The sequence below is a fragment of the Atheta coriaria genome, unplaced genomic scaffold (assembly GCF_025399875.1).
Source record: "Atheta coriaria isolate IRGN ID8LTWV9N9 unplaced genomic scaffold, Caltech_Dcor_3.1 hic_scaffold_4_pilon, whole genome shotgun sequence".
Lineage (NCBI taxonomy): Eukaryota > Metazoa > Arthropoda > Insecta > Coleoptera > Staphylinidae > Dalotia > Dalotia coriaria.
Window position 1 is genome coordinate 1,534,899 of NW_027045446.1, and position 120,416 is coordinate 1,655,314.

Genomic DNA, 120,416 nt, shown 5'->3' on the forward strand with positions numbered 1-120,416 from the left:
TGTTTGTTTCGTCTTGGGAGTGTTAGGTGGTGATAAGAAAATGGCGGCGCATCACACATGAAAAATAACCGCATAAGACGCCGGAAATCCTTTAATGATGCTCGATTAAACCGGAAACGGGGAAAATAACGCTGTACAACCACGGAAACATTTTCATTACACAGTTTTTAAGAAGAGGGTGGTAGGTGGGTGTAAAAGTCGATAAAAGCTTAAATTTCGCCGAGTGTTAAAACGGCTTTAATTGCTTGTTTACGACTGGTTCTCAGATGCTACAAAATTTTATTACATAGTAGAGGTTAAGTAAAATTAAATTTTCTTTTAAAATGAAACAATTTTGCCAAAAAAATCAAGATTTATCAAAAAAAACATTTTTTGCAAAATTTTTGACAAAATTTCAATTTTTTCTTTTTAAAATCCCAAAAACACAAATTTTAAACAATTATATTTTTTTCGATTTTAAGATACAATAAAATTTTATTACCAACAAGGGTTTAACCTCACTTTAATTCCCGAAAAAAGTGATTTTTAGGTTAAAGTAAGGTTATGCAACAAATCTAAGACGTGTAATAAAATGTTATACGAGTGAAGTTAAATTCTAAATACACGGTTATCCATTTCGTGTATCATAAAAGTCATCGCTGATTTAGATGGACGCCCCTGTAATTAGGCCAACTCTGGTGTAAGCACGCGCGCACTCTTCGAGGGTTGATAGTGGTTCGTGACACTCTCGAAGCTGCAGCCCGCAAACCGCACACAGTGCCAAAATGGCCGCCACCCACCCACACACACACACACACACACCTACCCAGTGACGGGTTGTTCATCACGTGACCAAGTTCCCAAAATGTGTGTCACCGCATTGTCTGTCATTAAATGCAAATCGATGAATGTCAAGCGCGTGAATAATTAATCAACGCAATAATATGTAGCAAAGCTCTTAATTTGTACCATTCGGCCATTAGCTTCATTGGGAATAAAAGCTCGGATTCCCACGAAAAAAAAAACGCGATACAGCTTGGTTTAATTGCTTTCATTCGATGTGCGGATTGAATGGTGTTGAGTGTTGCGCATTTGGAAACTTTTTTGCTGTTTTCGTTGGCGCAGCATTTGCGAAAGGCGTAAATTGTGTAGTGTTGATGTTGAATTCGCGAAAAAAGCTTCGGTCAGGCGCTGCGGTCATGGCAAGCATTGATAAACCGAGTCCGGAGTCAGCAGATATTACGACGTGGATTTGGAATTTTATTCGGCGCCCAGGAAGCGGACAGCTTCATTGCTGAACTCAACTGAAGGATAACGCATTGCGAAAAAAGCTCAATGGGACGATTGAGGAAAATATGTGGTCGGGATTACATGCGGATTCAATAAATTTTCCCACGACTTATTCCTATTTTTGGCAGTGAAAATTTTGAAAATATTAAAATTTTCCGGTTTTCCGGTTTGGCGTTTTAATGTGTAATGCAGTTGTACAACAAGTTTTCCATCGAATTAACTGCAACAACTGTTGCCGTAGTTATACATAGTTTATTTTTAGACCGGAAACCGGAATTTTCATCCGAATTGCTGTACATTTGCCAGGGATTCTCTAGAGGACTAAAATTGATTTAATATTTAGTACAACTACGTCTAGGATTCACCCAGCGGCAGCAAACAGATGATATCCATTAAACCGGAAGTGAACATAAATGTTTGAATTTTGAAAAATAAAAAACAAAAAAAAAATATCGTGATTTGTTAGCGGAAAAGTCAATATTTTTAAGGTATTACTAAAATTTATGTGTGAGCTTTCTCGCTAGTTTGCTCATAGTCTAATCAGATGATTTAAAAGCTCGCAAACAAACAGCTTATAAAAAGTGTTGTGTAGTTGCCGCGCGAGTTGATCGTGCAGTGAAATAAATTAATGATCCAATTAGCACGAGGCGACCAAGCGAGCTGTATCGACGTCGGGGGCGGTGGCTCACGTAAGCTTATTTTCATTTATGAGGACAATAACGGAAGAAATGAGCTGAATGTAAATATTTCCTTGTTTGTGTGCGGCCGCAGTGTGGGGCCGGCGCTCGAGTGCACAAATGTGCGAGGGGCGCAAGGATTTATTTTTATTGTGCGCTTTTATGACATCGGAACCGACGAATTTAATTAGCGTCGTGTACCTTCACACGGCTCGCTGCGTGCGTGGATATTTTAAAACACTGTTTTTTTTGCCATTTTGCGTTATCTCGTGGCCCGTGGCGCGTTAAGGCATTAATTTGGTACTTACGCAGAAGCTCAAAGCTTTAATCGAAAATTTGTTTCTTGGTTTAATTAAAAAAGAAACAATTTGCAGATCATTTTAAGGATTTTAGGAAAAAATAATTTTTTTGCAATTTTTTTGCCGTTTTTACATGTTTCTGATCATTGCATAAAAGCTCAAAGCTTTAATTATAAAATATATGTTTTTCTGTAATTGAAAAATTAATAATATTCAAATAATTTTAAAAAGTTTATAAAAAAACATTTTTTGCAAATTTTTTTGCAAAATTTATATTTTTTTATTTTTAAAATCTAATAAAATGCTTTATCGAATCTTTCCCGATGTGAATTTGACCATATTGAATTTATAAAGAATAAAAAACTTGGCATGAAGATTTTGTCCCTGATTCCCCTCCGGATCCTGATCCTTCTTAAGGAAAAACTCCCGAAAAAATCGGTGTTATTCCAATATTAAGACATTCATCATCTATCAAACAAAAAAAATTTACTCCACATAATGGAATTTGTTTTGTTCAATGACAAAAACGCAGAAAAACTTATCGAATTAAAACTTCCAGCCGTTTCAGCCGCGACACTGCTTTGGCAGGTCGGAGAGTTTTCGAAATTCAATTAAAATCGCACACCGAGCTAAATATTTAGCTTACTAAACTTTAATCAAAACAACAACCTACATAATCTTCCTTAACTTAATAAACATAATAAATACCGCCTTAAACCAGCACCCGAAAAACCGGATGTTCTAGTGAAATATATGTAGATTTATTTTATTGTTATACGAATCAATTCAAAATCAATTTCATTAAGCTTTTGTAAGCTCGAAATATGCGCAGTAAATAATTTTACGGTAATGAGCGAGACGTGTTGTTATTTAGAGTGCGAATATTAACGATTATTAATGCCATTAACTAATTCTCTGCAGTGCTCTAATTAAATACCAGCGCGCCGAGCGCAAAACGCACTTGCACACGTACTTGCACTTCATGGTCGTGTTCATATTCGGTGACCTCGGCGAATGTCTTGCCGGACGTAAATTGGATTCATCCCAGCGCGCTCATCATCTTGCACATAACACAATACGCATCAGGAGTGCAATTTGCTCCTCCTACAATCACACACGCTGGTTGCGCTATCGCGCATGCGCCCTACACCATAGGGCGGAGCTCCCAAACAAAATTTTATTAAAAACCATATAAAATATTATTTTAATGATTAAAATATAACCGGAAAACCGGAAGTTTTGATAGATCCACTAAAAATGTTAATAAAACCCAATAATAACATATTTTAAAAACCGGAAGTGACCGGAAAAGTACTCAAAGTTTGATGTTTGATGATGTTTTTTGATGGTCACGTAAGTAATTTTAGATAAAACTCATCGTAAAACGATATCTATGTAAATTATAAACGCCATAAATGTAGTTTTGATAGTACATCATAATCTTTGACGATGATATAATATTCTAATTGCGTTTATCAACTGTTATCGTGACACGCATGAGTTTATGTCATCTGCGCTCGAAACTCGAAACATTTGTATATCGCGCAATGACATTCGTTTCACCCTCGTGTTCCAAGGCTTATGGTGCAATAATACAAGAGCATCCCCATTATAACGCGCCTCAGATTAAATCATTTATCATTTAGATTATGCACATTTATTTGCGTTGTCCTGAGTGCGACCCAAAACGAGTGGGAAGGGTGCACGGCATGAAATGGCCGCTCAAACGCTCAAAGGGGTTAATCGAATTGCAGTTTATGATTTATTCATTGGTCCGCACACCCTCAGACGTCTTTTAAAGATACATCTTGAGGAATAATGTCGCCCACCCCCGCAGAATGGGGTTAACCCTTAAGTGACACTTCCATTATTTCTGAGGGAGAAAGCTTTGACAAATATTATCGACGTACGCATCGCTCATCTGGATTCATTTACCGAAAACCGGAAAACCGGAAACAATTAAGTACCGGCTAAGAAAACATTCGAAAGTTGCGGGGTAATTTTGGTTGACATAGGACTGATGCAGATCTTGAGTAGGTAAAGCATCTTGGGTTCTGTTTCCGGTTGTTGTCCACTTAGGTACGCGCGTGCACGGAAACACCTTGTGTGGGCTTTAATCTTCCCAGGGCTTTAATATTTACTTAGGTTACAGGCGCTATACCCAATCGACAAATCTCCTTAATAACGTTTCTGCGTCCTACGTCCTGGAATCTATTTACATAAACCTCCTATCTACATCTTCTCATAGACTCTATTCAACTGGTTATACAGAAACAAAAAATTTCCAAAAACCGGAAAACCGGAAAAACGTATAAAATTGATGCTGGAGTTAATAAAAGCGAAGTAATGAAGCATTTGAAAAACCGGAAGTGACCGGAAAAGTAGTCATTTATACACGATTTTGTGTTTAGCGGTTTTGTATTCGCTGAATATGCGCGAGTGGACGATGCCGTGATGACCGCACGAGCACAACGAGCGATGATGAGCATCGGATGCGATGGGACTCTCACCCCTCATTAGTACTCGAATCACGTACACGCCGGGGGTTTGCGTGCTCGAAAGTAAATCGAGAACAACGTCAGTGCCAGAGCCATCCGAACGACCATCAAACAGAACGGAATACAGAACACTAAACAAAACAGTATCGACTTACACATCTTAATAGAGCTTTCGTATCATCAACATTTATAAATAAATAAAAATACTTAAATAATTGAATGGATGTAGTTTAGAATTTTTTAGTTTGATTTATCTGACAAGTCATTGCTGGGAAAGTTTTTGAGCTTTTCAGTCGGCAGTTATTAGCACGTCTCGGATGATGTCAATGCCGGTGCATTCACATCCGGTTTAGACGCGTCCGTGGAAAATATTTTGAATAATGTTTGCGCGTTTTCTCATTTCCCAAGTTCTCGACGCTCGACACTCCGCACTTCACACACTTCACTCGATTTCCACCTAGCGCACTGAATACGGATGTATTTTAGCTTTCCGGGTTGCTGGATGTAGATATAGTGTGTGAAAAGTTTCGACTGCTTGTCATTCAACATTGCGACACCTTATAATACTCCAAGCACAACGTCGATTTCTGCTTAACTTTATTTTTAATAAAAGAAGAAAAAAATCAAAACCGGAAATATTATTTATTTTGGTTTAATTTAAAAGTTAGAAACGGAAAACTCATTTAGTTGCTGGGATATTTTTATTTATTGTTTTAATGGTAAATATGAAACCGGAAAACCGGAAAAGTTTGCTAATTTAGTTTAAAATGCAAGTAGAAATAAATATTGACGTTTTTTACGAAACCGGAAGTGGCCGGAAAATAGTTATTTTTCCGCAATTTTTTTACGTCTTTAATTTAAAAGTTTAAAAGCAGAAAAGCTCAATTAGTCACTCTTGATTTTCGCTTCTTCGTAAGCGTAGCACACGCCAAAACTAAATGTTTCAATGTTTCAATTGCAGAAACTTTTCCAATGACTTGTTTTAATAAAAGCTCTGTAAAGCTCTCGGAAATTTAATCAGAATTTCAACAACATAAACTTTTTCTTATCGCAAAAGAAAAAGGAGTGAATTTCTAATTTACCATTTTGCAGCTTTTCTAAAACACTACCGCGACGCTTTTTATTGTTTCAACTCCGCGCAGTGACGCCAAGCGATAATGTATAAAACCAACCGGCTTCCATTCCCACATTCCGCTGCAAGTCTGGCTGCAAACTTTGCCTGCGCGCACAAAAGGCGACACGTACAGCCCGAACTTTTCTCGTCCATCGCGCCGAGCTTATTCTTCGCTCGAGCCACGCGCAGCGACAAAAGTGGAGTAAACTTATGTTATGATAATATACGTAGTTAGTAGCGGGCGTAACGCGAGTTGAATGAGCACGAAAAGTGCGAAAACCTCAATGATGCGCCATGCGCGCTTGTTAATTTTCCAAAGTGCCTCCGAGTTGAAATTTAACGCCGACGTATTCTGCGTGTCAACGACTTCATGCATGATACATCACATCAGCTAAAACAATATTTTTACAAGCGTAAACACACAAAAAACAACGCGAAAGTTAATATTTTAACATTAGCCAAAGTTCTAGTTTTATGACTTACACTTAACCTTAACAAGCGGGGGAAATGTTTTGTAGGTTAGTTTTAGTATATTAAACGTCGCCCTCTTGATTCTCTTATCTCTGGGGTTCTCGGCGACCGCCGTAATCGCCGCCCCTCTTTGACGGTATTATGCTTATGTTTAAGCTTATAAGTCGCTTAATCTCCATCAAAATTTAAAATTACTTTACGCGCCACCAGTAAACAAGCACGATGAATGTGTAATTAAAGCGGTTTATCCGAAATGGATCTTGATTTACCGTTGGAACTAGTGAGGAGGAAAGAAGTTGAAATATAAATGTGAAGTGGGTGTGGAGTTATGAGTAATGCATATGGATAAAAACATTTTGCCCGGCGCCTCCACACGTAAGACTCTATGAAAAAAATTTCAGACGTTTTTTCAAACTTTTACAATGTAAAATAAAATTATTATTTTGTAAATATTTTATTTTTATTATAAACAAATACATTTTTTGTGCAAATTTATTAAAAATAAATTTAAAATTTTTTTTTTAAATTTTAGTCAAAACTTACGGTTTTACATAACGCGAAACAATAGCTCAGTTTCTCCATTTTCGGCGTTTCAGGACTCAGTATGCTCGGCAATCAATGCCGGGCGCGTCTACTATTTCACTATTTCCACACTACATGCAATTTGCGGGCGGGCGTGAACTATTTTCGCATAAATCACATCGAATTGTGAGCGCGTCGACGTTTATTCCAACTTCCATTAACACATATGTGTGAAAATTATAACAAGTCACATTTTGTCGCTTTTTTACATTCAAAACTTCTCCACAATTGTCTTAATTTAAAATAAAAGAAATAATTAGTCCGGATAAAAAGTTTTAGACAATGTAAAAGCTAAGAAAAAAAAAGAGTTTCAAAAGCTTTGTTCGACTATGTGGCGCGTTTCTTCTTATCGTTTTGTTGAAAACGAGCGCCGTTCAAGATGGTATTGACGTCGGGGGCGGCGACGGTGTTGGTGGTGGTGGCAACCAGCGTCTCAATTGCGCCGCAGCACACCTTTCAGTCTCATCTGCGACCGACTCGCAATAAAGAAACTCAATTAAAAATCCCTGCAAGCTGCTTTTGCTTTTCTATTACAAGTTTTACCTTTGCCTGTCTATGGCATTTCGTTTCGTTTCTTGCTTTCTTGTCACATTGTCGCCACGAAGTGAAAAAGAAAAAAAAATGATACAAAAGAATAAAATCTCGTTACTGATATTTTAAGCATCAAGTTGTTGGAGTGTCGTAAAAAGTTATATAACTCGGTGGATAATTTTTAATTTATTAATTAAAGCAATTTATTTGTCGCGTTCTCTTCTTGTATAGCATGGTCCGGAAGTGGAGGGTTACAGTGACTGTAACTCGTGCCAGGCCGTTAAAAGTTTCTGTATAAATTATTTTTATGCTTTCGAATATTTAGTGACGCTGCGCGCGAGTAAAGAGAGTTTTGAGCTTCAGGACATTCCAAGGATAAGGAGGACAATTCCTTCGCGCGTGCTCATGTTTCATTCCGCAGGAGGCATATGGCGCAAACTAATTTCGCATTCTGTTTTAGTATTTTAGTCGCTTTTACGACGTGACAAACAAAAATATTTTACCACAACATTAAATAAAATTTTACATTTTTGGCAATGGAACATGGGTTTTTGAGAATATATTTTTAGAAAAAAATAAAATAAATTATCTTTTTGACCTGTTTATCATTGGGAATGTCACCAAATATTTTTTTTGAAAATTTTATTAAAAAATTCTGAAATTTTACTTTTTTGGCAAAATAAACACGTTTTTGCAAAAATTTTTAGAGAAAAGTAAAATAATTTTTTTTTAATCATTTTCTCATTATGTTTGGCAATATATTTTTACTTATAACCTTTTTCCTTCAATTTTATTAAAAATGCTAAATTTTTGGGTTTTTGGCAAGACCACAATTTTTTCGCAATTTTTTAGAAAAAATAAAATAAATTATTTTTAAAATCTTTTTATTATTATGTTTGGTAATATATTATCTCCTAATAACATTTTTCTTAAATGTTATTAAAAATTCCAAATTTTTGTGTTTTTGTCAAGAAAACAAATTTTTTCGCATTTTTTCCGAAAAAATAAATTTTCTCACTGACCTGATACTGATGATGTTGCTATTTTATTTTAGAAAAAATAAAATAAATTATCTTTTGACCTGTTTATCATTGGGAATGTTACCAAATATTTTTTTGAAAATTTTATTAAAAATTCTGAAATTTTACTTTTTGGCAAAATAAACACGTTTTTGTCAAAATTTTACGAAAAAATAAAAAAATTATTTTTTGATCATTTTATAATTATGTTCGGCAATATATTATCACTTAAAACCTTTTTCCTTAAATTTTATAAAAAATGCAAAATTTTTGCGTTTTTGGCAAGAAAACAAATTTTTGCAATTTTTTTCGAAAAAGTAAAGTAAATTATTTTTAAAATTTTTTATTATTATGTTCGGTAATATAATATCTCCTAATAACATTTTTCTTAAATTTTATTAAAAAAATTTTAAATTTTTGTGTTTTTGACATACAAACAAATTTTGTCGCAATTTTTTCGAAAAAATAAATTTCCTCACTGACCTGATACTGATGATGTTGCTATGTGGAAAAAAATCTCTTTATCGTTGTGCTCGGCACGTGAGAACGACGGCGTGGAAAACAGAAACACAATAACGTCCAGCACTTCGCGTTTTGCCAAAATGCTGTGCAAACATTTCGAGACGGCTTGTTTGCTTTCTATTGCATCGAAGTAAAAAGCGTCGTGCTACACAAAGAAAAGAATAAAATAAAGCGGCGCACATCGGAGCGATCTTTTTATCCGACCTTGCAAATAATACGCATAAATATAAATAGAATAATGAGCTAAATCACAACATTAAGACATTCACAAAGAAACAAGCCCACAAAAAGATTTTTTTGCAAAAAAAAAACATGAAAATTACACTTGCACCAAATTAAAATATCCTATTAATATTTAAAATATTAATTAAACGAAGTACACTTACCTTTTGTCACTTTTACAATTAATATTGTAATTCACAAACTAAAATTATAAATTTTAATTTTCTATATGGCCGCCAGTAGATTAATTTCGCCGAATCGACAAAACAAAACTAAATTTCACATCCGGAAAACCAAAATTACATTGTTGTTTACGCCGCGCATAGAAAGCCCTGATAATAACAACATTATACACCTGCATATACTCAGAATTCAGTTATTCGATATTATTATTAATTATAAATAAATTTTACAATCATAACAAACAACACTTTTGTTTGCCACGCTCAACACACTCTTTACACACACATTTTTCTTTTTGTACAAATTTACGTTCATAAAAATATATTATTTAACAACAATCTTAATTAACACAAATTCCCAAAATATTCCAAGAGATATGCGTTGTTATTTACGTCCCTTTACTGATACATATTTTTAAAACAAAATTAGATGTTTTTTTCCGGAAACCGGAAAACCGGAAGTCGTTTGTTTTTCACCGGTATTATATGTACAAAATGATAACGAAATTAGATGATGACATAATTAGTTATTAAAGTTGTTTATTCATTGATATGTACAATGAGAATTTTCATCAACAAATTTTCACATTCATCCATCAGTGTCACATTTGCACGACGCGTGTATTAATTATACCTTCATCATTTTTATAAACTGTAAATATTATAAACAAAAATAGAATTTAATTCTGTTTGTTGTCATCGTAATTTAACGAATTATTTTTAGATATATTTTTTATTAATATTATTATTATTCTTATACGTTATTATTATTCAAATTTCACTTAGTCTTTAATTCTATTATAATGTAATTTATTTGTTGTTTTGTCCAATGTCTGTGTTGTCACTTGTTTTATTCGAAAATAGAAAAAAATCGTTACTTGTACGGATTATTAGCGTGTTAGTGTTATCCTACGTTAGTTTATTGATTAATTAATTTATTAATGCTTTGATATATGTCTTAGTTGTAACATATAAACATGAACTGGTTTGCGAAATGATGAATCCGGTTAAATTTTGTCTTAAGTGGTTAGATTAATCGCCGTTTTATAAAATTTTTATCATTTTTAGGTTTTCACTCGCAGTTTAGAAGTGTTTGTGCTACGTTGTTTGACGTATCAGGAGCAATAGTAGGCTGATGAGGATCAACATGTGTGGTTCTGTCGACCAGCAACCCCTTCCATGATGCATCGCTGCGGGGTGTTCGCCTAAATGGAAAAAATCAATAATTTAGCAAAAATTTTTGGCAACTTGCATAACTCGAGAACGCGTGGACCGATTTTCATGATTTTTTTTTTATTTTGTTTGTTACAATCTAAAATATAAAAATAACCATTAAAAATATTTAAAAAATCATAGGAACAATTTTTATGTGAAAATTTTTTTTTAAATTTGATTTTTTGGTCGACATTATTCACTTTAATAATAAAATTTTATTGAATATATTTCCAATGAAATATATTGAAATGAACTTGGAATTAAATAAAAATATCCGAGTTGGAAAATGAATTTTTAGTTGTTGCAGTGACAAATATTGAATGTTATTACAACTCTTGACAAAAACACGAATATATTCGAATATTTAATGGCGTAACAAAGAGGTATTCGTTGTTCCCGTGTCCCAATTGTATCATTTGGTGTTTGAGCCGCCCCTTTGGGGTAGAGAGTCTTGCCTCGAAAACATTCATTCTGCCATTTTGTTGGCTTTTGTTGTCTTTGTTGTAAAATAATTATTAGCTCGTTGCGCGTTGCTCGTAATGTGGTTTATTGTCTGTTTGGCATGTTGAAAGCAAGAAAATAACTTTCCGTTTATTTTATTTGCTCATTATGCGATATCAAAGCGAGCAAAGATGAAAAGTACGAAATAGAATTCAAGTAATTGCCTGCTATTGTTCCAAGTCGCAAAAAAGTTTCAACGTTTTCTTCTTTAAATTAATTTAAACTCGCCGCGTTTTTTTGTTTTAGTTTTAATTAAGAATGCTCACCGTTGAGGATGTGCACGCGTACATTGTACGCATTGGCGTTGGTGGGCAAGCAGGTGTAAAGCCCGGAATCACCCTGGGCTGCTTTCTGGATGAGCAGGCGGCTGGTGGTTACCGGGCCCTTTTCCGTCACCAGGCTGATACCACCGCGTGGCGAATCGAAATTGATCGCTACCGAATTATGTGACCACATCATCGTCGGCGGTGGTTCGGGGGCGTACTTCACCAGGCACGTCAGATTGATCGTCGAGCCCAAGTTGATGAACAGGTCAGGACCTCCAAGGATTTCTGTTATTGGTTCTAGAATCAAAAACACACAAATTTTACCAAACCGGAAAACCGGAAGTTCAAACCGGAAAACCGGAAAATACATGTGCGTGTATAACAAGTTGTCGTCTTAACCACCAGAGTGAATTAATGAACGCCCATTCTCGTAGAATACAGAATGGGACTCCGGCGTCCGCATCTAATTCGTTATCCAGTTCTATTCGTCTTGATGACGTTAGGAACCCGGACGTTAACAGAATACACAATATCTTCAACATACGAGCAGAAATGTTGTAATTCAAAGTGAAATTTTTTTTTGTTTTTGAAAATACAATTTGATCACTTTGTATATAGTTGCTGACACATTAAGTCTAATACTGGTCCGACATAGAAAATCATTTAACACGAGCTAATCGAATCCGAACCCAGGGGAGCGTTTCCAACACCATTTGAAAATAGTTGAAAATCGTGTGACGACGACCCGAATGCACTCCGGAAGGGTGTGATGACTCTTTCAGGATTACATTAGAGCACATCCGTGCTCCACCGAATACTCGACCGATAATATCTGCCTGAGATGTTGATTTAACAAAATATAAAAAGTTTAACGCGCTCGTAAAATTTTTGCAAGAATTTTTATTAAAAATTGTTTTTATCTCAAATATAGCAGCAAATAATATCAGGTGCAGAAAAAAGCAAAAAAAAAGAAGTAGATGTGCCTTACCCAGCGCAAGCTTCAGCTTTATTAGACTTTAGTGGAACGTAACTAATTCAGTTTTAATTATGCTGGAGGCGGCAAGTTTACGGCGCAACTTTTAATTTACGACACCGGAATTTTTCTCGAATCGTCCGCAGGGCGCGAAAACGAAGTGCACCCGCTCTCTTTAATTATGATCTCATAAATAAAAACACATTAAAGCCATTTCCGGAAATATTTTACTTTTATCTGTTTTCTTTTCGAGCAGAAAATTATTACAAGTTTAGATTATGTGGAGGCGCCGGGATTAGCATATATTACATATAGATTTTTAAAGGTGTCGTTTGGATATGATAATTTGGTGTTAAATGATTAATCGCTGGTGGTTAACGAGTCGCATTAATGCATTTTGAAAGTCGAAAAAAAGCCCGGACAAGCTTTCCGCATTAGGTAGACTCGGCGGGAGATAAATCGCGCGCGCGGAAATTTATTTTTCCAAACCGAGTGTTGTGTTTGCCGAGTGCGGTTTTGTTAAGTTACAAATACGCGCGTGCTTTGCGTGGAAGCTTTGCGACACAACGCTAAAAGCTCGCGCTTTGCGAACATATTGCAACCGGAGCCATCGCGCGGAAAATAAACGATGAATCACGCTTAATGAAGAAAAGAAGCGAGAGCAGAGCGCAACGCGAGCACAATGCTTCAATTTATTAATCTTTCGCGTGCGAAAAGCTCAACGCGACCTCCGGACGAATACAAGGCAACAAAAACGTAAACTGTAAACTTAATTGGTAAACTAAACCGGAAAACCGGAAAAAATGGGTTTATTTGTTTCTCCGCTTGATTGCGGCCATATTACCTACAGTGTAAGAGAATAGGGGTGGTTTTATGAGGTTTTCGCCAACGTAGGTGCTTGTTTATGTGTTTTAGTTTATGGAGCTTTAAAGAATTGCAAAAAACAAATATTTTTGCGGAGGATTTTAAAGAAGATACTTTTCTTAACCGGAAATGGCGTTTTACATAAGTGAAAAAACATTTTTTTTCAAGAAAAAACAATTTTGGATAAAAAATGAAAAATTTGCAAAAAAAAATTATTTTTTGGAAAAAAATTTTAAAAAACATATTTTAGGTTATATTTACTAACCTAAAATAAGAAAATATAAACATATTAATATTTGTCAAATTTTCAACGTTTTTAAAAATAAAAATAAATTTTTTTGCAAAATTTTTGCGAAAAGTAAAAAAAATTGTAAAAAACAATTATTTCTGCAAAGGATTTTAAAGGAAGATACTTTTCTTAACCGGAAATGGCGTTTTACATAAGTGAAAAATCATTTTTTGCTAAGAAAAAACAATTTTGGAAAAAAATGAAAAATTTGCAAAAAAAAAATTATAAAAAAACATATTTTTAGGTTATATTTACTAACCTAGAATAGGAAAATGGTAATTTGAAAATATTAGTATAATTTTCATCGTTTTTAAAACTGAAAAAAATTGTTTGCAAATTTTTTGCAAAAATTTGAAAAAATTGCAAAAATACATTTTAAGCAAATATTTTTTACTAACCGACAACAGTCAAATGGACGGGTGTGCCTATCGGTGGCGTCGTGCTAATCTGACACTCGTAAATCCCGGTGTCCTTCCGCTGAGGATAGCGGATGCGCAGCGTCCACTCTTCAGTATGCGGCGAGTGAATCGCTTCAAATCGCTGATCGGAAGTGTAAGTATATCTTCCCACTGTCAGTAAATGAATATCTCGATGCCTCACCCATGAAACCTACAACCAAAACCAAAAAGCAAAAACACAGTTAATTACAAGTAAGTAAATGAATTAATCACCGACATCGCAGTACAAACATAACCTTAATTATCCTTTCCAGCATGTTTACGTGCTGGTATTGTTTGTGTTGTTTTACTAATATCATCGACATCATTACGACCTTAGGAATGCTTTTCATTTGATGATAATATATTAAAGCTTGAATACGACGAGTGATTGTTTGGGGGGCGGCTACATCTAGCAAGTCTAGGCACTCAGGTCCTTTGTGGTCACGTCCGGTGCTGTAGCGTTAATTTCACAACCAGCTGAATAATATCCTCAGCTTTGTGAGCTTTCTCCTTCACTCACGCACCGTGTCACTGATTTGCATTCAAATTCGCTCTCTAATTCATTACGTAATGACTAAAATTTGATCAAATTGGATATAAAATTCAACTACCACTCGAGTAAGTGTATATATCGAGTAATTTCCGTATTAAAATTTTACGTCATAATTCGGGCATGAATTGAACTCGCGGGCGATGAAACCACGTTATAAAAGTTTTATTTTATCTCCAGGATATCTCAAGGATAACGCATATCCATTTTATTTTATCGCTCCTGCCATCGAACAAGTCCGTTTTATGATTGCGAATCGTTTAATTAAAGCTCTCTTGCTTTTTCCGGTTTAATCCTTTTGTATCCTCTTTATCCGGCATAACTACCGTTATATAACTAAATGGCTCATCTTGGTGTTGTAGGTTCGTGCTTTTGTTGTATTTATTTATCCTGGCGCGTAAACATGTTATGATTTCATGCCATGTTGTGTCAGACAATGGGCCGTAAAATCTGTTTACGAGATTGTGCAATTTTTCATCATGAGCTTTTATCGATGAGGTTTTTGATGCACACAAAAGAATTTAAACCAGGATTAATAAACTAAAATATTTTTGACGTTTGTGTTTTTTTCAGGAAAAAACTCAACAAAAAATATTGGGGATTACTATACATATTTTCCGGTTTTCCGGTTTTCCGGTTTACCGTAAAAGTTAATTATATGGTTTATTTATATTCATAGAGTATTCAAGGTTTGCCCAAACATGGAAAGTTGATACTTGTCGATGCGGATCGAATGAAAACGTCCAGGATAGTGTTCGATCGGGTTTCAGTCGGAACGCAAAGTTTCGGAAACGCCCTGGAAATTGTAATTTCGGTAATGGTGAAGCTCCACTCTAAAGTTTAATGCCGATGAATGTAACTCCATGTCGAAAGTTAAATGCACAATTGTCATAAATACGGCCGCTCGTCGCAATCGTTAATTAATGTTCAAACTTTAAATGAATGGAAATTAACGCGGCGCGCACTTCGAAAAGCCCGAAAGCTCGCGGTGGTCGTGTTGTGGTCGCTTCTCACTATTTACCCACTGGCAATCAACGGAATGGTGCCCAGGCCGTTAAAAATTCGCAACGATTAATCAGTGTGCAAATAAAGCTCGGCCATAATTTTCCGTGCGATAGTGCGACTATAATAAACAAAAAAAATCTACCAAGTACGACAAATTATCTAAAAACACCCAAATTCCTCATTCCCGGTTAAAAATATTCCACTTCCGGTTTTCCGGTTTTGGAAATTTTTTGATTTTTATATATTTTAGGTAGTTAAACTCAACTTTTTTGCGTCTTTTGGGAATAATAACACTACTCAATGGTTTCGAAGCCCGTGTGAAGGCAATATCTATTCTATTTTGATCTAGTGCCGGCTGTAACAACGCACGCGTCGCACTTTTATTGTCCCGCGCGCGAATTGCATCGAAGACGAGCGCGCCCGGAATTGCCCCCGAGGGTCCAGTGTTTATAAGTTTTATAAATATAGACGCTGCGCTCGAAGATTGAACAAGATATGGCCGGGACGTGTTTAGCCTGCGTTCCATGCGTATAACAAAAAGCTCCTTCCGGCTTAGAAGAGGCTCTATACTTAAATATTCATGCGAAGGATGAAACCCGCGAGCTTTCAGATAGTTTATCATCTTTTGAAAAAAGTAAAAAAGAAAAAACGATAATCTCTAGAGGAAGAAAAAGAGTTGTGATTGAATAAAAATAAAATAAAACTATATTAAACAAACAAAAGACTTTTGGCATATTTGCATTTGGTGATCTCTATTGTATGTGGAAAATGATTTATGTATGCGCTCATTTCCCAAGTGGCTGTTCAACCGTGCGCACTTGTTTCATTTTTGGTGGAGGCGCCTTTTAGTTATTGATTATTCGCGCATTGTTCGTAACAGAAATCAATTTCTAAGAGCTTTTGTTCCATTCTGTTTATTTTTTCGTTCATAAGAATCCAATGACCAATACAAACGGAATGCAGCAGTACAAAAGAGCTAAAATATTGAAGCGCGAGTTCTCGCTCCGACGTCGACGTGAATTTGCTTCGGAAATTCTCTTCCAATAGATTTGGCGCAATACATTTCGACGATATCTCCTAATATGACTCCATTGCTTATCTGCGTTCGCCGACTAAATGTATCCCGGCAGCGCCAAAAACGCCACATAACCAAACAGAAGTACAAAAGCTTCGCCTTCGACTCGATCGCTGTGTTATTTTTTTCTCTCCGACGCTACATCGCTAAACATTCTAAAACTATTCAATAAAACCAAAAGAAAACTTGCGGGTAGTAATCATTGAATGGTATATTGACGTGGAAATATAAAATTTCTGCGGTCGGGAATTTTTCACTAGCAAATTTTCGCTGCGCAAAGTCGAGATAAATTGCGATAATAAATTTCATGCGGACATAATATTTATCTGACATGGAATATCATAGTATAATATTTTACTTTACAAGTATTTTTTTACAATTTCATCAGCGGTTTTTATTTTTGCAGCAAAAATAATGAACTTTTCGCTGTTTCTAAAACATGTTTTGTAACTTTGCTCACGTATTTATTTAGAAACAGCGGCCGGAAAAAATAAACACAAGAAACTTTTCTGTTTTATAATGTACGTACATTTGTCCTCTCGCAACTTGTTCTTGTTTCAATGATGCGGAATGTGTACGGATGTTATGCGTGTTGCGTGTCGTTGCAAAAGATGAACAATGAAAGTAGCCTCGGATGCCAATATCTTTTCAGTTCTCAGCGCGAGTAGCACGAGTAGCGATAACAATAAAAGTGGAAAACTTTTATTTCCAACATTGTATGTGTGTGTGTGCAGGTTTTTGTTTTTCTTCTGTTTGCTGAGATGGCAGCTATGCGCAGTTATGGCGTGTCTCGATGACTGTTGACACAACTTATGTGCGCAATTTTAGATGTTCGAAGAGGATCGACTAGATGGGCGGTTTTGAGATCGTTCCAGGAGCTTTTTTAACAACCCACGGCACGGGGGAGAAATGGGTCGGAAAACCTGGTCAATATTGTAGCCAGTTTTATAAGTAAAATAACTTTTAAAGTTAGTTTTATGTGGAAATTATTCAAAAATTTGCTTTTTTTGCAAAAAAATTTGATAAAATGTTCCAAAAACACATTTTTTACACAAAATAAAAACAATCATTTGTTTATTTATAACTTGGTTATGATTATTCTACTTTTTTTGTAGGTAAAATGACTTAAAAACTTTATTTTTGTTAAAAATAATCAAAAATCAACGATTTTTGTGCAAAATCAAAAAAATGTTGCTAAATTTTTGGCCAACATGTTCCAAAAACATGTTTTTTTACACAAAATAAAAATTATTACTTATTTATTAATACCTTACCAATTTTTTGAAAATATTTTATAAGTAAAATAACTCAGAAACCATTTTTTGCAATTTTTTCTAAAAATTAAGTTTTTCCCAAAAATTTAATTTTTGCCAAAATATTGTGCAAAAATGTTTCAAAACACGTTTTTACACAAAATAAAAACTATCATTTGTTTATTTATAACTTGGCTTTGATTATTCTACTATTTTGTGGGTAAAATGACTTAAAAACTTTATTTTTGTTAAAAATAATCAAAAATCAACATTTTTTTGACAAAATCAAAAAAATTTTGCTAAATTTTGGGCCAAAATGTTCCAAAAACATGATTTTTACACAAAATATAAATTATTACATATTTATTTATACCTTACCAAATTATTTTAATTGGTTTATAAGTAAAATAACTCAAAAACTAATTTTTTGCATTTTTTTCAAAAAATTAAATGTTTTTCCCAAAATATTTAATTTTTTGCAAAATTTTTTACTAAAATACTCCAAAAACACATTTTATATACAAAATAAAATTTGTCTCATATTTATTTATACCCCCCATATATTTTTCAACATTTAATATTAAATTTTTTCCCAAAAGAAACAAAAAAACAAAAATATCTTTCCAAGATTGGCTTGAACGAATCTCTCCTATCAGACTAAGTGATAAACGGTTTATATTGAATGCGCAGACGAAGAATTTATGTCAATACAAAGTCGTAAAGCGTAACAATAAAAAATTGCGAGCAAGCGCACGGATGGAAAGCTCTCGCAACACTTTACACGCCCACAGCGCGCAGGTTGAAGACGCGCATCCTTCTCGTGTCGTATATTTAAGATTATGTAAAAGCACCATGGAAAATAACTCGATATCTCACTCGGCTCGATCCCAACACGCCGTCGTAAACTGCCATCCTTGCAGATACAAGTTGTTACACTAAAATAACACACAGCATTTGTACAAGCCCGGCGCCTCCACTCATCTCAACCAATGTAAAAAAATGTCAAGATTTAACAACACCATTAAAAAGACTCTCTTGTTATGTAATTTATTGTGACAGTATTTTCATCACAATTTCGGTTCTCTTTCATTTTCTTCGGGTCCATTATTAGCTCCTCATGTTTCCGCAATTTGCGCTTAAACCTAAACCTGTTGAATTGTAATAAGCAGAATTTTCCTTTCGCTGATTAAATGAATAAATTACGGTGGCGGCGAGGACCAGGACCAGAGGAAAAGTTTTCTTGTTTTCTTTGCAACATCTCATCGGCGTTAATTAGATTAAAGCACGCAGCAGGAGAGCTAATGCTTCTCGACAAAGTGAACATTGTCCATTAAATTAATCGAATGCATTAAAACAAAAATATTATACGCAACAGAAATTTCGTATGCACGATTCATCGTTAACGAGATTAATCCGACGCGTTAAATATGCTTCCGGAGTTGAAGTTAAGTATAACCTAAGCCGTGCGCTCAAAGTCGTGCGAGGATTAACAGCTTTCAGCGTGTCGTGAAAAAGAAGAAAAAATCCTAACCGTGAAATAGTGTCACGCGTCGCCGTTTTAATACAGTCGGCGGCGTTTTTTATCACTTTATGCATTATGTAGATTCTTCGATGTGTGTGTGTGCGGGAGTAGCTAATTTAAACAGGTTTCTTTTTTGTCCGTTTGGTTGCAGTCGCGCGAAGAAAAAGTGGAACGCTGAGAGAAAATAAGTTGAGGTTGGAGATGTCGCCCGGGACGCGCGCGGCCAACTTTTCCAAAGGACGGCGAGTTTTAAATTATGTGCATTTATTATTCATAATTTTATAAACACGCCGCGGCACGCTGGCGAAAAGCGCTGAGAGAGGAAGTTCGTTGTCCCTGCGGTGGAACTGATAAAGGGAAATAATAAATTTCCACCTGGGAGCCATCGCTACTTTTCGACCTCTCTCGTTTCTTTATATTTTCATTTTCTCCACGCGAGATAATAAAAAATTGCGTGAAATATGACTTTATGATCGTGATTAATTCGTTACGCGTATTGTAAGCCGCAATTCTCAACACCTTCTTCGTTTCATCGTCGGCTGAATTATTCAAAAATTTGAATAACTCAAGAATTTGATTAAAAATGAATGGAAGTGTTGGTTTCAATTAAATTTTTGATGAGGGATTAAGTTAAGCAAACATTCAATTAATTTTTAATTAAAATTTTTATATTTTTTTATGATTTTTATAATTTTTTTGTAAAAAAGTTGCAAAAAAATTGTTTTTGGACAACAAATGTAGTTTTTAGCAAAAATTTAATTTTTTTTATTTAGTTTTTGCAATCCTTAATAATATATCAAAATATTTTTGCATTTACAACCGAAATTTTAGCCAAAATAATTTTTTTGCAATTTTTAAAGAAAAAAATTCCCAAAAACGATTTTTTTGCAATTTTTAAAGAAAAAATCTATAATTAATTATCAGCAAGTAATAATTTTCTAAATGTACATTCACCTGAAACTCTATAACTTGATCAAACACTCAATTAATTTTTAATTAATTTTTTTTCAATTTTTTTGCTTTTTTGCAAAAAAATTTGAAGACTTTGGATGCAGGTGCTGCTTGCGGCTTGAGAATATTAAGCAAACACTTACGCCTATCATGCTGCCAGCCAAAGCGCCTGCTGTGAGAGTTTAGGATGTGGAGGTGGAGGTGGAGGCGGCTCGCCGCAGTGTCTTCTGCACATGTGTACTTAACAGAAGCTGTGCTACCGCACCACCACAGCAGTCTATACGCCGGATGCAATTTGTTTGGTCTCGAACAATATCCGAAGCAGTTTCAATTTGATAGATAGATAACCAACACACCCACACACACACACACAACCATAACCTCAACTTTAGATATTTCTATGTAAATATTCAGCGTTGCCAAAAGTATTTTGACTGGATGTTTCAGAAAGATAATTATGCAAATATTCGCGTGTGAATGAAGTCCTTGATGATGACAGTGTTGATTAATAATTTATTTGCTTCCATTGCGATTTCGTTTTCGGAGAATTCGAGGTGTGTGATATCAGTGCGCGGAGGCGACACCTGGTTTTCCTCACACAGGTCTCTCGTCGCTCGCGTATCTGAGAAGAAGTATTGTCATGAATATGCAAATGCAACTACATCGCTGAGCGCACGCATGAATTTTAGATGGCCTCGAGGTGGCTACAAGACGCCCGACGCGAAGAATATCATTTTCATGGCGTGGAAATATTATCTAGCCGGATGTGTGCAAACATGTGAATTTCCTCACTGATGGTTTTGATTATCATATCAACGTATTCCTACATTCCAACGGAAAATATTGATTTTTTTGCTAAATTTTTAGGAAAAAAAATGAAATTTTGTCCATTTTTCATAAATTTTTGCTGATTTTTGGTTTTTAAGGTGATAAAAATAACAATTTTAATAATTTGATTGTCATATCAGCAAATTTAAACATTATAACAAAAAATATTAATTTTTTTCTAAATTTTTAGCAAAAAATAATTTTTTTTCCAATTTTCATTTATTTTTTGCTAATTTTTGGTTTTTAAGGTGTTAAAAAATAAAAACATAATTAATTTCATTATTATATCAACAAATTATAACTATTTCACAATATTATTAATTTTTTTCCAAAATTTTTAACAAAAATTTCTAATTTTTTGTAAAAAAAATAATTTTTTTCCATTTTTTCATCTAATTTTTTGCTGGTCTCAGTTTCTTAGGTGTTAAAATATGAAAGTTAATATAAGTAATGTAATAGTGCGGTTGGAATCAACGACGCCCGACAATTCGAGTGGGCGGCAAGCAAGAAAAGAAAAACGCAACGACGTAAAACTCGGTATTAACGACGCTTTCGTCCGAAAATCCAATAAAGCGAACTCGACTTTTAGCGTCTCGGCTCTTTACGACCTAATAAAAAAGAGGAACGCCAGGCTGGCCAACAAAGCAACAAGGAAACAACAATATCACTGCGCCGAACACTGCAAGAAAGACAGTGTGAGTGAAACTCGACGAAAATCAAAAAAAATGCTATGCTTAGACGACATCAAGACATCCGCTTAAATTAATATGACAAAAACTGACATCTGGGGATATAAACATAGAAATATCATCAATCCAATCGTCAAAATATTGCTTTCTGGTAAAATTAGTTCATAATGATCAAAACAACAACATTAGTCATATAAAAATATATTTTTTCCGAAAATAGATGGAGAAAAACATAAAAATAATGTGTGATTGTAAAGCTGGGTGATTTTTGGCGTTTAAAGCGTTGAAAATCGTTGTTGAGCATCATTGGACTCGCCCCTGGGCGAAAGCGGCATTAAGACGACTTTAATATATTGGATACGCTCGCCAGCGTGAAAGCGTAGGTCTTTATCAGCGCCATTATCAGCGTTAGATGGAATTAACCCAGGAGCAACCTCGGTGCGTTTATTAACAAGTGCGCAATTCCTCCAAGAGCTTTTAGAGCTTTTCTTGATTTGGTATAAAATAAAGATTTTTATATTGATCAAAAACAAGAAAAACTCAGTATAATATAAGAGCTATTATAGGGCGGGGCTTAAAATCTTCCAAAATGCAATATTTAATAGAAAAAACAAAAATTTCTTTACAAAAAATTTAAAAGGGTGGTTTCTACGTTAATTTTAAATAATTTTTGTTGAAAAAGTAGGAAAAACTTCATTCAAACTCCGAGCTATTTTTGGGCGGGGCTTAAAATTCATCAAATGGGAATATTTTACACAAAAAAATAAAATTTATTTTCATAAAACATCAAATTTTGATTTTGACGTTGATTTTGAATAACTTTTGAGGAAAAAATAGGAAACACTTTATTTGAACTCCGAGCTATTTTTGGGCGGGGCTTAAAATTCTTCAAATTGGAATATTTTACAGAAAAAAATAAAATGTATTTTCATAAAACTTCAAATTTTGATTTTGACGTTGATTTTGAATAATTTTTGATGAAAAAATAGGAAAAACTTTATTTGAACTCCGAGCTATTTTTGGGAGGGGCTTAAAAATTTTCAAAACTGAGTTTTACCCAAAAAAAATTCGGGACTTAAAATATATTATAAATTTTTATTTTATGGCAAAAGTAAAATATTTTATATACTGTTTAATAAATTCCAAAAGGTTTTACAACACTTGAAGAGATATGGTAATGATTGCTGGGTGGAAGCAAGATGGATTCTTGGACTTAGTGCCGGACCATCGTCTCATAACGCCCGGCTATTCGTTCGCGTCGTCCTTCGCCCTTCGAAATAAGTTAGGATTTTCGATTTCCGCAATGATTATTTGGCACAGGGCCAAATGGAAACCAAACCCGCAATTCCCCGAAGCTTTTTGCAAAAAATAAAAATTTCACAAAAACCTCCTTTGTAACCTTTGTAAGATATTAATTACATTATTGTTTGTTGTTTGTTATTTTTCGATTAATTTCATTATCGGGAAGAATTGAAGATGAAAGGAGTTGTTGTTTCTTGGGAAAACTTTTTAATGCACATATATTTTGCCAACACGGATATTATGTTACAGTTTGGCCCCTTCCGCGCCGTTATCGTGACAGTTTTGAATGATTAGTACCGGCGGCTCCTTTATCCGGCGAGAAACGGAAAAAATACGCGAGTGGAGCCGCTTAGAGACGGTTATGAACAAAGTCCGACACGTACGTAACCCAGTTTTCGGCCGCCATCACGACACGCTTCAATCTCTTTCGCTAATTACGAGTTTCGGCGGCGGCGGTGGCGGCGCTCGCGTGTTTTTACCGCACGCGAAAACAAATTATTACACGCCGCTTGACGCTTTGGCGTTTTTCCAGTTTCCCACGCGCGCTCGTTCGTGTTAATTAAAACCCTCTTTCATTCGCATTCTTCTCGATGGCTATTCAAAACATCAAAAAAGCACACGCACACTAAATCACTAATGTTTTACACACAGAGCATGTTTGCTTGCTTAGCTATTCATGGGCGGGGCACAAAATGTTTCATAACGCAATAATTTTTAAATAAAAAGGAATTAAAATGAAAATAACTTTTAAAAATGTAAAAAAATTGATAAAAAGTCATTTTTATATATTTTTTGTAATAAAAATGCTATAAATATTCAGAGCTATTTTTGGGCGGGGCTTACATTGCATTATTGTTTAATTTTTTCAAAAAACTAATTTTATAACAAAAATAATTAAAAACGTTTCTAAAAATCGATTAAAATTGATTTCTACAAAAATATTTAAAAAGAAGTTACATAATTTAAGAGCTATTAATAGGCGGGGCTTAAATAAAGTTCTGTTTAATTTATAAGTCCTTGCAGTGAATATTTGTGTATTTTTTATTTCTTATTTTGCAAATACGAATGTTTAATTGAAAAACACTGAAATATATTGTCGAAGCCGTAATGCGAAACTAATTTCTTCTGAAATAAATTACGCCCTCTGGTGAAAAAGCGCATCTCATTTGCGCGTCCCATACACGAATCGCATAAAATAAATCCTATTAAAAGTTGTTGGGGAAATTGTCGCGCTCGGCGGCGCTAAGCACCGCGCCGCGTTTGAATGCAACGATGCAGTTTAATTTTCAGTCCGGTATTCTAATTAACGACCGGAATAAAAAAAAAGGGTTTTACTACAACCCGTGCAAAAAAAAAAACTAAAAAGCGAAGAGCGTAGAAAGGGGTAATTTTCGCCAGGCGAGGAAAAAAACTTTTCATCGTCAAGTACGCATTGAGCACGAAATTTTTACCATTCTATTGAATTTTTAATTAAAATATTAAAGTGCTTTAATTATGGGCGTGGTTATTGAGTGCTATTAATAGGCGGAGCTAAAATATTATTTTGATGAATTTTTATTTTTTTGTTGGAGTTTTGATGAATATAGATCAAAGTGATTGTCGTAGATCACAAACGGCGTCATTATCAATGCCCAATTTCTGTCAGAACAAAAAGTGGCCCTACAGCCCTTAGTTACTTAGGACCCGTGCTGAATAATTAATTACACGCCCGTCGCCGCACACTTTTATCGCCTGTTAATTGCGACCGAATGAATTTCAGCATCCCTTTTGCCCTTGGGTGATGAAACCTGCTGTAAGTGACATCCTGCAGCCAAGTCATGCGTCGAAACCTTCAAAATTGTCAAATATTCCCCGGCGCTAAGGGTTGTATGGTCGAATTTCCTCTTTCAGTTTTTTTACGATCGGATTTTTTTTATATTTAATAATAAAAAGCTCGCTGCGTACCGTTCGGTTGCCGAGATTCTTCACTCGGCAGTGCAGCATTACGGTTTTCCCAACGAGGCCGGTGATATTTGAATTTATGCTCGTGTCGAAATATGGTCCCGTCCCGGGGGTCGGCCACTCCTGCAGGAAGTCTCGGAACTTCTTCGAGGCGAGGCTGACGCTGCCGACGCTCGCGGCGGGCGCGTCGTGCGCCCCGGCGCCTGCTCCTGCAAAAGACAAACATTTCGTCATAATTTAATCATCTTTCTAGTTCTTGCAGTGTTCATCCCTCAAGTCTACAACCCCTGTATTTACTTTGGGGCCTCGTTATCTCAAGGGGTGACTCGCGCATTATTTCAGTTTATTTTTCAAAATTATTATACTAACAAAACGCAAAAAAGGTCAAAAATGGCGTGTGATTATCTCATAGAGAATTTGACGCAGATTAAAAATTTTTCTTCCATTCCTTCTTATCTCTTTTAGTGTACGAGATATTCGCAATAAAAAAATCGTCAAAAATTGAAAAATGTTACTTTTTAGCACTTTTAGTTGCGTTTTTCGACTTTTTCCTGTAGGAAATACAATTATTTTATGTTTTTACCTGATTTGGAATTTTTCAATCTTTCATAATCAGCAATTCGTTGGTAGCTATCTCTTTTAATTTAATAGATATTAATTATTGAAAATCGTCGAGAAAAAGTATCAAGCACCCCCCCTTGGCAATTTTTTTCTTAAGAATGAAAATTTTATCTTTCCGATTTCTCTTTTAACTATCCTATCTTATAGAGAATAGTTCGCTGATTAAGACGCTGCGATCAGATCCTATTTATCTCTTTTAGTTCACGAGATATTGGCATTTAAAAAATGGCCAAAAATTGAAAAATGTCACTTTTAGCACTTTTAGTCGCGTTTTCGACCTTTTCCTTTAGGAAATACAATTATTTTATATTTGTATCTGATTAAGAATTTTCCAATCTATCATATATCGCAATTCGTTGGTCGCTATTGCTTTTAATTTAAGCGATATTAATTATTAAAATCGTCGAAAAAATTATCAAGCACCCCCCCTTGGCAATTTTTTTCTTAAGAATGAAAATTTTATCTTTCCGATTTCTCTTTTAACTATCCTATCTTATAGAGAATAGTCCGCTGATTAAGACGCTGCGATCAGATCCTATTGATCTCTTTTAGTTTACGAGATATTCGCGTTTGAAAAAAATGGCCAAAAATTGAAAAATGTCACTTTTTAGCACTTTTAGTCGCATTTTTCGACCTTTTCCTGCAGGAAATACAATTATTTTATATTTGTATCTGATTAAGAATTTTCGAGTCTTTCATAATCAGCAATTCGTTGGTAGCTATCTCTTTTAGTTTAAGAGACATTACTTATTGAAAATCGTCGAAAAAATGTATCAAGCACCCCCCCTTGGCAATTTTTTTCTTAAGAATGAAAATTTTATCTTTCAGATTTCCGTTTTAACTATCCTATCTTATAGAGAATAGTCCGCTGATTAAGACGCTGCGACTAGATCCTATTTATCTCTTTTAGTTTACGAGATATTCGCGTTTGAAAAAAATGACTAAAAATTGAAAAATGTCACTTTTTAGCACTTTTAGTCGCATTTTTCGACCTTTTCCTGTAGGAAAAACAATTATTCTATATTTGTATCTGATTAAGAATTTTCCAATCTTTCATAATCAGCTATTCGTTGGTGGCTATCTCTTTTAGTTTAAGAGATATTAATTATTGAAAATCGTCGAAAAAAAGTATCAAGCACCCCCCCTTGGCAATTTTTTCTTAAGAATTAAAATTTCATCTCTCAGATTTCCGTTTTAACTAGCCTATCTTATAGAGAATAGTCCGTACATTAAGACGCTGCGATCAGATCCAAATTATCTCTTTTAGTTTACGAGATATTCAAAATTGAAGAAAATAGGCAAAAATTGAAACACTTTCTGGCACATTTAGTCGCGTTTTTGGAGCTTTTCTACCAAGAAATATTATTGTATTATATAATTGTTTTATTGAGAATATTTCGTAGATTAAGAATCTTTAATCTGTTTGTTTCTATCGCCTTTAGTTTACGGGATAATCGTTATCAAAGTTTCAGTAAAAATTCAAATCCCCATTTTTGGCATATTTGAGAGCTATTAATAGGCGGGGCTTAAACGTTCGCACTTTTTTTGCAGCAAAGTTTAAACGTAGCTAGATTGATGTGCTTGATGTGCTTGATGTGCATGCGTTGGGTCGTGAAAAACACGGAGCTTTCACCAGAGCGAAAAGCTCCAAACAATGCGCGCCGTTGCAGAATTAAGATGAATAATGGAGGGATCCACGCCGCGCGCGCACCAAACGCGAATTAACATCTTCGTCACTTTCTTGGTTCTGGTGTGCGCGAATTTAAAATTCAGATTCCGCCCGGTGTACTCTGTTAAAGCGCATTACCTCTTTGTGTACATTGTCCTGCTTTGCACCAATTTTACTCCGCTTTTGTGGACGTTTTACGCAAGACTTAAAAAGCGCACCGCTTTCATCACACACCCACAACAAAAAATAAACATTTGATTAGCTTCATATCCCTAGGTATTGTTAATAAATAGCATTTAATCTAAATATTTTTATTTCTATTCTAAGAATAAAATAAGATTATTTCTCGTATTTAAATAGAGCTTTGTTCTCGGAAATATTTAAAAGCTTTATTAAGCTCTGGCAAACATAATAACGATCAGGAATCGTAGTGAGGTGGAAAATAGGACGCGGAGTTGCTGCGTTGGCGTAAGAGTCACAGAAAAAAATGAGAAAAGCTCAAGCATCCAATTTCAAGCTTTTCTTGTTACGCTATCATTAGCAAAAGCACATTCAGGCAAAAATATCAAAATTTTATCAAAAAAATCATAAAAATAAATTTTTTATTTAAAATTTTTATTAATTTTGCTCCGCCCATATAAGAGGCGTGGTTAATTCTCAGCTATTAATAGGCGTGGCTAACATAATCCCAACTGATGATAATCATCAACCAGATGAGATTTATTCACTGTTTTGAAAGGATCTTCTATGAGTTGAAACTAACTACCGGTTTCTGTTTGAGCAAGATATATTCGGGGTAACATGAATGTTGGTTATCTTGATACAGCATCCCCTATTCAGAAATCAGCCCTTTTCAGCGTGTGGGCATTGTCCGAGCGCTTTGTTTCGACGTTTCATGTTTCACTTTAGACTTTAGGGGACGGCCAATTGTCAAGTATAAACCTAATACACCCATAGGGGTATTAAATCTAATAAGGGTAGTTTTCACCCTTATAATTTTTTATTTCAAACAAAAAAAAATTAAAATCATAAATTTATTTATTTTACTTCTTTTCCTGCAAATTATATTAACGCAATTGTTCAGTCAATGTTTCGTACGTGTGGCGGGAGAGAAATAGGGGTTGGGTATTGAATGAAGCGACATCCGGGTTTTGGTCTCGCTCGTAAATGGTTGGCGAGCGTGATTTCTCCGGGGAATAACAATGATGCTCACGTACGTCAGATTACCGCAAACATTATGACGCCCGGAATGTGTCTCCTTGTCGTATGTTTGTGTATGCGTGTGAGTTGCCGCCCCCCGCAGCAAATGTGCCAACGACATGAAGCTGCGCGCACGATGCAAAATGCGCGGGCGACATCGACGGCATGCTCGTAATAACAAAACGGCCAAACATCCCCCGACGTACGAATTGCTGCATAGAAAGCCACACCGAAACTTCAACTTCCGGTGAAGCGATATTATACAAATTGTTGTAACTGCACACGCGGGATGTGTTTTTAAAGTAAGCTTTTGGAAATTACTATAGAAGGTAAAGAAAATGTTAAACCGGAAAACCGGAAGTGCATTTAATTATGTTCAGAATGTGTTTTTAGGTATGGGGAGTGAATATGAGTAAAACCGGAAAACCGGAAAATTGGAATTTTATTTCAACAATTGGTGTATATTTTCGAGTGTAACTAGTGTGTGAACGTCGACGCTTTGACTAATGTCCGTTCTTGTCGACGAACACCCGACATGTCGCCCGCCGCGCGAAGCAATTTTACATTCGGTAACGAGCTTTATACGAGTGACTATATCGTTTGGAGCACATGTAATGAAATTTCGAAACAAAAACCCGTCGACGACGAATTCTGCTCTTTGTCCCAGAAAACATCCCTGTGCCACAACTACCGCACACGACCATCAGCGAAAATATTAATTCCACGCTTGGTCAAAAATAAATTAAAAAGAAGGAAAAAAGTCTTGGAAGTTTTTGCCGAGTGTTGAAATGGTGTTTTTCAGTTGTCGTACACCGCATAATCGAATTCCTTTCAAATCCATATTCCAATCGCCGGTTGATCGTAATCCGCGACGCCTTCGACCGTTTTTTGACTGACATCATAATGGGTAAATACTGAATAGCGCTGGAAATGCAAAATGGTCGGAATCTAAGAAGCGCTCGCACAATGCTCCCAATAAACTTAAATTTCCTACACGTCTGCAATTTTCGCCCAAAGCGCCACGGGCGAAACACCGCCGAGTTTTGTGAATTTCTGTCGATTTATCTATATCTACATTTCAATAGCGCACACTACATTGTACACCATGTTCATTGTATGCAACAGTTTAGGTTTAAATAAACCGTCCGATTGAATCAATAAATTTCGAAAACTGCAATAAAATTCAACGCTACACAATTTATGCATGCAATTTCGAGTTATGGACAACATAAATACATTATTTACGTTGTGCACGGGATATTTTCACAAGTGGGCGAAATTACATTGTGTTTACTTTTTGTTGAAATTACAGACAAACAAATTTAGTTTAGATACTGATTTTGATTTTGTGATAAGTTTGCTATTTGATTAATTGGTAGAAGTTTGAAACTCGAACTAAACTAGTTTCCAGTTTCTATGACGTGTGAAGTTTACCCTTAACTTGTAACATGTTAACATAACCTAATCGACATAATCTTTAAATCTATAAACCATCAAGCATCATATTCATTTTAAAATAATTTTTGATCATTTTGAGTAATAACTCCATTTTTAGCTTTCAACCCCTATTTAGCACCCTTAAAAAAATTTGATTACAATAAAAACTACCCTATGTTATTTTTATAGACTGAAACTTTATTATTGTAAAATTTTATAAAAATTGGTTTAGTAGTTTAGGCGTGAATGAGTAACAAACATACATTTTGTCGTACTATAGGTTAACACTGCTCCTAAACGTGATTTTTATGCTGAAACTTTGATTATGCAATGCATACGTGTGTGGAATCATTTGCATATTCGTTTTTTCAGTCGCCTTAATTGCAACGAATATGAACAAGTAAAATGCGTGACTGGTGACTTTATCCACCACGCATATGACGAACTAAATTGATGTGTTTATTTCGTTAGAGCAAAAAATACACCACCCCACGGGTCTAAAAGGGCGGAAAATATGACTGGGTGGTGTTTTCTTCGGGTTTACCATTAGCGCCGCCGGATTGTGCCGGGTGCCGGGTGCCGGGTGGGAAACACGTAACTCATGCATCTAATTACTTAATGGACGTGTATTAATCATTTAATCGAGCAAATAACATAAATTAACTGAACATTAATCATAAAATTAGTAAAGCTTCATTATCCGGCACAAAAATGTCAAAAATAATCGAACAATAAACGTGTGTGAAAATAATTTTTGTTGTTTTCTAATTTTGAGTTTATTTTTAACTTTGAACCCTTATTTAATACTTTTAAAATGATTTTTTTCGGATAAAAAGTAGTCTATGTTATTTTCATACTTATAAACTATAATTATGCAAAATTTTATCAAATTTGGTTGAGTAGTTTAAGCGTGAAAGAGAAACAAACATATTTTTTCTGGTTTTACCGAATTGTGTGTATAAAATTATATTCTCCAACAAACAGGATGTTTACCCGCTTATAAAATATTGTGCTACTTTTCTTTTAGAATATGATTTTCCTTCATGATTTGTTTTAATTGTGTTTATTTTGTTTGCTTTGTATGTGTACTTTCCTGAGAGGGTAGCGCGAAAAAAAGGGAAAATCGATACACACGCGCCCCGCCGTGTGCAAGAGACTGTTTTGTAAGTCTAATTGAACGCGCTGAATAATTCATTACACGTTGCGCAATAATACACAATCTCATATTTACTTTAATTTATTAAAAATTTCAATACCCACTTTTAAAATTAATTAAATCGCGTAATACTGCATCGTGGCGTGGGTTGTTTTCTTTTTTATCTCTGCTCATGTATGGGTGTATTATATTTTGGTTTTTGTTTAAATGTTGTATTTGTTGACAGTTGACGCGCATGTAAATAAAATCCCGCTGCGCATAATGAAGGACGGGCAGTGCGAAAACTCGGAAAATATTTCGTAATGCAAGCTAACGACTGTTTTTGCGCAAATTCCGCCCTTTTTCGATGTTACGCTTGGCTTGAGAAAATTATTTTTAAATATACACATTGTTTAACTAAAAATATTGTATTCCGGAAAACCGGAAAACCGGAAATACAAACCGGAAATTTATATTTTTAGATGTTTTATTGAGTTTTGAATATTTTTGCATTTTTTGTTTTTTTTGTTGCGCATGCGTAATGCGTTAATGGGCGGAGCATAATAGTAAAGATTATATAATTCGTATTGATTTTTCATGTATATAAAAATAATTCAGTGGGCTAATCGCCATTTAATGACATAATGGCTTTTTGACAATGCAAATTTGTTTGGAAGTAAAAGCTAACTGTATATCGAATTTTTCTGTAATCCTGAAGGATTTTTATGTCGCTGTGCATTCAGGTGCGGCGCGTAATGTGTAATTTGCGGATTTTCCCAACTACACTACGACAAATTCAAAAATTTCCAGCTGACACATTTCATAATACTCATGTGTGTGCAGTTTTTAATTAAAATAAAGATAACCGTGCCAGTTTTGGAAATTTTTTACAATTTTCAAGTCGTTTTGGCGGATGAATAATGGTTGTGTATACGCAATTATCTAAAAGCAAAAAAATGGGCTCGCGCCGCCACACAGGGTTGAATATCCGCTGTGAAAGGGGTGGAACTCGACGCGTTGTGCTCTTTTAGCGCTCGCGAAGATTAACCGCCGATACACGCGTACTGCCATGCGAATCAAATTATCTTTGTTATTAATTAACGCCACCGACGTGCGATATACGCGTGCGAATCGTGACGTGTTTGTGAACGAGCAAATATTACGCTTCCGGATGTGTGCTGTTTTTTTTCTCGTGTCGAATACATTACGTGCACAATAACATCGTATTATTATCATTATTACGCAATATCATGCTGGGTGCGGTCGTATACAATTTTTAATAACTTAAAAACTCAATTTTCATACATTAATCCATCAAGTTGTGCAATTTACTTCGCCTTATGGAGATTTAACATAGGGAATATTCGCGCATGCGCAGTAAAATTATGGGCGTGGTACCCAGGCATAAGAATTAATTTTCTTGCATTTTAATTAAAAATTTTCACATGAGAGAATAAATAATTTCTAGTCATATTAAAAGTTTTTTTAATAAAATTTGAAATTTGCTTTGCCTTATGGAGATTTAACATAGGGGACATTCGCGCATGCGCAGTAAAATTATGGGCGTGGCTCCCAAGCATAAAACATATTTTTCTTGCTTTTTTAATTAAAATTCTTCTCATGGATGCATAAATAATTTCTAGTCGCATTAAATACTACTTAATAAAAGAAATAAAAGTTTAATTAATGTCAACAGCAACATTTCACTTTGGCTTCTGGAAGAGGATTTTATTTATTTATTACAAATTGTGATCTGATGTGACATGAACGGACGCACTTTATCAAATGAAAACGAAGAGCACTAGAACATCTCGAATAAAAGCAGTGGAGGCGGCAGCGGCGGCAAAAACACTCGACGTGCTCCTTTTGATTTATCTAATAGAGCGTGCGAAAGTTGGACACGATGGACTTACACTGGCGCGCCCCTGTGTTCGTCGAAAAGATTTTTGTAAATGGAGCGACAATATTTCTCCACGGCGGCGGCGTACATCTACAGAGTTTTTCCACCTCACATCTGTTTTCCTTCTTGCGTGAGCGCCGACCGATTCTGACCTGCGTGGACTATCCACGTATTTTCCCAGGCGTTTATTTAACCCCTCATGGTGAATTTTTTGAGCTTTTGTGTTTTAGTGGTGTGCAAAGAGTACAAATGGAATGGAAAGTCCACGCTTGGTGCATTTTCCTCACTCTGGACGCGTTTTTCACATGATTTTCCACCGGGGAGCAAAAAATTCGCATCATGTTTACATTTCTAACTATAAAATATAAAATCCGGCAAACCGGAAAACCGGAAGTAAACAGCAAATTATTGATAAATTGCTTCCGTAAATAATTCACACTAAAAATATCAATATTGGACTTACATTTTGCACCATTTTGTGAAAATATTGTACTATAGCTATCAGATGAACAGTAAAGTTGATTAAAAAAATGTTAAATGGAGCTTCAGATTCGAATTCCACGTGCGTTTCGTATTTTCCATTCCGACCCTCGTTTTTGGACGTGCGCGCCGATTCTCCATGTTTATCAATTCTCGGATTCTTCGCAGCGCGAATTTTTCACGATTCATGTTTCGATACAAATCAATGACTCGTAAAAATAGATACAAATTTCCGATAAGATATCTCATATCGGATAACGTAACAAATCGCTTGGCCCACGGGGATGAAAAATAAATGATCCAAAAAAGGTTCCAAAGTAGATTTGTTTGAAAACTACGTCGGAAAAGTCAAACAAGAAAAAATGTCATCCATTTTTCCGGTCTGGAGGGACATTTTAAAGGGATTAATTTCTGGGCAAACATAAATTATGCCCCGCCTGTGTAAATATTAGACGCGGAAATTGAATAAATGTTTAATGTGCACGAGGGATGAAGAGGGATGATCCACCCCGGTATCAATGTCATAGAAATGCTTGTTTATTCAAAGGGTTGAGTGGGTATTTTTTTAATTGGATGAAACTAAACCTCAGCCAACTACTTTTCGAGTGTTTGAGAGTTTGAGGTTAACCAAGAAGTGCGAATAAATATTAATACAATCTTGTTGGTTTGAAGTCGCCGGGTGTAATTACTCTCTGCCGCCGCTTGAGCAAATACCACCTCCGACTGTTTGGGGGGTTGTGTCTACAAGTCTGATGCAAAGCTCAGTTCATACAAAATCTGGCTCGCAGTTAGCACAAGACCAGATGAATGCGGTGATGCAGCACCGGAAACAACGAGCGCCACCTTTGTTACGAATAAAGCTCCCTAGCACAGGAGCACCTTTGTTTGATTGCTGTCGAAGTGCAATTTACTCAAGCTTTCAAGCTTAGAGCACATGCTAATTATTGCTACAATGAGAGCTTTCATCAAGCTACGACCACCAAAGATGTTTGATTAGTAAATGAATAGGTTTTAACGAAGTTGGTGATAATTAATAATTTTATCCGGTTTTCCGGGTTCATTTCCGGTTTTCCGGTTTCATTTTAAAATGCGGTATTGTGTTGTGTTTAATAAAAAACATCCATAGCGAAAGTTTGCGCGCGACTTCCGGTCTAGATCTACATGCAAATATATTATTAAATATACTAGCGCGCCGACGGCTTTGCCGGAGATTGTATGAATATTCACCAGCTTTAGTGGGCGCTTTATTAAACTTTCTGAATAAAAATTTATGCGACCGCACAAGTGCGCAGCGGCGGCGGTTTTCCGCAGTCTAGTGTGCTAGCTGCAAGGTGCGCGCATTCATTTTTGATACGCAACTTGATACGCGATTCTGCATCCGAAACAACAAACTACATAATAATAAATTATTAAATATTTCCAAGGAAATATTTAATGAAATTGTTGAATAAATATTGAAATTTAGAAACTTTTGAGTTGGAATTATTCGCTGTCTCCAAAAATAATTTGTACAGTACGCCGTTTCCGGCTGAAAAAGGGAATGAATCCTGAATGGGACCAGTCAAAACGTCAATTTTACTTAATTGGTGAGCAAAGGGAGTTTTGCCCAGTGCGTCGACATTCAGAAGCGTAAAATTTTCGCGCGGCGCTTAATCAAAAGTTTCCTTTTGCGCTTCCAGCCAACTCCACCAGCTTCCAAGACAATTGGCGAACTCAAAGGGCCGCAGTTTCGGCGAATTAGTTGCGTATTACCGCCTCGATGATGTGCGCGCCGCGCAGGAAAGTCATCCAGTCAAAGCAAAGGAATTGGAATAAGAACAGAACTAGAGAAGATTGACTTCCATCTTATTCTACATCTAAAAAGCTCCTCGTATGAAGGAGGAGGAAGTAATTTGGGACTCATGCATATTTTAAACGCAAGCCGCCAATAACTTGACGAACGATCCAAGCGGAATTGTAAATATCCACGCGCTTGCAACCCATGCTGTGGGTTATCGATAAAAGTTTTGCGATAAATAACTTTTGAATTATTAACAAGTGCTACCATCTTGCGATAGCAGCTTGTAGCTTGTGTTGCTTTCGGACTCATATTTATTTATCGTCTTTTTCGCAAGATGCCCGCAAGCTGTTTGAATCCTGAGACAATTGAGCTTATTTTATATCACCTAGTTTGCAAGTCAAATACTTTAGGTCTAAAAGTTTCCCCCGCGGGGAGTTGTAGATTTTTGGCAATTTTTTCGAACAAAAACCACGGAAAGCTTCAAAGTGCCATAAATTTTATTTGAAGATTAAGTGTTATTAGACCACACAGAAATCGCTGCAGTGCGAGTACTAGTATGGTATTAATGAAGAAGTGAGGAGTACGTTAATTGCGTCGAAGGGTTCCAGAAAGGGGGCCTAGAAACACTTTCGCGCAGGAGGAAACTGTTCTAATTTCCTTTTTCTCTCGGCGGTGTCTTTAACGAGGAGCGGAGAAGAAGAGAAGAGGGTGGGGCTTGTGTCACAGCGCACGCATGTACATTCTAACATTATTCTCGACTCAACTCGTGTAATCTGAAGTTAGTGTTTTAAATCACAGATTTAATTAGGTTCCCAAAGTAGCGACCTATGGTTACATTCAATTTTGGTTTAATTTACCTCTTTACATTTTGTACTGTAATAGGACACAGATTTAATTTATAAAATTTGTTTTTGGAAAAAATTTTCAAAATTTTTTTCAAAGTACGGGCCTGGATTTTTTAAATGAGTAATATTGAGACTATAAATTCTCTAAAATATAATTTTATATTTAAATATAGTTGGGGAATATATTTCTGCGATTTTTTAGAAAAACAAATTTTTGCCAAAAACGTACTTTTTCTAAGTCCTCCTCTGTAAGCTTCCTGTTAGAGCAAAGTTGTTGCAACTTGCGTTCTCCTATGACTTATGTATCCAGTAATTTTCCGGCATAGCAATATATCCTCCCGTGCCCTTTATTTCGCCGGAAAAACGCACAGTATGTTCAAAAACATCCCAAAAATGATGTTTTTACCAAAAATTTAGTCTAACAAAGCATCGTGTTGTAATAAAGTAAAATGTTAGACGAGCAGCTTTCGGGTAACTCGCTGCCCGACAGTTATTGCTATAGTTAATCAAGAAGAAGACGTGTTTTCACTCCGCTGTACGTAACAAGATATTCTATCATCGGAAAAGCTCGAGGGCAGCATGTGAGCTTTCGACGCAAAAATAAATAAAAACTAAAATGAAAAATACGTGTGTACATCGCGCACGGAGCAAAAAGGATCGGTGAAATTAGTCGAGCTTTTTGGATGGATCGACCCAAGGATAATTGATTGCCATTGCATTAGAACAGATGTGCTCTTAGTTTATTTCCGGATCGAGTTGATGAAAAGCAAGCAAAAGTGTAATTCAGAAGATCGCGCAGCGAAGACACTAAAGTAAATTTACGATTTTAATTTGTTATTTTAATTAATTCGTGCACGAAAGCTGCGCTTTCGGTCGCCGACATCAAATTGGTATTTTATGCTGAATTCGTCGATTTAACGAGGTGTCAGCGCAAAGTTTGCGCGGAGTTGTGTCTGCTTAATGCGGCGTTTAAGAGGTTTCCATCATACGTGTCGGCGGCCATAAAGACTCTTTTGAGTTTTCGGTAATTTATGGCCGCTCTTCGGGAAATATGAACCAAAACCAACATAGACGACATTTCTCTCAGTCGTTCGACAACTTTCCAACTCCGAAAAACCTCAAATAATCACCGACTTTTTTTCGCAAGTTTCCCAAAAAGTGACATTTTCACTCAACTTTGCGGCGATAAAATTTCTATGTCCAATTGTCGTTTTACGAGTATGTTCAATAACAGTTTATAGTTTACGACAGTCGGTCACAAAGACGAAACTTTTATTTTTTCACTTTTGCGTGTTTAAATGGAGCTCAGATGTAAAACGCGGCGTATGGTAACGTCTATATTGCATTCCACACGTTTTTATCGCACGCCTCGAAAGGTTTTCGACGATTCCATAACCCTCCGGCATGGCGTCGACCCATATGTTCGGAATTAGAATGTCTCGCACAATGCGAACACGTTTTACCCAAAAAAATTCGGCGTGACGTCGTGTAAGGTATGCACAAATTGATTTTCAGTACTAATAATTTATTCAGTACTGATGTGAGCAAAAATAAATTAAATTCTGACAAGCGGAAAATTAATAATCATCATAATCAATATATTTTAATTAAATTTTTAATTTTTTGCAAAAAAAAATGTGAATCAATGTAATTGATGAATTTAATAATCCCTATTTGATTACAGTCATCGGTTGCACATGCAGGCACCCATAGAATTGTCATTAGATTGGAAAAGCGTATCCACTCGCCGCCCCCAGCATCAGTTACGAGCAAGTTACGACTCGGCTGCGGGTTTAAGCAAACTTGCATCACCGGTGGCATTGGTATTTGTGCAACAATTTCACATTGCGCTCCCAGCTACAAGAGCCACCGTGATCGATGGCTGTCATAAATTCGCACGGGGTTTATACAGATGACCGGTTGTGTGATTTATGCTCTTGCAGAGGCGAATTATTCGCCGGAAAAGAGATAAAAACGGGAAATATTAAGATTCATGATAATGTCAATCGATAGATTTTTGTATTTTTCAAAACCGGAAAACCGGAAAACCGGAAAATAAAACCGGAAAAACATCTGATTTTGCTAGTAAAACATTCTGTATAGTTAGTCTTGTGGCTTAACGACAAACTGATTTAACGATCGTCCCTTAAATTCGGTTGTCGAATGGATATCCCCTCGGCTGACGACATGACTGCCTAAAGAATCGCTTAGCATCCTCATCCCCTCATCCCCTATTCTCGTTGTCGTCGCTTAACGCTCCCCGTGCCAACCCCCGCCGCTCGTTCGGACGTGTATACGAGCGGCTTAATCGCGCGACCGACCCGGCTAATAGATTATACGGGGGTGCGCCGGCGGTAAATATGGGCCAAGTTTAAGCCCCGACGGGAAATCAAATTATTACGGCCTAAGTCGCGCTAAGCTAGTTGCTGGCTAAATATTTATGCGTTGTTGCCCGCCGGCTAAACGTCCCAGAAATTCCGAAAAGTTACTACTTGAGCGAGAGGAAGAAACTCGTCAGAACTAAGACCAACTCGAGTCAATCAAGTGAAACAACAAGAAGAAGCTTGCTGACGATCAATATGGAAGGGGTTGGTTTCAGGGGGAACTTGTTGCTGATGGAAATTATGCGGAAAATTTAATTATTTTGCGAAAATTATAAAAATATGTCGGTTTTTTCACTTTATTCACGATCGTGACTAAAGTCGTGACTAAAGTAAAAAAGTGAATTTGAGACAAATTTAATTATTCCGCAAAAATCATAAAAATATGCTATTTTTTCTACTTTAACCACGACCATGACTAAAGTCGTGACTAAAATAAAATTTAATTTGCAAGGCGAGATTCTTGACTTCAAATAATTCCGAAAGTTATCAAAAAATAACAACTGCCACTTTTCCACTTTAATCACGACCGTGACTAAAGCTGTGACTAAAGTAAAAAAGTGAATTTGAGACAAATTTAATTATTCCGCAAAAATCATAAAAATATGCCACTTTTTCTACTTTAACCACGGCCGTGACTAAAGTCGTGACTAAAGTGAAAAGTCGAGGTTCATGATAGTAAATAATTCAAAAAATTATCAAAAATAACAACTACCACTTTTTCCACTTTAAACACGGCCGTGACTAAAGTCATGACTAAAGTCCCGTTTAAGGCGGATTTGAAAAAATTTAATTTGCAAGTCCAGATTCATGATTTTAAATAATTCCGAAAGTTATCAAAAAATAACAACTATGAGTCCTTTAAGTGAGTTAGTCCCTAACCTCACTGATCCTTTGATCTTGCAGTGACTTGCCTCGAAGTAGTTGGCTTCTTGTGCAATTTTTTCTCATCCCTCTAAGACTTCGTTATCCTGCGCTTCGTTTGCGCTATGCATGCGGCGTGGTGGCGTGCGAGAGAGTTTTTGCCGCCCCGCTGCCGCCCCCGCGAACTTTGCACCCAGTCCTAGACTCGCAACAGTTTCTCATCCTGTCTTAATCCGACCCTAGACCTCAACTCTCGACAATCCAAGACACTTTTTGCCCTCGGAATAAAATCAAACAAAAACCCCCCATGCTGCGGCTAAAAACGTCTCGCATAAATTACAGAATTAAAAGCAGCGCCGAATATAAACCGTATGCAAGTTTTTACAGCGCACAGATTTTTTCGGTTTGTTAAAAGAGCGTAGCCTCCGTCGGGGGCGGGTGGAAAAAATACAATATAAATATGTAATCCTCGTCGAAAAATGTTGACTTGCGAAAAGTTCGCTTTAAGCTTCGGTAATTTATCACGTCGCAACGAGAAAAAGGATTAAAATTTAAATGGAGCCCGGCGAACAATTTTATTAATTACTTTTATTGCTCACACAACACTTTTGCGAAACGCTGCGACTGTATTTTTGCATTCCGGCGATAAGAGATAAAACTTTCGGTCGGCGAATAATTTGCGCGCGGCGAAAATCGCAATCATGCAGGCGGCGCGAAAGCTTTTAGGACACCGACTCAAGACAATGAAAGTCTCGTCTGCCACTGGCAGCTTAATTGTAATTCTTAAACATATAAATCATCAAAAATGTACGAGCATAAGACAAGCGCTTCGGAGAAACAGATGGAAGACGACGTTGAGTAAACTTTCAAAGCAGTTTAAAAATAGTTACAGGATTAATTCACAGATGGCAGCAGCGGGATTAAAATTGACTTAAATATGACTTAAGTCACATTATACTTAACTTAATTCATATTATAAGTCATGAGTTAAGTCACATTATACTGAACTTAAGTCATATTATATTAACAAACTGACTTAAGTCACATAAATTTTTTTTTTGTTTTCTGTGATTTTAACAAACACATCACGTAATTGACAATAGCTCGACCTCGGGGGTGGTGTAGAAAGTGGATTAGCAAGTGTCTGGCACACTCGTTTGCCGTCACCGCCACCGCCGTCGCCGCCGCCAGCAAAAGTCAACTTTTCACATTACCGACTTTTCTCTTCTGGGACATGGTGGAAAATTTTGATGCGCGTCTCCAATTATTTTTATTTTTCCGGTTTTCCAAAACAAAACATTTTCCATTAATTTATCACTCAAGTGTTTTCTAATGAGACGAAGACGATGCAAGCTAAATATAGCCTACTCGTAGGTGCGTTGAAGATTGTTGAAAATCGTTCGACGAATGCTTTCCGGCGTCTTTCACATCGAACTTGAAAGCCCATCGCGCGCGCAATTTTCGCACACATTTCCCGAACGCGTTCGCTCACGTTAAGTACGTACTTGGAGACGTTACCGCGTTTCCTCGGAGTTTTCCATGCGAAGAACCCACTCGACGCGCACACGTCGAAGAACGCAAAGTGACGGAACGCCTTCATCGCATTCTCATCGTCGTTGTATGCGAACGAAGAGAGTGAAGACATGTCCAGGCAACTGTTTCTTCTTCTTCGTCTTCAATTCAGTTCGGGGCCATTTTTTCCGAAAAATGTTCGGAACGTGAAATGCGCAAAAACGCGCAGCAGAAACACGTTGATAAAAGTTGGCAGATTTTAAAGTCACGTACGTGCGGGGATATTGCCTCGAGACGAGCGATATGCCAAGATGTTTTCCGAGTGACATGTTGTTCGCTCGCTACAATGCATCCAACCGGGGTGGCATATTGGAACGGAGAGAATGTGATGGCGTCTCGTATTTCCTTCCAGCAAATAACGTGTGAAACTTTCCTAATACATCATAATGCATATTTCTTTTCTATTCGAGTATTTTCTTTATTTTCTAAACCGGAAACACAATTTTTTACGCCGGAAAACAAATAAATACAAGCTGGTTATCTGCGTCTGCAGACTTAGAAGGATAGTATGAATGGCGTGCGTGGTTAAAGAGGGTCACACAAGCAATGGCCACTTAAATTAACGCCGTGAGTGGTCTTGAGGTTCCAGCAACCTAACTAAGAAAGCCCAACGGCGGGTCATTACAGCACGGGTCCATTCCAGTCACGTCGCGCTACAATAACCAGAAGAGGCGGTTGTTCGGGTTGTGTTCATAAGTAAATATTATAACAAACCCACAAGACGTGGTCCATAGCCCACTTAAAATGATCCCCAACTCAAAATGTTTTTATGTAAGAAATCTAAGTGTTTTCCAATTAAATTCCGGAAACTTTTCCACTTTAACATCTCAAAAGTCAGTATATCAACAACTGGAGTGGTACCACATACAACCCACACCTATCCAACGATACTCCTTGGTAGTTACAAGTTGTAATTAGTTTTCGACACGTTTTGTTCCGCTGCCTCTTTGAGAATGCACTTCTGCATGTTGTTGTTTTCCATCGGGCGTTTAGCGTTTCACATTTCCCGAGCCCTTTGATTTTCTTCTGCGCGATATTAATACGCTGCGCGCTCTGCGTTAGCTGATCGTTACATTATGCGAAATTCTCGAGCTAATTGGAAACTCGACTTGGCAACTTAGTTTGTCGTAAACAACAATTATAAGACCAGGTCTGCGGTGGTGGCCTGCGCCTTCGCTTCGGGTAGTTTAATTTAGTTACGGGCGTACTTCCAGCGTTTTAAAACACAGCGAGAGAAAATTCGCCGGAAATGAATAAGTTTTCTTCATTGTTCTTGTAAATTGTTCACAACTTCCTCGAAAGCTGAATTCATGTTTAATGTTTAATTAAAACATCACAAACAATTATTTTAAATATTTCAATCCGGTTCGCGGGATTCAATGTGGATCAAATGTCAAATTTTGATGCAAAAACTATCGCATAACAATGGTCCAGTTTATTTCCTCGAGATTATCGGTGAGCAACAAATTTTTAACTGGTTAACCTTCAATCAACAAAATTTTATTTTTTGAAAAAAATTAATTTACATAATTGTTCTCCTGCATGTATCTACGTGAAATGTTGATTAGAGATTATTGAATTTCGTTGCGCGTGTTTTTGTTTATCGTGCTCATCAAAAACAAACAGTTTTTGATGATGACAGTTATTTGCTTTCAATGTACACGTTGAAAATGTTTATTTTTAGGCTCCAAAATTTTTATCGAAATTTATCCACAAAGTCAAAATTGGATACGTGCGGATATTATTACGTTAATTAGCCCGCCGGCATTGTAATTAATTATTTAATGCGCGCTGCATTACGATGTAGCGATCGGAGCGCGTTGTGTGGCCGTTATGATAAAACAATACTCCCACTATTTACGGTCACGGTGCTAGCAATAAACCAGCAAGCGTTGAGAGAGATGCAGGCGGCAGCGGGCGGGGGCGGCAGCACATTTTAGATTGCGCCCTGGCATTATTTTGTCGATTTGCATATTTGATTCTCGTCGCGTTCCTTGCGTCTGTTTATTCAATGTATGTATCAAACACAACAGGCCAACATGACGGGCTTCATATTCAGATAAATTGTTTTTAAAAAAACAACAAACGATATCGTATATTGTGAGCTTTTGATGGCTTTCATTACGATCGACAGAGTAGACGTGCAATGTGTTTTTAATTACTCAGCAAAAAAATATGAAATTTTTGAGAAAAATTTTTTTTTTTTTGGGAAAAATAGAATTCTTTTCATCTTACGCCGCAGGGCAGAGGCTCGGGTTATTGCTTTAATATTAGAAAGTCGATCGTTTATGAGATGACTGCACAAAAGCAAAAAATAAAATGTCTAGAGTCGCCAAGATGAAAGCGAAAAGTCGGATCTAATTAAGATTTGCGAAAAGTTTTAACTCAACTAGAAAAAATATAAAAACATGAAATTCCTGCAATCTCAAATACATTTCTCCACTTTCCGGGATTAAATTCTAACTGAAATCCCGCAAAACCGGAAAACCGGAAAATTAATTTATTTTTGATCTGTTTCTAAATAAAATAAAAAACTTTACTTGGTTAGATGATACTGGCTTGTGAAATTAGTTAATTAGCTTCAAGATACCTGAAGAAGTAACGACCATCACCATCGAGATAATCACAGACACCAACATGCTGCCCGGAGAGGAAAGTCTCCGATTACAAGAAGAAGTGACTACGCAGCGACGGCGGCAGTGAACACAAATTGCAGCACATCCTATTTTTTATCCCGCACACCGTTGGAGAGTCTTTTTTGCTAATACTATCCAATCATCCAAGCTTCACAGTTCACAGTTTTCCGCTTTTCCGGTTTCACTTGTTTACGAACTTTTTAGCTGGCGCGCGGATTACACTCACGTCGATCGGCACTGCGCGTTTGACACTGGCGGGAGCGGCGGCAGTAGGAGTAGCAACAGCGGCGGCGGTGGCTCTCCGGCGGCGGTTCGAGACGCTTGGCATCGCGGCGCGCTACCGACTGGCCTGAATTTCCACCGACCGCTTTCCACTGACATGCGCTCCTAAATCCCTCATATAAATTCCATACCTACCCGCCGCCACCGCCACCGCCAGTGGAGGCGGCCGCTGCCTTATAGTACCTTGCGTTATGGCAATCTCACAAGTCTGATAACTTTGTGATATTTTTCCGAGTAGGAAACTTTAATGTTTATTATAATTAAATTTGCTCATAAAAAAAGAATAAATTTAATATTAAATATTACAAGTTTTAAAAATCAAAGGTAAAGAACAGGTAAAAATATATTTATTAATAGTAATATCTATAAACACCCTGTATATCTTTGTGGAAACTCATAGTTTGGTATAAAACTTCATTACTTACCTTTAAACCATCATAAAACTCATAATAAATCAAAAATTTAGTGAAAAACCATTAAAAATGATAAAAAAGACACCATACCATCAATTTCATGGTGAGACTTCTTATGAATTACCCTGTATCATTGACTATACCTTCCAGAAACATTCCAGTAGTCCACACCAACTAAAACATTGTTTAAAAATATTTTTGTTTAATTTGTGATCTCATTAAAGATTCACTTAGTAACCTACCATCAATCTATGAAACAGGTTTGTGTGGTTTTTTTCCCTTATGCATTTTATTAAATTTTTACTATAAAAGACCTGCACCTCATCGATTTGAGTATAGTTGACTACCAACTGCACTTCAAACAACACTACCAATATGAAATTCTTGGTAAGTCCTAAGACCTTAAAGGTACCCTCAATACATTTTCTAAATTTTTACATTTAGATTGCTTTCGCCGCCGTTTTGGCCGTTGCCGCCGCTGTGTATGTCCCATACACTACTGGTGTAGCCACCTACACTCCATACGCTGCTTATGGTACCCACCATCTGTATAAACGTGGAATCTACGCTGCTCCAGTTGCTGCCTATCATGGTGCCTATGCCACACCATACGCTACCTACGGAGCTCATCACTTGTACAAACGTGGAATCTACACTCCATATGCCACACCAGCTTATACTTCTTATGCTGCTTATGGTACCCATCATCTGTACAAGCGTGGAATCTATGCCCCAGCTGCCTACCACACCGCTTATACCACCCCATACACTTTCGGAGCTCACCATTTGTACAAGCGTGGAATCTACACCTCATATGCCGCCACCCCTGTTGCCCACACCGCCTATAACACCCCATTCGCCGGACACCATTACTATTAAAATGTGATTGTTATATTTTGAACAGTTTTATGATGACGACATGAATAAAAAATGAATATATATTAAAATTATGTTTTATAATTATTTTGAAGTCAATATTTGCTTTGAAGGTTAAATTTAGATTTAGAAATTATATTAAGATCAATATCAATGTCAATGTCAACAAGTCAACAACTTGTATTGCAAGCTACGAAACAGTTAGAAACAACTTAACGAATACGAAGTTTTTTTTTTTGGTGTACGAGTAGTTTTATCGGATTGAATAATCTCAATCTTAAAACGTTAAAAATCGAAAGTTGTTTTATGTTTTATGTTTGATGTTTTAGTGTTTAGCATTAACACTGGGTAACTGTGTTATTATCCTAATATGCCATAAATTAACATAAATAATAAACAAATAAAAATGCTAATCGGTTCCCGTGCGCAACCTATACTTAAGTAATATTTTATCCCTACTAATATTATAAATGCGAATATCCTGATGTTTGTTACACTTTCACGAAAAAACTACTTAACCGAACATCATGAAAATTTGTACACATATTCTTAGTGGTCCCCGAATGGTTATAGGCTACTTTTTATTTAATAAAAAAAAATTATTTTTTAAATAAAATAAAGAAATAGTTTAGCCAATAGTACCTCTGCATCTGGCTATTAGACTACTTTAACGCCATCTAGCATTCCAGCAATGAAGCTCAAACCTAAGTACTATAGTACCATCACACTGTATTATCACACTGTATTACCGACAGCTACGTCAACATCAAATCCAATTGACTACACTATGGAGACTGTACACTATACTTCCATAGACTATACTTTCAGCCATTTTAAACTTCCTGCCATTCTATTTCATTGTTACTTCTTCTGTGACTACAGACGCGTACAGAAGCAACTTCATTATTTTGGATATTCGCGAGCGAAGCCGCGGGTTAAAGCTAGTAAAATATAAAAATAAACATAATTTTAGGTTAGGAGACAGGATATGATGTATATGAAGATTGTGCACTTGTAGCAATAATTCTCTATGAACGTATAGAAACAATATAAGACTTAAAACAATTAAACGCAACAATGTGCTCTGCAGTCGCAAGCAGTTTGTGACTAATTAATGCAATACACTAACAGTCTAACAGAATTAATTCGGCTCGGCAGCGAGGCAAACTTGTACGCATGTAAGCAGTGTAAGACGTTGTAAGACATAATACACACACACACACACACACACATAATTACATGTTATATGTTGCTGGTGTAATTTCGGAAATATGCACACGGTGCACGGATGCATAAAGTTTGAGAATGTGAATTGAAAAGTTGGGCATGCGCTGTAAATTAATCGCAAATTGCTTAAATTAGTGTTTGGGTATTAGGTATTTGTGTGTGATGAAAAAGTTGACTTTGTTAATGCAAATTCAGGTTGTGAAGTTGTGAAGATTTGAATGGCCTTGCACTTGAGTGACTTTTTTGGGTGATTTTTGGGTATAAATTTTGGGTACTTTGAGGTTTAGAGCACAGTTTACCTTTAGCCACAGTCTAAACAACAACTAAACACTCACCATGAAATTTTTGGTTAGTTATAAAGTTTAGTACCGTATTAAAAGGATAATTGTTAATTAAATTTGTTTTGATTTGATTACAGATTGCTTTCGCCGCCATCTTGGCCGTTTCCGCTGCTGTGTATGTAGCCCCAGTTGCTCATTATTCTGCTGCCGCCTACACTCCTTATACTTTTGGAGCTCATCATTTGTATAAGCGTGGAATCTACGCCGCCCCAGTTGCTGCCTATTCCCATGCCTATGCTACTCCATATGCTTTTGGTGCCCATCATTTGTACAAACGTGGAATCTACGCTGCTCCTGTTGCTGCCTACCATGGTGCCTATGCTACCCCATACGCCTTCGGAGCTCACCATCTGTATAAACGTGGAATCTATGCTGCCCCAGTCGCTGCCTACTCCCACGCTTACGCCACCCCATATGCCTTCGGTGCCCATCACTTGTACAAACGTGGAATCTACGCCGCTCCTCTTGCTTACACCGGATACTCCCACGCCGCCTATACCCCATACACCGGCTATTATTGAGCGAAAATTGAAACTGGAATGATCTATTAGTTACCTTTTACAATGTCAATGTAAATAAGATGATTACGAAAAATAAACATAAAATTTTACGAACAGAATGAATATTATTATTATTAATATTATTTATATTTATAAGAATTTATTACTAGATTATAACATCAGGCGGATATTGATATTCATTTTGATGACTTAACATAAGTCATATCTACTATGAGACATATTGGAGCATAAATATGCATAAAGAATAAATGTTTATCATAGTTAATTTTTGATCTAGAACTTGACTTAAGTATACGTACTTAGGTACATACTTAAGAAATTTTTCTTCTTCCACCTTTAAAGCGCCAGTTTATACACGGTTTTAGACTCAAAAAGTGGTACTTTATATACGGACGGCCAAGCCGTACATAATATTCATTATACAACTATAAACAATCAATTAAAATAAAATAACCAATAAAACACAGTAAATATTAGATTTACTTAAGTTACTTTCATATTACTTAAGTCAGTTATCTTCTGGATCTATAAACTACTCCAAAATTAATTTGACGTAGAAATATGATAGCAACATATTGAAACTTAATTAGATGCTTAAAAAAGAAATAGTTATAGTTAATTATGTGTATATCTTGTTTAAATTGAATAATTTTATTGCAAATTAGGTAAACAACAAAATAAATCTGATTATTTTTGCATAGTTTTATGTTATATTTTTTTTAATTATAAGTTTTTATAAGTTATGTTGTTGACTTTGCAAACTACTCATAGATGCATTTTTCTTAAGTTTTTTCAAACTGATAAAATATTACCTTGTTCTCGCTTAGGTAAAAATTTAGTATAAATAGCTGCTGAGTTGTAGGTAAGATCACAGTTGAGTTTTAGCAGCAGTCTAAACAACAACCATGAAATTCCTGGTAGGCTATTAATTTGTTTAAACAGTATATCATTTATTAATAATTTTATTGTTTATTATAGATTGCGTTCGCAGCCATCTTGGCTGTTTCCGCTGCTGTTTACGTAGCCCCAGCTTATCATGGTGTAGCCGCCTATGGTGCTTACACCCCAGCTGCCTACCATGGAGCTTACGCCACCCCATACGCTGGTATCTACGGTGCCCATCATCTGTATAAACGTGGAATCTATGCTGCTCCAGTTGCTGCTTACCATGGTGCTTATGCCCATGCTGGTTATGCCCACCATGCTTATGCTACACCATACGCTGGAGTCTATGGTGCTCACCATCTTTACAAACGTGGAGTGATCGCCGCCCCAATCGCCTATGGTGCTTATGCTCATGGTGCCTATGCCCATCATGGTTATGCTCACTCCGCCTATGCTACCCCATACGCCTTTGGTGCCCACCATTTGTACAAGCGTCAGATCAATGGCCCGCCCTTGATTTCTTCTTTATTTGGAGGTGGACTAGGTCATTAGTTACCTTTTGAACCGTTATTGTAAATAAAATAATTATGAATAAATATTAATAAAAATTTACAAATTGTATTAATATTAGTATTATTATAATTATATTCTGAATTACGTATATATTTTTTTATTAAATAAGTATAATGTAGCAAGAGATAAAATAGTTCAACAATTAATTCCTAGATTGCAGCACCAGAACTACAGTGAGATTTATTTTCATGACTTAAGTCGTTTACTGAATCCATCTTATCGGCCATGCATGTTACGCATAGCATAGATATAAATATTATACGTATTTGTGAGACACATACAGGGTACTACCGCACACAAGCACAAACATACTGTAAATGTAATCAATTATAGTATATAGATATAATTTGAAACTATACTTAAGTATACTTCATACTTAGTTGTAGATGTAATATGACGAAAATAGGACTTATACTCGTACAGTGATATGCAGTTAAGAAAATGTCCAAATAAAAACCAAATATCAAATTTACTTAAGTCAGTTAGTCATGTTCCTGCGCAATAATATGTTCCTGCTACATGAAACTATAATAAAATGATAATGAATAATTTAATTAACTTTTAGCTTTATTTAACATTAGCTCTAACCCGCTGCTTCGCTCGCGAATATCTAAAATAATGAAGTTGATTCCGTACGCGTCTGTAGTCACAGAAGAAGTAACAATGAAGTAGAATGGCGGGAAGTTTAAAATGGCTGAAAGTATAGTCTATGGAAGTATAGTGTACAGCCTCCATAGTGTAGTCAATTGGATTTGATGTTGACGTAGCTGTCGGTAATACAGTGTGATAATACAGTGTGATGGTACTATAGTACTTAGGTTTGAGCTTCATTGCTGGAATGCTAGATGGAGTTAAAGTAGTCAAATAGCCAGATGCAGAGGTATTATTGGCTAAACAATTTCTTTATTTTATTTAAAAAATAATTTTTTTTCTTAAATAAAAAGTAGCCTATAACCATTCGGGGACCACTAAGAATATGTGTACAAATTTTCATGATGATCGGTTAAGTAGTTTTTGCGTGAAAGTGTAACAAACATCAGAACTTTCGCATTTATAATATTAGTAGGGATTATTTATATGTATATTTTGTTTAAATTGTACAATTTTATTGCAAATTGAGTAAACAACAAATAAAACTGATTATTTAAATAGATTAATAGATTAAATAGATGTTATCGACTCTGTTTGGTAACTATTTTTTTTTTGTTTTGAAGTAATTTTTGTATATGAAATAATATTGAATAATTTATTACAAATTAGGTAAACAACATAATAAATCTGATTATTTTTGCATAATTATATGTTATAATTATTTTATTAAAAGTTTTATAAGTTATGTTGTTGACTTTGCAAACTACTCATAGATGCATTTTTCTTATTTTTTTCAAACTGATAAAATATTACCTTGTTCTCGCTTAGGTAGAACTTTAGTATAAATAGCTGCTGAGTTGTAGGTAAGATCACAGTTGAGTTTTAGCAGCAGTCTAAACAACAACCATGAAATTCCTGGTAGGCCATTAATTTGTTTAAACAGTATATCATTTATTAATAATTTTATTGTTTATTATAGATTGCTTTCGCAGCCATTTTGGCTGTTTCCGCTGCTGTTTACGTAGCTCCAGCTTATCATGGAGTAGCTGCCTATGGTGCCTATGCCCCAGCTGCCTACCATGGAGCTTACGCCACCCCATACGCTGGTATCTACGGTGCTCATCATCTGTATAAACGTGGAATCTACGCTGCTCCAGTTGCTGCCTACCATGGTGCTTATGCCCATGCTGGATATGCTCACCATGCTTATGCTACACCATACGCTGGAGTCTATGGTGCTCACCATCTTTACAAACGTGGAGTGATCGCCGCCCCAATCGCCTATGGTGCTTATGCTCATGGTGCCTATGCCCATCATGGTTATGCTCACTCCGCCTATGCTACCCCATACGCCTTTGGTGCCCACCATTTGTACAAGCGTCAGATCAATGGCCCGCCCTTGATATCTTCTTTATTTGGAGGTAGACTAGGCTATTAGTTACCTCTTGAACCGTTAATGTAAATAAAATAATTATGAATAAATATTAATAAAATTTACAAATTATATTAATATTAGTATTATTATAATTATATTCTAGATTACGTATATATTTTTTATTAAATAAGTATAATGTAGCAAGAGATAAAATAGTTCAACAATTAATTCCTAGATTGCAGCACTAGGACTACAGTGAGATTTATTTTCATGACTTAAGTCGTTTACTGAATCCATCTTATCGGCCATGCATGTTACGCACAGTATAGATATAAATATTATACGTATTTGTGAGACACATACAGGGTACTACTTCACACAAGCACAAACATACTGTAAATGTAATCAATTATAGTATATAGATATAATTTGAAACTATACTTAAGTATACTTCATACTTAGTTGTAGATGTAATATGACGAAAATAGGACTTATACTCGTACAGTGATATGCAGTTAAGAAAATGTCCAAATAAAAACCAAATATCAAATTTACTTAAGTCAGTTAGTCATGTTCCTGCGCAATAATATGTTCCTGCTACATGAAACTATAATAAAATGATAATGAATAATTTAATTAATTTTTAACTTTAACTTATTTAACATTAGCTCTAACCCGCTGCTTCGCTCGCGAATATCTAAAATAATGAAGTTGATTCCGTACGCGTCTGTAGTCACAGAAGAAGTAACAATGAAGTAGAATGGCGGGAAGTTTAAAATGGCTGAAAGTATAGTCTATGGAAGTATAGTGTACAGCCTCCATAGTGTAGTCAATTGGATTTGATGTTGACGTAGCTGTCGGTAATACAGTGTGATAATACAGTGTGATGGTACTATAGTACTTAGGTTTGAGCTTCATTGCTGGAATGCTAGATGGCGTTAAAGTAGTCAAATAGCCAGATGCAGAGGTATTACTGGCTGAACATTTTCCTTATTTTATTTAAAAAATAATTTTTTATTAAATAAAAAGTAGCCAATAACCATTCGGGGACCACTTAGAATATATGTACAAATTTTCATGATGTTCGGTTAAGTAGTTTTTGCGTGAAAGTGTAACAAACATCAGGATTTTCGCTTTTATAATATTAGTAGAGACTATTTATGTGTATATTTTGTTTAAATTGTACAATTTTATTGCAAATTGAGTAAACAGCAAATAAAACTGATTATTTAAATAGATTTATGTTAATTTTTTTTATTACTGTCTTAATACGTCGATGTTATCGACTCTGTTTAGTTACTGTTCTTTTTGTTTTGAAGTAATTTTTGTATATTAAATAATATTGAATAATTTATTACAAATTAGGTAAACAACATAATAAATCTGATTATTTTTGCATAATTATATGTTATAATTATTTTATTAAAAGTTTTATAAGTTATGTTGTTGACTTTGCAAACTACTCATAGATGCATTTTTTCTTAAGTTTTTCAAACTGATAAAATATTACCTTGTTCTCGCATAGGTAAAAATTTAGTATAAATAGCTGCTGAGCTGTAGGTAAGATCACAGTTGAGTTTTAGCTGCAGTCTAAACAACAACCATGAAATTCTTGGTAGGTTTAATTTGTTTAAACAATAGAAAATGTGTTAATTATTACATTGTTTATTATAGATTGCTTTTGCCGCCGTTTTGGCTGTTTCCGCTGCTGTTTACGTAGCCCCAGCTTATCATGGTGTAGCCGCCTATGGTGCCTATAGCCCAGCTGCCTACCATGGAGCTTATGCCACCCCATACGCTGGTATCTACGGTGCCCATCATCTGTATAAACGTGGAATCTACCCTGCTCCAGTTGCTGCCTTCCATGGTGCTTATGCCCATGCTGGATATGCTCACCATGCCTATGCTACCCCTACGCTGGTGTCTATGGTGCCCATCATCTCTACAAACGTGGAGTGATCGCCGCCCCAATCGCATATGGTGCTTATGCTCATGGTGCCTATGCCCATCATGGTTATGCTCATTCCGCCTACGCTACCCCATACGCCTTTGGTGCCCACCATTTGTACAAGCGTCAGACCGATGGCCAAAATGCCTATAAGAGTATATCTCTTTTGTCTGGAGCTGGACTAGGTCGTTAGTTACCTTTTGATCAGTTAATGTAAATAAAATAATTATGAATATGTATTAATAAAAATTTACAAATTATATTAATATTATTATTATTATAATTATGTTCCGGATTATATATAGTTTTCTTTGTTTAATAAATAAGTATAATGTAGCAAGAGACAAAATAGTTCAACAATTGATTCCGAGATTGCAGCACTAGGACTACGGTGTGATTTATTTTCATGACTTAAGTCGTTTACTGAATCCGTCTTATCAGCCATGCATGGTGCGCACAGTATAGATATAAATATTATAGGTATTTGTGAGGCATTTATTTTGCACAACTACACACAGACACAAACAGTTTGTAAATGTAATCAATTATAGTAAATTTATTATTTGAAACTATACTTAAGTACATGTACTTCATATTTAACTGTAGATGCATTATGGCACAGATAGAATTTTTACAGGTATATGCATTCAATATAATAACCAAGTAAACACTTAATTTTTAGTTTACTTAAGTCACTTGAGTATTACTTAAGTCACTTGAGTATTACTTAAGTTAGTCAGTCATGTTCCTGACTTTTATTGTACTCTCAATTTGATTTTGCACAAAAATATGTTCCTGCTATATGAAACTATAATTAAAGGACAATAAATATTTTTATTAACGTATAACTTTATTTAATTATGTGTATGTTTTGTATAAATTGTACAATTTTATTGCAAATTGAGTAAACAACAAATAAAACAGAATATTTAAATAGATTTATGTTAATTTTTTATTTACTGGTTTAATAAATCCATGCTGTTGACTTTGTTTAGTTGGTATTATTTTTTGTGTAAACTTTTAAGTAAGTTTTTATATGAAAAACATTGTGTTGTCCTTGATTAGGTAAAAATTGAGTATAAATAGTTGCTGAGCCGTTGGTAAGATCACAGTTGAATTTTAGCTGCAATCTAAACAACAACCAAACCACCCAACAACAAACATGAAATTCTTGGTAGGTTAAATTTGTTTAAACAATAAAAATGTATTAATTATTACATTGTTTATTATAGATTGCTTTCGCCGCCGTTTTGGCCGTCTCCGCTGCTGTTTACGTAGCTCCAGTTCATCATGGTGTAGCCGCTTATGGTGCTTACACCCCAGCCTACCATGGTGCCTATGCCACCCCATACGCTGGTATCTACGGTGCTCATCATCTGTATAAACGTGGAATCTACGCTGCTCCAGTTGCTGCTTACCATGGTGCCTATGCCCATGCTGGTTATGCTCACCATGCCTATGCTACTCCATACGCTGGAGTCTATGGTGCTCACCATCTCTACAAGCGTGGAGTGATCGCCGCCCAGTTGCCGCCTATGGTGCTTATGCTCATGGTGCCTATGCTCATCATGGTTATGCTCATTCCGCCTACGCTACCCCATATGCCTTCGGTGCCCACCATCTGTACAAGCGTGGAATCTACGCCGCCCCAATTGCTGCCTACCATGGTGCCTCTGTTGCCCACACCGCCTACAACACCCCATTCGTCCCACGTTACTACTATTAAATGTATAAGATGTATAAAATGTTATGACCATTACTTATAAGCAATAAAAATATAAAAATCTAAAAACATTTTGTTTTATTTATTTTTAATATTATTGGAATATTAAACGAAAAGCACAGTCACAAGTACTAAAATATTTATTGACTTTCAGTTTCAAACAAATCATTCGAATAAAACTTAAAAACTCAATTTAGATTTGTTTTTCTTTGTTATTGTTTCTTTTGGTATCAAGTCAAGTTTTCTTAAAACAAACACGCACAAAATGTTTTACCTGTTACATTTAATTCCGTACCAAACATACTATACTAAATTTTTAAAATTTGTATAATAAATCAACAATGTAGCTAAATATAACATATTTTTAATTAAATTTTTATAAATAATTTATTTCTATACTTATATTAATATTTTAATTGACATTTTTCTTTTTTATCTTCTGATTAAAAAAATGTATAACATAAATATTTCTTTGTGAGTTGCGTGACCTTGAAATAGGCTTATTCTGGTTTTGATTGTTATAAATATTTGCAATAATAAATATATGTAAATTGTCTTCCGTCGATAGTTGTTTTTAAACAGGTAGTCCACAAAAAAACTTCCAAAAAACTAAGCATTGTTTTGATTATAAATTAGCAACAAAAACAACAATTATTTGACCTTCAATATGTCTTGTAGAGCATATTTTTCATATAAATAGAGCAGGAATATTTCGTTAGATCACAGTTGAATTTTAGCTGCAGTCTAAACAACAACCAAACAAACTCACCATGAAATTCCTCGTAAGTTTTTCATCTAAGGATTTGATCTACAGCTTACATATTTTCCTATAATAAAATTTTCATTGTTTTAGATTGCTTTCGCCGCCGTCTTGGCCGTCTCCGCTGCTGTTTACGTAGCCCCAGCTTATCATGGAGTAGCCGCCTATGGTGCCTACACCCCAGCTGCCTACCATGGTGCCTACGCCACCCCATATGCTGGTATCTACGGTGCCCACCATCTGTATAAACGTGGAATCTACGCTGCTCCAGTTGCTGCTTACCATGGTGCCTATGCCCATGCTGGTTATGCCCACCATGCTTATGCTACTCCATACGCTGGTGTCTATGGAGCTCACCATCTTTACAAGCGTGGAGTGATCGCCGCCCCAGTCGCCTATGGTGCTTATGCTCATGGTGCCTATGCCCATCATGGTTATGCCCATTCCGCATACGCTACCCCATATGCCTTCGGTGCCCACCATCTGTACAAACGTGGAATCTACGCTGCTCCTTTGGCTTACCATGGTGCCTCTGTTGCCCACACCGCCTACAACACCCCATTCGTCCCACGTTACTACTATTAAATGATTATGACTATTAAATGTTACCGACAAGATTGTATAGATTAAAATAAATAAATAAAAATTAAACAAATTTTTATCTAGTTCATGTTATCCTATATATTATCTTCCAGACAGTGCTTATAATACTTAATTAAATATATTGCAATATACTTTATGAAATTCAAATTAATATAAATTTACTCAAATATTTATTTCTATTAAGGTATATTTTTATATTTGTATAATTAAATTACATAGACATTAATAAGATCCATTAGCGTTGATATCGCATTTCATATACAATCTAAAGTAAAACACATTCATCGTATTTCTTGTTTTTTATATTACAAGAACTCTTCTTTTAATTAAACTTATATTGATATTGATTCATTTATATCATGTCGTTTGTTGTTATATAAATCTTGATACTATTAAGTTTTTTTTTATATACAATGAAATAAAACTTTATTTTTATATCTTTCTATTTATTTTTTGATGTTATCACTCTATTTACAACTTTCTACATCTGCCAAACTAATATATTTATTTAGAGTCTCTACTTTCTATATTATACTGAGTGTTTACTACACAAAATTTTGATAATTAATAAAATCTGTCTATTTTGCAAGACTTGTTATTGTTATTGTATACTAGCTGTTGCCCGCGACTTCGTTCCAGCAGTGTTTAATAAAAATGTATTTCGTTTTTACTCTCTTATTCTAGACATACTCGTAGTAAGAGTCAATTCTATCAATAAGATTAGCAATTTTAATTTAAAGAAATTAATTATATAAAGTTTTGTCAATAATGCACTTCAGCGCGCCATCTCGAAATCAACTATTTAACTATAACTATGATTGAATCTCAATGTCAAATTTTATTCTATAGAAAAGAGCTGTTTTGAGGATTTTCCCTGCAATTATTCGAATTTTTCTCACAATTTAAACCTTCCCTAGTCCTCCACGAATAATTCAAGACCAAGATAAGATAAATCCGTTCTGCCGTTCTCGAGTTTTAGCGAGACTAACGAACAGCAATTCATTTTTATATAACATATATAGATTGGATTAAAATTTATAAGCTACATTTTTACATTAGGAGATCATATATTTGACATAGTAAAATTTAGTCAAAACTTACTCAGTCTTTTCAAGAATAAATTTTATATATTAAAAAAACACAATAATTGCTCACTGACATATTTTCATTATTTATTAAAATGCATTCCCATTAAAAACAAGTTGTTGCCCATATTGGTTGATATTTAGACCTACCAATTATACATTTGTGATATATGGTATTTACTTCCTTGTTAGATACCTACTCGATCATGCCACACTTTTTTGGTACACATACTTGTTTTCGAAACTGTGTTACAACTCTCAACCTTGAACATGAACCATGAGTGAGTTGCTATGCTCTGCTTTATTAAAGTTCAAATGCCTCACCATTGCTGCACAAGAACAAGCAAGGTGTGGCATTGCTTTAATTTTTGTATAAATAGCCAAAACTGCAAGGTGGTAAGCACAGTTGCATCCTAGCTGCAGTCTAAACAACAATCAAACACTCACCATGAAATTCCTGGTGCGTTTTGGTTATTGAATTAAAAAACTAAAAAGAAAGAAATTATTAATAAAATTTGTGTTTGATTACAGATTGCTTTCGCCGCCATCTTGGCCGTTTCCGCTGCTGTATATGTAGCCCCAGTTGCTCATTACTCCGCTGCTGCCTACACTCCATACGCTACTCCATATGCCTTTGGAGCTCACCATCTGTATAAGCGTGGAATCTACGCCGCTCCAGTAGCTGCCTACACCCATGGTGCCTATGCCCATGGTACCTATGCCCACCATGCCTACGCTACCCCATACGCTGGTGTCTATGGAGCTCACCATCTCTACAAACGTGGAATCTATGCTGCCCCAGTAGCTGCTTACCATGGTGCTTATGCCCATTCTGCCTACACCACCCCATACGCTTTTGGTGCCCACCATTTGTACAAGCGTGGAGTCTATGCTGCTCCTTTGGCCTACACCGGATACTCCCATGCTGCCTACACCCCATACACCGCCTACGGTGCCCACCATCTGTACAAGCGTGGAGTCTACGCCGCCCCAATTGCTGCTTACCATGGTGCTTCTGTCGCTCACACCGCCTACAACACCCCATTCGTCCCACGTTACCACTATTGAATGTTTTGAAATTATAAGGAAATCTAGGCGCAATAAATAAATAACATACGACAATATCTTGATGTTTTATTTTTATTGTTGATCATAAAATGTAGAAAAATGCAGAAAAATGCAATGGGTTTTGTTATAGTGGTGAATATAAAGGAACATCATTAACCTTGCACTTAAAAACATACTAAATACTAGTAGTACCTATAAATACTCCAGGAACATATCAGGAAAAATATCACTTTGTATTACCAAGTTGCTCAGTCAGAATCAGATCAATATTAAACATGAAGTTCCTGGTAAGACCTCCATACCTGAAAGAAACCCATATTATCTCTTTAAATTTACAATGGTATTTTAACCCAGATTGCTTTAATGGTCATCATGACCCTTGCCCCTGGTTTCTACTCAGCTCCAGCCCTTCAACAACAATTCGGGTTCTACCCACCTGCACCTGGACCAGCACCAGTATCTGCTTCTGGACCAAGTTTCTATAGTGCCCATGAATTATACCGACGTGGAATCATCTCCAATACTCCAATGGATTACGCCTATGGTAATTTTGGCCCACATTTTGCTCCAGCTGCAGCCCCAGCATCAGTACCAATCTACGCTGATGGAACCCAAGCCTCACCTTTTGACAGACGCAGAGTAAACCCTGGTCCATTTGCTTATTCAAGTTATTCCAGCGCCACCTATACTCACGCCTTTGCTACTCCTCACTTTTTTAATGCCCCAAATGTCCCTCATAATAATCCTATTAATTAATAAGCAAAAATATATAAAAATATAAAAATAAAACTTTTATATATAAAAAAAAGTTAATTAATTAATAGCAAAAAAATCGGTAGATACACGTACATAAAATAAAATTGACAAAAATAAAACTCGCGCTATTAATTCACTCATATTGAATTCCGAAAAAAATTTGATCACATATTTTTTACAGTTTTATGCGAAGTATTCACCCGACTCAGCAAATAACTCTGATAGGAATTTATATGAGTTCTGGCTGTTTCACAAATAAATTCGTCGAAAACAGCAAAAAAATCACTAAAAGAATTAAACATTTATGTATTTAATTAATTTTATATGCAATTGCCGGAATACATTAAACATATTTGAAAGTTTCATTGTCATAGTAAACTAGTAGTTAAATAATACATTAATAAATTAACTATTCAACACAACTCACACTATTTGTTTATATTATTATGCGTATAAATGTCTATCAATAAATATGATATTTTGATATTTAAACTAAATCTACAAAACATGTTTCTAAAATGCAAAATTTAAATCTAAAATGTTAAATAGATGCATATTTTTGCTATAAAAGCAAAGAAACATAAAATAATTCTTCAGTTTATAAAAATCATCAAAATCAAAATGAATATTTTGGTAAGATAAAAAATTTATCACAAAACATTAAAAAATATTAATTATTTTATTTTAAGGTTATTTTCCTTAGTTTTTTGGCTTTTGTTGCTGCTGGGAGCCACGCCCCTTACTACATCCACGCCCACTTGATTCCAACCTATCATAACCTTCATAAACGTGGAGTACACCTCGCCCCTCTGGGATACCCCGCCCCTGAAGGCTACTCAAGTACATTTGAGACTGACTACCGCCTCTACAAATAATAAAATCTACTTAATAATGAAAATAATGTATTTTTAACGACTCCCAAACCAGATTTGCGACTTTTGAGTCTGTATGTAAATATTGCCCGTGATATGAATGTATAAAAATAGACTTTATGTACACAAGCGTTGATTTTATTCGTTTTTCGTTTTTTGTGTCGTGCAAGCCTTCGACGGCGCCCGAATTGATCGTAATATTTTTTAGTAATGTTCCGGACTGGAGTAAGGGTGCGTATATTGCGTTGGGCACAATATAGCTCATATTCTATTGCCGTAAACGTCACTGTAATAATATATATGAGTTTTTTCGCTTTCTTTTCTGCGAATAAAAAAAAATCAAATAAAATTTGATTTCGTATTCAAATATTTAAAATACTACAAATATATTTTTCAGATAAATTTTATTTTTTCAGAGGGTAGTTTTTTAAGGGTGGAAAACCGTCGATTAAATCTTCGTGTCACGACGATATGTCCAACTCGCCAACTTGACATATTACGTGGTCGGCGACCGAGAATCGTCTTCATTCGGCCGCCAATCTATCTCACCGAACCACTCTCAACCCTCACAAACTACTACCCTGTATCAATTTGCTAGATAAACTCCAACTCACTGGATGTTTGTATTTGTGTGTGTGTGTGTGTGTGTGTATTTGATGTGGTTTGATAGTTGCAAGTGTGACATTGATCGTTGTGTAATCGAGTCGCGTCGGTTATCAATCATATCCACACACACACAGATAGAAGATAAAGGGGGTGAGTTGTGAGTAGTGCCATTAGAAAGTTAGTGGATATTGATAGCACGGATATTCTTGGATTTTCTTTCGTTTCTTCGTATTTTCGATCAGAAAAACAACCAAGTTGTCTTTCTTTGGAATGAAAGGATTTTATTGTGGCTCCTTGTAACAATAGAGATTTTTTTCGATAATACAAACCGGAAGTGAAATACTATACAACTCATCAGTATTAATTTAAACAGACTGTGATCGATTGATATTGTGTATGGTTCATATTTTATTAATGTTTTAGTTTTATGAATTTTTAGTTTTTCGCATTTTAAGGTCATTTTTTGAGGGCGTTTTAGGGCATTATAAAAATATTTATAAAAATTAAAAAATATGATACGGATAGTACGACTTTCTGACTACAATTTGCAATAAAAATATTTAAAATACCTCAATGGATATAGGAGATACAGAGTGTTTTATGGAACATATTTTAAAAATTCTTAAATTTGTATTTTACATTTTTAGGGCTTTTTCAAAGGACGTTTAAGGGCATTATAAATATATTTAGTTAAAATAAAAACATGCAATGGATAGAGAGCCTTTTTGGCTATAAGTTACAAAAAATAAACCAAATAACTTTATTAGTATAGAAGATACAGAGTGTTTAAAAAAACATGTTTTATTATTTTTTCCAAAAATTCATATTTTATTAATTTTGTAAATTCATGAATTTTTCAGTAACAACCCCTATCAATCAGCCCAAAATCTTATCCCTTATTTATACCCAATTTTAGATTCCAACATCTCAGTTTCCCCAGCAAAAATAAACCGTTACTCTGATTGTGGGCTTTTGTCAATCAGTCACAGGTTGACACAAAACACGCTTGCTAGCCTTGCAAAATCTATTACTAAGATGTTTTCTCCGCCCTGATGGCCGATTTGTAACACGCTCGCCGGGGCATGCTTGATGGACGTCTTCCTGTGTCTCTCCGCTCGCGGGATCATCGCGCATCAGACAAGCGGACCGGATCCGAGATGAATCCGGCAGCTCTCTGCCCAAACCCAACAGCTTATCTAATATTTGGTTGCATTGTTGTAGAATAGAATATTCAACACGTAGGCACCCACATCAAGCACGCCCAAGACTAGGGGGCCTTTTAGCAAACGAGGCATTGATTCGGGATTATCAAGCGGGATACGGAACTGCACATTATCCCGAGCGCACCGATGTTGGTTAAGGTTCGGGCGTTTCATTCATAATACACACCCGAGTGTTTATCACGCGCGTCAAATTTCGGTGGACAACACAATGCGATTTTCAGCATCGCTTAGCGCAAGCACTAAACAAAGCTGCATAATTATTTATAAGTTTATATGCAAAATGTAAAATTTTTCAATTTGTGTCACATTGTGGAATAAAATTGAATCGCAAAGAATTTATAGTGCATTCGCACCGTTATCGTTAGTGCAGCTACTTATTGAATTTTCTCTTTATGCGCCATTGTCGACCATTTTGCAGCGAGTGAAATAATGCTAAACGCTCGCGGCGTTCGAGCTTCAACGTGCGACAACGTGCAACACACGTTCCCGGAAATTAAATATTGAGCGCGTTATTATTACAAAAACATTTTATTTCACTACTAAAACTTTAAATTTAAATTTTCAAGTTTCTAAACACTTAGTATTTATTTGTGGCTTGTTTTCGGGTAGTTTTCGGCCTCTAATCGAATTTTTCCCGATAAACGCGCAGCCCGCATGCCCGCAAGCAAAGACTGGCAATCCTTAGTCCTTCCCCACATCCTCCGCCACAATTTATACCTTCCTTTAGTTTTTTCTATCGCTACATGTTTCGAGAGAGGGTTTCGTTTGCGCTCGGTTTGTTCGATCTCGATCTCCGCCAGGACATTCCAGCCGCTACTGCTGGTGCTTTTAACTAATTTATATCCCCAAAGGAAGTTCCACCTATCCACCTATAATAGAGCTACGCGTGGGCGCAGAGAAGGCTGAAGTTTTGAGGACAATCGACAATCGACAACGAAAAGGACAAGGCTCAAACAAGCTAACATTTAACCGCTATCGTTCAAGTTTACTCGTGTGAGAAGCAATTTTTAAAATAGATACAGCTTTTAAGGTTTTATGGGTTTATTTATTATTGCATATTATGTTTTAGGGAAATGAATGAGACTTTTAAAACGTAGATGATTTTTACTTTTAGTTAGAGCGTAAAATGCATAAAGTAAAGTATTGATTTCGTATCAATTTTCTCTTTCAATGCAAGGCGAAGCATCTAAAATAGGCCAAAGTAAGTGCAGGAGTGCTTAAAAGCATATCGTTAAAGTAAAGAGTTTGTAAACGTGCCAAAACGTCCTCGAACTCGCTTTATTATGTCGTTTACGGAGCGATTTCTTTACCGCCAGGAATTAGTTGTATGCATTTTAAGGTCATTTTTGGAGGGCGTTTGAGGGCATTTTGAATATAATTAGAGAAAAATAAATAGTGCATATAATAAAGGATCATTTTAGCTATCATTTGCAGTAAAAATATTGTAAATTAGTTTATTGGTACAAAAGATACAAAATATTTTCTGAAACGTATTTTTGCATTGTGTGCATTTTTGCATTTTAGGTCATTTTTGGAAAACGGTTTAGGGCATTCAAAATATATTTAGAAAAATTAAAAGTAATACACAGGATAAAGAATCTTCTTAGCTATAATTTCCTGAAACAATATTTCAAATTACTTTATTGACATAGAAGATACAGAGTGTTTACCGAAACACGTTTTCAAATTTTATGAAATTTGTAAAAATGCATTTTAGATCATTTTTGAAAAACATTTTAGGCCATTTTAAATATCTTCAAAAACTAATAAAATAGTACATAGGAAAGACAAACTCTTTATCTACCAAATACATAAAAATATTTAAAATATCTCAATTGGTACAGGAGATACAGGGTGTTTTTCAAAACATGTTTTAAAAATTCCGAAAAAATTGATAATTTTCCTTTTTCATATTATGATATCAATTCCATCTACGTCAAAGCATTTTCCTCGTTCTGCATCCACTTTCAACTCACTTCCTCCCGTCCTCGCTCATTTCCTATTCTCGCAGCCGCGCTTTTATTCCAATTCCGGGCCCTTGCAACGTTAATATTTTCTTTGTCGATTACACGATACGCAGAACGTCATCGTGGTGTGCGCGTATGTGGAAAAGCGGAAGAGGCGTGTGAGTTCGTGTAACGTATTCCCGGAACGCGCAACGTTTTGCTACGTAGTCACGCGGCGGCGGGCGATGAACGGGCGAGCAATAAATTTACGGATTTTTCATAAAGTCGACACGCGATATGAGAGATTTGATTCGACGGCATCTAAACCCCAAAACGCCAAACGCTAACCCAGCGCAAGTTGCCAACCTGAAACATGCGTATGACCTTATATCAGCATAAAAAATACAAGATCTACACGTGCAAAAATTACAACGACACGTGTAAACACTCAAAATACAGATTTACATTTTATTTATTTTATTATTCAGATTAAAATTTCAAACAGACACTTTGTATGAGCTCAAAAGGTTAACTCGAGAAAGTTTCATTCTACAAGCGTGGAAATTTTCAAGCATACACATGAAATAAAGACGTGTCTCAAGCATATTGTTCTTAAATGATATTGCTTTGACTTTTTACAGGTTAAAAAGTGTTATTTTCGAGCTAAATGCAAATTTAATTTATAGTAAAATGTTTCGCCATTTGCGTACGAATAGTACAGATGCAGTTGTCATTAATTTTCCACACAATCCGCAAACCACACGCACACAGACAGCCACCTTGGTGAACCTCTAAGATTCGCGGCGTTTTCGTGGAGGCGCCGGGCGCGCATTTCTCCACGTCGTTACACAGCAAGCTGGCGATCTAGCAATGTACGCTACATGGCTTCATATTCTGATTTTCTTGTTTCGTATTTTGTTTCTCTCTAAGAGAAGACCTACTTTACTAAAAGTACAGGGTATAATAAATTTAGTAATATAACACTATAAATCTTAAAATTTTGTTTTTTTAATTTTTAATTTTAAAATTTATTTTCAGTGGTTTATAATCCAGTTGACGTTGTGTACATAAAGTTTATCTAAGGCTAAACATGAGTTTGTCGTGTGTTGTCTTGGATTTTGTGTGGTGCTCATTAAAATTCGCATCTGTTTCTATAATTAAAGGGACGCAAAGTTAGCGCGTGCGTTGGGTAACATAATCTACGCACTTCTACGCGACGGAGATTGTTTTCACTGCCAAAGGGCAAACAACAAGAAAGTGAAAGTGAAAGCTCCCAAAACGTCTATAAAATTGATTTTTGTTTATTACAATATTTAAATATTTATTCCTTGCGTGGTAATAAGCCGTCAACTAGGCATATCGCATGTTTGCTCAAGCGGTAGTAATGTGCGCCATTAAAATTACTCGCTGCCAAGTGATAAGGAAAAAATGTGTACGACAACCCTGCACTTTTAACATTTCTTTGAGCTACACCGCCTGCTTGACCTGGAATTCCACTCGACTGCATAAAAAAACACTCGTTGCGCAGTGTTTTACAAGCAAGAGCGTGGAATTAATTCTCAAAAAACTGTTCTCGGCTAATAAATTCCAAAACACTAATTTGGTCGCATGCGTACGTAAAAAATAAGGGTTGTATTATATGCGCCACAAGTGTGCGGTTCTTTTCGGCGTAATATTTTCCAATGCAGATTAGATCAGCGGAAAGCGCTTACTTTGCGCCGTAGTGCCCGGCGCCTCCACACCGCGTATATATTAGGCTACACGGCGAGCGATTTCTATGTTATCTAGAAGAAAATGGTTGCTTAGAATGTTCGCCAGGAGTACTTGTAAAAGTATCTTAACTTTTATGGCTTTAGTAAAAATTTTCAACGATTTTCTGCACTTTAAATTCTTAAAAACATTTTTTCCGTTTGGATTAAATCCAATTTAAAGTCGGAGGGTTGGTTTAATGCCGACAAAACGTTTGCGAGGTGAGGGTGTTGTAATAACGCGCTCGTTTTGTCAACTCTAACCGCAAAATCAACACCCATTGTGCATTTAGTCGGCGGGTTCTCACAGGATGATAATTTTGTTTTTGCTCGTGCGACACTCACACTTATAAAATTGCCCCGGATACAACGCTTAATAAAAACACGACGTATTCATTATTCATTCGCCGTCGTCGCCGCCGCCGCCGTCGAATAATCTCTGATCTGCGCCAAGTTTTTACTCCGCACGGCCGTCTTAACACTCCTTTAACAACTTTAAGCTTCCCTCGTCAAAAGCACCAAATCTGCACAAAGTTTTTTTTATCACTACTAAAATTGTAATTTTTATTTTTATTTATATTTATATTATATTCATACGCAATCTACAAGCACATTAAAAGATCAAGAGTGCGCAGGTATGTGTATTAGCGCTTGTCCTGGACACAAAACCGGAAAAAGGAAGCGCGGCCACGAGGGCGCCCCGAATCACGGTTACGGTTATAGTCAATTTGCATTTAGAACGAGTGCGGAGACGGCTTTGCACTGGCGCACCGCTGGGATTTTATTTAAATTATCCTTGCGGCCAATAAGAGGTTTTGTTACGAAACTCCTTTTTGATTATTCGACAAACTATCACAATGTACTCAAACTATTACGACGCCTGCAACACAGCGGGAATTGAATTATAAAAAGTGATAATATTTCCACTTACACTTAATATTTCCCGGATTCCAGTTCATTCAACTGTGTTCAAGTTGTCTGCGTTTACTAGCACTTGATGCCGGAGCAGGGAAGTAAATATTGTACGAGAAGAATACGAATTGTATGTGTGTACAGGCACTACACTTCAACAGGAGTCGAAGATGAGATGAAATTCATGATAATAGATTCATGTAAATATTGACAATGCTTTAGTAAAAGAAAAATTTCAATTTTTTCAAAAACAAAAATTTTTTTGATAAATTTTTAAGATGGTGACAATACTAATGTAATCTCTTCAAGGGAAGTTTCTAGTAGTCGTCGACATCCCATCATCTCCCCCGCTGTTTGGATAGTCGCACGCCGTCTTTATTTACTTCGGGAATACTTAAAGTTGTTTGTAGTTTAGTGAGAAAATCAACAAACTCGACGTTCGACTCGTCGCCGGAGCTTTGCTTTGCTTTCGAGCTGGGGATTGCGTCCCAGAGCGGAGGCGGCGATAATGCTCGCGTGCACACGCGAAGCCAGCAAAGCAGGACAGCTGCACGGGCTGGATTTAAAAAGTAAAAAACATCGCCGACGTCAACTGTGTGGCGAGGACTAATAAAATGTGTCAATAAGGGATGAGAATGCGGTGTAAAACTCAAATATTTAACATATATACTGAAAACATGACAAATACAAATAGGATTATTCACAAAGTTTTTTTTCTAAAAGTGAATATGCAAAATTTTAGTCGAGAAAAATGTCAAAAATTAGGTTTTTTGCAATTTTTATGAGATTTTTGTTTTTTGCAATTCAAGAAAATGCGTAAAACTTGTATTTACTTTTGTATATTTAAAAATATTATAATTTTCATTTTTTGTGGCTAAATTTCAAGAAAATTTAAAAAAAATTATTTGAGAGAAACACATTTTTTTGTATAATTTCCGAATTTTTGCAAAAAAAAAACTGATTTTTTGCTTTTTTTTTAAGTTTTTGATAAAAACACACAAAAATCAGCTAAATTTTTACTTTTCTTTAAAACTGCAAAAATTACTAAAGTTTGCATATATATTAGTTAAATTTAAAAAAAAAAGGCACAAATTTTTGGAAAAACATACATTTTTGTAATTTTTACAAAGTTTTGCAAAAAAACGAATATAAATTTTTCCCAAATTTCTACCTATCAAAAAATAACTAAAATTTAAGGCAATTTTTGCTAAATTTCAAGAAATCATCAAAAAGTTTGAAGTAAAATTCTGCTCAATATTAATTACAATATGTACACGTGAGCGATTAAACGGCGGGTGATTAAAACGCACGAATTAAATCGAAGCGAAGCAAATCGAAACCGCAGAAATTTAATATCTCCGCGTCGTTATTTATGCGCCGCTCGTAAATATTATCTCTGGGCGCTTGCGTAATTTGCAAAAAAACACACGCGAAACAATGGTGTCGATCCGATTGTTTCGCATTCGCATGCAAGTCGCGTCCGGGCGCTTCGCACACACAATACGGAAACGCATCCTAGGGTTATCTATACCTATACATATATATATACACACAGGGGTGGCTTGGATAGATACATTGCGGCGACGTTTGAGAGGCAGCCGCGTGTTGGCTAGTGTCTACGGCTTTATTTTTATGCGGTTTTTCACTTTGTTTCGCTATCGACGCGTCGATCAGAATTTAATTAAAAAAGCGCCGCCGCCGCCATGTTTCATTACATTGTGTCAGCACGTAGACGCAGTGCTTCTGACAGTTCGTGATGTAACAATATATGTTTGATTAAATTGCAAACTTAACCAACGGAGAGAAAAACACACATTTTATTGAAGTTTTCCATTCTAAATCTAAATTTCGTTAGAAAATTGCCACGTATGCACTGTAAACAATTCCTTAAAGTTGTAAACTGCCCCCGGAGAGTCGCCCCGTGCGGATAACAGCGAAATAGTGCATGGGTAAAATTGCGCTGGGCCCATTTTTCGTCCCACGGTCCCCTGACCTCTCAACTCGATCTTTTTTTCTTCGTTTTTTCAAGTCTTATCCTTAAAAGTCTTTGGGTTTTCAAGTCTCAACATATTTAGAATGCTGTATGGAGTATGCAATAAAAAATACAGAAACCGGAAAACCGGATGTAAGCATAAAATGTAAGAATTACGGACTTTGAGGTGTCGTGGTAACAAAACGCAGGACGTGTCTAATTTATGCGCCTGACTTTGGCGATAGATTAAGGTCACGGTCATAAATCATCCTAGTTTGGGTTTAACTATTATAAGAAACCACAAACGGACACACACCAACCCGAAGGGAATAAGAATAATGTTTACCTGTTTTATTTTTTGTTTGGTTTTTAATTAAACGCATTTTTGCGTTGAACCTAGAAAAATATTTGTAATAAAAGAAGAATTATGGTGCGGTAGACAGAAGGACATTAAGGCCGGTGGCTAATCGCATAGTTAGAACCATTTCCGTTGGCAAGCACACAGTTTTTCCGTTTTTCCGGTTTTCCGGTTTTAAGCCTACTGACTTTTTCATTAAGACACACAGACGTTGAAATATTACAACGCCATTAAAAGCAAATCCAACAACAAAAAAGATCACATTTATTTGTTTTTATTACGTTTATTAGTTTTTACGATATGTCTGCGACGTTTAGTCACTCGTGCTTTATCAAAATATTGTAAAAATCGATGAAGAACTCCCCAATGCTAAATTATTTAATAACCCGTGAAAATCCGATAGGAGACAAAGGAGTCACCGATGCGCGCTTGCGTTGTTGGTGAAGGCGCCGGGCAAACCTTCGTATAGAAAGTTGATGAATCGAGAGTAACACATTTATCGATATACCTAAGGAATAATGTTCGATTGCACGCGCGCGCCCGCGCGTTGGTTTACTCAACGGTCTTATCGGCCATAGAGAAAAAGAAGACTTTTTCACTGGATCTTCAGAACGTGCAATTTACTTGATGGATTTTTTTCGAGTAATTGAATGGATTTTATTTAAACAGGTAGTTTTTATTAGGATGATGGAATGTGATATTTTTTGCGTAATATACAAGGCGAAAAAAAGTTGTGAAAAATTAAAAAGTGTGAAAAATTTACGAAAAACCATTTTTTTGCAATTTTTTCATTTTTTGCCAAAAAAACTCATAAAAAAATTAGAAAAATTTTGATTTTTATATAGATTTAAGCAAATTAGTATAGTTTATAATTGATTTTGCTAAATGTTGTCAACCTCAAAATATTTTGGGAAAAAAACTTGATTTTTTTTTGCGTTTTTTACTATTTTTTTTTAAAAACACACAAAAAAATTAGAAAAAATTGAGATTTTTACATAAATCTAAGCAAATTACTACAGTTTTTAGTATTTTTTAAAAACTTTATAATAACCCCAAAATATTTTAAGGAAAATTATATTTTTTTGGGTTTTTTCTAAATTTTTCCCAAAAATCTCATAAAAACTACAAAAATTTCACTTTAAAGGAAATGTAAAATAGTGGATTTTAGAGTTTTTAAAATCAACCATGTGAGTTGCTTGACACTATGACTGCTGGCTTCCTGGAGAGCAATTTTACGCGAGCTACCCCCACAGCCACACAGCTTATCCATCACGCAGACCGCAGGAGTGACCGTCCGGATGGCAATTCGTTACTGCCGGCTTCCACGGCGGCGCTTTAAATTATCCAACTCTTTTTCCGTCTATTTGTTGTCTACCTCCTACTATTTTACTACCTTACCAGCTTCAACATACCAACGTCAAAGTTGATTAACGATCTCTTCATTCATATTTTTTACGCATAAAATATTTTTATTTCACTTAAACTATTTACCTTACGCTGAATGTTTATACAAGTGGTAAGTGGTTGTTTGTCGTGAGAATAGAAAGCGAAAGTGCAAGCAAACAAAAGTCGACGGCGAAGCCAAAGTGTAACACAACACCATGTCGGTTTTTTTCCGGCGGCGGCGTAACAGGAACCTATTTCTTAGAGTAGTCCCAGCAGTGTTCTGGATGCAACCGAGGGAATTTACTATTATAGCGAAAGGCACTCAACATATGGTGTGTCTTTCAAGACCACTTATCGGGATGTCATTGCCTCGCGTTACTTTCCCCTCAATAGAACACGGAGGCGGCCAGGGAAAAAATTATATATATAAATTCGAAAATGAAGAGGATTTCGCTCAAATTGAGAATAAAATAAAGAAAATAAAACATTTTCATGGCGATGTTTATCCAACGCCCGAGATTCGCAATAATAATATTAATATAAACGAACAATCGGCGTGGGAAATGATTTTCTTCGCGCGTGCGAAAATTTGGCGAAATATATTAATACGACAATGACGTCTGCGTCGGAGGCCGGAGGCAACTGTGGAGACTTATGATAACGACAAAACGGTCCGCGTAAAACCTAAGGGAAATTTAATTTGACAAAGTCCGCATTAGTGGCAAACAACTCCGTGCGGAATTCAATTTGAATGGAATAACAACAGCGGAGCGAGTGCGTGTGAAAATACCGCCGCCATGTGCGTTATTAAATTAATTGCCGAAAAAGCACTTCCTGTGGCTTAGGGGAATATGCACAAAACAAATAAAATTTAATTTTTAGAAATAAAATAAAAAACTTTTTTTGACGCAAGCGTATTATAAATTTGTATTAGTCACACGCGATAAATCCATTAAAAGTTTAAATTTAGTTAATTATACGAGCACACCTTTCAAGTAAACTTAAAGTTAATTTACGGTACATATCAAGATAATTCTATTTTGGTCATTGGTATTTAAACTTGAACATTGTTGACTGAATTAAAACTTATTGTTAGTTTTGGTTTAGTTGGCATGAAGAAACCAGATTGAAAATCTTAAAATTTTGCCTCCTGCTGTTGGGGAGTTTGAGCTTTCGTTTGAGCTCCGAGTGCGGGCGGCAATTATCTTTAACTTAATGCAAATTGCGCGTGGTATATTAAGCGTGGAATGCTTCACTAACTGCGACACTATTTCACCACTTTAACGGTGTTTAACTGTGCGTTTAAAATTTGAACATTTCTAATTAATTTAGGGATTTTTAGGAAGAAAATTATTTTTTGCAAAAATTTGAAATTTTATTTTTTTATTTTACAATTTTTTTGTTTTTGGCTAAAGTTTCATGTAATAATAAAGATTTTTTTCGCAAAAATTGGAAAAATGAGAAGTTTGTGGCAAAATAATATTTCTTGGTAAAAATTAGAAAAAAAAATCCTAAAAATTCAAGTTTTTTGATCAAATTTTCTACAAAAATTAACATTTTATTAAAAAAATTGTCAAAAACATAAAGTTTTCTTGCAAAAATAAATATTATTGGCACAAATTCAAAAGAAAACATTTTTTCCTAAAAATTTAGATTTTTTTTGCAAAAATTTGAATTTTTTTTCGTAAATTTTACAATTTCTTTGTTTTTTTGGCAAAAGTTTTTTGTAATTATAAAGATTTTTTTGCCAAAATTAGAAAAAATATTTAGTTCTTTTGTAAAATAAGTTTTTTGGGCAAATTTTGGAAAAACAGAAAGTTTTTTGCTAAAGTTTTATAAAAAAAAATCACTTTTTTGCAAAAATTGTCAAAAACATAAAGTTTTTTTGCAAAAATAAATATTTTTGGCACAATTTTAAAAAATAAATCATTTTTTCCTATAAATTTAAGTTTTTTGCAAAATTTTGAACATAAAATTAAGTTTTTTGCAAAAAATATTTTTTTGCCAAAAAATATAACTTTTTTGGTTAAATTCTGACGTGTTCAAGGACTCGTTAAGCATTCCGTAATGTTGTGCAAATTGTACAATTTCCTTGCACGGCAAAAAATACAATAAACATTTCGAGGAGATTTAGGGCGAAAATGTTGAGTGAGTTTCGGCACGTGTCATCCACCAACTTGTACAAACAGTCACATAAAAACATTTTCATACCTCACACAAAAGATCAAACACGTATAAAAACACACCGCATAAAAAATACACACAAACACCATCTAGAAATCAAATAAATCTTTTTCTTTTTGCGAATATTTATATTTAAATTCTGCGTTTTCGAAAACGTTTAGTATGAAAACAAAGCGTTGAAAAGCCGTATGAATAAAAATCTAAATTAGTCCACCTCTCGCACGAGACAAAACTAATGGCCTGCTCGTGATTTTTTAACCGCACCCGCCTTAAAGTTCCTTCAGTGGGGCAGATGGCGCGTCACGTAGCGAAAATTTAATTTAAAAAGCGGCGCGTCTCGGAAATAAATTCACCCGCCTACAACAAGCCCAGTATGCACACTATACCAGTACTAACGCTGCATCAGTCTGTTTTTTTCTTCTGCTTAACTTTTTTATTTTTTGCTTTGCATCGCAGTAAAGTGATGATAGTTGACGGGGCCTGACGGATGATACTGAAGCCGCATAATCGTTTTCGGATGACTTCGACACTCCTCTTTTATCTCTTCAATTTTAGCATTTTCTCATTTTTTATTCGAAAGCTATCTTGATTTTTTCCCGGGGCTTTGAGATACATTCCAATTCTCTGCAAAGTTTGGCGCATGCAAAGAGCCAGGATTCAATCTAATGTTCTGTGTCGTTCTTCAGTCTGGCGATTAACTCGAAAGATCGGGAAAGCAAATGGAATATCTGAATATGGGCGAAAGGGCCAAAAGGTTCCGCGTTTGACTTTGGGGCTGGTGCGTGCGTGAAGGGGTCTCATTATACCAGCGGCAGGACTTTCGGTATTTAATCCCTCTACCTACGGGACTGAATTATTGAATTACTTCTTTTGATCAAAGGCCGCGCAACGAGCTGAACCCAACCACCACCACTACCACCAAGCCAACTTTCCGCATTCATCTAATTTCCTTTCCGTAGCTCAAAAATACAAATTGGATACAAATTTCAGTGTGTTTCATTCACTTGAAGAATTCGCCAACCAATATAGTTACAATCTTGATTATGTTTTAATTAAAGAGGGACAACGATTCGAAATGGGTTGTGTTATCGCGGCGCAGAGCGCATTGTTACAACATAATACGACAATCTCCGTCGGCAGTAAGAAAGCTCATGCATAGAGAGAAAATGGGGGCGGCAGCAAGCGATAAACGCAGCGCGGGCGCGCTTCGAACGCGAACACGAGGTAATTAGGCGCAACGCAACGCACTGCGACGCGCCAAAGGTGGTGGCTGCTTCTGCCACCACCCCCCCACTACGAAAAGGGTTCCCAGTGCTCTTCTCTCGCAAGCATCATTAATTTCCTGGTGTCATATTAAATTTCCTCTCGACTGCGTTACGCTGAAGACACTCGTACGCTACTTTCGCATGTGTGCCCGGCGCCTCCACCTCCACCAATATTCAATTATATGCGCGTGCGTTACATTGTAGTAATAATACACGCGTACAAACATTGTGTCAGTCTTGTAAAACTTTTTTCCATTCCTCTGCGCACTTGAGTGCTCCTAATTAATTTGCAGCAACGCGAACAAGTGCACAACAATGATCTTGAAGCAAACTCATCCAGCTGGCTGGTTTTTTTTGTCTTGTTTCATTGTCCTGCGGCAATAATAAAAGCCCACGAAGAAAAAATGACCGAAACGCAACCGGATGTGTTTAATCGGTGTCGAGGAAGAAAAAGTTTTTAATAAATCAACACAGCGCAGTCGGGAGAGGAAAAATATTACGCTTGGGTTGTATTCACATAGAAATAATTGCTTAATACAACGTACGCTTCGATTTGAATATTGGTACACGCGTGTGTAGTTCGAAAGAGGGCTCTCGCTTTGAGCAAATTGCGTTTAATACTATTGATGTGGGTAATTGGTTTTGCACCTTTCGAATTCAATAAACGCAAGCAGAGAATTTGGCCGAGTGTGTTTGCTTGCCGAAAATAAAACGATTACGCACGTGCTCGATTCCCATTTTGACAAAATCCCACGTATATACTCGAAAAATACACATTTTATTGATTTTCCTCTAAGACTTTCCAGACGTAATGAAGATGTACGTTATTTGATGCTATAAATCAAACAGTTTCTAATAAATCAATAAATCTCTGCGCTGTGTTATGATTATGTGGAGGCGCCGGGCATAAAATAAAAAATAAATATTTTTGTGGTGTTTATATAGTTGGAATGTATGTAATTAAATTATGTACATGTGATTTATATAGTTTCCGGTTTTCCGGCTGTGTATTAATATCCCATACGTCTTTGCAGGACTAAATCTTCAACAATTAATCCTCGCGAATTTGCGAAACCCGCTTAATCTTATCATCTCTGCGTGTAGAGCTTGCGATGGGTGGGAATTTATAGCGCTACTAATAGGAGATTAGACCTTTCCGGCGCTGGGCGTTATAGTCAGGTGGCTCTCCGGTGAAACCGAGACATGTCGAAAGCTTGCAGGCGTAGAAAAGCGTAGTTTAGAGTTTTGGAGACAGCCGCAACTTTATGAGTGCCCTTACATGTTAACCCAAGTGTGTGCGTTTCGGGTTTTTCCACATTTTCCACATTTCCACTCTTCAGGAAAAAAATAACTACGAAGGGGTGCTGCTGCCGTGTGTTTCCTAATGTAAATATTATTTTGCGGGCTGCGCCACGCGTGCAATTGAATAATGGCTCTGGGTTTTTGGCGTGGCGACGATTTTCCGTTCACTCCACCTTTTGCATGTTTTCCAACGAGCCACACACATGATTAGTGAAAGCCACGGGTAGGAATTTTCAACGAGATCTCAATTTTTGCGGAGTACCTGTTGGAGAATAATAAAATATTGATTTTTTACTTTTAGAAAAAAATCATTTTTTCCATTTTAACTATTCTATCTATTAGAGATAAGTCTATGAATTAAGACGCTGCGATCAGATCCTAATTATCTCTTTTAGTTCACGAGATATTCGCAATTAAAAAAATCATCAACAATTGAAAAATGTCACTTTTTAGTATATTTGGTGACGTTTTTATACCTTTTACTGTTGAAAATATAATCATTTTATATTTTTATATGATAGAGAATTTTCCAATCTTTCATAATCAGCGATTTGTCGCTTGCTATCTTTTTTAGTTCAAGAGATATTAATTATCAAAATCATCGCAAAAAAGTATCAAGCACCCACCCTTGGCAATTTTTTCTTAAGAATAAAAATTTCATCTTTTAGATTTCCGCTTTAACTAGTCTATCGTATAGATATTAGACCGTAGAATAATGTCTGCGATACATATTTTTTTTTGTACATATTCATCTCTTTTAGTTCACGAGATATTCGCGATTGAAAAAAATCGTCAAAAATTGAAAAAATGTCACTTTTTAGCACCTTTAGTCGCGATTTTCGACATTTTACTGTGGTAAATATAATTATTTTATACTTTTATCTGATAGAGAATTTTCCAATCTTTCATAATCAGCGATTCGTTGGTTGCTATCTCATTTAGTTCAAGAGATATTAATTATCAAAAATCGTCGAAAAAAAGTATCAAGTTTTGTGCTTGCAATTAAATATTGATTTTTTAGTTTTTGAAAAAAAAAATCATTTTTTGCTTTTTTGAATAGGTGAGAGCAGTTTGCGTATCTTAAAGCCATCTATCAATATTAAGTGCTCTACAGGGAAAGGAGAGAACGATGAAAAGGATGAAAACGAACATTGATAGTCGTGATATTGCAAAATGATAAACTAGCCAACGAATATTTACCATTTAAAATTTGTACCGATGCAAATTGAATATTTTTTGCATTACTGCGTCCCAACATTGTTATTAAAATCCTATTTTCCATTACGTTCATATTTTATTCATACGAATCCATTTTGTTTACCTCGTTGACATTTTTCGTAGATAAATTACGTCCACGGCTGAAATATGCGCGAAGGGGATATAAGTGCACTTTTTTCCGTACATTCTTCTGCTCATTTTCCTAGAGGACGAAGACGAGAACTCAATTCGAAAGTTTTCTAGCGGAGACACACATTCTAGGGTTGTTGGGCTTGTCTACTTACCGTCGAGCGTCGACTTAGACGTATTTTCGTTACGAGCGCTGACGTAGAGCTGTTTTGTTGCGGTAGAGTCGACCTCTTCAGTACAAGAGGACAAGTTTAAGTTCACCTAAGAATATTCACATATGCATGTGTAAGTGTAACGCGGAGGGATGAAAATATCGTTTATGGAAGCCCACCGTACTCTTTTACGACCTCGCTTGAAATTTAAATACATCTTAAGGAAATTAAATTTTCTTGCCACCGTTGCATTAGTATTGACGCAGATGAAAAAATGTTTGCATAGTGTTGGTAATAAAACGATATTTTTACACTTTTGGCAGGAAGTGGAGAGTTTTTGGAAACGACAATTCCAATAGTGCTAAAGATACCTCTTCTTGGTTTAAGGTGCGAATAGGTGGAAGCGGAATTGCACAAATCCACCACCGTCGTGAGTCTGAAGGTAAAAGTTTTGCTTCATCAGGCCGATTCCGGTCGTTTTCATTTTCGGGCGTATCTCGACCGAAACACTCTCACGATCTCGCCACCGACCCTCAACCGCAACGATTTCTTTCATCTCCATTGAATTATAAACCTCTATTTTGGGCTGGAAATTTCTTGTGGGTGCAAGTACTGCTATTCTCTTTTGGTCTATTGCAATTAGGGTAGAAAGTAAGATAACTAAAGGACGAAATTTTTAAATTTAAATTTCTCAATATATTTAAATGGAAAATAAACGATTTAAAACAAGAAATTTCAATTTTTGCAATCGAATCTTAATTATTTCTTTTAGTTTACGAGATATTTGCGATTGAATAAAATGGGCAAAAATTGAAAAATGTCACTTTTTAGCACTTTTAGTCGCGTTTTTGGACCTCTTACTGTAGGAAATATAATTATTTTATATTTTTATATGATAGAGAATTTTCTAATCTGTTAGGATCAGTAATTCGTTGGCTGCTATCTCTTTTAGTTTACGAGATATTATATATCAAAAATCGTCGAAAAAAGTATCAAGCACCCCCTTTGTAAATTTTTTCTTAAGAATTAAAATTTCATCTCTCAAATTTCCATTTTAACTAGCCTATCTTATAGAGAAAAGTCCGTAGATTAAGACGCTGCGATCAGATCTTAATTATCTCTTTCAGTTTACGAGATATTTGCGATTGAATAAAATGGGCAAAAATTGATAAATGTCACTTTTAGCACTTTTAGTCGCGTTTTTCGACCTTTTACTGTAGGAAATATAATTATTTTATATTTTGATCTGATAGAGAATCTTCTAATCTGTTAGGATCAGTAATTCGTTGGCTGCTATCTCTTTTAGTTTACGAGATATTATATATCAAAAATCGTCGAAAAAAGTATCAAGCACCCCCTTTGTAAATTTTTTCTTAAGAATTAAAATTTCATCTCTCAAATTTCCATTTTAACTAGCCTATCTTATAGAGAAAAGTCCGTAGATTAAGACGCTGCGATCAGATCTTAATTATCTCTTTCAGTTTACGAGATATTTGCGATTGAATAAAATGGGCAAAAATTGATAAATGTCACTTTTAGCACTTTTAGTCGCGTTTTTCGACCTTTTACTGTAGGAAAAATTTCTTATTTTATACTTTTATCTGATAGAGAATTTTCTAATCTGTTAGAATCAGTAATTCGTTGGCGGCTAACTCTTTTAGTTTACGAGATATTAATTATCAAAAATCGTCGAAAAAAAGTATCAAGCACCCCCCCTTTGTCATTTTTTTCTTAAGAATAAAAATTTCATCTCTCAAACTTCTGTTTTACCTAGCCTATCTGAAAGAGAAAAGTCCGTAGATTAAGACGCTGCGATCTGATCTTAATTATCTCTTTCAGTTTACGAGATATTTGCGATTGAATAAAATGGGCAAAAATTGAAAAATGTCACTTTTAGCACTTTTAATCGTGTTTTTCGACCTTTTATTCTAAGAAATAAAATTATTTTATATTTTTATCTGATAGAGAATATTCTAATCTGTTAGAATCAGTAATTCGTTGGCTGCTATATCTTTTAGTTTACGAGATATTTATTATCAAAAATTGTCGAAAAAAGTATCAAGCACCCCCTTGGCAATTTTTTCTTAAGAATAAAAATTTCATCCCTTACATTTCCGTTTTAACTAGCTTATCTTATAGAGAAAAGTCCGTAGATTAAGACGCTGCGATCTGATCTTAATTATCTCTTTCAGTTTACGAGATATTTGCGATTGAATAAAATGGGCAAAAATTGAAAAATGTCACTTTTTTGCACTTTTAGTCACATTTTTCACCCCTTTGCCCAACGATATTTCATTATTTTATGTTTTATATTTATATCTTATAGAAACTTGTCCATTCTTTGATAATCTCCAATTTGTTGGTTTTTAGCGCTTTTAGTTTAGAAGATATTCATTATCAAAAAACGTCGAAAAAAACTGTATATTTGTGTTTTCTTATTTTTTGGCAGGTTAAAATATATAAACAAATACATTTGTCTCTTTCATGTGTCGTTTTATTAATTTTAAAATCACAACGATTCTACAGAAGTTTTCACATAAAAAAAAGGATCAAAAATAAACTTTTTTCGTTTTTCGTGCGTTGACAAATTTTAAGTAATTTTTGTCCTCACTCGGAGATGATTTCATACATTTAACATCTTGTTTCTGCACCCCGGACAGCTTGGAGAAACCTAATAACGCTGATTGATATACACCGGTCGGAATTATTTTGCTCGCTTGGCCCCGGTTGACATTAAATATATTGCCCCCGCGGCTGCGGAAATTTATGCCTTCATTTCAGTTGCAAATGTTGCACACCCACCTACACAATATTAAAACTTAATTTTTTACACCACGCGCGCGCGGAAAAAACTTTCGCCTGCGGTGGTGATAAAGAAGTTTCTTTTGTTTCTGCAACTTTTGCAGCGAGCGTTCGTTTCTTCGCCTCATCGGCGACGCTTTGTTTCACGCGCGCGCCTTGGTTTTGATTGTGAAAAATTAAGAGGTGGAAATTTTCGCGAAACTTTCCCAACAACAGCCGGCACCGACAACTCACTCGACAACTCGACAACTAACAGAATGCGCACAAAGTAATAGTAATTTTGCTAAAAATTCACAATTCTGCTTTAATTTCTTTTATTACAACTTTCAGCGCAAAGTTAGACTATTATATCGCTAAATTCAATTTAATATTTGATTTGGATCAATTTTAAGTGATTTATAAGCCAAAAAATAATAATTTTTTGAATCTCTCAAGAGGATTCGAGTGTTTCAGCGATACTAATTAGTTCATTCATTACGAGTATCACCAGAAGTTGAAATTGCGTCGGGCACCTGCTCGCAGTAATTTAATAAATTTATTAAAATATGAGAAAGTATTTTAATGACATTAGTAGAAGTTTTTAATTATATTAACGTTCTCCATCTGTAGAATTTCACATCTCAAAAATCGTTACATAAAAACGTGTTACTGCGCAATTTAAAAATAGATGTCGTTGTGAGGAATTGAAGAAAATGACAAAAACAAAAATTGCATTTTTAACCATTTTGGATACGTTTTTAGGGCATTTACTCCTTGAAATTAAATTATTTTGAACTCTTATCTTATAGAGAATTTTTCAATCTTTCATAATCTTCAATCCGTTAGTTGCTATCCCTTTTAGTTTAGGAGATATTTGCAACTAAAAAATGGGAAAAATGCAATTTTTAAATTTTTTTACAAAAACCGTGTTTCTGCGCGATTTAAAAATAGATGGCATTACTTGTTAAATTATAACAATGGTAATAATGAAAATAATAGAATAATCCATGATGGAGTAAATATTTCAGCGGTTTACACCACAATTACCAATTTGCGTCCGTTTTGTGCAAAATGCGGCATTTGTTCGTCAAAATCATATGCACTAATATTTCCGAATGCGTGCGTTTGCTTCATGCATTACCAATGTTCAATTAACGCAAAGTTCACTCAATTAGAAACAGCACCAGTTCGCAACTACCCCTATCACACATACCGCGCGTTAAATAAACAATATATTCCATGCGTCAAAATAAATTACATCTCGCGTGTTCACATTACGATTTTAGCGGGCGCGCGTTCGTTAAAATGTGTACCACGCACGAGTGGCGAGATGGCAGCCATCGGGGGGCGGCGCACGCCGATGATGAATGAAACATGTAATTAATGAAAGTACGCCGAATCAATCAATCACAACGACGATACCGCCAAGAACGAATTGGCGTAATCTAGTTATGAGATACTGGTGATGTTCTGAATGCAGGTGGATGTGGAGGCGCCGGGCGTTGCGCATAATTCGTCACTATATGAATCAAAATAATCAAAACATCAATTGGCGATTGCGAAATGATCAATCACGCGTTAATATGCGCATAAACATGCCGAGCGTGACTGCGCGATGGCAATTACAGCTAATTATCCACGTGCATAATTACGGATTAATTGAGGTTGCAACATTAATTATTATCGACGCAGAAAAAAAAATTCGAAAATAAAAACACGCGGTTTAATAATGATTGGATTATCGGGGGGTTATGGTCGTGAAGCGATAAGGGTGAAAGCTTATGGTTTCATATTTTTCATCGATAAACTAATTTATCGGGGCCAAAGATAACGATCGTAAATATTCCGCATTTATTACGCGTATAAATTTGCATCGCGCTGACAAAACAGACTTTTCGCAGGAAATTTTCGTGGAAAACTCTTTAAAATTTGTTTTTGAAAATTTTTAAAAGTGACATCATCAATTTTTGTGTGTTTTTTGAATTTACAATATCAATTCTGATCTATATTGAGTTTTTTTTTTTGCGAGTTGTAACTATGACAGTGTTTTTTTAATTTGTGCACCCCCGTGTTTTATCGCCACGCAAACGCGCGCCGCCTCCGGTTATTTTTAATTGTGTTTATTGCATCCAGGTGTCCGGCAAGCGCGGCTGAAATACCGATTGCATTTTTTGCATCCCCCAAGTTTTATTGCGTTCTGCAACTACCCCACTACAAACCCAACCCTAAATGATCACATAAATTTACGTTGCGGTTCACTGAAATGCTACGCTGGAATGTTTACATCAAAATTTATCTCCGAAGGACAAATTTTCATAAATTCCACCCTCTACACAATTCAAAAAAACTTAAAAAATAAAAGAAAAACATTTTTAACAATTTTCTTTAAAATTTGCTAAAAATAATTGAATTGATTCGAAATTATCCAGAAAAATAATTTGTAGTCTTGTGTGTAGATAAACTAACCAGAGGGTGGTGACGAAAGGGGCGGTTCGGTTTGGCGACCGCAGTCTTGGGTCTGGCTTGGGTTCTTCGCGATGCTTATCAGTATGCGGCACGTTGTAAACAGCAAGCGTGACCGAAATGTAAACGGCGCACGCGAAACCGAGCGTGAGCATACGGTCCGCGCGCGCCCCCTAACCTGATTACACAAAGAGAAAATAGACGAAACGAAAAACGGCCGCGTTTTTTTTCCCGGGCGTCTTTTATTTTCCACCAGCAGCCACACCGCTGACAGGAAAACGCCGACGGCGGCACTAACAAGTTTTTCACGTTCTCCACGTGTGCTTATTTAGCCTAAAAACAACGCACAACTTTTAACCGCTCTAACTAGACGAGAAACTGTAAAGAAAATTTGTTAAACAATCGACACATTAACACAACACTCGCACAAGTTTTATTTACAAACAAAAACTTTAAAAAATTTAAAACGAAGCTTGGTTAACCCAGTTTTAAAGTATAAAAAGCTCTTTATCATTTCTTATATATCTCACATGATAATGATGATTGACATCGTAAAAAGTCAGCTAGTTTTCTGTATGTCTAGGTGTACGGTTTTTTTTTTTTTCATCCCTTACGGCGGTATTTGTAGTAGAGACATTCTTTTGGATAAAGCGCAAAGTTGGTGCTTGCGCGAAACGTGCGCTTCGAGGCCGACAACGCAGTTACGCCGCTAATTATCCTGGCTTTTTATTAAACACCGCAAAAAGCTCAACGCGCCCGGCGCCGCCACCATCGCCATCAAAACGCGTAACAGCGTAAAACCGCGTTCGCAGCACTTTTCGTTTGGTTAGTAAATTACACCACAATTTATCAACCTACTTTCGCGTTACTTTATATGAAGAAATTTAGATTTTATCAAATACTTCAATAATTACACGAGAAAAATAAAAATTTAGTTTGTGTGTGGTTTAATATTTGAATTTACTTACGCGCGGTGGTTTAATTCTCGGCTAATTAGCGAAAAGCGCAAGTGGCGACGGCCGGCGCATTAATCCTTGTTAAAAATGACAAATTGCCTAAATCGCTTGCCCCCTTAATGAGAATATTGTTTTCCTGTTATAATTCATCTGCAAACACTGGCCAGACTTATCTGCAAAACACAAAAAAAGCTCTTAAAAGCTGACGGAAGATAAAAATATATTTTCTTTACGTTTTGTGCAAATTATATCAAAATGCTTCGCAGGTGATTGAAGTGACGTTAAAAGCTCGCAAGCTCGAAAGCTCGCGATGTGGTAAGATAATAAAATTTACGATTTTGCGTGACTTAATGGTGACGTTTGTTTCCTGCCATGCTAATACGCTTGATATTTATCACCAGAGAGCTTTCCACACAAGCACAAAAGCTTTCATCAAGTGCGTAAAGGTCTAACGCTATTAGATTAAACAGATAGCAACAAATTATTCCTCTTTCGCACAACAAAAAAAAATTCAACTAGAAAAAGGTCAATTTGTCGGCATTGTCTTGGCATATTGTTTGTTTTGTCATGTGTTGTTGTGCTGCATAGGTGCAAACGAATAATAAATTGGCCAATTCAAGGCGTGTGTGCGGGCGCACGCCGCCCCCCGGTCCGAACGCATTGTGTGCGTCACCACCGGCGAACAATGCACGCCAATTTGCTCGTTTGCGCTGCCCCGCCGCCGCCGCAGCCACGCCGAGGATAATCATAATGACATTAATGACAGGCGCGCCGCACGCACAATGAATCGCCGCCGCTGCTGCCGCCATCGGTATATTGCGCATTATTATGTCAAATACGCTTATTACCGCGCCATTGAGCTCCACTGCTAATTTCAGACATTGACAAAACGTCACTAATCACGTTAAAAACCATAACAAACTAAATCGATATTGATTTTATCATAATATGAGAGAAAAAACACCTGTTATCCATCGCTAAAGTAAACAACATTTAATGTCTTACAATCAATCTCCTCTAGGAGAACTAGGATCAACCAGGGTTGAATTTAGTAGTTTTGGTCACATCAATAACCTCAATTTGGAAGCCCATTCCCAAAACCAATAATTTAGCATTAAAGTACTAAACAATACCGGAAATACTCATTGAATAAATACCCGTCCATTAAACAAACACAAACTTTCAAGTATGAGATTATCCTTGGTGGATTCACGATTTTCGAAGCTTGATACCTGCGGTGAGTGAATTATAGCTGCAGCATTCTCCACACGATGATTTAAGTACTTGATTAATCAAAATGAATCATGAATTCATTGTAACCCAATGGTAATGGCGTCCAGCTGTCCGAAATCGAACTGCTTGTTATATTCATGCAGGCTATTGATTAGTTTAACGTAATTAACGTTAATTGCTAAGTTATATCGCATGGGCCGATGTTTGCATACAAGGCAAACAGAGTGGTTGACCCGCTGGAGAATACCAGGCGATTGATAAACTCATTTTATTCTATCTCAATGTAAACACGTTAAAAGTAGTGTTTGTTTGTTGGTGGGTTTTAGTTGTAAAGTTTGCCGGTAATAACGAATGCATAGCATTGAATTGACCCCGGCGATCCCTTAATTATCCAGCACGGACAGCGTGTCGAGTAAGTTTGCGCCCGCAGGACAACCCGGATAGACGGAAACGCAATCGACGCCGAATTCGCCAGCGCGTTGAGCATCCACGTACACATCGTTGTCTTCATTCCCATTCGTGTCTATAGATGGCCTGCAAAGCGTGTAAAGCGAACAGCTTGTTTATTCCTCAAGGGATTTGAAATATAAACACATGTTACTTGTTACTTGGACTTACGTTAAGGCTATGTGCATTAATTCACCAAATAATCCATTTGATGAATGTTTCAGAGAGTGCATGGCGTTATCACAGATTGAGCGAAGGACACAGGAAGTTCCATCGGTGCCATTACTGAAAAGGAAAAATATTGGTTACTAGCTTTAACCCGCGGCTTCGTTCGCGAATATCTAAAATAATGAAGTTGTTTGTACGCGTCTGCAGTCACAGAAGAAGTAACAATGAAGTAGAATGGCGGGAAGTTTAAAATGGCTGAAAGTATAGTCTATGGAAGTATAGTGTACAGTCTCCATAGTGTAGTCAATTGGATTTGATGTTGACGTAGCTGTCGGTAATACAGTGTGATAATACAGTGTGATGGTACTATAGTACTTAGGTTTGAGCTTCATTGCTGGAACGCTAGATGGCGTTAAAGTAGTCAAATAGCCAAATGCAGAGGTATTATTGGCTTAACTATTTCTTTATTTTATTTAAAAAATAATTTTTTTTATTAAATAAAAAGTAGCCTATAACCATTCGGGGACTACTAAGAATATGTGTACAAATTTTCATGATGATCGGTTAAGTAGTTTTTGCGTGAAAGTGTAACAAACATCAGGACTTTCGCACTTATAATATTAGTAGGGACGTGAGGTTATGTTTTTAATTAGATTTTGAAATGTTGTGAATGCACGTATGCACCTCGATCATTAACACATTCGAGTGCGCACGCGTGGGTTGCCTGCCGAAAAACGAAATTGATTGCAGAACGCGTTCGAACGTAAATGCTAGATTCCTCGTTCGGTGGGTTTTGTGGATGTTTGACTGTTTGTACGCTGAATGCACGCGTGAATGCTGTCGAATGCGAAATGAATCGAACCACCCGCGGCGTTCCAGCCGCCTCTTCCTCTTCCTCTACATACTCGCGTAGAGAGGAGATGGATGTTGGCGGTGAGCGGTGCCGCCGAGGTTCGCTTTAAATCAGGACTCTCATTACTCACGAACATTAGCGCAATATTCGATTCCGGGCGTTTCAAACATTCCCCCGAACTATTACAATATTGCAAAATATTCGAATCAAAAATTTACGCTTTCCAAAAAGTTGGAAATTATTTTGTCCAAAGTTAAATTTACTTCTTTTTTCGCTTTTCTTTTTTCTCGCTTTCTGTTTGGAAGTTCTTGCGGTAGCATCGTAAATCAGCGTCCGGTCGATAAGTCTCCTACTCCACCCTAGGTTGAACCCAGTGGCACCTCAGTGCAACCAACTGACTAGTCATTAAACGCAGATACCCAAAGACTCAAAGTCAACTGGAACTTACAACGCGGAATTCTCTTTACTTCATTCTCTCTCAGTTGTGATTTAATCAAATTGCAGACATCTGCAACATCCTCTAGAGATAATACAGTGAATGCATTTTGTAAGACCTCTAATGTGACATTTTCGTTGGGAAGTTGAAGATTGTAAGTGGCTGGTTGAGAGATTACGAAAATGAAATTTGTCACACCTGCTCATGGCAGCCGCGAGGCCCATGTAGAACAAACTTCTGTCGCTCACTTTCGCGGAGTCTTCGTGACGTCTCTCGCGTGACTTGGCGATTATAGGCGGGAAGGGTTTCTCCAATTGGGCGATGTCTGCGGGCAAAGCGTATTGAAACTGGAAATTCATACCTAACGCCATCGATTGTCGAATGCCCAATTTGGTTGGAATACCAAGCCCGACAATCAGCTACAATACAACACATGCTTTTGTAATTAGCATTATGACCTCGAATGGAATCCAAATTGATAAATACCTTGAAAGTACCCCCACCCACTGGGTATATCAAATGACGTTTTGTTCTATTTTTACTAGTAGATGTAGAATTTCTAACAAAAAACACTAAAAGACTCAGAATTAAAACAAAAATTAAATTTTTAAACATTTTATTAAACTGAACAACTTCTGTGAAGAACTAAAGAAAACTAGTTGGGTTTTTGACTTGTTGAACTCAGTAGACCTGTGAATTGTTTACTTTTTACTTAGTGTAATTAGCAGATGTGACAGTTAGGTATATTTATGTAATATGAACATTCTGTAGTTATATTCTGACGGTTTTATGAGCATTTTATTGCCTGTTTGTGTGTAGCAATAAAATTCAAATGTGGTTGAACATCGAACAAGAAGCGAACACGATCGCGACACGAATCGGCTCACACCCGGCGCGCGCGCCAACATTTCACAACCGAATGGAATTATCAATTAGGCGTTTAATAATACCGGCACTTTGCCGACACGCCGACGCATTATGATTTCAATTGCTTGTCACGTTCAGCAAAACAATTCCGCGCTCGCATTCATCGTCATAATTACAGAATTACACTCGTAAATATCACAATTAAGTAATTGTAGAAATTACGATCGTAATTGATGGAATTAGACGCAGATGTAGAATAAATTTTTTTCACGATAAATTTATAGAATTTGCGTAGATAAGACCTTTCAAAATCTTCTTCAGAGGTTTTTGCTAACATCTTTAAGGCGATCAATTTGATTTGAGCTACGGCTTCGTTTTGCTGACACTTTTGCTCCTGATTGCTCCACGTGTGCCCCCATTTGCACACGCACTTGAAACCGCCGAGCGTGTTCAGACAGGCTTCGCCACGATGCACGTCGCACTTGTGTTCACCTCGCAGACATTCGTCGACGTCCACACAAATGCCATAACTGGAATCCCACACGTAGCCGACCTGCGGACACGTGCAGCTCACATTCCAATGGTTTAATATCCCCGAAGTAAAGTCCAGGTTCTCACTTCGATTCATAACGCATTGTCTTTGTTCTGCGGGAGATGCAGAATAGCAAGGATTGGATTTCGGCATCTCCCAACAACTGCTTAAATTATCCACGTGTTTCTCATAACAGCAAACATCCGGACAAAAACTATATTGGGCACAAGAGAAAGGTTCATCGTCATTTGCTCGAGGGTCATGATTCCGAGGTTGTTTTGATTCCCCTAAACAATTGGAGAAATTATCACAGTTTTCTGAGATGTGCCTGAGGTGTTCCACTTCGTTCATTGTATACCAACACATGAAATACGCAGCAGTGGTCCGCCATTGAAACCGTTCAAGTGGTCCTTGGAAGGGATCAGCTAAGATGTCATCGCGCCGCTTCAGCTTCTGGCATTCTGCCTCGACCATATCAATACGATCACGATCTACGTCCATCCGCCATCGTTGCTCTTGAATCACAACGGACGTGTCGTCTCCTCGACGCAGGTCTGCTCCTTGCGCACGCTTCCAAAGGTACTTGACGCATGCAAGGAAAGATTCATCGCAAAACTTATGCACCTCCCAGTGTAGACTCCGAAGTGCGGGTCGGGGATATTCACGGTGGTAGGTGCGGGGTGCTAATGTGCCGTTCGACTCATATCTACGATCGTACTCGTTGAACTTGTGTGCGCGCAGATAGTATGCGATGTCTTTTATGGCTTCCTCTATCCATTCCTGCCCACCCACATCTCCTCCATCTCCTTGTGTGTTGGTTTTATTCATCGCATCTGCATTCGTGATGCTGGTAGTTGTCATATTCGTCACTTCCGGTTTGGTATCGCGAAGAATCCGCGCGTCCTGCACGGGTAGATCATCGCGTATTTGGACCTTTTCGGGAGTGGCACCCAAAAGGAAAATATCGTCGTTATAGTCGTCGTTATACTGGTCGTTAGACGTCCCTTTTGAGGGTGCAAGCACAAACACCTCCAGCAATAGTACTAGTATCAATGGGATCAATGGCTTGCTCATTTTGTGGCTTCTGAACTTTTTGGACCAACTTGGGTAATATCGTAATTGGTTGTCAGTGCCAGTGTCAGTGTAGTTGTCATTGTCAGCAATTGTGTTTGCATATTGGGGAACTTCTACTGGGGAGACCACAAGATGGAAGCAGACTGCAATTTAGTCTAAAGAGGGAAGAGCTTTGGTTCGCTATGACCACTGAGGCGATGGCAACATTTGTTGCGCCTTATCTAACAGCGCCATCTGCACTTGTACTAATCTTTGACGACGCGAACGGTTAATCGACCATCGTTGCCAATGCCCTCAACCATCCCAAGACCCTCCTGCATTCAGAGGTCGTTATCGTAACGACGAAACGATTCCAAACTAAAGACGCCATATGTAAAACGAGAAGGCTTCGATTTTCGTGGGAGTAACTCAAGTCTGCGATTGAATTGAATTTAGAAAAATGCAAAGTTGGGTAGTGGGTATCTGGTATCAAGTATCTGGTAACAATAGTAACAGTCTAAGGGGCATTGTGGAATGGATGTTTATAGTCGTGTTTGATGGTCTTTTTCAAACTTGAATACTAACCTAGTAGTAAAATACAGTGTGCTGGAAAGTCGCCAGCAGTTGATTGCGGGCGTTGTTCAGGGATGCACAGCAACGCAAAGAGATAAAGAATTAGCTCTGTATCCACCCTCTCCTCTACTCTCACTCTGCTGGCTGCAAAACCGCAACGCTCCAGGTAACGGGAGCTAACTGCCACTAAAGTGTCTCATCTACAATTCCCTCTGATAAATCGAGTCGCAATAAATCCGCCCTTTTGATTCGAATCTATCGACCGCCACACTCGAATACCCGCACTCTAATGAAGTATTTGCATGCATCGGCGATTTTTTTCGTTTTAACTTTTAAACCTGAGTCAATGAGTCTGTAGTTGAGGCTGGAGAGAAAAAATAAGAAGGTGGTTGGGAGAAGCGAAGTTAATGCGCTGGGCGCGTTGGGCGACGCGAACGGTTGCGACGTTTTAATGAATACCCGCCCGATGGCCGCCTGGGACACGGACACGGGGAGCACACAACTTGCCCTCCGGCAACTTTGTCTCGCGACAGGTTACATTACCGACGTTCTTCTCACACCGCAGAGACTTTTATCGATATCCCATTCACTTTGCGTCAACTCCGTTAAATTAGATCAGATGCATTCAGACTTCAAACAGACCTGCTCTACGTAAACAGGGTTTAGGAGACGCGGGGACTGTGAGTTGATTACCTTAGACACATTTCGAGAAAACGATGCACTCACTTTGATCTGCCAAAGATTGCATTTCGGGTGATTTGGCTTTGAGCAACTACATCAATACAAACTATATACAACTACAGAAGAGGGGGAATCTAGTCAAACCAGTCTTGCACTCCCATCTACTTTCTAAAAGTAGAAACTGTAGTAGCTGTGTCCTCAACGAACATCAACTTCTATAACTCAAGCATAGATGGCGAATTTGTTAGGTATAAAGCTTTCTGTATTAAAATCAATACTAAAACTTGGACTAAAGGTGGCGTAACTAATATAAAATCAAGTAGTTTTAGTTACCATGGAAACAAGTTGTTACAAATCAATATTCTCCCATTATTTTACACATTTTTACTCTTGAATAAACCTGAATTAAAATGCAGTGCGCTGATTCGGAGGATTATCTCAAAACATCGACGTATTATCAAACTTGTGAGCTCCCCAAGCGTTTTGAATATCCCTCATGGTTTCATGGGTACGGAGCGCATCGGAAGCCACCCCTTCACCCCTTTTACCGCACTACGTCTAGCGATTATGGACGGTGAGTCATCCCTACACTAAATTCGTTTCTGAATGCTTTGAATTAATTATTTTTGTTTCGGGCAGTAACCCTCCGACTGTTCATACAGCACCAACGTGTTTCTACCCGAAGAATCAAGAATTCTCTTCATTCTTAGCCAAAACTGGAATGTACCGTAACTATTCACTAAATACCGGATTAGATCCACAAATTGTCTAATCATTTTTTTTGAAATATGACTGATAACACTCGTGATAATAAAATTCAAGTTCATTACAACGTGTTTTTTTCCGCCATTATCAAGATAAGATAATGTTTGAACTAAATGCATTTAAAATGTAATAATTACGCCAATTCGCAGCCGGATTTAACTGGAAACTCAAATTTGCAACTCTGCAAAGTTATAATCGAAGTTTAGCGTAAGCCACATTGCAAATAAATGCAATTATCGAATCATTCCCGCACGTGACCTGAATGTTTTGTAATAATTAGACTGATAACATTCCAACACATTCTGCGTGCCTTTGTGCGCGTCGCGCATGTTTTGAGCGTGTCGCTATATTTAATGAGCAAGTTAAGTGACCACAATAACAAAAACACCAAAAGTGAGATGACTATTTTCATCTCAAGTACAATTCTCAGCAGCTCAATGCTGCTTACTCGTGTTTGTCGCCTTGAAAGTGACATGAAACAATCGCTACTGGCTGATTTATCAATGAACATCGGAATGTGTACAAATCACAATGGACTCACAATCTGATAAGCTTCCATCTCCAATACCAAGTTGAATTCCAACTCAGATTAATTAATCATTGTGTGTTCAGATGTCTCAGTGAATCACGTCGTGAAAAAATGTGCTAAAATGGGTGATATTCCAGAAAAAGAAAAACTTCAGATTCTCAATGAAGAACAGAGTGATGTGGTTGACCTGGACGCGTTGTTAGTGCATTTGGGACAATTCGGAAAGTTTCAAAAACGTAATTTTTTCCTCATATCACTCATTGTTATCTATGCTGCATTCCCTTTTGGATATGTGTTCACCACGAGGAAATCAGAGTATAGATGTTTTATTGATGGATGTGATGATATCGAATCCCCTGTATATGAAACTTCATGGATGACTGCCGCTATACCTAATAGTACTATTGATCCAACCAAACCGGAACATTGTCATCGTTATCCATTGGGCCAAAATGTTTTTGGATGTAATCGAGACGCTTTTGTACAAACCGAGAAGATCCCATGTGAGAATTTTGTTTTTTTGAATGCTGATGCCACAATTGAGAAAGACGTAAGTGCTGATATTAAGTTTTGAATTAGTTTAATTAAGACCAATTAATTCGGTTGGAATTGCAGTTCAACGTCACGTGCGATGAGAATATACTTAAGTTAACAATGGTGGGAACTTTGGATAATCTCGGGGAGTTGTTTTTTCTGCCTTTATCTGGATTCATATCAGATAGGTACCAAAATTTTCCAAAACTCTTAAAAACACGTTTTTAAATATTAAATAATAAAATTTTAGATTTGGGAGAAGAACCACAATGATCCTTGGAGTCCTCGCTGGTACCTTCTGTGCCTTATTCAAATCCTTTGCTGTTTCCTACACCATGTTCCTCATGTTTGAAATTTTTGAAACTTTTCTAAGTTGTGGAGTATACAGCGCCGCCTATATCCTAGCTGTGGAATTAGTCCCTCCTGAAAAACGTGTCCTGGCTAGCACTGTAATATCCTGTGCTTTTGCAACAGGGGAAGCCATCTTGGGTTTGGTAGCATGGCTCACCGGATCATGGCGTACCATGTTACAAATCCTCTATGTCCCTGGAGTGTTTTTCATCTTCTACTTTTGGATAGTTAATGAATCAGTCAGATGGAACTTATCCAGAGGTGATACCAAAGCAGCAAAACGTACCTTGTTACATGTAGCAAGTGTAAACCGTACCACCATACCGGAAGACACTATCAGAAGACTAGGGATTCAAAAAAGTGATGATAACAAAAAGAGGGAATCATTCTGGACTGTTTTTACTTCTACTAAATTAAGCATAAGATTGCTGGTGTGTTCATTGGTATGGATATGCTGCGTGTTTGTTTACTATGGATTCACGTTACACGCAGTTGCCATTTCCGGGAATCTGTACTTCAACTTTATCGCGGTGACCTTCATCGAAATCCCAGCGTATTTCGTCTCGTATTTTACGCTGGATGTGTTTGGACGTAAAAAATCTCTCTGTTCTTCGTTAATTTTGGGAGGTCTGGCTAGTTTTGCATTTATATTCGTACCGGAAGGTTAGTATAAGATACTAAATTTAGTAAATTTACCAAAAAAGTTATTTGATTATTTTTAGCAAGCACAACCTTGAGACTGTTACTATTCCTGGTTGGAAAGTTCAGCGCGACAGTGGCATTCACAGCTTTATACATGTTTACAACCGAATTGTTTCCCACCTCTGTAAGACATCAATTACTATCCACATGCTCGACTTTCGGACGAATTGGATCAATGATTGCACCACAAATACCTCTGCTGGTATGTTCATTAACCACAAATACAAAAACAAACTTATAAAACTTACTAGACATTTATTACAACTATGTTATTCCTGTTTGTTTGTTATTTGTTATTTTCAGGCTCAAATACTACCATCACTGCCAATGATACTATTCGGAGTCATGGCGACTATAGCCGGAATACTTTCGCTGACATTCCCGGAAACGTTGAATACCCGTCTGCCGGATACAATTCACGAGGCTGAAAACATCCAACTTCAAACAGAATACGCTTAATTTTTTATTATCTTTCACTAATTGAACGGTTGTTTCCATGATGTAAATATTGTATCATGACGATGAGTGTAAATTAGTTTTAATTAACACCAATGTTAAATGTTAATGTTAATGCCAGCTTTTTTCAAGTTTAACGAACCACGCTGTTTTATTAATAACTGCCATCTGGGCGGGATTCATCTGCGCCTGCCAAAAAAACATTTTTTTTCTCTCGCCAAGGAAAAGTCGCTTCAGTCGCAATCCGCTCGTAAACTAATCAGTATTTGTACACTGCTTATCGTAACACGCTCTTGAATTTTATAATTACAATTTAAATAAAGAGTAATCGCACAAATTGTGGGTTCATTCTGTGTTTGGTGCTTTGGTGTCTAACATTCCTACAAATACATTTAATATAGAAAAAAAACGTGACAGTTGAACTGTTAAAACGGTTAAACAATGATTTAAACACGTGTCAGTATAAATTTTCATTGTTTTTGCGCTTGTAATAAACAGTTAAATAGTTTATATAAAGGAAGTGATTTGAATAGTTTCACTTTGTGTTGGTCAACATGACTGTCGAAACCTACGATATAAATGAGCTTTTGCCCAAGTTGAGTAGTTTTGGAAAATATCAGAAAAGAAATTTTTTCTTGATTTCCCTGGCGATTGTTTATTCCGCTGTTCAGTATAGTTATGTCTTCAGTACAAGAAGTACAAAACATCGGTAAGTGCCTCATCATCAATCAAACCAATTTTAATTTTTAAAAATTTTAAATTTTAAAAATTTCAGGTGTTATATTGAAGAATGTGATGATGATCTTCAGGTCCCTTTAGCCTATAACCAATCATGGCTGAAATATGCCATACCAGGTGATGGATCTACCTTTAAAAGTGTCAGAGATATGCCCCTGTAGATAATGATCATTCCTGTGGACCCAGGTCCTTTAATACTTCTGATATTCAAAAGTGTGATAGACTGGTAACTGATGGTAGTGACCTGACCACAATTGAACATGAGGTAATACCTTTTTCATCACTTTTTTGGGTTTTATTAATTCTGATGGTATTCCAGTTTAAATTAACCTGTGAAGATAACTTATGGAAGCTGACAGCTTTGGGTTCCTTGGATGAAATTGCAGAAGTATTATTTGCTCCTTTTGTTGGATACTTTTCTGATCGCCTGGGTCGTAAATGGGTCCTGATCTATTCTCTAGTATTAAGTGGGATCTGTGGTGTGGTCAAATCCCTTTCACCTTCTTATGTGGTCTTTGCTATAATGGAGTTTGTCACTGCTTGCTTCACAAGTGGGATCTATGGATCTGGGTTTATCCTTGGTGTGGAACTCCTGGCTGCTGAACAAAGAGTGTTTGGAAGTACCTTGATTGCTATAGTCTTTCCATTTGGGGAGATTCTACTAGGTCTAGGTGCTTGGTTTTCTCCATCATGGAGAGTGATGTTGAGTGTGCTCTATGCCCCTGGGGTCCTGTTCATGTGTTACTTCTGGTTGATGGATGACTCTTTAAGATTCCTCCTGGCTAATGGAAAGAATAAAAGGGCACGTAGGTTGATCAAACGTATAGCACGTGTAAATAAACTTAAAATCTCAGCGGATATCAAATTGGACAACACTGCACCTCCAACTAGTAATACAGGTATAGAGGTGGTACCCAAAGAAGAGGAGGATGATGATACGCAACGTGAGACCTTCTTTCAAGTATGTCAGTATCCATCCCTGGTGTTGAGGGTACTCAATTGTTCATTCAGTTGGATCAGTTGCACCTTTATCTATTATGGTCTTACTGTTTACTCTGTATCTCTTACTGGGAACATCTACTTGAACTTTATCATCATGGCCGTTATAGAACTACCAGGTTATGTGGTGTGTTACTATATGCTGGACTCTGTTGGAAGGAGGTTTACTTTGGTGGGATCTTTGATTGTCAGTGGAGTTGCTTGTTTATCCTGTGCTTTTATTCCTCAAGGTAGGTCTTGGGTCACCTCTATAACCTCTTTAGGTATACCTTCTAATAACAAACTTTGTTTCCTTTAGAATATTGGATTGTCCAGTTGATACTTCCAATCATAGGAAAACTAGCTGCAACCATGGCATTCAAGACCATCTATATTTATACTGCAGAGATGTTCCCTACAACTTTGAGGCATACCTTCTTAGCATTCTGTTCTATGTTTGGAAGAGCAGGTTCTATAGCAGCACCTCAACTTCCTTTACTAGCAACTGTCTCACCACTTCTACCTCCATTACTTTTTGGGATTTTGGGATTGATTGCTGGTATGTTAGCTTTCTTCTTTCCGGAAACAGCAGGTTGTAAACTACCAGACACCATGGCGGAATCACTAAATATAGGTAAAATAAACGACATCGAAATGAATAAAAAAATGTAATTCCATTGTTCATCATGATAATTTATTAAAATATATTATTTTACTAATAAAAATTTATTTTCAATAAATTTACATCTTACGTCCTCTTATGTTGGGTTATAAAAGTGAAAGTATTGATTTTTCAAGACTATTCTACAGTTTATTCTATAAAATTAAAACCTTTAGATATTGTACAATAGGCGGCGTTGGCAGTACTAAAATGTGAATAAAACCGGTCGTAAACAAATGAAATTGCTCCAGCGCCATTGTACGGAACTTTCGCAATGAATTAATTTGAAATGGTAATGCACTCTCGTTCCGCGCAATTACCGCCGCTGCGACGTGGGCAATTATTCACGATTTAAGTGAGTTAAACGCGCATTTTTCCAACGGTTGCAAACAAATTCCAACCTTAAATTACCACTTAATGCTCCGCTGGTAAATCTTCACCGCTCGCGAAGATAGAAAACTTTAGCACACGAATGTATCTTCGCTTTTTTTATTGCCCTAGATTTATTCGAAATCTTTTTTGTTTTGTTTGATTGAGTTGCGTCGTGGAATGAAACGAAGCGCAACGAAATAAAATCGAATTAATATGAACGATGATAATATTTTTCAAGGATCGAAACTCGGTGGAGAGTTTTTTTCTCGTTGGCCATTAATCTTCTCCGGAACAATGGCTCGCAACCGGATTATTATCCTGCGCGTTTCCAACGTTTTGCACCTATATAGAAAATTATTTCACATTTTAAAAATTAAGTTTTTACGACATTTTTACGACACAAAAAATATAAATATAAATTATTACAAATGTATAATGTGATACATGAGCAGGATAATTATCTGCTTAATACGACATTACAACGTATGTGTCTGGCTTGGACCCGACCTTGATTAATCAAATTAAGCAGACTAGTTCGGATTTACTCGCAATTTACATTCGACCATTCGAACTCACATTCACACATACACACGCACAGAATGTGTGGCGTGGCATATTCAGCGATTAAATGCGCATTTCGAAACCGTAATTAAATTGATGCGCGGTGCGGAAATCAAACACAATGTGTTTAAAGACTCACGGAATGAAAGCCATTGACTCTAACAATCATAACATAAATAATAAACTAAAAATAAAATAATGTCATAATATTTTGACTTCTTTGACGGAAATATACAGGATATTAAAAAACTCAAAAAATTTAAACTAAAATAATAAAATTTATTAAATTATATATAATAGTGCAGTAATAGTATTTTTTATCTCTTTAATTATGTCAAGCAAATGTTGATATAAAATTATACAGAGTGTTTCCTAATTTAATTTAAATTTTTAATGTTTCCAATGTTAATTTGCGTTGTTTCACAATATGTAACAATAGAAAAATTAGCATACTGTCGATTTTAAGCCGCCGGCTGGAATATATTACTGTCGAAATTCCTCACACGTGTATGACTTGTACACACTGCGTGTAAGAATACACTACTCAACAAAACAAAAAAAAGGTAAAATCAACACAATTCGTACACGATAACTATCGTTGTGGTTACAAATTGTTACATTTCGCAGTAGCGATAAAATTTGATGACGAATCGTAAAACTCCTAATCTCTATTTAATGTCTGCGTGTTATTTACAAAATTACCTTTTTTACGCAAGCAAAATTTCCGTTGTTAAAAAAATTAATTTAACATTTTCTGTAACACTCGGTAGATCCAAGTGAAAAACCGGACCGACAATAAATACGAACGCGACCCGTCTATATTTAAACGGCCACGCGGGAGGGTTATCGCGATAAATGTTGTACTTGCTTGTACAGCATGTACACCAGCGTAGATTATGCATGCACATATTCGTGCATACAGGGGTAGTGGTAAAGTGGAAGCAGATAATAGCACGCCGAGTGAAATTCAAGCCTCGACCACGGGCTATATATAGTCACTTATCAGTTCAACACGCTTTTTTTAAACTGCATTCATTAATAATCACAAAATTTTCATGGTTTACTGCAGTATGAACACACTGTATATTCTGTGTGCCCAAAGTCGGCATAAAAATATTGTTTCCAGCAATGCTACAACGCCGCGACGTACGTCAGGTCGTCAGGCTTTAGTTATACTTTAGTTGCCAGTCAATTGTCGAGTGCGTACGACTACGGATCGTTTTTTTATACTGTCTACACAACAGTAATTGTTTAAACTATAAACTAAACAATTTTTGAAAAATTCATTTTAATTTTATTTAAGTTTGCTTGTTTTACTTGGTTTTTGTTTGAGTGGGTGTGTGTGTTGATTACTTTTTGCTAATTTTTTTGGAAAGTGTGAAATTGTGACGTCACTTGACATCAACATCTTTCTGTTTGTTCTTTGTTGCTATATAAATTCGCGCGCGATTAAACATCATCACCACGTGTAGGCATCGCGCGAGGAAAATTTCGCATCACATTCAAAACCTGACCTGACCACGCAAGGTAAAGTTGTTGCTTGTTTCGCAAAATGGATTTAGACAAAATCTTATTAGACATTGGAGGTCTCGGCAAGTATCAGATAAAGCGGTACGCTCTTCTGTGCTTGGTACTAATTTTCGCCACCTTTCCAACACTCAGCTACGTTTTTACAGCTAGGGATGTCGATTATCGGTAAGTTTAAACTAAAAATTTTTTTTTTATTTTTCCAAATTTTTTTTGGAATTTTTAGATGTTATATTGATGGCTGTGATTTGCCAAATACAATACCAAATTACAATGCTTCCTGGGTGCAGTATTCTGTACCTTACAAAAATGGCCTACCCAGTAAGTGCCAAAGGTATCAACGCACGGATACCCGCTGTAATGGTTGGGCCTTCAACCGGAACCAAACTGTCGGATGTGATCGATTTGTTTATCGGAACAAAGATGATTCTACAATAGCCACAGATGTATGTTAAAAATTTTTCTCAAAAATTTTAAAAAATTAAAAAAAAAAAAATTTTTTTTTTTTCTAAAATTTTAGTTCAATATAGTTTGTGAGGAGAACCTATGGAAGTTAACCATAGTTGGTTCGATAAACAACATTGGTTTTCTACTTGGCCTGCCATTATCAGGTTTTATTTCCGATAGGTATGTAAATGTTGTTAGCGTGTTCAAGTACAGGAATATATTAGCACTTATAAATTGCATCATTTTTGGCGGCTGTATAAATTTAATCTCTTGATCAAATATTTGCACGATCAATATTTGGTTCGGTGTAGGTAATTACAAAACAAGATTCCCTCATCTTGGAAACTTACAATTCTTGACACATGGCGCCCCTGGTAATCTATATTTAGATAAGTAACTTATTTGTTTTTTACGTTTTTAGATACGGTCGGAAAACGCTAATGTTGTTTGCGATATTGTTTAGCACGATAATGGGTATAACAAAATCGCTAAGTCCAAACTATTTGTTTTTCGTGACGTTTGAGTTTCTGGACATGATGCTCGGAGCTGGTCTCTACACAGCCGCATACATTCTAGGTAAACAATAGATATTTTAGCCCTGCTCTGGGACTAAACTGCATTCTTTCTGGATAATTTAGGAATGGAACTGCTCGTGCCTGAGTATAGAGTAATGGGGAGCACGATCATGTCGAGCGCGTTCGCGCTGGGCGAAGCGTTGATCGGTGTGACGGCCTGGTTCGTACCCTGGAGGATATTTTTACGCATTCTATACATACCGGGTGTACTCTTTGTATCATGCTATTGGCTTACAGATGAGTCTGTCAGATGGATGATATCCAACGATCGCAACGAGGAAGCTGCCTGTGCGTTGAAGAAAATCGCCGCACAAAATGGCCGTCGATTAGATGAAGCTGTGGTCAAACGGTTGCATCTTGAAGGAATTGGTGGGCCGGAACACCATCATCATACGGATACATTTTTGGAAGCGCTGAGGTCACCTGCATTACTTATACGTCTTGCAAATTGTTCACTGGCGTGGATCAGCTGCACGTTTGTGTATTACGGGCTAACGATGCATTCAGTAGGCATTTCAGGAAATGTCTATGTCAACTTCATAGCTGTCTCTCTTATAGAGATCCCTGCGTATGTGCTAGCGAACGTGTTGCTGAATAAGTTAGGAAGGAGGGCTACGTTGGCGGCGTCGTTCATGACCAGTGGGTTGGCCTGTGTTGGGTTTGTCTTCATTCCAGAATGTATTACCTTTACTCCCTGAAACTCCCCAAGGAATTTCCCAACTGACATTTTATGATTTCAGCTGATGGCACTCTGAGGTTAATCGTGTTCCTATTGGGCAAGTTTTCAGCGACTGTTTCCTATGCTACCATTTACTTGTATACCACTGAGATGTTCCCGACCAGTTTGAGGCATACCTTCATGTCGACCTGTTCTATGTTCGGAAGGATTGGTTCCATCATTGCTCCGCAAGTTCCTATATTGGTAATATATCAGGATATACAGGGGAAATAGAAAATTTATAAAAAAAATTAATTTCAGGCGCAGATTTCTCAATCACTTCCTCTGTTCTTATTTGCATCAATGGCGGGGACTTCCGGGTTGCTTTCGTTATTCTTCCCGGAAACTTTGAACGTAAAACTGCCGGATACAATCGTGGATGCTGTGAATATGGGACGACAGGAGAATAATAATAAAATGCTCAAAGCGTAACCAAAATTTAAAAAAACCAAGAGATTTTTTTCGCAATATTTGCGATGATTTTTACAAAACTAGTTTATATTACTCTTAATTTAAAAAAGTTTTAACTAGTTTGTAGTGCAACGTGTATAATGCTCATATTATATGTTATCCGGATAAAGTAGTGGCATCTGCACTTCTTTTTTGTATTTATTTGTTGATTATATTAAAGATTTATCAAAAATTAATCAGTTTTTATTACAAAATACCTTTAGCAGAAAAATCCAGTAGGGTTAAAGACAGGAAGACAGAAAGAATGTCGGTAAATAAGCAGCGTGCGCGCCGCAAAAGAGACTCGAGTAGCATGAGAATTTATAGGGTCGTAACTATAAGCAAAACACTATAACAGATTCGCCGGGCTCGTAATAAAAAAGCGCGAGCAAGATGAGCCGGAATAAGCATCACATACGCACACCTTCCCCCCAACGACATTCCAGAGCCCCCTGTGGTAACATCCAGGGTTATTTTAGGGTGTCTCCCGAAGGGCTCGTATAAGTCACGGATAGTTGTCACACGACAGCTTCACGCGTACACAGTTTATAAACTCAGTTCGTAAAAGCGGAAAACCGGAAATGGGTCGAAATCGACGAGATTTTAATGACGGCACTTTTATTTCTAATAAAAAATAAGCAACTCAATTTTTTTTTACTATTTCACGTCATATACTGAAGAAATAATTATAAAAAAAATGTTTTGCAACTGAAAATATTTATATAGTAATGTATAAAATGAGATAAGTAGAGCGTTAAAAACATGCGCTTAATACCTGTTAACTCTGGCGGGTTGGGTATAACACGTGCCCGAATATGACGACGTAATGGCCGCCGTAATACAGAGCGTGGCGTGCTGAATTTAAATTACGTCGTCATCGCGACACAATTCACGTCTGCGCTGCAATTTGCGATTGCGCACGTAGCACATGCGAATATTGCAAACAAACTCACACAAGTGGAACCCTATTCCCTTCCTCTCCCCATACCCACCCACTACAAATAATAAACAAAATATTTAATATAGTTAATATTAATTTCATACAACTCGACGAATTTCAAGTCAACAACCAAACTAGCAGCGGAAATTCTGAATTCACTTCGACTTCATATTAATTAACATCGTCAGATACGAGTATGCTGAACTAATAACCTAAAATATACATGTGAGGTTATGTATGTGGCTCACAAGTAGTCTAATTATTAATAATTGAGTTACGGCGAACTACTTACCGCTAGGAATGTATTAAACGATAAGTTTTTGATATTGGACGCGTTGAGGAATTGAGGTTTCTGTGACCGCATGATGACCATGAAGAGGTCCTTTTGAAAGGATACTTTGTATTCATACCATTTGATGGCGTAAGCTGTTTCTGCTACAGCAATACTCTGAAAAACATCAGGGTATGTTTTAGGAGGTACCAGGTGAGGAAAAGGGACCTACCTCATCCATTAATACTTGTCCTCCAAAGTTTACTAAAAGGAGCATGGCTATCCATCCAAGGAGATGGAGACCAAAACGGATACGATCAGTGAAGCCTACTATTAACAGGACAAAACCAAGGAGACTGATGGCAAATGATGGTACCACTATAAACATGGTCATTTGGGTTCCGAAGGCTTCGTTGACATCTTCACAAAGTCTTCAGGATCAAATTAACATGAATTTAAAAAATGCTTTAAAAGAGGTTAAAGTCTCACCTGATGATTGCACTGTGGTAATGGATACTCCTATGTAAAAGTTTCTGATCCCCATTGTTATCATCAATACTCAACATGAGTTTCCTCAGTTCCCGATAATGGTAAACACATTGCATGACCACTGAACAGATCAACATGGTCAAGGTAACAAACAGACAAGTCACACAGAATATCAAATAAATCTGATGGAAGTAGCTAACTGCCCAGATCACCTTCAAGACCTTCTCATTCATGTACATTGAAAAAGGTATGCGTACCCTACATGCCAACCCACATGGTATACCATATTTGATCATACTAGGAGTTAGGTTATTTCTACAGTCCCTTAAAGCTGATGGTAGGATAGGCATCAAGGAGTATGATATGGTACCAATTGTAGAATACATTAAGAGAAATTTGGTAAACCAAGTTGCTTTTCTGTCTACTTCTATGATTTCATCAATGGGTCTGAAGAACTTCATGCGTTCAACTGTTGCGAGGACTTTGACCATGAGATCTCCGTTTGATAAGCAACAGACTCCTAGGTAGTGGTAACCTGCGTGACAACAGACTGCGAGGACAGGTTCCAGGAGTTCTATAGTTTTAGATTCATCTTCTAAAAATTATCAAAAAGGTTTTAAAATGATCTGGGGTGGTGTGGGGACTTACCTATTAGTAAAGCAATCACATCATACATCAAGGGCATTGTTGTGGGTAACAGGGACCAACAAAAGAAGAAGCGTCGGAATCTTTTCCAAAATTTTCCAAAAATGTTTAGTTTTGAATCATCTGTATCTTCTTCAGGCCAGAGGAAGAACCCTTTAAGGATTCTTTTCTGAACCTTTGCAAATTCATACTGATCAACTTCTTCCATGTTTAAAACTTGACTAAAGAAACACTTTCATTTTAAAAGTATTTATAGACTTAGAAATCCTGTCAATTTGAGATATCCTGTCATTATCTCATCAAAACCAGACAAAAAGAATATTTCATCAAAAAAACTCTTCCCATCAAACAAATATTCTTATATCTTGAAATTTAATACTGTTTTCATCCACTTGTCTTAACCATCTCTTCAAATCAATGTTTATCGTCTAATTCTAACTCTAGACCTATTATATTTGTCTTTATAAAGTCTGTAAGTCAAATAAAAGTTTTCTAAGAAGAGATTTTCCTAATATGACGTATATTAAGCGGTTTTTTCTCGTCTATTTGTTTTTGTTTAGGTGCGCACAGCACGAAATGAATATTTTAGTAGGTATCAACCGACCGAAGTGGAAATATTATGTAAACATGTCAGTTACGTCTGTCTTACTTGTACCGTCGCACTGAGCTTCGCAGACGTAGCTACAAATGAAATATTCTCTTTCGCAATTGCAAAAGTCACTTTCAACCAAATGAATAAAATCAATTTTTGGGGAGTTAAATCCTATCAGTTACAGAAAATTATTCAACTCGCATATTGTGCTTTGCACCATCTGGGATTTATATTTTATAAACGTACATTCAATCAATTAATGAGTAAAATCTCCGAAATTCTAAAATTACGAGTATTACCATGGCAGGATGTATTTTATGTGAGCACGTCCATACTAATTAAAATCGTGCATGCTGAGTCCAACTAGAGATAATCATTCGAGTTCCATGAAATTTTTTTTTTGAAAAATCAATGCGAAATGATCAAAAAACAGCAAAGCTTTGAGAAAAAAAAGTTGTCTGCTCCACGCAGCGGGTGCGTGTGTTTTGTACACGACGCTATAATGAATAACAATCCGCTTGTTCGTTTTGGAGTTTCGGTCAACCCAACACCACCCCCAAGCCACCCCCAGTGGCACTATGTGCTGTCGTGGCCTGTCCTGCTCTGTAGCCGAATATTGGATTTTCTGCAAAGGCATAAAGCCGCGACGCGTACAAAAATGTCCGCACAAAAGACACCACAAAGTCATTTATCAATGTTTTTAAATCGCGGATTATGCTTTCGTTCTGCGTGAAATTCTCATTTGTATAGATTTGGGCATTTGCTGCGCTTTTTTGCGTTTTGCAACTTGCAAAAACAACACGTCTGCAACTTTAAAAAAGCATGTGACGCTAAAAAATATGATTTAAGCTCCGCCCATTAGACTTAAGTCATGTGGGCGGAGCATACGGAGCTTTTTTTAACGTTTTCTCAATAACCGAAGCGTATAACTGGTTATAATTGTGATGAATGTAATCATCATGCATGTGAAAATCTACGAGCTCGTTGAAAAATTGTTAAAAACGTTTCCAATAGCTATGCGAACCCTTATGCTTACGACCAACTTTAAACACTTTATTTGTAGAGTTAGTGGAGTAGCGAGTTTAGCGGAGTGAAAAATTTTAGTTTTTTGCTTGGCATTTTTTTAATTTTACAAATATTGTAAAACTGTTTTTCGCATAACATGCGAGATTAAATTCTCTTTCATATGATATATTTTCCAATATTGTGCATATAATATTTTTGGAGATATTCTTATGTTTACTACCAACTTTAAACACTTTATTTGTAGAGTTAGTGGAGTAGCGACTCTAGCGGCGTGAAAAATTTTATTTTTTTGCTTGGCATTTTTTTAATTCTACAAATATTTTAAAACTGTTTTTAGCATAACATGCGAGATTAAATTCTCTTTAATATGATATATTTTCCAATATTGTGCAATTAATATTTTTGGAGATATTCTTATATTTACTACCAACTTTAAACACTTCATTTGTAGAGTTAGTTTTTAGCGACTCTAGCGACGTGAAAAATTTTAGTTTTTTGCTTGGCATTTATTCAATTTTTCAAATATTTTAAAACTGTTTTTAGCATAACATGCGAGATTAAATTCTCTTTAATATGATATATTTTCCAATATTGTGCAATTAATATTTTTGGAGATATTCTTATGTTTACTACCAACTTTAAACACTTTATTTGTAGAGTTAGTTTTTAGCGACTCTAGCGGCGTAAAAATTTTAGTTTTTGTTTGGCATTTTTAATTTTACAAATATTGTAAAACTGTTTTTAGCATGACATGCGAGATTAAATTCTCTTTTATTTGATATATTTATCAATATTGTGCAATTAATATTTTCGGAGAAATAAGAACAGAGACGAAAGTTTCCATCTACAAGGCAGTAGTCAGGCCCATATTTACATACTCGGCAGAAACGCGTGCAGAGACGACAACCACACAGAGATTGCTCACCACCGCGGAAATGAGGACACTAAGAAACATAGATGGCAAAACACTGCTCGACCGGATAAAGAACGAAGACATCAGAAGAGCGTGCAACAACATAGAAGACATAACACAATTTGCAAAAGACGCAAAATCGAGTGGAACGAACACATAGAACGGATGGACGAAACCAGAATAGTCCGAATAGCCAGGGACAAATCGCCAAGGGGAAAGCGATCCCTGGGAAGCGAAAGAGATGGAGCGACCACCTAAACCCTGTCTGAAGTAGGAACAGGCAATATGCCTACAAAAGAAGAAGAAGAAGAAGAAGAAGAATATTTTCGGAAATATTCTTAGGTTTACTACCAACTTTAAACACTTTATTTGTAGAGTTAGTTTTTAGCGACTCTAGCGGCGTGAAAAATTTTAGTTTTTTGCTTGGCATTTTTTCAAATATTTTAAAACTATTTTTTGCCTTTTGCAACTTGCAAAAACAACACGTCTGCAACTTTTTTACCCTTAAAAAAGCATGTGACGCAAAAAAATATGATTTAAGCTCCGCCCATTAGACTTAAGTCATGTGGGCGGAGCATACGGATCTTTTTTTAACATTTTTTAACGTTTTCTCAATAACCGAAGCGTATAACTGGTTATAATTGTGATGAATGTAATCATCATGCATGTGAAAATCTACCAGCTCGTTGAAAAATCGTTAAAAACGTTTCCAATAGCTACGCGAACCGAACCGCAGGTAACGAGCGCGACCTCACATCGGGCAACAACCAAAAATCGAAAAAAAGCTCGCCGCATGTGTGTGTTCGCAGGCATGAAAACCCCACGCAATAAAGCGAAAACTCGCACTCATTGAGCTTTTTTTATTAACTGGTGTTTCCTCGCCGGTGGTAATTAGCTCGATTCAAAATCTCGTGATTGAATCCATGCGTGCCAGATGGCTTTCGTATAAATAGACGTTTAATGATGCGTTTTATTGGACCGCTCTCGACGCTCGACAGATCCCAGTCGCTGTTTTGTTCCATGTTTTACTCGCTTTAAAACGCATTTATAATAAATTAAAATAAAAACAATTTTTCCCCAAAAAATTTCTAATTATTTGGATGAGTTGGATGAGTACCAGGTAAAAATTGAGAGCTCCTGAAAGCTTCTTGGACGAGTTGACGTGAATTATTTTTAAAACCAGTGCGCTCATCAATCAAGCCCCGGCGACAATTAAAACCTCGCCGAGACATCGGATCAGAAAGGCAATCATTTCGACATGAAAGAAGTCTAGTTGTCGTTTTGAATTACGCGGTTATTAATGATCGTGGATTATAGTCAAACAATTTAAAAATGACCAATCAAGAACACATTTTCCCGCGCTCGAGCTCGCCAGACGCGCCGGTAGACGTAAGACGCAAGAAAGGAAAACTAATTAAAGCGTTAAACGGCTGTTACTCATTTAATAACTCAATTAACGTATGATGCGCGCGCGGCACGTAATTAAACTGAAGGGTCATGACAGCGTGAAACGCAAGGGCATTAGACACGCAATCATACAACCGTACAAGCGAGTTGGGAACAAAGTACGCCCTACGTGTTTCATACGCTTATATTACATATATGTAGCCTTAACTTTTACCCTTATGCTTACGACCAACTTTAAACACTTTATTTGTAGAATTAGTGGAGTAGTGAGTTAAGCGGAGTGAAAAATTTTAGTTTTTTGCTTGGCATTTTTACAATTTTGCAAATATTTTAAAACTGTTTTTATCAAAATATGTGTAATTAAATTCTCTTTAAAATGATATATTCATCCATATTGTGCAATTAATATTTTCGGAGATATTCTAATATTTACTACCAGATTTTAACACTTTATTTGCAGAGTTATTTGAGTTTAGCGGAGTGAAAAATTTTAGTTTATTGCTTGGCATTTTTTCAATTTTACAAATATTTTAAAACTGTTTTTAGCATAGCATGCGAGATTAAATTCTCTATAATATGATATATTTTCCAACATTGTGCAATTAATATTTTTGGAGATATTCTTATATTTACTACCCACTTTAAACACTTTATTTGTAGAGTTAATTTTTAGCAACTCTAGCGACGTGAAAAATTTTAGTTTCTTGCTTGGCATTTCTATAATGTTGTAAATATTTTAATACTTATTTCACCAAAATATGCGTGATTAAATTCTGTTTAATATGATATACATATCAATATTGTGCAATTAATATTTTCGGAGATATTTGAATTCTTACAAAAGCTTTAAAAACTTTATTCGTTTTTTTGTTGCGAGTCTTGCAAAATGAAAAATTGTAGTTTTTTATTTGGAATTTCAACAATTTTAAAAATATTGTAACTCACTTTTTACTAGAAGATGCGTAAATAAATTCTTTTTAATTTGATATATCTACCAATATTGTGCTTTTATTATTTTCGAAGATATTCTTATGTTTACAACCAACCTTAAACACTTTATTTGGTGAGTTAATTTTTTAGCAATTTCAGCCGCGTGAAAAATTATTGTTTTTTGCTTGGCATTTTTATAATTTTGCAAATATTTTAAAACTGTTTTCAGCATAACATTCGTGATTAAATTCTCTTCAATATGATATATCTATTAATATTGTGCCAATAATATTTTTGGAGATATTTAATGTTTTGTTCGAAAATTTTACGCAAAAAAATGAATAAAATTAAAAATAACATAAAACTGATTTCCAATTTAATTTTTATTGTTTTTCCAATAATAATCAAAACAGAGTTATGCCCTAATGTAAAATATCAATACACTCATCATAGGTAAGCATTATAACCGCATAAATCATTACAGCTTTTGAAGCCCAGTAATTTATTAGCAGAGAGTGGCATTAATTTAACTGCAATTTAATCAGTTCCAGCCGGGGCGGCGCGTATGCAACATTCATAATATAAACCATAAAATTTATGAATAATTCAGCGGGTGTGCAACAGGACAAGGCAATGCCATAATGTGACATGATCTATATGATCTCTACCTATACATTTCTATACAGCAAATAATAATTTATTTAAAAAGCGCTCAACACTTCTGTTAGCATATTTTAAAATAAATTATATTGAATATTCAGCGCTGCAGTAGGGGTAGTTACCCCCCGTCGATGACAAAAGCTCTTGAATAGAGCGCATTCTTATAACAGCTCACAACGGGTGGTTTTATTCCAACACTTTATTTTTTTGATTTTGATTTTTATGAATAATTTAGTGCTCTGCAAATTAATAAACGCATTAATAACAAATGTGATTAAAATTTCTAAATTTAAAATGCAATTAAATGCCCATAATGAAATTTTAGCATAATAAATTAACACTTGTTTATATATTTATTATTGAATAGCATGTTATTTTGGTAAAACGTCAATTATTTGTTTTCATAAAATCTCCGCAAACAATGCGAGCTTAATTAGAAATTGATATCAATCTTGAAGCCTTGTAGCGTGTTTATAATTAAGTCTCGACGAGTTTCAACTTTTCATCAGCCTCACTTTATCTGGTTTTAATTGTTTGCACGCTTAACATTTACATTTTATTCTTATCTGTTTATCTCTTGGACCATTTCCCGCGTGCGGAAGCAAAACAAAACAAAACGCAAAAATTGATGAAGTAAAAATAATCATTCAAGAGGACGACAAGCGAAATGCGAGAAAACGAGAAAAAAATAATAAAACAACAAGATAATGAGTGGGATGTTGTTTGTTTGTTGTTTTGTTGTTTGTTAATGAGTACAAGTAAATTAAGAATACAGAATAAAATAAAAAAAAGAATGGAACACCCAGGGAGATAAAATTAGAACAAAAATAGTTTAGGAAATTTTAATTCAAAAACACTTCTTGCGCGACAACATCTTGAGCATCTTGTAGTACATGGGTCATGTGGTTGCTATTCTCATCTCGTTGGCACCTTAAAAATGCTCAACTTGTATGCTCGCCGCGAGGAGTGAGCCAACCAGTCAACACATCACTCCGTCCGGCTCAACACTTGTCCGCACTGTGCTCAACGTTGATATAACAATCCAACTCTCCGAATTCGCCAAATTATCAAACTACGTGCTAAACTTAAATTCCCACCGACTAAGTTTAAACTAGATTCAATCTGGAGACAATCGGCGACAATATTCCGGACTAATTTCTTTTGTGACTTAACTATGAGTATAATAGTGATTCAGTGCAAAGTGGATAAAAGTACTTGCTGAGGATGTGTCGGATTTTCCCGGGATATTCGGAGACAATTCTACGCTTTGTGCAACTCGTCCAACTTTTGCTCATCGTTACGCGTCCATCTTTCGCAGGTGAATTTTATTGCTTTACAAACTATCACACAATACCAAGTAATACCAAGTAGTTAAAAAATTGCTAACTTTTAAGGTCTCTCTTCTATCTTAATTGCTATTGTTCATTTCTTGATGTTGTTCTTGTAGTGCTTCATTTTCCTTTCCTCTACGCCATCGTCTTGGTTTCTTCTCGCGGGCTTTATCCGGTAATAAGATTTCGTCGGCGTTCGTCGAGTCGACAAAACTTTGTTTGCTAGTTTCGCGCGCTTTACATCTACATCTACGTGTGCGTAATTTGAGCAGCGAGAGTTACGCCACGAGGAGATAATGCACGGCCGGAAGTTTTTTGCGTGGAGCGAAATTTAAAGCGGCGTTCAACTTACTTCAACCTGCACTTGCATGCGACATCTTTTGTTCCCCAACATAATCGAGCTCGAGTCCCTGGAGGAAGGTTGGAGGGTTTGGAGCCACGTGCTTTATCTACACTTACGCATGTAAACACGTTAGGGTGTTCTGTTGGGACATTCTTCAAACATTCACACATTGCGAACAAGGTTTTGTTGGTTAATAGGTTACAGTTAAAAATATCTGTGTCCGCATGCCAACAATTATTTCGAAGGAATTCTGCGTCGAAAAATTAGCCTCGTTAGTTTGCCACATAGCGATGACAGGTTAAATCGTTAGGATTGCAGAAAAAAGCGCCGTTAAATTTGAGCATTGTTAAAACCCTCGCCCCTTTTCCTTAGTCCGTATCCACTTGTCCCTAGTTCCAGTTCTTTTGTGCCTCGGCGTGAAGAAACAGAAAAAGAAAAAGGGACGCAGAAGCTTTGTGTCTGTGTAGGTTATGAGCGCGGACAGTTACCAACACGGAAAGCGAGATTTGCGCTAGTTAGACGCCCGCCGCACGCGCTAATAGTGAGTAGTAAAAGTATAAAACTTTTGTTGTTAAATTAGTGAGTCCCCGGAGATTCCAAACAACACCACAGCCGACTTTCTGCAACAACTTCTCTGTGTGCCAAAAATTTATTTCCAGAATATATAAAGATCAAAGTAATCTCTTCTAAAAATATAATAAATAAATTTTTGAGTTGAGTTTAATTTTTGGATATTCTGTATAAGATGGAGAAGATAAACCTCGTCGGTTGGTTTAATGAAGTTAAGCGATACTTATTATGTGCGTTGTTGTGCAAGTTTAGGTTTACCTTGCGCTCGCAGTCAGGAAAGTTGGTGAATAATGTACTCGGGAAACTTTTCGAACATGCTTGTCGATGATGGCACGACGGGGCCGGTTAGTTGAACTTCGACGCCCGCACAACTTGGGCGCTACCCTATGACATAATAAGCGCGGCTGGATTTTGACTTTTATTGGACGTAAAATTTCCGAACGTGCGCGTGTGTATCCAGAATTCCAGTCAGCTGTCGGCCATAAAAAGAACGTGGCTATTCGAAAACAATACGTGAACTAGAATTGGGTTATTTTTATCCGGAGACCTGTCAGTAGAGTAATAGTTTTCATTAAGTCTATTTTGTAGGATATAAACACTCTGGCACATGGCACTCTACATGATTTGAATATCCACGACCATAAACCTCTCGGACAACGTTGATCACCCTGTTGTGGTTGTATTGTGTACGTGTGTGTGATTGTTAATTGAGGTCCTGTGTTTGGGCCATTCTACGCAACCGAGGCATTATTATTGCGGTATCCTAGGATGCTTTGATAACATTTGGTAATATTTGATAATAGTCATGATCTCCGACTATCATGACCAAGATGATTACCCAAACTTAGCACCTTGTCTTTGTGTACCTTTGGGGGTTGTAAGAAGGGTCTTTCTTGGTATAAACAGGAGAAAACAATTTGTATACGGGTGTGGTATGAAGATATCGTGGGAATATGTTGACAAAACTATTAAATCAGTCATCTGGCGATCTGCCCAGATGTGTTTACTGCCTGGGGGTTTCATCGGCGGCACTTAAATCGCCATAAAATTCGAGGTATCCAATACACAATCCACGGTTGCACAGATCAATAAAACCCTCATCGGAATGATGATAATTTCGCGGTTTAAAGCCTTGAAAATTTTGATTAAGTACATTCTTAACAGTCTGGTGCCCAAACGCAATTAGCAGCTTTAAAGCCATGCAAGTATTTTAAGACTTAAAGTCTTACGAAGACAATTCGAATTCATATTCTTGGCCGGCATCCAGAAACGGAATTTTTAAGTAACTTTAAGACTTAGTACACACACAACCATAAATCTATCCAGTGATGAGTTGAGAAAATAAAAAATAAAAAAAACTGTCAATGTCATTCCCAAAAGTGAAGCGTGTGAAGAGACTCGAACGAAAACCCAGAAACGTGCAAACAATTGTTCGGTGGTGGAACCTTACACACGCGTACACACTCAGATTGTTGACAGATCCTTATCCGTGATAATAAATCAACCCCTGTGCGCAACCTAAAAAAGCAGTGCCTACTTGAAAATGTCAGCTCCCAAATATTTCATAGTCGATCTCGATCACCACCATTGTGTGTGTATCTGAATGAATGGTGGTTGGTTTTAATTTTCGCGCACGTGGCTGGCGTGTGATTGAGATTTCAACACTCAATTCCGAATTCAATATCAGGCGGGGAGTTCCCTTCGTTTAGTGTCTCGGGAGTTGAAAACTTTCATGCATAATTTCCACCCGGGCGAAGGGAAACAAAACGCACGCTCGGAAAAGGAACGAAAGAATGGCGCAGAGTTCGAATTTATGAGAACTGATTAAGCACTCGTGAATAAAAAAGAGGCCCTCGTTATGGTTATTAGGAATATTTACATAAAACCCAAGGCAAGACTACTACTTGTACTCGAAAGCAATTTTAAACAAAAAAAAACCAACCCACCAGCCGCAAAATACATAATTGCATCGTGGAATTATTTCTGGAAAATTATCTACTTTGGGGCAAAAAGTGTTCTCTCAATTAAAGCGCACACTTTTCGCGTTAATAATGCACTTTGTACATACAAAGTGCGCTCGCAACTTGGATCAATATTAAGGTGAGACTTACGAAAAATTAACACTTACCAAGTTGATCACACTTGGTAGCCAACTCTGAATAAACTACGAAAGTTCATTTTAAGATAATTAAAAAATTCCAAAGCGTTGCAGGAGCTTTGTATAGTAATTTCCGCCCTCGGTAAAAACACGTCTTACTTGCCAGAACGATGAAATTCTGTATTAAATTATTTCACGTGAGCAGAACATCATAAATTTAGCTGTTGAGGTAATCCACTTAAAATCAATCCATGTTTTGACATTCCCAGCAATCCATTTACGTGTTTACCTGCCTCTAGTAATACTAATACGCGTAATCGTCAGGCGCCATTGTTTTCACGTTCATCTCCCCACAAATGCAGTCGTAATGAAATTGCTGCTTCGCAATTAATTACTAGCGGTGTCAAACTCATCACCTTGCTTACCATATCAACCAATGATTAGTCGAACATATATTTGACATGATTTTATACTTCACTAGCTGATATTTGAGGTTATGTTTGATTTTTTATGTTTTTAGGTTATGTATCAGAAATATATGGCCAGGATGATAATAATCCACGTTTTGATGCGATTATAAGTGGAATTGAAGCAAGAATAGCCGAAACAGTATTATTACCATGTACAGTGAGGAATACAGGAGATAAAGTGGTAAGTTTTTCTGTCTATAGAGCGTATTTAGTGCATAGAAGCAATTAACTAATAACACCCATGAATATCATGCACGACTTGGTCCTTTCGCTCCAATATTAACCGAGCTTACAGTGTGCTTGGCAAATCAGACGTGCGCCATGTTAATTACGCGTCGCAAAACGCAAGTCGATGTGCGCAATGGCCCAAAATTGCAAAGGGGGTGAGCTGTCAATGTAGGTTATGTACGTGTGTGTGTGTGTGTATGCAACTATGCGTGCGATTTAGCGAACACGAGCGCGCGCACATAAATCAACTTGATACCTAATTCTGCGATTCGCTGCTTCGATATTCTCGGCACTCGGCACTCGGTTTCTTGTGGGTGGCGCAGGGAGAGCGTGGCTTCGACCTTTGCTTTGAATCATCCACTAATTGAGTTCGATTCGCAGTACTTTGTGTTGCGCACAACATTCGCCGACTTAAGGGAATAGATTGCCCATTGCGAAGCAAGCTTGAAACAGCTTCGAATTATTATCGGGTATCAAATTTCGAGGTCCAATTACTTTTGTTACACAAGTGCAGAAAATTGACTCGGAATAAATTCATGGTAAAACCGGTCCTGTTGGGTTTACCTGCGATCGACGACTCATCCATGTAAGCAATAATTAAACCAAACACAACGACGACGCCCAAATTGAATGCTGAGAGAAGCGTATGAAAAGCGAATTGATTGAGCGCGCTCCAAAGCGAAAATGCCAATGCAAACAAACTGGTTACTTATTAACCATTTCGGCGGTATTGGAATTGTCGTACTCGTATAAAATCAACTATAAACTGGTCGACTTTTCGAGGTGGGTTTTCAATTAAAAACTTCACACGACAATTGCAAACCGGTGCGTGTATTGTGTTCGGAATCCGTGGATCCATAATGGGTAAAGTGCTCTCGCGTCATAAGTACATACTCGCATCGGGGCACACGCGGTAAGTGTAAATTAACACAACCGTAAATTACGAGATGCACACGAGGCGAGGAGTGCGTTCGTTGCCGGGGCGACAGCCCGAATGGATCCAATTAAAACCGGCGCTGTGATTTACCGTCTGTCCGATTGATTTAATAACAACATCTTTTGTTTTCCTTACAAAGACTTGAAAAAAAGCGAGAAAAAAAATTAATTAATTTTTCATTGCTGAAATTGCAAGAAATTAAAAGTATTTGCTTACAATATTTAATTAAATGTACCATTTTGCTATTTTATTACTGGGAATTGAAATAGAACGGCCTTTTGTTATGTTGTACTGTTACAAATTGCACATTGCAGCGCTCGTATTGTGCTGTAGAAAAAATGCAAATTAGACAGATTCCACGCGTAATTAGATTGAAGTAAAAAAAATATATTGCGTCCAAGCAACAATGCAATGCGAGTCGGCACTGCGCACATCATCCTTTCGTCTGCATCGCGAGTTGTAAATTAATTTAACACTCGCTCCGAGCCACGAAACTCGAGACTCGAAAAGTAAAGCGCCCGCATTAGGATTTTCGTTTTATTTTTGTTTACGCATAAAAAACTGTTTCATTACTTTTATTTCAGTCATAATAATCTATCTATATATATATAAAAATGAATTGTTGTTCGTTAGTCTCGCTAAAACTAGAGAACGGCTGAAAGGATTTATCTTATCTTGGTCTTGAATTATTTGTGGAGGTCTAGGGAAGGTTTAAAAGGTGAGAAAAATTCGAATAATTGCCGGGGAAATCCTCAAAACAGCTCTTTTCTATAGAATAAAATTTGACATTGAGATTCAATCATAGTTATAGTTAAATAGTTGAATTCGAGATGGCGCGCTGAAGTGCATTATTAACAAGACTTTATATGCATAATTTCTTTAAATTAAAATTGCTAATCTTATTGATAGAATTGACTCTTACTACGAGTATGTCTAGAACAAGAGAGTAAAAACGAATTACATTTTTATTAAACACTGCCGGAACAAAGTCGCGGGCAACAGCTAGTTAATTATAAATAATAAATCATTATTTTTAAGGTGTCATGGATGCGTCGTAAGGATCTCTCCATATTAACTTCTGGAGATATCACATTTTCAGCCGATAGTCGATTTGAAAGTGTTCATAACCTCGAAGCAGACTTTTGGGGGTTACGTATTCGTGGAGTGAGGTTATCCGACGCTGGACAATACGAATGTCAAGTCAATACAGACCCCAAAATGAATTTAGCAGTAAATCTCAGTATTATAGGTTAGTTTTTAAGAAAAAGAAAAAAAAAACTTTAAAATAAAAAATTTTACGTATTGACAGAATCATCAGTAGAATTTAGTCGTGCCCAGATAAAATCTCCAAAGGAGGTCAGCGCCCGCCAAGGATCGACGTTATCGCTGACGTGTGAAATTACCGGCGAGGACACACAGCCGCTAATGAAGAAAGCTCGAGTGCGGTGGCTGCACGAAAGCAAGGAAATCACCAGCAAGGTGAGCAGACCTGAATTGGTCACTATCTAATCAAGAAAAATCGATATCTGACCCCAGACTTGTTTATTGTGTTTTAATTTGCAGTTTGACGATGGTGGCATCTCTATAGAAACTGATTACCACCAGGGCCGGATTTGTAGCACGTTGATTATCAATTTAGTCCAACAAAAACACTCTGGAAAATATACCTGCACACAGTATGCTGCAAAAGAAGATTCTGTCAAACTTAGAGTGATTGATGGTGAGTGGAAATAAAACAACTTCCAAAAATATTTAAAAATCATTTCTAGATGTTCAATTCTACATGGAGGCTATGCAAAGAGACTCGGCATATTCATCCGCTTCTTCATCAACAAAAAATTCCATGCAAATATTTACATTTTGTATTTACTTATTATTTTTTTTACATTAGCCTTAAAGTTGAATATAATATATCCATGCATTTTTGGTGTCTTTTTGCAATTTTTTTCAGTTCGTGCTTTATCTCCACATTGTATAAATTATACGGTGTTAATTAAACAAACTTTTTTCGCTCGGAGATGTGGAGCGAAACCGAATTGAAGATGTTTTCCGTATCCCGCCGCGGCCATTATGTTAATTAAAGACAGACAAGGGGCGTACGAGGGTTGTGCAGAAACGTCTCTCACCTTTGTGCATTGCCGCCGCCCACTTTGCAACCCCCAACGGCGGCGGGAGACGAGACAAAGTTGAGTGTTGCAGTGTCGCGAGACGTCGTTAGAAGCGCGCTGCTCTTAATACTAAGCAGTATTATAAGCCCTTATCTGTTTTTTATTCAGTTTCTTAGCGCGGCCGAAACTCGCGCTGCTCGGAAATTATTTCGCGATGTATAATTCATGTGCGCGCTGTCATACTTTAAACTCGGGGTTGGTTTCCGGAGCGATGGAGTTTTTCTACATTAGCGTGTGAAAAAGTGCAAATGTGGGTTATTCAATTAAAAAAACAAAAATCAAAATTCGAAGAACGACGAGAATGTTTGGTACGAGTTCATGAAGTTGTCGGTGGGAAGCCATTAACGTGATTAGATGAAATTGGTGATTGCGGCTTTTCAAGGTGTGCACTTTTAATTGCGTGTCACCGCCAGCCAAACGGAACTTTAATTTTCACTTGCTTTCTTAATTATTTCGCACAAATAAAATATGTTTTTAAATGTTATATTGTAACAAATTTAACAACACTAATGGAAAATTCAATTGTAATTATATACTATATTAAAACCCTTTGAAAGTGCCCTAACATGCCTATCAAAAGTTGACAATTTTTGAAAATTTTGAAAACGTAAAACGGACAATGTCCTATATCTCGGGAACTAAACGATTTTCTTTAAATTTTTTGACGTCATGTTATAGTTTAAGATCTTTCAAAATCCGCAATTTGTTAGGGTCTAGGGCTCTTAGTTTAAAAAATATTCACTATCAAAAAACGTCAAAAGAAATTATCAAGCACCCCCCTTTTTTTCTTAAGAATTAAAATGTCCTCTGTCAGATTTCCGTTGTAATTATTCTATCTCATAAAGAATAGTTTGTAGATTAAAACGCTGCGATCAGATCCTAATTATCTCTTTTAGTTTACGAGATATTCGCGATTGAATAAAATGGGCCAAAATTTTAAAATGTCACTTTTCAATAATTTAGGGGCGTTTTTTGACCTTTTACTCTTAGAAATATAATTATTTTATTATTTTATCTGATAGAGAATTTTCCAATCTTTCATAAGCAGCAATTCGTTGGTTGCTATTGCTTTTAGTTTAAGAGATATTAATTACGATATTAATTATTATGAAAAATGTCACTTTTTAGCACTTTTAGTCGCATTTTCCGTCCTTTTACTGTAAGAAATGTAATCATTTTATATGTTAGTCTGATAGAGAATTTCCAATCTATTAGAATCAATAATTCATTGGCTGCTATTTCTTTTAGTTTAAGAGATATTAATTATTGAAAATCGTCGAAAAAAAGTATCAAGCACCCCCCCTTGGCAATTTTTTCTTAAGAATTAAAATTTCATCTCTCAGATTTCCGTTTAATCTAGCCTATGTTATAGAGAAGAGTCCGCAGATTAAAACGCTGCGATCAGATCTTATTTCTCTCTTTTAGTTTACGAGATATTCGCGATTGAATAAAATGGGCAAAAATTGAAAAATGTCACTTTTTAGTACTTTTAATAGCGTTTTTTGACCTTTTACTTTTTTATTATCTGTAATGATTTTTAAGATAAGTGCGAAAAACTGGTTTATTCGTTTTCTCCATCATTTCCTATGCAAAAAATAAAAATTGAAAATTTGACTTTTTTATTGCATAATATTGAAGAACATGTAATTCTACATACTTTATCTTAATAAAATGTTGTTCTAAAATTATGAGTTTTGATAATTATCACCCTAACTCATGTTTTGTTGCTATTCAAATTGTATTAATTTTTTAATAAAAATTGCAAATAGGTCCTAAACGGTAAATTTAGCAAGTTAGCAAAAAAAGGTACTATAATAATCGATGCAAAATTAAATTATCTATCCGAATCCGAAAACAGAATTTAAAAATTCCAACTTTTAAATTTCGAACATAAAAGAAATCTTTTGCCTTTTTTATAACAAAATCTTTTCGTTAAATTTTTTTTTACATTTTTTGTCGGTTTTCAGAAAGTGTGCTATCTTGTAGAGAATTCGTTAAGGATCAATAATATGAAGTCCTCTTTTGCGAAATCCTTTTAGTTCTCGAGATAATCGCATTATAATCTTACCGGTTTCACGAGAAATCTTTAAGAGAAAAGTTTAACCCTGTTGTTCGACCGAAAAAAAATTTAACAAAAAAGTTCGACCCTGTTCTTTGACTAAAAAAATGTTTGATGCCATTTTATGGTCTAAAAAATTATCTAAACGATGTATTTTATTTCAATCCCTTACACTTTTGCTGTTGGAAATATAATTATTTTATATTTTTATCTGATAGAGAATTTTCCAATCTTTTATAATCCGCAATTTGTTGGATTCTAGGGCTCTTAGACCCATTAAAAGTGCCCTACAATGCTCTGTAAAAGATGCCAACATTATAAAAATTGAAAACATGGTGTGGAAAACACCTTGTATCTCGTAAACTAATAAATTTTCTTCAGGTGTCAGGCGCCATGGTATTAGCCCAAGAGACGCTCTTTGCGATGTATTTTCTTTCAATCCTCTAAACCTTTTAAAAGTGCCTAAAATAGTCTTTAAAATTTTGCAATTTTATAAAAATTTTATAAAACATGTTGTGGAAAACACGCTGTAGCTCCTAAACTAATATATTTTCTTCAGGTGTTTTGACGCCATGTAATAGTTTAAGAGACACGCTTTACGATATATTTTATTTAAATCCTCTAAACCTTTTCAAAGTGCCTAAAATACACTTCAAAAATAGCTATTTTATTGCATAAAACTCAATTTTTGGTCGAAAAACAGGGTCGAATTTTTTATTAAAATTTCTTTCGGTCGAAGAACAGGGTAGAATTTTTTCTTATATTTTTTTGTGAAGGTCAGAATTTAATTTTTTTTTAATATTTTCGTTCAAAAAACAGGGTCGAATTTTTTATTAATTTTTTTCACACGAAAGACACGGTCGCACTTTTTCTTAAAATATTTTTCTGTCGATTGACAGGGTCGCACTTTTTGCTTAAAATATTTTTCGGTCAAATGACAGGGTCGCACTTTTTCTTAAAATATTTTTCGGTCGAACAACAGGGTGGAACTTTTTCTTAAATTTTTCCCGTGAACTCGGCGAAATTAAATTGCGATTATCTCAAGAATTAGAAAAGCTACGGAAAAAGGACTACATATTCTTAATCCTCAGCAAATTCTCTTCAAGATGGCACCTTTCTTGAAAAACGACCATAAGTGCATAAAAAATTAACGAAAAGATTTTGTTATAAAAAGGCAAAAGATTTCTCTTTTTATGTTCGAAATTAGAAGTTGGAATTTGGAACTTTTGATTGCGGATTCTTAACAAATGATTAAATTTGAGTAATTAATTTTAGTAATATTTTTCCTACCATGCTTTGTTTAGGCCCTATAGGCTTGTGAAAATCATATATTAGGTAGAATATATTTAAACAATTATTGTCGTGTATCTTTTAAATCGTTGCCCAAATTAAAATTATGAATTAGAATAATCACACCCTAAAATTGTACTCTTTGATAATTTGCGATAAAACAGTTATTTTTTTAAAATTTTTGATAAAACTTATCAGTTATGAACATTTGCGGAGGCGCCTAACATTTAAAAGAGTAGTTTAATTAATTATTGAGAAGCACCTCATTGTGTAGAGGGGCTCTTAATGAGCTAACTTATACATTTTTTATTTAAAAGCACTATAGGTTTTTCCCACATTAGATAAAATGTGTACTCACATCGATACTTAAGAATCAATTACCTCAGGAACTAGAAGAGATAAATAAAAACCAAAAACATTATTATGCTCAGTATGAAATCCTAGGTAAGATAACATTCTAATAATTTCAAATATAACATGTGTCTAAAAAGTTTTCCGCCGCGATTTTCTCGAAAAGTAATAAAGTTAGAAAAAAACTTTCTTCATTTTGTTCATGCCGTGGTAAGGATCTATAAAATGGCAGATTTATTTTTTCCATTTTCCAAAATTGACCAAAGGCCACTCAAAAACATCAAGAGGTTACACTTGACTCTTTTTGGAGTCAAAAAATTTTTTTAAAGCTAGAAGAAAATGGAAAACGCTAATCGATTGAGTTTTCCAAGGGGATGAAAGATATCAAGTCTGTTTTCCGATAACATCATTATTTTGGAAAATTAGTGGTAAATTAAAAACTGATCATATAAAACCACCCCTCCAGTTTTCCCCAAACTTTCCAAACTGATGAAGAACAATGCTAGGAATTCACTAATCCAGGTTTGGTTGTGCTATCTTAATTAGTTTGCATGTTACAGACCATTTTTAATTATTACATAAGTGTTGCTAACTGTAAAATTTAACATGCTATATAATGTAAAATACAATTCTACATACAAATATGAAAACCGTTTTCATTATCTCTAATGGTATTCAAGATAAGTGCAAAAACTGGTTTATTCGTTTTCTCCATCATTTCCTATGCAAAAAATAAAAATTGAAAATTTGACTTTTTATTGCATAATATTGAAGAATATGTAATTCTAAATACTTTATTTTAATAAAATTTTGTTCTAAAATTATGTGTTTTGATAATTATCTCCTAACTAAGTCATCTTTTGTTGCTATTTAAATTGCATTAATTTTTTATTAAAAATTGCAAATAGGTCCTAAACGGTAATTGTTTTCAAAAAAGTTACCAAAGTAATTGATGCAAAATTAAATTATATATCAGGATCCCAAAACAGAATTTACAAATTCGAACTTTTAATTTCGAACATAAAAAGAGAAAACTTTTGCCTTTTTTATAACAAAATCTTTTCGTTAAATTTTTTATTCACTTTTGGTCGTTTTTAAAAAGGGTGCCATCTTGTAGAGAATTCTTTAAGGATCAAGAATATGTTGTCCTCTTTTCCGTAGCCCGTTTAGTTCTCGAGATATTCGCAATTTAAACTCGACGGTTTCACGGGAAATATTCAAGAAAAAGTTCGACCCTGTTGTTCGATCGAAAAAATTTTTAACAAAAAGTTTGACCCTGTTGTTTGACCGAAAACGTTTTAGGAATATAAGTTCGACCCTGTTCTTCGACCAAAAATGAAATTTTTGGGACAAAAATAGCAATTTTGGGACAAAAACGCAATTTTGAAGTGCATTTTAGGGCACTTCTGGAAGGGCTAAGG

The 120,416-nt window shown here is 36.1% G+C and overlaps 12 protein-coding genes and 3 long non-coding RNA genes across 15 annotated transcripts; 12 read left to right on the forward strand and 3 right to left on the reverse strand.

The window, feature by feature from the left end:
• Positions 1-10,288: 10,288 nt before the first annotated feature.
• On the reverse strand, positions 10,289-43,897 carry LOC135790340 (zwei Ig domain protein zig-8-like). Its single transcript, XM_065300535.1, has 5 exons — positions 43,525-43,897; positions 25,054-25,259; positions 13,893-14,103; positions 11,369-11,665; positions 10,289-10,591 (listed from the first exon to the last, which is right to left on the reverse strand). Exons 1-5 carry the CDS (start codon positions 43,571-43,573, stop codon positions 10,485-10,487), a joined length of 870 nt encoding a protein of 289 aa, XP_065156607.1. The 5' UTR covers positions 43,574-43,897; the 3' UTR covers positions 10,289-10,484.
• A 635-nt stretch (positions 43,898-44,532) lies between these two features.
• LOC135790270 (uncharacterized) lies at positions 44,533-45,554 on the forward strand. The gene is made up of 2 exons (XM_065300438.1): positions 44,533-44,652; positions 44,710-45,554. Exons 1-2 carry the CDS (start codon positions 44,641-44,643, stop codon positions 45,142-45,144), a joined length of 447 nt encoding a protein of 148 aa, XP_065156510.1. The 5' UTR covers positions 44,533-44,640; the 3' UTR covers positions 45,145-45,554.
• A 1,004-nt stretch (positions 45,555-46,558) lies between these two features.
• Positions 46,559-47,328, forward strand: LOC135790654 (uncharacterized). Its single transcript, XR_010547848.1, has 2 exons — positions 46,559-46,716; positions 46,787-47,328. It is a non-coding gene; the product is annotated as an uncharacterized lncRNA (long non-coding RNA).
• Positions 47,329-48,096: 768 nt separating this feature from the next.
• LOC135790414 (uncharacterized) lies at positions 48,097-48,736 on the forward strand. The gene is made up of 2 exons (XM_065300623.1): positions 48,097-48,147; positions 48,209-48,736. Exons 1-2 carry the CDS (start codon positions 48,136-48,138, stop codon positions 48,665-48,667), a joined length of 471 nt encoding a protein of 156 aa, XP_065156695.1. The 5' UTR covers positions 48,097-48,135; the 3' UTR covers positions 48,668-48,736.
• A 1,394-nt stretch (positions 48,737-50,130) lies between these two features.
• LOC135790434 (cuticle protein 64-like) lies at positions 50,131-50,780 on the forward strand. Its single transcript, XM_065300637.1, has 2 exons — positions 50,131-50,197; positions 50,259-50,780. Exons 1-2 carry the CDS (start codon positions 50,186-50,188, stop codon positions 50,715-50,717), a joined length of 471 nt encoding a protein of 156 aa, XP_065156709.1. The 5' UTR covers positions 50,131-50,185; the 3' UTR covers positions 50,718-50,780.
• Positions 50,781-52,228: 1,448 nt separating this feature from the next.
• On the forward strand, positions 52,229-52,862 carry LOC135790425 (uncharacterized). Its single transcript, XR_010547762.1, has 2 exons — positions 52,229-52,269; positions 52,329-52,862. It is a non-coding gene; the product is annotated as an uncharacterized lncRNA (long non-coding RNA).
• Positions 52,863-53,716: 854 nt separating this feature from the next.
• On the forward strand, positions 53,717-54,394 carry LOC135790548 (uncharacterized). The gene is made up of 2 exons (XM_065300782.1): positions 53,717-53,776; positions 53,835-54,394. The coding sequence occupies exons 1-2, from the start codon at positions 53,765-53,767 to the stop codon at positions 54,366-54,368; spliced, it is 546 nt and encodes a 181-aa protein (XP_065156854.1). The 5' UTR covers positions 53,717-53,764; the 3' UTR covers positions 54,369-54,394.
• Positions 54,395-54,991: 597 nt separating this feature from the next.
• Positions 54,992-55,731, forward strand: LOC135790517 (histidine-rich protein PFHRP-II-like). Its single transcript, XM_065300753.1, has 2 exons — positions 54,992-55,107; positions 55,179-55,731. Exons 1-2 carry the CDS (start codon positions 55,096-55,098, stop codon positions 55,668-55,670), a joined length of 504 nt encoding a protein of 167 aa, XP_065156825.1. The 5' UTR covers positions 54,992-55,095; the 3' UTR covers positions 55,671-55,731.
• A 1,365-nt stretch (positions 55,732-57,096) lies between these two features.
• On the forward strand, positions 57,097-57,893 carry LOC135791123 (histidine-rich protein PFHRP-II-like). Its single transcript, XM_065301438.1, has 2 exons — positions 57,097-57,233; positions 57,305-57,893. The coding sequence occupies exons 1-2, from the start codon at positions 57,222-57,224 to the stop codon at positions 57,839-57,841; spliced, it is 549 nt and encodes a 182-aa protein (XP_065157510.1). The 5' UTR covers positions 57,097-57,221; the 3' UTR covers positions 57,842-57,893.
• A 147-nt stretch (positions 57,894-58,040) lies between these two features.
• On the forward strand, positions 58,041-58,716 carry LOC135791135 (uncharacterized). Its single transcript, XR_010547935.1, has 2 exons — positions 58,041-58,128; positions 58,196-58,716. It is a non-coding gene; the product is annotated as an uncharacterized lncRNA (long non-coding RNA).
• A 24,970-nt stretch (positions 58,717-83,686) lies between these two features.
• Positions 83,687-85,932, reverse strand: LOC135790653 (uncharacterized). Its single transcript, XM_065300930.1, has 4 exons — positions 85,694-85,932; positions 85,406-85,626; positions 83,922-84,035; positions 83,687-83,837 (listed from the first exon to the last, which is right to left on the reverse strand). Exons 1-4 carry the CDS (start codon positions 85,820-85,822, stop codon positions 83,687-83,689), a joined length of 615 nt encoding a protein of 204 aa, XP_065157002.1. The 5' UTR covers positions 85,823-85,932.
• A 3,779-nt stretch (positions 85,933-89,711) lies between these two features.
• LOC135790785 (organic cation transporter protein-like) lies at positions 89,712-94,691 on the forward strand. The gene is made up of 8 exons (XM_065301060.1): positions 89,712-90,757; positions 90,823-90,929; positions 90,992-91,755; positions 91,815-91,996; positions 92,098-92,250; positions 93,128-93,253; positions 93,308-94,217; positions 94,286-94,691. Exons 1-8 carry the CDS (start codon positions 90,329-90,331, stop codon positions 94,636-94,638), a joined length of 3,024 nt encoding a protein of 1,007 aa, XP_065157132.1. The 5' UTR covers positions 89,712-90,328; the 3' UTR covers positions 94,639-94,691.
• A 2,060-nt stretch (positions 94,692-96,751) lies between these two features.
• On the forward strand, positions 96,752-99,474 carry LOC135790884 (organic cation transporter protein-like). The gene is made up of 7 exons (XM_065301170.1): positions 96,752-97,255; positions 97,314-97,533; positions 97,608-97,714; positions 97,956-98,110; positions 98,173-98,787; positions 98,850-99,031; positions 99,089-99,474. The coding sequence occupies exons 1-7, from the start codon at positions 97,113-97,115 to the stop codon at positions 99,257-99,259; spliced, it is 1,593 nt and encodes a 530-aa protein (XP_065157242.1). The 5' UTR covers positions 96,752-97,112; the 3' UTR covers positions 99,260-99,474.
• Positions 99,475-100,242: 768 nt separating this feature from the next.
• On the reverse strand, positions 100,243-101,662 carry LOC135790786 (odorant receptor 67a-like). Its single transcript, XM_065301061.1, has 5 exons — positions 101,626-101,662; positions 100,978-101,572; positions 100,721-100,919; positions 100,510-100,665; positions 100,243-100,272 (listed from the first exon to the last, which is right to left on the reverse strand). The coding sequence occupies exons 1-5, from the start codon at positions 101,660-101,662 to the stop codon at positions 100,243-100,245; spliced, it is 1,017 nt and encodes a 338-aa protein (XP_065157133.1).
• A 6,474-nt stretch (positions 101,663-108,136) lies between these two features.
• On the forward strand, positions 108,137-115,048 carry LOC135790438 (contactin-3-like). Its single transcript, XM_065300643.1, has 6 exons — positions 108,137-108,468; positions 112,013-112,143; positions 114,166-114,376; positions 114,437-114,606; positions 114,691-114,847; positions 114,897-115,048. The coding sequence occupies exons 1-6, from the start codon at positions 108,375-108,377 to the stop codon at positions 115,016-115,018; spliced, it is 885 nt and encodes a 294-aa protein (XP_065156715.1). The 5' UTR covers positions 108,137-108,374; the 3' UTR covers positions 115,019-115,048.
• Positions 115,049-120,416: the final 5,368 nt, after the last annotated feature.

Coding starts and splice junctions, on each gene's coding strand:
- LOC135790340 (XM_065300535.1), bottom strand. CDS start 43,573: ATGTTGGTGTCTGTGATTATCTCGATGGTGATGGTCGTTACTTCTTCA. Junction 25,260..43,524: donor GATGGTCGTTACTTCTTCAG/GTATCTTGAAGC, acceptor TGTCTTTTGCAG/GAGCAGGCGCCGGGGCGCAC. Junction 11,666..13,892: donor CGTCCATTTGACTGTTGTCG/GTTAGTAAAAAA, acceptor TTTTGATTCTAG/AACCAATAACAGAAATCCTT.
- LOC135790653 (XM_065300930.1), bottom strand. CDS start 85,822: ATGTTTAAAAATTTAATTTTTGTTTTAATTCTGAGTCTTTTAGTGTTT. Junction 85,627..85,693: donor TGGGTGGGGGTACTTTCAAG/GTATTTATCAAT, acceptor GTTGTATTGTAG/CTGATTGTCGGGCTTGGTAT. Junction 83,838..83,921: donor TTAATGCACATAGCCTTAAC/GTAAGTCCAAGT, acceptor CACGCTTTGCAG/GCCATCTATAGACACGAATG.
- LOC135790785 (XM_065301060.1), top strand. CDS start 90,329: ATGGGTGATATTCCAGAAAAAGAAAAACTTCAGATTCTCAATGAAGAA. Junction 91,756..91,814: donor ATTTATATTCGTACCGGAAG/GTTAGTATAAGA, acceptor GATTATTTTTAG/CAAGCACAACCTTGAGACTG. Junction 94,218..94,285: donor CTGTGCTTTTATTCCTCAAG/GTAGGTCTTGGG, acceptor TGTTTCCTTTAG/AATATTGGATTGTCCAGTTG.
- LOC135790884 (XM_065301170.1), top strand. CDS start 97,113: ATGGATTTAGACAAAATCTTATTAGACATTGGAGGTCTCGGCAAGTAT. Junction 97,534..97,607: donor ATTCTACAATAGCCACAGAT/GTATGTTAAAAA, acceptor CTAAAATTTTAG/TTCAATATAGTTTGTGAGGA. Junction 97,715..97,955: donor TCAGGTTTTATTTCCGATAG/GTATGTAAATGT, acceptor TTACGTTTTTAG/ATACGGTCGGAAAACGCTAA.
- LOC135790786 (XM_065301061.1), bottom strand. CDS start 101,662: ATGCCCTTGATGTATGATGTGATTGCTTTACTAATAG. Junction 100,920..100,977: donor TACCACAGTGCAATCATCAG/GTGAGACTTTAA, acceptor TTGATCCTGAAG/ACTTTGTGAAGATGTCAACG. Junction 100,666..100,720: donor GACAAGTATTAATGGATGAG/GTAGGTCCCTTT, acceptor GATGTTTTTCAG/AGTATTGCTGTAGCAGAAAC.
- LOC135790438 (XM_065300643.1), top strand. CDS start 108,375: ATGTGTCGGATTTTCCCGGGATATTCGGAGACAATTCTACGCTTTGTG. Junction 112,144..114,165: donor GGAATACAGGAGATAAAGTG/GTAAGTTTTTCT, acceptor ATTATTTTTAAG/GTGTCATGGATGCGTCGTAA. Junction 114,377..114,436: donor AGTAAATCTCAGTATTATAG/GTTAGTTTTTAA, acceptor ACGTATTGACAG/AATCATCAGTAGAATTTAGT.